The sequence below is a fragment of the Stegostoma tigrinum genome, chromosome 24, assembly GCF_030684315.1.
Source record: "Stegostoma tigrinum isolate sSteTig4 chromosome 24, sSteTig4.hap1, whole genome shotgun sequence".
Classification (NCBI taxonomy): Eukaryota; Metazoa; Chordata; class Chondrichthyes; order Orectolobiformes; family Stegostomatidae; genus Stegostoma; species Stegostoma tigrinum.
In genome coordinates, this window is record NC_081377.1 from 39,755,426 (window position 1) to 39,899,604 (window position 144,179).

Genomic DNA, 144,179 nt, shown 5'->3' on the forward strand with positions numbered 1-144,179 from the left:
CCTGATGAGTGCACATCAAAAATGTGTCTTTGCCAGCAAAACTCACATTCTACACTCCCAAACAACTAGACAAAAACATTAACTTTTCCAAAAGTAATCCTCACTGTGGTTTGATCTTGTCACTAGGCTGCGAGAGAGAACAAGACTACCATATTGCTTCCTGTGATGTTGCTAAGTGAGTCACATCAGAGTATCTCACTGTCTGCTGTAACCCATTCCACTCCACTCCCTCCTTCCCATGATCTATAGGAAAACAATTTGTTAGCCTGATTAGACGATGCTTAGTAAGCAGTCCACATTTTCTGTATGACTCTCCGAAGTTCTTACAATCAATAAAGGATTTGAAAATAATGCAAAACAGAATTTTTGAATTTCCCACAAGATGTTTCTCTCAGGCTTTGTTAACAATGAGATTAAATTAATTTCAAGGATGTCCCTTGAAGATTGGCATCACCTCAGTGGGACTGTGGCCCAGAACAGAAGGAAGGGGAGCAAAGGGAAGAACCACACTAATTATCACTTCAATAAAGAAACTAATTCCTGAAACACAACCCATCTTGCATGCAACTATGATTTACGTGGCATAAAGTGAACATACGGCCTCCCCAAGCCTGTGACATACCCCAAAAGAAAGCAACATTCCAGGGGACACCAACCTAATTTCAGACACCCTTTTTGTTTTGTTTTCCCAGGGGACTTTGCTGACTGAACCAGCATTTATTTCTATTCCTAGCTGCACCTTTAAAAGGTGCTGGTGAGCTGTCTTCTTGCAGTTGGTATGTTTTGTAGGCAGGCTCAGTGACACTGAAGGACCAGCAATATATTTCCAAGTTAGGATGGTAATTGGCTTGGAGGGGAACCTGCAGGCAGCGGTGTTCCCATGTATTCTATAGGGAAGTGATCAGGGGTTTTGGAAGGTGCTGTCTGAGCATCTTTGGTGAATTTCTGCTGTGCATCTTGTAGATAGTACACACTACTGCTACTGAGTGTCGGTGGTGGAGGGAGTGGATTCTTGTGGATGTAGTGCCAACCAAGCAGGCTGCTTTATTCTGGATGGTATCAAGCTTCTTCAGTGTTATTGGAGATGCACTCATCCAGGTGAGTGGGGAATATTCCAACACGCTCCTGACTTGGGCCTCGTAAAGGTAGACAGGCTGCAGATTCATCAGCTTCTGACTGACACAATGAAACAAGGCTCCCTCACCACTGATACTCTCCAACATCCTGCCCAGCACCAAAACCAGCTGGATTCCTTTCCCTAATTGGTTCAGACCATTGTGGAAAAATAAACAAGCTGAGGTTTACTGGGGTCAGCATGTAGAAGCCTGGTGGATTCTCAGCTTCAACTTAACGTGACTCTGGACTGAATTCCACCCTGTGGGAAATCATAAATCTCCTCAGAGGGGGCTGGAGTTTCCCAGAGATCCAGAGGCAGTAACAGCATATAAATGAGGCCACTTGACCAGCCGTATCCATGCTGGTTCTCTGTATGAGCAATTCAATCCTCTCATCCCCAACCATTCCCCCCTCCTGCCCTAGTTTCCTCAATTTCCGCCAATTCCCTTTTGAAAGCCGCAACTGCAGCTTGCCTCTGCCACACTGTCAGATAGCACTTTCCAAAACCAAACCACACACTGTGTGAACGAAAGAAAGAGTTTCCACAGGTAATGTTTGGTTCTGTTATTATTCAACTTAAATACCTGTCATTCTGTCATTTATGTGAACAGCTTCTATCAATCTACTCTGACAAGACCTCTTGGAACACTAATATCTATGAATTCTACTGTCCACCTTGCCTCCTTTTCGAACTGGTATAGCTGAACAGCTCCCCAGTCTGAAAGTTACCTCAGGAAATAAATCAAAGGTCTGCAGATGCTGGAGGTCTAAAACAAACAAAAACAGAAGCTGAACGGTTTCAAGTTGTGCATAGTGTTGTGGATGTATTCAAACCAAAGCACAGTTGTCTTTTTGAATATACAGTCTGAATCCTTGACTGTGATCTCTCAGGAGAACTCTGTACAGCCTTTATTCAGGCACCTCCATCCCAGTTTGTCACCACCTCCTACCCTCTTCATCCAGCTATGTAGCTGACACACATGAGAACAATCTGCTTCCCACGTGCATCTGCGCAGGCTTAGCAGCTGGGCACAGGGTCAAAAAGGTCAGAGGCTGACCTCCCAGCAGAATTTCCACTCGGCTACAACATGACAGGTTAGCATGGTGGATGCAGAAAAATCACTTTCACTTGTGAGTGAGTCCAGAACAACAGACTGAAGGCCAAACGGAGAATTTGCAAAGGGTTTCTACAAACAGAGAATTTGGAACTCCCTGCCTCATGGATTGGTTAAAGCAATTAGCATTGATGTGGGCTGCATAAATGAAGGAAAATGGTTTGGAAAACAGGGAGAGGAGAGCTGGGGGATAAAATGGACTCTTACATAGAAGTTATGGGGTTGCTGGTAATGGACTGGGGTGGACACAGTTAGAAGTCACACAACACTAGGTTAGAGGGCTAAAAGGTTTATTTAAAATCACCAGCTTTCTGAGCACTGCTCCTGTTCTGAGCACCGGTCCTTCATCAGGCAAAGTGGAGAGAGGCACATGGGCACACTTCACCAAGTGAAGGACCAACACTTCAAAAGTTTGTGATTTTAAATGAACCTGTTTTACTATAGCCTGGTGTCGTATGACTTCTGACAGTTTACATACAAGTTGGTAAAGTGAGGAATTTGGTTTACAAACTGCAGTGACTACCCTACGTAAGAAGCATAATTGTCTGTGTAAGTGAATGATTAGAGATAACTGCAGAGGTCCACAGGCATCCCACTCTCAGTCTACAGGCATACATCTGCACTTCTCCCCAGCTTCTGTATTTTGTGCTCACGACAGATCTTGTCTGCAGAAAAGAGGACAAAATGCACTGGGCTTGAGCTCCTTAATGTTCACACTCTGGTAACTCAGATGTACATTTGCTCCACAAGCAGCTTATCCTGATACCAATGGCTAGGCTGCCTTAAGACTCTGAATGTGATATTATGTGCAGAGTCAATAGGTCAAGAGCTGGATTGTTCAAACTGTGAGAAATGAGATTCATTTTCTCCCTGACGCAGTCTGCAAATTATGTCACAATTTACATCAACTTCCTGTGGACACAGCCATACATTTCAAGTAACGTGCTTTAAAAAACTGGCAGCGTCAACCTAGCTTCTCTCAGCTGCAAAGTTCAGAGTATTGATTTCAGGTGAATTGATTTGCAGTCAGAGAGGAATTTACATACAGTCTCGACGAAAAATAAAATTCCTGAGGCTACAGAAGCTTGGTAAAAACCAAAAGAACTGTGGGTGCTGGAAATCAGAAACAAGGACAGAAATTGCTGGCAAATTTCCGAGAGCAGCTATGGAGAGAGATCAGAGTTTGTGTTTCGGGTCCAGTGCCCTTTCCGCAGAACCAGAGCTTGGTGCTGGCTAAGCTGTAAAATACTTTAATCGCAGAATGTAACAAGAGCAAATTTCAATGGACGCAAAAAGAGAAAAGAGGGATGGAGATATTGAGAGAGAAAGAGAGAGAAAAAAAGAAGGTAGAGGTAATAAAAGAGCATGTGTGGTGAAAGAGAGAGGGAAGCAGAAAGGGGAGCGAAAAGTACGGTGGAAATAGGAGAGATAGAGAAAGGGGAAGAAAAATGGCGAGAGTGAAAAGGAGAAAATGGGGGAGAATAGAAAGGATGAAATGAGATTGATCCTCCTACTAATACCAAGAGAGTGCTGCACTGTCTTAGCTGCTGACTTTCTAATGAAACACAAAACTAAGGCCTTTCTGGTGAATACAGAAGACCCTGTGGTGACAGTCAAAGAACAGCAGGGAATTCCACCCCCCCCCCACCCCCGCCACAGTATCCTTATTAGCCCTCAACCAAAATCTCCATAAACAGATTGTCTTGTCGTTTGCATCATTTCTGATCGCTACAGCTTACAATGTTCAGATTGGTTGCTGTGTTTCCCCAGCATTATAACAGTACCCTCAGAACTATTTTATTGGCTGGACAGCTTACTGGGGACATGAAAAGTGCTCTATAAATGCAAGTTCCCATTTCCTTCTTTACCTCAGCAGCTTGATCGAGGCTCACGTTGTTTTTCCGTCCACTGATACAAAACCTGCCTGAATTCAAACTGCCTCATTTTCAGCTGCACCTTCGCTGATTCAGTCTCTAAATCCCCCACTTTCTCTCTTTCTCCGTCTACTTTCTAAAAGCCTTCTGAGCAACCATCACATTTTGTAATTGACTTAAGTACCGTACCATTTCTCTGGAGTATTTTGTAATGTTCTTTTTGCCATTAAAAGGCTCTGTGTAATAATTTGACATTGAGAGAAAATCTAAAACCACTTTCATGGAGAAATTATCAAAGAAAATTTGACACTGAGCCATGTGAAGGGATATTGTTAAAGGGGGCTGAAAGGTGAATTAAAATCTACCTCTCTGACCAAAACCTGCGCAACCTGTAATAAATCCCTTTCCCAGTAAACTGTTTCAAAGTCACTGAAAGATCTTTCTTCCTATCGCTTCTCAACTCCCCGCATTAATGTTGACCTTTTCCATCATATCTGAAGAGAAGACAAATGGATAGTGGACCCCATCAAACTGACCATTTCCCTACAGTCAGAGAGGCAGATTTTAAGACGTGTTGCAAAAGAGCGGGAGAAGTAGAGGACCTGGAAGGAGTTAGGGACAAATTTCTGAGCTTAGAACATTGGGCAGCTGAGAAAGATGGCCGCCAGTGGTGGAGTGAAATAAATGGTGAATTCTGAAGAGGCCAGAATTGGAAGAACGCAGCAAGCTAAGAGGAGTGGAGGATTGGATAAGGCTGCATTGGTAGGGATGAGAGGAATTTGAACTCAAAGAGGATCACTTTGAAATAAAATCATTGTTGGATCAAGAGCCAGTATAGATTGACAGTCGCAGAGGATGATGGATAAATGGGACTTGGTTAAGATTCAAGCAGCAGAGTCTTGGAAGGATAAGTTTCAGTCCATGTCATTGTTACTCTAGATACTTAAAAGTAAAAAAAAATCAATGCAAACATTGAGTGACTGGTGAAAGTCCTTCTGGGCAAATGGGGGATTTTTTCAATCCACTATTGAATAAGATAACATGTCTAATACTGATGAGAGTTTGCATATTTGAAACCTCAGTCAGAATTACAGTTTCTGCTAATTTAATCCCAGAAAGGCTGAAATTGATTTTCCTGCCCCCACTCCCAGGCATTTACAGATATTCCAATTAAACAGAAATGACAGCATAAATCAAACGAGAGCTCAGGTTGTTAATGGATAGGAGCAACTCTCACAGGAGGGCAATCCTGCTTGTGCGTATTTTTAATTTGTACAATTGCACACCCTTTGTTCAGCCTTTATATTCTTCTGCCAGCCTGTTCTTACTTGCAGTTGCTATTTATTTTTATGAATATGCCGGTTTTAAAACTTACCTATTTGCCACAAAATTCCAACAAATAATTATTCAATTAGCCCACTTATCTTGTATTTCACTAAACCCTTGCTGTTTGCCTCAGAAAGAATGGAAAAACCTGCATCCTTCACAACATTAAGATTTCCCAAAGCACCGTTTTAATCAATGTTTTTTTGACACTGCAACTTTAAGTATGGTTTGATGTAATTTAAAAAAGGCTGCAGCTGCTTTGAGTATAGTGAGATATCAAAACACAAATGAGGTATTGCCCCAGGTTAACTTGTATTATTGGTTCTGCTGGACAGATAAATATTGGTCGGGGTAAACTCCCCTGTTCACCCTCCAAACTCCAGCCCGGAGTCTCCTGAGAAAGCAGGCAGTGCCCTGGTTTGATTTCTCATCAAAAAGACTGCCATTCTCACCAGTACAGAAGTGCAATGGGATGTAGACCTGGGCTATGGAGTCACAGTGAAAACACAACAATGTTTCTGAACAGCATTTAGAAAATTATCAACTGACTAAAGCCTCTGACACTTTTCATAAATAAGAAGCCTGATGACTAGCAGGGATAAGGCAGCACATTCCATAGAATCCTTACAATGCAGAAAGAGGCCATTCAGCCAAATAAAAAACCAACTGAAGAGCAGACCACCAAGACCAAGCTCCCCCCCCCCCCCCACCAATTCGTGTAATCCCAAATTTAGCACGGCCAATCCACCTAACCTGCACATCTTTGGACTGTGGGAGGAAACCAGAGCATCCGAAGAAAACTCACGCAGACGCAGGGAAGACACCAAATTCCAGTCACCCAAGGCTGGAATCAAACCCAGGTCCCCGGCACTGTGAGTCAGCAGTGCTCACCACTGAGCCACAATGAACCATACAACTCAGTGAGTCCCAGAGTTAATCTTTTGCCTTTGATGAGTTTTCAATCCTCAGCAAGGATAGCCACAGGGATGGCCACTGAGCCATTTGACTACAAGTGGAAAGCTCATCAGGGCGTCCCACTCCTGGTTATTGCCTGATTATCACTTTGCTGAATTAATATGTGGATACAGAATACAGGCTGGATCAGGTTGGTCTGTGATGCCTTTCATGGTCAAGTAGCCAGGCAGCCACTCCATTGGTCACTACATACAGAAAGAGCACAAATGCATCCAACAAAGAGCTTATCAGAATTGTAGCTCCACAATCGACTCCTCTCCCCACTCACTCCATAAAGATTATGAGAGAAAGATGAAGCAGTTACCTCTCCAACATCAATCTGTAACCTCACTAGAGAGGAGGAGAGAAAATTAAAGAGAACAGACAAAGAAGGGAATCATTTGAAATGGTCATAAAAAGACCATTTAGAAAGAGAATAAGGAAATATTATTGAATTGAGAACAAATAGTTACATAATATATATTTCTTCCTCTAAATAATAGTTTTGAAATTAAAATAACATGTAAATGCTGGGTGTATCTACGCTGAAATACACAACTGCTTTTGGATTACAACCTTCAGCTATCAGTTTGTCTGTTTCATGCAGTTTTATTTGTTTTGCTGCAGCAGTGACCACATGGAGAAGGTCCTGATTCTATGTAACGCTGCACAGTGTGCCCACACGATTAAAGCTACAGGTTTATTGATAATAGCTAGCAGGAGAGAGAGAAACGTTGTGTATCATAAAAACACTCACAAAGTGTCTTAAAGTGGGCCCCTGCCCCAGGTCAGTCTAGTGGGGTCCACTGTTCATTTGCCTTCACTTCAGATAAGATGGAAGGTGCCAACATTGAGAAGCCATGGGAAGAAAGACCTGTTTCCAGTGGCTTTGAAACATTTAGTGGGTGAGGGATTTATGGCGTGTGACACAGCGTTTCCTCAGGTGGGTTGCTACAGATGTAATAAACAGACTTTGATCTCATTTATAGGTTACAGGTGGCACTGAAATATAGACACTTGGTCACATAACATAGCCCACACAGGCTCATAAAACATGGGTTATTGAGGTCAGCTAGAGTACAGTAACTTTGGACTAGTACCAGTATAATTGTGCCTGTACTTCCTCAAGGCATGAATCATCTGATGGTGCAATAGAAGCTTGAATTATGGGCCCAAATTAAACATTAGTATATTATAATACGGGGAGTCAGTCAGAATAATACACTCAGAGGACAGCATTTAGCTGTCCCATTATACACATATATAGAAATCTCGTAATCCATCTGTGGGTCTAACACAAATTCAGCCAGACATCACTGAGCTGCTCCAAGCAAGATGAGGTCAGTCTCTCAAATGAGACTTTGTTGAATATTAATTAAGGAAGAAAAAAGAACAATGGAGCATTCCGTTGGTTTATTTCGACCCAACAGACTCTGTATTGAGATCCAGGTACATTTTTACTCAAATGAGATTTCCACACTAATTCCATCCAGTGAAAATCAGCACCTATTTCACTCAGTCATCGTCTGCTTTGATTTTCAGGGCTTAGCCATAATACAACCAATTTTTTTGTTAAATTTGTTTTTTATTTGGGGAGGGGAAACGTTATTGTGTTACTTTCTCTCATCTACCAGCATGCAAAGAAAGAAATTTCATTTACAAAACCTCGATGTCCCAAAGTGCTTCTGCCTTTAAAGAAGTACTTTTTGAAATATCAACACTATTGTAATTCAGTGGGTTGTCTCTGCTGGTTTTTACACAGCAAGATCCCATAACTCCAAGATAATCACAGAATTTTTTTATGACACAGGAGGAGAACATGTCCAGTCCAATTTATCTGCCTTGGTGATGTTAATTGAGGGACAAATACAGGCAGGATTGCCAGGAAGGAGCATTGATCTCTCTGTGAGTGAATACCCTCAGATCATTCACAACCACCTAAAGGGCCATATGAGACCCCAGTGTAAAGTCTTATCTGAAAAGTGACACCTCTGAAAGTAATACAACACTGGAGTGGGTTATAAACTCAAATATCTGGGGTGAGATTTGAACCCACAAACCTTTGACACCAAACATCAGAATGTTTCTCATTGAGCCATCAGGAGACCCACGTCTACTGCCACAGGTCATATCAGGTATGAATTTTCAACATTTTTCTAGTTCAGCACAACGTATGCCTTCACAATACACCGTACACCATTCAGCACGTCATAATTTATTGAGAAACTATCCCCAGGGTTAATCAAATATGAACATCTTCCAAGTACCCTGCACACCTTCCAATCATTCACAGCCAATCAACCATTAACTGTTTTGATATAATGAATATAGAACATAGAACAGTACAGCACAGAATATCTTACATTCTCTCATAAACATACAAATATCTCAATGCCAAGGAATAGCAATTTCTGCCCAGTGAACTCAGTGACCCTGCTGAGCCCCAATTTTAATAACCAGCATAACCAAATGCATCTGAAGCAGGAGCTAGAGGACAGGGAGACAGAGATGGTAAGAGAAGGATGCAGAGACATGTGACAGAGGGAGAGAGTCTGAGAAAGTGAGAGAAAGAAAGAGAGAGAGACAGAGATGGTGAAAGAGAGAGACACTGGGTGAGAGAGAAGAAGAAACACAGTGAGAGAGACTAAGACACTGAGAGAGAGAGAGGGGGAAAACAGAGATAGCATGGGGGGAGATAATGAGAGAGAGGGTTACTGAGACAGATAGCGATTGAGAAAAAAGAGGGAGTTTGTGATACTGAGGGAGACTGAGAGAGAGGGAGACAGACTGAGAAAAGGAGAAGGAGATGATGGGCAGAGAGAGAGAGAGAGCGAAGGGTACACTGAGAGAAAGGGGAGAGAGAAAGAGAGACTGAGAGACATAGACAGACAGAGGGAGACTAAGAAAGAGAGGGAGGGATTGAAATAGTGAAACAGGGCACAAGAGCAAGAGAGGTGATTATGAGAGAGAATAATGGATGGACAGAGAGACCAGATGAAAGGTAGATAGAGGGGAATGGGTGAGAGGAGAATGGACAGAAGATACAGAGAATGAAGAGAGGAGCGAGAAAGAGAAGACTGAGGGAGCAATGGAGACCAGGGGAGGAAAAAGAGGGTGAGAGAGGTGTGTGAGATGCGAGGGACATAAGAGGAGCCAGATCCGTCTCCCCGTTAGGAACATGTGTGTATGTGAGGAGAGTGTTTCACAGTGAAACAAAACGGATGGACCCACCTGGGAGTGCACAGCGACTTGGGGGCTCGGTTACAATGTAACAGACCGTGGAAACCGTAGGCACGTTGTGTCACTGTGACAGTTTGTAACAAAACCCCGCTCTCCTGTTGGAAAGGAATAACCCCCCACCTCCTCAAGGAACACAGACACAGGCACAGAGAACCATAGGCTCTATTCCGAATCAAACCCGGAGCAACAATGAAACCAGTTTCGCGCACACATTTCCCCAGCGCGGATGTGACACTCACCGCTACAATGTGGCATAGACTGGGAATGAGCAGGCACAAGCAGAGCGCTGGGAGCTTGCCCATATTGTCACACACGAAGGATGGAGAGCGGGGGGGGGGGGGGGGCGGGTGGGCAGTTCTGCTGCAGGATCCCAGCTGAACACTGAAGGTTGTTGGGGAGGAGCCTCTTCTCTCCCTATTCTCTCTCTGATCAGGATGGAGGTGGTCTCGTCAATTTCACTCCGCTTGGTTTCCTGTCTCTCTGATCAATTTCAGCGATCCAGAGCCACCAGAGATCCGAGCCTTTCTCTCTCTCTCACTGTCTGTCTCTCTGCCTCCGCCGACTGCTCTCAACACTCCCCCTTCTCCCTCCCTTTCTCTCTCTCTCTCTCTCTCACTCACACACACAGTGCTGATCCGCCCCTAACTCACTCCGGATGGGGAGAGCTCGACCAGGAATTGTACACAATCCAAACTGCCCTCTGCAGGCTCTGCATTTATACACACCGTCGATTAACCTTCGTTTATTCGTCTCCTTTTTTTAAATGTAAAGAAATCATTTCTGCTGTCTAAGGTAACCCAGAGTCTGTGCGGGAGGCGCTGGTGAATATTTCCCAGCAATTTCCTTTGTTTAATCTGCAGATTTTCCAGTATTTCACTGGGGTTTTGAAAATGATTTGACTCTGGGTGCCCAGCTCATTGGACGTAACTCTTATGAAGGCAAAACTATTTATTTCAAAAAGACTTCCCGTCTCCCTCAGGTGCATTATTTATATAAAGATGAAATAATGGAGGACGCAGTGGTGGAGAAAGAGAGAGAGAGTTTAGATCCAGCCCTGTTCTCCCCTCCTCAGCTCCTGACGGATCTCTCGAGTATCTCTAACATTTTCTGTTTTCATTTCAGATTTCCAGCATCCCTAATATTTTTGTCCCAATTAAAAGTAAAAGATTGGATGCTGGAAATCTGAAATGAAAATAGAAAGTGTTAAAATTCAATGTAAGCAAATGCGAGGTTTTGCACTTCGGAAAAAAGAATGCAGGCAGGGACTATTTTCTAAATGGTGAGAAAATTCATAAAGCAGAAGTACAAAGGGATCTGGGAATGTTGGTCCAGGATTCTCTAAAGGTTAACTTGCAGGTAGAGTCCGTGATTAAGAAAGCGAATGTAATGTTGTCGTTTATCTCAAGAGGGTTGGAATATAAAAGCAGTGATGTGCTTCTGAGGCTTTATAAAGCTCTAGTTAGGCCCCATTTAGAATACTGTGTCCAATTTTGGGCCCCACACCTCAGGAAGGACATACTAGCCCTGGAGCGTGTCCAGCGGGGATTCAAATGGATGATCCCTGGAATGGTAGGTTTAGCGTATGATGAATGCTTAAGGATCCTGGGATTGTACTCATAAGAGTTTAGAAGGTTGAGGGGAGATCTAATAGAAACTTATAAAGGTAATGTATGGCTTAGAAAGGGTGGACGCTGGGAAGTTGTTTCCATTAGGTGGGGAGACTAGGACCCGTGGGCACAGCCTTAAAATTAGAGGGGATAAATTTAAAACTGAAATGAGACGACATTTCTTCAGCCAGAGAGTGGTGGGCTTGTGGAATTCATTGCCGCAGAGTGCAGTGGAGGCCGGGACGTTGGATGCCTTCAAGGCAGAGATTGACAAGTTCTTGATCTCAAAAGGAATCAAGGGCTATGGGGAGAGTGCAGGGAAGTGGAGTTGAAATGCCCATCAGCCATGATTTAAATGGCGGAGTGGACTTGATGGACCGAATGGCCTTACTTCCACTCCTATGTCTTATGGTCTTTCAACTCTATTTACGGCCCACACCCCCCAACCAAGTTTTGACCTTCCTACCTCACGCTCCCTTTTTTTAACCAACATTCTGAAAAGTCCAAAGCAAACTTGATTGAGATTTTTTGAGGAAGATTGATGAGGGCAGAGCAGTGGATGATATTTACCTAGACTTGGGTAAAGCTCTGCATTGTGGGCTAATTAGTAAAGTTGGATTATATGGGATTCAGGGTGAGCTTGCTGACTGGATACAAAATGGGCTTGACGGTACGAGACAGAAGGTGGTGGTGGAAGGTTGTTTTTCAGACTGCAGGTCTGTCACCAACTGTGTTCTACAGGAAACACTGCAGGGATCACATTTGTTTGTTGTTTATATAAATGGTTTGGATGAGAATTTAGGAGGCTTGGTTAGTAAGTTAGTGGATGACACCAAGAATCGTGGCACAGTGGACAGTGAAGAAGGTTATCTAAGATTACAGAGATCTTGATTAACTGGCTCAATGGGCTGAGGAGTCCTAGATGGAGTTTAATTTGGATAAATGCGAGATACTGCATTTTAGTAAAACAAACTAGGGCAAGATTTATACAATTAAAGCTAGGCCCTGGGTAGTGTTGTAGAACAGAGAGACTTAGGGGTTCAGGTACATAATTCTTTGAAATTTGCATCAAAAGTAGACAGGGTGCCTAAGATGGCATTTAGCATGCCTGCCTTCATTGCTCAGACCTTTGAGGTTAGGAGTTGAGATGTCACATTGAGGCTGTATGGGACATTAATGAGGCCTCTTTTGGGGTATAATATGAAGTTCTGGTTGCCCTGTTAAAGGAAATATATTATTAAACTGGAAAGGGTTAAGAAAGATTTACCAGGATGTTGCCAGGAACAGAGAGTTTGAGATGTAAAACTAGGCTGGAGTGTAGGAGGTTGAGGGGTGACCATATAGAAGTTTATAAAATCATGAGGGGCATAGATAAGGTGAGTAGTAAATGCCTTTTCCATAAATAGGGGAATTTCAAAACTAGGGGAATTTCAAAATTAGGGGAGACATTTTAAAGGTGAGAGGAGAAAGTTTTAAAAAGATATGAGGAGCAAAATTTTTACATGGTTTCTGTGAAATGAACTGCCAGAAGAAGTGTTGGATGTAGGTATAGTTACAAAATTTAAAAGACATTAGGTTAAGTACATGAAAAGAAAAGGTTTGGAGGGATATAGGCCAAATACAGGCAGGTGGGGCTAGTTTAGTTTGGGGACATGATCGGGTGGACTGCTGAGACTGAAGGGTCTGTTTCCATGCTGTACGACTTTATGATTTTAAAATCTTGGAAAATTTTAGACATTAATATTAAAAAGTAAAACAGATCAAATTAAGGTGTCTATCCAGGGCAGTATCACAATATTAAGCCATTTTTTACATATGTTGTCACGACAACACAAGAACATGATAACTTGGGAACCAAGCTATTCAGTCCCTGCAGTCTGTTCTGTTATTCAGTGAGATCAGATCTGATTAACATATGTAATGAACAAATCATTGAAGTCTTACATTGCAGAGGAGGCTGTTCAGCCCATCGAGTCTGCACCTAACTACCCTTAGAAATTCAAACCCAACATGAAACTTAACAATCCTTTAGACATTTAGTTAACAAAAGTGGCAATCTCAAGTTTAGTATTATCAATTGATTTTACATGCACTTCCTTTAAATGGAAAACAATATTTTAAAGGAACGCCATGACTTTGTTGGCCCTCCATGTATCATCAACAGCAAAGTGTTACTTTGTTATTTTTCTTGAAACCCAGGAAGGTAAATGAATTATGAAGCAACTTGCTCATAAAGGATGCTTTAATTGTGAGTATGTTTTTCTGTTAGCAGTTGTAAAACAAGCGCAGCTGTTTACCCAATCTCAGTGGGTAGTTCAATTGCAGAGAAGTGATAGAACCCTGTGAGGAATAACCAAGGAACTTAATACTCTGTGACAGGTGTCAAAACATAGGAGGGTGAACATCAAAGAGATTGCGAGCTGCAGTCAACTTGCTAATTAGCATGTCTAGCCAGTGTGGGGCACCAAACAACAAAGCAAATGAGATGCTGAAACATGAAGGAAGTCTTTAAGTGGTACCTTAAGAACTGGGAAAAATCTCCCAATGCACTACACAATTGGCTGGTCAGCTCATGAAGGAGAACTGAGATCCAGTTGACCAGAAGCACCAGAAAATGTACAACACAGGAGAAAGCTGTTCAGCTCCAGAGCAAGTCTGAAGTCTCTCTGAAGATGTCAGCCAACACACCCTGCCCTTTTCCCAGCTTTTAGTCTCCCTTTTCAAGCATTTCCATTTCACAGTTTAGTTTGAGAGGTGGACACGAGGAAGGAGACAGAGAGAGGAAATTCTGGAATATGAGGATTTAGGGATGGCATGGAGGAAGCAGAGAATGGGGAAGAGGGACAGTCATAAGACAGTTGTGGTTAGTGATTGAGGTGGCGAGAAATGGTAACAGTAATGGGAACTACAAAGCCAGGCACGTAATTATACTCAGAGTTGAGGACCTGCTGAAGCTTGCCGTGTCCATATTATCCAGCGCTCTGATTCAGTCCTGTTCTCTGAGACACAGTGAGAGAATAGAGTGTAAGCACTGGTGGAGGCACAAAAAAATGCCGCGTGGCTGATTCACCATCAGAAAGTTTGTAATATATCTTCAAGGATGCCAGCTTCACTGGCTGGGTCAACGTTTATTGTTCTCTGTCATTATCCCCCTGAAGGTTTGGTGAGCTGCTTTCCTAAGCCTTGTAGCCTTTGCATTATAGATACAACACCTTTAGGGAGGGAGTCCCAGGATTCTGACAAGGGATTTGAGCCTGGCCTCCTAGCATAGAGGTAGGGGCATTACCACAGCAACATAGAAATGTAGTTAAGGAAAGTGGAAAGGATCAATACATTACGTCTGGAAAATGATCACATTTGACATATGTAAAGACAACACTGAAGGAACAGTGATATATTTCCAAGTCAGGATAGTGCGTGGGTTGCAGGCGGTAGTGTTCCCATGTGGTGGGAACTTGTAGAGAATTAGGATGCCAAATATTGTTGCAAAGGGTAAAAACTAAATACCACTTTAAGAAAAAGCGAGGAACACTGATGTCAACAATCAACAATAACTTACATTTAATGTGGCAAACACATCCCCAAGGTACAATACAAGAGCATTCCTAGACAAATTATGACATTGAGCCTTTTAAAGACCTGTTAGATGTACACATCAAACAAATTTCTAAGTACAACCGAGATTAAAAATTCTTGGAATCCCTTACGAAACATACAGATAATTTAACTTCCCCCAACCTTTCCGACTTTACTCATAAAATTTAATAGAAAGTACATAACAAACTACTTCAACTTGAACATTACAGAAAGTGCAGTAAAGTTCAACTTGTCTTTACATATGTCAAATTTCACTCACAGTTGCTACAATATAGTTACAACATTCAATATTTATTCTATATGTTTCACATTATATACAGCCTGAAGACAAAGGATTTGAAATGTAATTCTACATAAGGTGCATCAGCAATACATTTTTCACTATGCGGCATGTCTCACGTTGAGGTGCCTCAATTTCCTTCGCGCTCACAACAAATGTGATCATTTTCCAGACGTAATGTATTGATCCTTTCCACTTTCCTTAACTACATTTCTATGTTGCTGTGGTAATGCCCCTACCTCTATGCTAGGAGGCCAGGCTCAAATCCCTTGTGCTCCAGAGGCATGTCATCAGAACGTGCCTGGTGAGGATGGTTTAAAAATATCTGCTTCCATCTCTTACACTTTCATTGACATTTTATTTGCTTTTCTGTGGTGCTGGGGATTATTTCTGAATTCTTTTTACACACCCGAGCAAGTTCCGTCAATGTGAAGATGAGGTGGTTTTGCGTTAATCTTTCAGAGGATTGATTGTAGCTTATCCTGTCTGGTGTGCAGGAACTGAACTATGATATGGTGAGAGGCAGAGGAAATTTATCATGATGTTACCTCGACCAGAGACTTTTGATTATGAGGTTGAGTTTGGACAGATTGACGACAGTTCTGAGGAAATGTCACCGGACCCGAAATGTTAACTCTGATTTCTCTTCACAGTTGCCGCCAGACCAGCTGGGCTGTTCCAGCAATTTCTGATTTTTGCTTCTGATTTACAGCAGCTGCAGTTCTTTCAGTTTTTATTTGGACATACTGGGCTTGTTTAGTGATGCTTATTCTGAGAGTCAGTATAGATATGTCGGTCTGAATGGCCTCTCCCATAGTACCATGAGATAAAGGAGCGAAATTAGGTCATTTGGCCCATCGACTTTGCTCCACCATTCGATCATGTCTGATATGTTTCTCAACCCCATTTTCCTGCCTCCTCCCTGTAACAAAAACAGAAATTGCTGGAAAAGCTCAGCAGGTCTGGCAGTATCTGAGAAGAGAAATCAAAGTTAATGTTTCGGATCCAGCGATCCTTCCTCAGAATCTCATAAGGGTTCTTCCTGTAATCCTAGATCCCCTTACTAACTAAGAAACTTTCTAACTTTGTCTTAAATACACTCAATGAGTTGTCCCCCACAGCCCTCTGTGACAATGAGTTCTACAGATTTCCCATTGTCTGGCTGAAGAAAATCCTCCTGATCTCAGTTCTAAAGGGTCACCCCTTCACCCTGAGCCTGTGCCCTTGGGTCCTGGTCTCTCTTAGTTATGGAATCATCTTCTCCATGTCCACTCTATTCAGGCCTCTCATTATTCTGTAATTTTCAATCAGGTTCCCCTCTCATCCAAAACTCCATTGAGTACAGACCCAAAGTCCTCACCTGCTCGTCAAATGACAAGCACTTCATGCACATAATTATTCTTAAAGGCCTCCTCTAGACTCTTAAGAGTGTCCCCAGCTCATTATTATTGGGTTCAAACTCTGTTTTTCTCTCTCTGCAAATGTTGCTAAGCTTGCCGAGTTTCTCCAGCACATTCTGGTTTGCATTACAGTTCTGGCGGCTCTCCATGCATCCCTATTGGAATGTCAGAGGTGAGCAGGGATAAGATTGTGATGATATTGATCTCTCCACACTCCCTATGTTGTGTTATGAGATGATGGTTGCTGTTGGTGAGAACTCACTCACCAGCAGTGAACACATCAGTTGAACTTGTTGCCTGAGTTTCTGCATTGCTGTGCTGTGCCGTACTGGGCCAGCCTGGCACTGAGACAAGTTGGCAGACTGTGGCCTGTGTTAGGACAACTCCACACACCCATACCCCCACCTCCAGCACTGCCCACCCCAACGTCAATCAGCTCAGGGATGGCAAGAAGGAGGCCCAAAGTATTCACAACATTTCACACAGTGTCACAGAATTACAGAACAGAAGGAGGCTATTCATCCTATCGCATCTGTACTGGCTCTCAGAATGATTTTTCACCAATTTCCTGCCTTTTCCTCATTTCTTTGAACACTGTTTCCATCCAAAAAGCATCTACCCACTATCTCGCATACTTCAGTGAATCTGCCTCCAGCTGCACTCAAACAGCACCAGCTCTGCGACCAGTACTGGGAGGGTGCTGCACTGCCAGAGGTGCTGTCTATCAGTGGGACTTTAACTGACGTATCACTTCCCTGAAACACATTAAAGAATTCATACCACCCTTTTGAAGAAGGTTACAATTCATCCCTCAATCAACATCAGAAAAACATTTTCCTGGAATGGTAGGTTTAACGTATGATGAACGATTAAGGATCCTGGGATTGTACTCATTAGAGTTTAGAAGTTTATGGGGAGATCTAATAGAAACTTACAAGATAATGTGTGGTTTAGAAGGGGTGGACACTGGGAAGTTGTTTCCGTTAGGTGGGGAGGCTAGGACCCGTGGCCACAGCCTTAGAATTAGAGGGGGTAAATTTAAAACTGAAATGAGACAACATTTCTTCAGCCAGAGAGTGATGGGCTTGTGGAATTCATTGCCATGGAGTTCAGTAGAGGCTGGGACGTTGGATGCCTTCAAGGCAGAGATCAACAAATTCTTGATCTCAGAAGGAATCAAGGGCTACGGGGAGAGTGCAGGGAAGTGGAGTTGAAATGCCCATCAGCCATGATTTAAATGGCGGAGTGGCCTTGATGGGCCGAATGGCCTTACTTCCAATCCTATGTCTTATGGTCTTATGGTCTTGTTATCCGACCATCACTGTACGACTGCATGCGGGATCTTGCTGTGCACAAATTGCTTGCTGCGGTTTCTACGTTAGGTTTGGAACATCACGGAACAGGAGTAGGCCATTTAGCTGCTTCAGCCTGTTCAACCACTCAATGAAATCATGGCTGATCTGTGGCCCAATTCCATTGCATTGCCTTTGGCCCATATCTCAGAGAAGTTAATCTCAGATTTAAAGAATTACAATTAACACTGAATTACAACTGTGATTATGCTTCCAACGTACCTAGACATTGGTAAAACACTTTGGAATGTCCTGTCACTGCTGAATTAAATTACATATAACACATTATACATAAATTGAGGCTTTTCTTTATTTGGAACTGGAGATGTTTACTGATGGTACAGCTTTAAAACACATAATGAAGTGGTGGGGATAATGGGAACTGCAGATGCTGGAGAAGATGCTGCTTGGCCTGCTGTGTTCATCCAGCTTCACACTTTGTTATCATGAAGTGGTGGGGAGGCAGGAGGGGAGGAACAGCTTGAATTGGATTGAAGGAAGAGATTTGCGATAAGGCAGGTGAAATTTAGTTGTATGTTGACAGCGAAAGACAAAAAGAAATGACCAGAAAAATCTACAAACAAATGTTGGTTAGATAGGATGCAGAATTGGTTAAGACGGAATGGCAGCAGGAGAATGGGATGTTTGAAAAATTATGATGGAAAAGTTGCTGGAAACATGTTGAAAAGAAGGCAGCCCAGAGGGAGAAAGGAGAAAATGTGGCTCTGTACCAATAGAGGATTTCCAGCCCAAATCACTGACCCACGCACGTCCTTCTAACCTGGTCAAGTACTGAGAGGTGACCCACAAATTGGCCAACCAATTTTAAAAACATGTATCTGCAAACATTTGAAAATTTAATGTTAACATTAAATCCCCACTGAGGTAATGCAAAATGCACACAGACTATTCCATTCCACCTCTACAAGATAGACTCTTTACCACAGTCCAATTTGAAGGAGCAAATTACTGCAGCTGCTGGAATCTGTACTGAAAACAACAAATGCTGCAGATCATAAAGGGTGAGACAACATCCATGGAGAGAGCGCTGGCTAACATTTCGAGTTGACTGAAAACATTAGCTTGCTCTTTCGCCATAGATGCTGTCTGACCCTCTGTGATCTCCAGCATTTATTGTTTTCAGTACAGTCCAGTTTAAGTTGTCTGTTCCCTCTTTTAAAGGGCTGTTGGTTCAAGTTCCTTTCATTTCTAAAGGTTTGACATTCCATGGCTCTCTCTCTCCCTCCCTCTCTCCAGGAAGCCACTTAATTTACAGATAACAAGGTGTAGAGCTGGATGAACAGAGCAGGCCAAGCAGCATCAGGGGAGCAGGACATCTGTGGTTGTTTTTAGCTGTATCAGACCTCCTTTTAAAAAAGACATTTAGAATTATACATCAGAAATATCCACAGTACTTCAGGGCTATGACCTGTCACAGTAACAATTTGCAGTGGCCCCGATGCTCCCTGACCCACACCTACTGCCAGCTCAGCTCTGCAGACCATTGCTTTTAAATGGTCTTATCTCTCCCCTCCCTCTGCAGACACTCCCAGCCCTGCAAACCTTTCAGGAATCTGAGCTCCTACATTTCTGTTCTCTGGACCACCTCTGGTTGTCATACTTTGGCCAAGCCGTCAAAACTCTTGAACTCTCCAGCTGAGCCTCTCCCCTCTCATTTCTCCTTTAACTCGCTCCTTTGACACACCATTTGCCCTATGTAACTCCTGGGTGTCAAATTAGCTCATGTGAAGCCTAATGAAAATAATAACACAAGCAGATTTTCTGAAGAAGGGTGTAGGTCCAAAACATCAGCCTTCCTGCTCCTCTGATGCTGCTTGGCCTGCTGTGCCCATCCAGTTGTACACCTTGTTATCTCAGATTTTATCTTGCTCTTGTACCATCTGCATTGACTGGGCCAGCTGGTAACAGTAACCCAAACACACTCGATTGTTTTTGAGAATAGTCAGGTGGATCTTGTCTGAGCCATTGGTTTCACTGAAGGCAGACGAGAAGAATCAGTTTGCAATGGCTGCAAGATTGGTAACAGATAGAGGGATGGTCGAAGGATCTGTGACGAAAGGCCAGTACTGGGCTGATCTTTGAGGAAAATGTTTCCATCCAGAAGGTGGTTGGAGTCTGGAATGCACTGCTTGGGAGGGTAATTGAGGCACAAAACCTCACAGCCTTTAAACAGTACTGGGATGAGCACTTGAAGTGTCATAACATTCAAGGCTATGGGCCTAGTGTAGGCAAGTGGGACTAGTGTAGGTCATAGATCTACTCCAAATCCTTAGAGGTCATAGTGTGTTTTTGGCAGTACAGAACCGACATGCTGAGGGACTCTTCTGCTTGTATGATTTGATGATTCTAAGGTAAACCAACATCTGGTGACATGACAACTGCAGAATGAGCAGTTCTTCATTTGATACAGTGAGAAACCGCCCCCCCCCCCTTTGATTTCTGGGCACTTCATTCAATGTTGATAGAAGATCCATTCAGGGAACTTAGTGCTCCTTGTCCTTTGCAAAATGTAGTCTGTAGGCGGGGCTGATAAAAAAGGCTCATGTTTTTTGTTGGGAAAGAAAAGAGCAGCTAGGGTGCAAAGATTGAACAGTTAGACCACTCAGAGGGAACTGAATAGTTTAGCTCCAAGATGTTTGAGTCCCTCATGAGATATTGTGAATTCTCATGTTTAAAGCAGGAAATTGCTAACACAGGGTTTAAATGGCCCTCAACATCATATCATACACTCAACAAATGGAGAAACTGTGCGAATGAACACCCTCAAGGTATCATCAGGAGGTATAGGGCTGAGAGATGAGAGAATGACGGTAATGGCCCTGGACTCAGAAATTTCAAGAGTAATGGGTTCAAATCCCATCATGTATTCCTGTGTGTGTGTGTTCCTGGGTGTGTGTTCCTGTGCATGTTCCTGGATGTGTTCCGGGGGTGTGCTCGTGGGTATATTTCTGTATGTGTTCCTCAGGATGTTCCCGTGTGCATTCCTGGGGGTGATACTGTGTTCATACCTCAGTGCATTCCTGGGTATGTTTCTGAGGGTATTCCCATTTGTGTTGCTAGGTGTTCTCCTGGGGGGCATCCCCGGCTATGTTCCAGCGCAATGGGAATATCACAACACACTGGATTTCCTTGTGACCAGTTTGAGGTTCTAAGGTAATAGGGCCTTGAAACTGACATCAGCAGCCAGCAGATGGATTGATACTCATAAGGGGAGGTCATCTCACTCTGTCACCTTCCTCAGTCTATCCTCTGGAAGATCAATGCCTGTGAAATTTGGCCACTCTGTAGGAACATAAATGAAGGGGAACATGAGCAGGCCATTTGGCCTCTCGAGCCTGTCCTGCCATTCTGTAAGATCATTGGCTGATTTGCCTCAGGCCTCAAGTGACAAAAACTTATTAATCCCAACACTATATGTGAGATAATAAAATGTGAGGCTGGATGAACACAGCAGGCCAAGCAGCATCTCAGGAGCACAAAAGCTTAGCTTTTGTGCTCCTGAGATGCTGCTTGGCCTGCTGTGTTCATACAGCCTCACATTTTATTATCTTGGAATCTCCAGCATCTGCAGTCCCCATTATCTCTGATGCTATATGTGAGATTCTGTGTGTTAGCCAATCATCAATCTGCACTAATGCGTTACCCGCAATATCAGGAGCTCTGACCTTGTGCAATAGCCTTTCATGTGGCACATCATCAAGTGCACTCTGGAAATCCAAGTATACAGCAGCTCCCAGTCCCGCTTTATCAGCTGGGCTTGTTACAGCCTCACAGTATGTGTGTACGAGACAATGAGAGGCATAGACAGAGTGGACAGCCAGAGACTGTTTCCCAGGCTGGAAATGACTATTACAAGGGAGCATAACTTTCAGGTGATTGGAGGAAGGTGTAGGGGAGATGTCAGGGGTAGGTTCTTCACACAGAGAATGGTGGGCATGTGGAATGCACTGCTGGCTGTGGTAGCGGAGTCAGAGACGACTCTTGGCTCGGCACATGGGGGATTGTAAAATGTAGGGTATGCAGAGTAGATTGATCTTAGTAGGATAATAGGTCAGCACAACATCGTGAGCCCAAGGGCCTGTACTGGGCTGTACTGTTCTATGTTCTACTTTCACTCTAGCAGGTTCACTACACCAACCACTGGATCTTTGATGTAAACTCACCCTTATTAAAGCCTGTCACTGATTATGTTTAGTACAGCAAAAGGTACAGCAAGGGAGTTGCAGCGCAAGCTGAGCGAATGGGGTGGAGTGACATTCCTGGCAGGGCTACTGCAGCTGGACTTTCTCGACAGGGACTGGGGCTATTTTCAGTACATCAGCTCTCATCCTCTCGAGTATGTCAATGGATTTTCAGACTCTAAAGAAAGTAAGCAATTTGAGGATGAGGTGGGAATGGATTGAGGTGGATCAGGCATCATTTTCTTAAATGGCAGAGTAAGTTCAACAGGCAGATGGTCTAAGACCTAAAATCCCTACGGTATGGAAACAGTCCCTTCGGCCCAACAAGTGCACACTGCCACTCAGAGCATTCCACCTGGACCCAATCCCTCTAATCTGCACGTCCCTGGATACTATGGGCAATTTAACACGGACAATCCACCTAGCCTGCACATCTTTGGACTGTGGGAGGAAACTGGAGCACCCAGAGGAAACCCACACAAACACAGGGAGAATGTGCAAACTGCGCATGGACAGTTGCCCCAGGGTGGGATTGAACCCGGGTCCCTGGCGCTGTGAGGCAGCTGTGCTAACCACTGAGCCACTGTGCCACCCAAACTTCTCATGCTCTAAGTTTTTTTTTAAGGTTCTTAAAAGGAGTTTGGTCAAGTAATTGGCAAATGTGTTGAAGAAGTCAGAACAAACTTGAAACATCTACTCTGCTTCCTTCTCCCCAGGTATTGCCTAAGTTTCTCCAACAATCCCTGTGTTTGTTTCAGATTTCCATATTTTGCTTTAATTTGTGCCTTGGCACAGTAGCTCCCTGTGTTCTCCAACCCACAGGAGACGGGGATCAATTACACTGCACCCCCTAATCCCTCCAAGTGAGATTAAAACTGGCACAGAGCAGCACACATGGAACGTACGAAAATAAAATGAAATGTGTCAGAGGTACTCAGCTCATCTGGTGACATCTGTAGAGAAAGGGACAGAGTTAACATTTCATCGGAATTTAAACACAGGAGAAATGGATTGGGATTTGGCATGGGAAAGGAGAGGAGCAGGCAGAAGGACCTGTGATGGGGAAGGCCAGGAGCAGTTTAAGTTAGTAAATGATGTCACAACACCAAAGAGAATGGCAATGGGCAAGGAACCAACTGGTGTTTCCGGATGAGGTGTGAGAAGCAGTTTCCCAAATACAAAGTGAAGGAATTCAGGAGGAAATGAAACATGTAGGAGCTGGGGGAAGAAAAAACACACCAAACAAGGTGGAGGCAGAGCCTGTGAGCTGAAGCTGGTCAAAGCAGACAGCAGCGAGGGAGCTGAGCTGAAAGATCTACAACTGGCTGCTTGAGTTTGCAGAGAGTTTCCCCAGAGCCCAGCAGCAGGTTGAGCGCAGAGAGGTCAGGCTGGGAGCAAGACACAGAATGAGGAAACAGCTAACCTGCAGGCTGAGTGGAAGTGTCCTGCAAACCCCAGTCTGAGACTGATGTCCCTGGTGTGGAGGAGACCACATTAGCAGCATCGAATACAGAAGACTAATTTGAAAGAAGTAAATGCAATGCCCTGGCTCTGAAACCTGGAAACTTTGTTAATGAATCTTAAAAATAGCAACACAATAGATACTTCCACCTTACGCTCCCCTCTGATATGAGCTTGCAAAAACCTTCGACACATACTCATTGCCTTGTGATTTTCACTGAAAGCTGCGCAAATAATAGTATTGTATAGCAATTTATTACCACATGTATTTATGAAAATGCAGTAAAATATTCATGTCACCATATTCCAACACTATTTTAATTTCAAAAATTAAGAAAAAATCATATAAAATTAGGACAAATTTTTTTTTGGCAAAAATCAATAATGTTGAAGGAATAGTCAGATAGAAGGTCTATATAAAACTGCCCAGGTCGGGAGCATTGATAGTGAAAAATGAGGCAATACTGCCATCAAGAGGATACTATTAGTTAGTACAAAATCTGCAAAAAATGGTTCCGTGAAGATCAAATACCACCTGGCACTTACATTTTATATTGTTGATAACGTTCAGTAGACTTAGTTACTCTCAAATTCCTGTTGTTTGATCAACAGACATTGCAAACTAGAGGAAAGCAAGCAGGGGATTTGGACTTGTTCTGAAGTTAAAACTGGCTCAGTGACTCTTCAGAGATAGTAAGAACTGCAGATGCTGGAGAGTCTGAGATAACAAAGTGCGGAGCTGGACGAACACATTAGGCCAAGCAGCATCAGAGGAGCAAGATAGCTGGATCCGGACCCGAAACGTCAGCCCTCCTGCTCTTCTGATGCTGCCTGGCCTGCTGTGTTCATCCAGCTCCACACTTTGTTATCCCAGTGACTGTTCAGGTGTTTGCAACGCTAACATCCCTGTTATTTTTAGAAATTGAGGTCCTTCCAAAAACTTGGGGATATGAACTTTAGCCACAAGTGCATCAAAAACAGAACTTTTGTAAGGGTTTCCTTGCATTGGAGGGACAGGATAGAAAATGTTTGTACTTTCACACAATTTGTAAATTCTCATTCTTGTTTTAAACTGCTCCCAAGTTCTCACTGTTCCATCGTCCAGACGCACAGTATTCAGCAATCTCAGTGCTCCCTGAGCTCTGAATCCCACTTTCATCGCTCTACCACTTGGGGCATCGTTTGCCTGGACAACAAGCTCTAGAATTCCCTCCTTAAACCCCTTCTACCTCCAACAATATACTCCTTAAAACCCAATGAACCAAGTCAATAGCGCCCATACTAGTGTCAATTCATGGCTCATAATCACTCCTGCCACATGCTTTGGCATTTTTACCCTGTTACAGGCACTATATAAATGATTGTTGTTGTTGTATAATGTCTCATCACTTCTTCAGGACGTTCCAAAGCCTTTTTATTCTCATTTTTGAAATGCACTCTCAGTTATTCCTGGGGTTTTGCCATTAACCAGCAACCGAACTGAATTAGTGATGTAACTACAGTTGCTACAAGAGCAGGTCAGAGGCTAGTGATCTTATGGTGAGTAACTCACCTCCTGACTCCTCAAAGCCTGTCCACCATCTACAAGGCACAAGTCAGGAGTGTGATAGAATACTCCCCACTGGAGGGTCCAGCTCCAATAACACTTTGACACCATCCAGGACAAAGCAGTTTGCTTGATTGGCATCCACTACCTTCGACAATCTCTACTCTCATAGCTGTTGCACAGTGGCTACGGGATAGGCCATTTAAAGATGCCCTGTAGCAGCCAACCGAGGCTCTTTCAACAGGACCCTTCAAACTCACCGCCTCTGCCAGCTAGAAGGACCAGGGTAGCAGATCCATGAGAACACCACCCTCTGCAAATGTCTAACCAAGCAACTCACCGTCTGGACTGGGAAATATACACCGTTCCTTCACTGTGTCTGGGTGAAACCCTGAGTCAAACTCTCACCCTGACAGCAATGTGAGTGCCCTTATACCACAAGGACTGCAGTAATTCAAGAAGGAACCACCACCTTGTCCAAGGCAATTAGGGATGGACATTAAACACTGACCTTGCCCCCATTGTCGTAAAGAATAAAATAATGCTGATGGGGGAATGCAGCAGCTACATCTTGGACTGCAATGGCCCCACAAACAGCAAACGCTGTGATGCAGCTCTAGTGAAAGAAAAGCGTAATGCTGCAGATGCTGGGAATCCGAAACAAACTTGGAGAGTGATGGAGAAACTCTGGCAGCATTTGTGGAAAGAGAAATAAAGTTAACATTTCTGACTTCTTCAGAGCAGAACTTACACATCTTTCTGAAGAACCAGTACTGACAGATGGAGTTATTTCCATGTTATAATTCTTCATTTTGTTTCAGCACATTTGTCTGTGTTATGATCCAATGGTTTCCTGTACCACACTGGGTACATGTAATGTTCAGCTTCTGCTCATGAGACTGCCTGCTGCTCTTGAGCCCTGAAAGTTCAGCCTGCAAACCCAGGGAACTCTGTCCACCTTCCACATCATTAATTTGGTGGGTTTATCTTTGCATGCGTTTAGATTAAAAGGGTTGTTTTTATGTCATGTACTGATTTGTGCATGAACGTTAACTCAGAACACCAAAATCTATTGATATCATCAACTCTCAAGGAGGAGTTAGTCATAGTTCTTAAATCTAAGGGGATCGCATGGCATGGGGAGAAAGCAGGAACAGAGCATTGAGTTGGATGATAGAATCCCTACAGTGTGGAAACAGGCCATTTGGCCCATCAAGTTACACAGACCATCTCAAGACCATCCCACACAGATCCATCCCACCCCTGTAACCCTGCATTTCCCATGGCTAATCCATCTGGCCTGCACATCCCCAGATACTACAGAGGTATTTAACATGGCCAAACCACCTAACCTGCTCATCTTTGGACAACGGGAGGAAACCGGACAGAATGTGCAAGCTTCACACAGACAGTTGCCTAATGGTGGAATCGAACTCAGGTTCCTGGCGCTGTGTGGCAACAATACAAACCACCGAGCCACCCATCAGCCACGATCACTGTGAATGGTGGCACACGGTCAAAGGACTGAACGGCCTACTCCTGCTCTTACATTTTATGTTTCTGTGAAACGTTAACTCTGTTTCTCTCTCCACAGACTCTAGGGAGACCCATCAAGTCTCTCCACCATCCTCTGAGCTTGACTCTGTCAGGTCGGTGCTGTCTAAGGGAGGAATGATGGCTTGGGCCATGGGGAACATCTCTATCCTGTGGGCTTCTGTGGGAGACATGGAAGCTAAAAGAAATTACAGGTAAATACCTAAAACCAAAGCCCTTAACTAGCCTTCAAACCACCCACAATGAAAAAGTAACACATATTTTAAAAATCAGAAGCTAGCTACAATTAAGGCGTTTAGATACACACTGAGCTGCAAATCTACCCTTAACACTGTAATTAAATGCTTATATGTCTGTACAATTCAGATGCTTTGATTACAGATATTAAAGAACACACAAATATTGATTATAATCCATCATGTGGGAAAATCCTTTGTACACGAGGCACACTCAACACTATTTATTCGTTACAACAAGTAGAACAAGATTACGAATCCCTAAACTCTCTCAATCCAGTCAAATTAAATCGAGAACTGCAGATGCTGGAAATCTGAAACAAAAACAGAAAGTGCTAGAAACTCAGCATCTGTAGAGAGAGAAAAACAGCGTTAATGTTTCGAGTCCAGTCACCCTCCTTCACAACACTGGCAACACACTATCTTACTGGGCGTAGACCTCATATTCAATTATTCATTTTAGTTGAATTTGATTACCTGAATTTAGGGGAAAGTGACAGTTTTTAATGCCTCTCATTTAATCAGAGGATTAATCATAAATTATGACATTGGAAATGAGTGGGACCAGGAATTTACACTTTCCTTGTTACTCCAGCTAACTCCAGGTGTCTATTCCTGGAGCTTTAAACTCACAGCCTTGAGTCACCTCGTCCCAAGTATCTCACATCGAGTGATATGTTTCTAAAACCCATTCCCCATAAGCGTCCTTTCTGAGATCTAATGAAATGGCAACAGACTCTTCACTCCCTGATTGGATTCATTGAGGTGTGTTTGCACAACAGCATTTGAGCCCCTGGCTCTGATAATTATGCAGCTGAGAAACAAAATATCATTACCACCCCTTCAGCACCAGCACCCCTCAAAAAATGTTGTTAAATGTCTTTTATGTCTCTCTTTCTCCTTGGGGTTATTCACAGCAGTTTCTTTCATAATGGAATCCTGCGTTGCTTGTTACACTCAATGAATAATCACAAGATCCAAAATAACTCTAGAGCCCAGCTCTTTACTGTTCATAAAAAAATCACAAGCAAGGCTAGTATTTATTCCCTATTCCCCACCCCTGCCTTGATATTTCATTTTTAAAAACCAACCTGTCCAGATGTGAGACCCGCACCACTGGAACAGGTGGGACTTGAACCAGGGCATCCTAGCCCACAGGCAAGAGCACTACCATTGCATCACTAGCACTCTCCAGATTTCTTCCAATGTCAAGGCAGTTTTCCAGTTTTCATGACTATATGGAACGGAGTTGGAACTCCCTAAAATTCTGGATCACAAACTACTTACACAACTAGCAGCAGTGAGATTTGAATCCAAACCTCAACAGGCCACAAGACAATAAGACAATCAGAAAAATGAGCAGAATTAGGCCATTCTGCTCATCACATCAACTCCACTATTTGTTCATGACTGATATGTTTCTAAAACCCATTCCCCCATAAGCTTTGAATCCCTTATTAATCAAGAACCTATCCATCTCTGCATTAAATACACTCAATGACTAGGCTCCCCGCAGCCCTATGCAGCAATGAGTTCCATAGATTCACTGCCCTCTGACTGAAGAAATTCCACCCCATCTCAGTACTAAAGGCCATGCTCTCAAATCCTAGTCTCTCCTATCAGTAGAAACAACTACGTCACCAGGTTAGACCTGGAATTTTAATCCAGCACATTTAACCATTTTGGCCACACAACTGCAACGAAGATACCAAACAGGCTGAATGACAAACTACAGCATCATGGACACCAATGAGATTCACCTATTTATGCCTCCAAAGGACCTGAATGAAGCCCAAACACCACTTGGCTATACTTCCATGAAAAACCAGGTTAGCAAAGCTGCTTGAACATACATTTCCAGGGCAGTTAGACCCAGAGGTCTAGACTTCACTGCTGTGTTATAAGACCCCCGAGGGAACCAGGACTTTCAAAACAAAACCTGGTAAAGGCATGGCATGAGTCAACTACGGAGCTGGTGGGTCTTGAACCCATTTCCTGTCTTTAAGGTGGGGACACTACCTTGCCCCACAAGAGCTAGCTCTTTGCTATCATTACTTGGATGGCCACTGCAATCAATGGTCACAGGAGACATATTTGACACAGCTTACGTTTACCTTGAATCAAGCCTACCCCTTTAAGCACAGATGTTTAAAAAAATCTTCCAAACCAGGAATAATACTTTTGGAGTTAATTTTTTTAGATTAGTTCATGGATGTGGGCATCATTGGCTGGTCCAGCATTTCTTGCCCATCCTGAGTTGCCCTTGAGAAGGTGGTGGTGAACTGGCTTCTTGAACTGCTGCAGTCCATGTGCTGCAGCTGGACCCACAACACTGTTAGCAAGGAATTACTAATTCAATGAGACATTAATAAAACATCATACAAAGGTTAGTCCTTAAATTCATCTCCCTCACAATGTCTGCTCATCATGACATTCACTAAAGACTTCACCTCTCCAAGGTCTAACCTGGTGCAGGTTGTTGGAAACTAGGTTCAGTGCTTCCTAACCTGCACTGAAGTTAATAAAAAGGAACAAGCTCAGTAAAATGAAAGCTGGAAACCAGGACTGCAAAGGCCTTGTGGCATTAAAATTTAGAAACTTAGCTAATGTTCTGGGGATCCAGATTTGAATTTGCCACAGCAGTTTCAATGCAATAAACATCTGGAATTAAGAACCTAACGATGACCAATTATCAGGAAACTCCATACAGTTCATTCATTTTTGTCAAACAAATCCGCTCTCCTTACTCGGTCTGGCCTACACGTGACTCCAGACCCACAGCAATGTACTGCCCTCTAAAATGATTGTCTGACAAGCCACTCAGTTGTAAATTTACCAAAGATCCTCAGACCGCACCTTCCAAACCCAAGACCATTTCGGTCAAGAAGTGCAAGGGCAGCAGATACATGGGAACACCACCCCCTGCAAGCTCCCCTCCAAGTCACTCATCATCCTGTCTTGAAATATATTGACATTCCTTCAGAGTCATTGGTTCAGAATCGTGGAACTCCTTCCCAAAAGGGCACTGGGGGTCTACCTGCAGCACATACTCTGCAGTAGTTCAAAGCAGCAGCTCACCACCACCTTCTCAAGGACAATAAATACTGGCTCAGCAAGCAAAACTCACATTCCACAGATGATAAAAGGAACATTAACTTTCTTCCCTTCTCAGACATACACAGACTAGTTGTGCGCTTGCTGCATTATATTTTGTTTCAATTCTGAGTTACAATTTTGTCCTTTTCATTTCTGGAAACCAGACATATGAACATTACTATAACCAGCCAGACTGTACTTTAGACTGTGGAGTATGGTCTGTAGTCAGTTTCAGTTGAGCCACTTTAGTATTGTGATGTTCCCTTTGCCAGGTTGTGAGGAAGAGTCGACAATTTAAGAGGCTCTCCTGAAGATGCTGTCGATCAAGGGCCGACAGTCTTGTGTTGGCCTAGAAAAGGCAAGTCTTTCACTGTCTTCCATCTCCTTAAACCTCCCCCCTTTTTCACTCTTTACTCTCCTGAACCTGTGTCTTTTAAAAAAAAGTCTTAATGTGTTCGATTTGGTACTTCACGACTGTTACAACAAAGGTACTTCAGTGAATATGAAGTATTTTGCAACATCTGAAAGGCATGAACTACATCATTAAAAAGTGCAAGTTTTGGTCAGAGTCAGAGTTGTATGGCACAGGAACAGACCTTCAGTGCAACCTGTCCATGCTGACCAGATATCCTTAACTTAATCTAGTCCATTTTGGTAGCATTTGGCCTTATCCCTCTTAAAACCTTCTTACGCGCGTACTCATCCAGATGCCTTTTAAATGTTGTAATTGTACCAGTCTCCAACACTTCCTCTGGCAGCTCACTACACACACGCACCACCCTCTGCGTGAAAATGTTGACTCTCAGGTCCCTTTTAAATCTTTCCCCTCTCACCTTAAACCTGTGCCCTCTAGGTTTGGGGTCCCCTACCCTGGCAAGAAGTGTACCAACCTAAAGGGAAAAAAATGAAACATCCATACAATACATTTACAGTTGAGGTCCAAACTGCCTGATTTTCTTAAAAACAGCAGGAAAGAAAATTAGGGGACTGGGGACTTGAACATGTAAATTCTTCCCTCAAATTAGAAGTTAAAGTGATGCAGTGGGATTCCACTCGCATGAAAGCAGCAATGACGGGGTTAAAGTTTTCATGAGCTGAACACATGAAAGGATAATAAGTGATAGGTTTTGGCAGGCAAGCTTGTAACCAGGAGACGCGAATTTAAAATCACAAAGAACAAAAGGTTAGCAAAATATTTAGACCAAGGTAATTAGATGGTGGAATTCTCTGCCATAAATCATTGACAAAAACAAGACTATAAATTGTTTTGCATGTTAATTATACAGTTACTTGAAACAAAGTGTAGAGGGATGGGATTAGATTAGACTGTTTTTGTTCATGAAAACATGGGTAGACTTAATGGATCAAATAGATAATTTCTGGTTTGCAATTTTGCATGAATTCAGATATTACAACTTTTAACTCTTTAAAAATTGCCCTCTGCTTCTTTCTCTGGGCAACAGAGGGCAGAAGTGAGCTGTCAGTGGAAAATCTATGAGCTAAAGCCACACTCTGCACTGTATTCTGGGATTTCTTCAGAACACTGCTTTTTCAAAGTAGGAGGGAACTAATAAAACAAAGAGCTACTGGTGTTAGAGATCTGAAACAAAAACAGAAAGTGATGGAGAAACTCAGCAGGTCTGGTAGCGCGTGGAAGAAAGCAGATTTAACATTTAGAGTCTGGCGACCCATCATAACTTTCTCAAGTTGCGACAAAGGGTCACTGAACTCAAAATGTTAAATGGGATAACACAACGTGGAGCTGGAGAAACACAGCAGGCCAGGTGGCATCAGAGGAGCAGGAAAGTTGACGTTTTGGGTCTGGACCCTGCTTCAGAAGAGGGTCTGAAGAAGGGTCCAGACCCGAAACATCAGCTTTCCTGCTCCTCTAATGCTGCCTGGCCTGCTGTGTTCATCCAGCTCCGCACCTTGTCATCTCAGGCTCCTGCATCAGCAGTTCCTATATCAAAATGTTAAATGTTGCTCTCTCTACAAGTGCTGCTGAGTTTCTCCAGCACATTGTTTTTCCTTCAGAATTCCAGTGTCCGCAATTTTGTTCTATTGAAACATTTAACAGCTCCTCTTTCCACAGATGCTGCCAGAACGGCGCTCTTTATTTCAGATTTCCAGCAGACTATTTTGCCTTTGTTTAGACAGTGTGGATGTTGTTAAGTCGGGTGAAAAACCTTACAAAACAAAAGCTGAAGATGGGAGACCAGATAACATCAACTGCATTGGTCAGTCACAAACAGGTACTGCCATCACACAAGCATCCCATTCAGATCATTTATGGACTAGACACAGCAACCTCACTAATACTAAAGTGCTTAAACCACATGTGATGGCATTGTCAGAGGGAAGGAACCAGACAAAGCACAATCCAAAATAAGTCCTCAATGGCAATCCAGGCAGAAGAAATCCATGCGATATCAATGGCTACAACAAGGACATCTCAAATCATCCAGGTTTCCTTGTCACTGGAACTGATTTACCTTCAGTCAAAGACCAAGCCTGCTAATTGTGAGAAAAAAACCTACCCATGTTAACAATGTCCTACACAAGGTTGCCCAATGCTGAAATGCTAGAGAAACTCAGCAACTCTGGCAATATCTGTGGAAACAGAGAACATGGAATTCAATATGACCCCTTCCAAGTTCTGAAGAAGTCACATTGGACTTGAAACTTACTGTTTCTCTGTCTCCACAGATGTTCAGACCTACTGAGTTCTCCAAATAGCCTTTTTCAGATCTCCAGCATCTGTAGGTCTTCACTTTTGTATGTCATCAATACTAAGCACTCTATTTTACAGTCATCTAGACTCGAATCGTTAGTTTGCTGTGATTTCCAGCTCTTCACACTTACATTATTTTCCACAAAGGCAGTTTGACCAATGGCCCATTTTAAACACCAGATCTGAGGGTTCTTTTCTTGATCGTCAGCGGATTTTGAAGGAAAAATTAATGCATGTTTCACATTTATTGTCTTGGAAAACTGTTCCAGTAAAATGTTTGAATGTGATTTAATTTATAAGCAATTTGTTTTTAATTGTTGGCTAACGCTTATAGCAATTTTTTTTTGCCCAGACACTTTCATTACAAGGTCTGATGTGATGATGATAGCCAAGAATGAACTCCAGCTAATTGTTTTTCTTTAGTTGAATGGTGTTTGGAAAGAATTTTCAAGCATCTAACATGCTGTTTTTTTTAAAATGTGTAGTCAATAGGCATGAAGTGGGATGTGAACCAAAACCTCAGAAGCAGCTGCAGGGACTCTCACCCCATTAAAACCCAATAGGTCCTACATTATATGCATTCCAGAATGAAATGTAAATAGTCAGATTTCTTTGTGGCTGATTAGATAATGAACACCATGAGGCAGCAGAAAGCAAGCTGAAGTCATTCTTAAGCAATGAGATGCAGCTGCCTAGACAAAGGAGTTTATACATAGTATTTTAGTTTGTCCAAGCAGCCTCCTAATCTTTCGCTCACTCCCAGGCAAAAAAGACCTGACACCTCGTGTTAGCCTCCTACTAAATCCAAGTGCTTGATGTCGCTCCTCCTCTACCAAAGCTCAGATTCCAACACCCATTACCAATTCTCTCATTAACAGCACAGATGTAGCAACCTGTTCCCTTCCACTATCTGCCCTTGTCACAGCCAGGTGCCTTCTCTGACCACCCATGCACTTGCACAAGTACCACTTTGTGTTATGGATAATCCCTCCAGTCTGCAGGAATACCACAGTCTTACTTCCCTATGAGCAACACAGGCAGACATGTTAAATAGGAGCATAGAAGAACCATCTGGCTCAAGCCTGCTGCACCATTCAGCAAGATAATGGCTGATCCATTTGTGTTTTGAATCCCACAGTACCATTTATCTCTCTTCATCTTTGTTTGCCTAACAAGAACCGTATCCATCGCAGTCTTTAAAATGACTCCACTTTCACTGTCTCTTGGAGGCAGAGAGCTCTGTGGTCGTACAACCTTGCAAGAAAAGATTTCTCATCATCTTGGCGCTTAAAAGGGCAACTCCTAAATTTAAAACCACACTCTGCCCTTTTGGACTCAATCACAAGGGACATGCTTTCCACTTCCACCCTACCAAGAACATTCAGAATTTTATACACTTGAACCACCACTCCCTCTTCTAAACTCCAGTGAATGCAAGCTTGTCCAATTTTTCCACATAAGACAACCTACTCATTCTAAGTTATCACTGTAGTAAACCTCACTTGAACAGCATCGAAAGCATTTAAAACCTTCCTCAGCTAAGCAATGTAAACTGCAAGTGTTCAAGATGTAATTTTACAGTCAAACAGTCAGTCGCCAAGTTGTGAATGAGCTCTGTTTGAGTCTGTAAGCAAGTTGTTTTATACACAAGACAGAACATAATACAGGATAATATAAAAAGGAGCAATTTGTAAGTACGGGAAATGTTTACACATCAAATCTTTAAAATGATACCCTAGTTTGTCACTGTGTTTCTGATTGTGAGTGCTCATAATTTGGGGACCTTCTATATATTAAAAAAAATAAGTAGATAAAGAATTGACTTGATACGGAGCGTTTTTCCATGAAATTTAAAGCTTCAACTACAAAACCTAGCTCAAATTAAAACTGCAAATTTAGAAGACGATCAACACTTTATATTCAAGATTTTCAGACAGATTTCACAAATGCCAGAAGTGCATGCCCTAGTGGACATCCTGAAACTCGCTTAAAATGGGAACTTAGTTCCTGTTTCTTTCCCCTCAACAGAACTGAGAGAAATCAGAGAAACAAAAACTTTAAATATAAAAGGGTAATCACTAAACAGAAAATCCAAACTCTCTCAAAATGTTACAAACCATGTTAAATGTAAAATAGCTACCATGGAAACGATTGAATTACTAGCTCTTTTAATGATGTTTTCCAAAAATGTCTAACCAAACCACCCAGAGTCTTTTTTAAAACACGAGTACAGATTTTAAAGTACTGTTTTTTTTTTCCAAAATAAAGAGCACGCATTGTTTTTAGAGACAATCTACACAAGAAAAAAGTTACAAAAAATATTTGCAGAGGCCAAGCATACACAGGTTTGTTAATTATACACATATGGTTACAGGTGTACTTGCAAAAGTTCTTCTGGAAATATACACAAGGCTTTCTGTAAATGTACATCATGAATGTAGTGTTACATTTCTATATTCAAACCAAGAAAATTGACAGTATCATACATTCACTTACAAGTAGACAAAAAATGCAAAATACAGGTATCTTCTGTACAAAAAGGGTAGTCCACACTTTACAAGATGAACAGGAAGTTTCATTTCCATGGTAACTAGGGATTCTGTTGCTATGCACAATTTGTTCTACTGTCACAACAAAAAAACATTACAATATTTGTAAAAGTTCTATGTGAACAGAATATTAATTTTCCACAACATTTATAAAGGAGAGAGACTACTGTTCCATCGAGTGACAGGTTAAAAAGAAAGCAAGTGTTTTACATTCCCTAAGCTGTATAAAGATAGAACATTTTCCTTCAAAAATTTACTTCTGATTGAAATTTACATTGTACAATACTATATGCTAACGACAAAAGGAAAAAATGTGAATATACACTGAAATGCACATTTTGTCTTATTTTTGTTTTTCAAAGGGTTAAAGTTGGTTCAAACTTTCCACATTTACATTATAGAGGTTTACAAATGTACAATTGTACAGTCAAATTATGCTCCACTACTAGGGTACATTTTAGATACAGATAGACATCAATTTGCCAAAAAAGGAAAAAAACTACAAATATATATGCAAAGTCTACAACAATTATACACTACATATTTATAAGCAAGACCAAACGTTTGGTTGGATTTCATTTTGTTTTGTTGTCTTCCTCATGCTGAACATCTGCAAACAACACAGCCACCTTGGCATGTTTGCATTTTCTTAAAAAAAAGTTGTGTTTAATCTATATGCCTACCTGTTGAGGGAATAGAAGGCAAACCGCACACCTGAGCGCACAAAAGCTCTGCACAGGTGCACAAAAATAAGAGAAATTCTATTCCACAGTTGAGTTCAACATGAAAGAAAACCAAACAGCACATCTGGAATTCAAAAGGTCAGAAGGCAGGGAAGCTAGGAGGCAGGGGCACTCATGCAAATCATAAAAACAGAGCAGGTATTCAAATTTAAAAACACCTACGGGGGTTAAGGGAAATCATGAAAAAAAAGACACTCAAAGTGCCTGTTTAATTAATTTATTTTTTTTTACAAAATAACTTCCATTTTAAAGTTACTTGTTATATGTTTGAAAACCTGTATAACTGATTTAAATATAAATCTGCCAAATAATTGCCAAGAAAAGCTCATGTCCATAATGAAAAAGATAATTACAAGTAGATTTCAATTTCTTGCATATCTTACTGTCACAGCAGGAGTACATTAGAACTGAATCTGCATGTAACAAGCCAGATTTCACCAAAAACACCCTGAACTTTTCTACTTTTTGTACATTTAAGGGGGGGTGACAAAAATATCACAATTTTGGTGTACCACGTACTTTTTTGTAATCTTAAACCTTATGTACAACTATTTCTATACATCACTGAGACACAGTAGAAAAGCAGGGCAGTGATCAATTCTAAAAAAATTAACCAAAAAAAAGAGTGTGAACATCTCCTGGAAAAAATAGGACTTTGGGAATTGCTAAGCATCATATATATATATACATACATAACAGGCTTAAAATAAAATTTATAAATGCTTTCACTGAAGATACTAAATTGGTTTGCTCTTGATAGCATGTTATGGCAACCTAAAACCAAGGTGTTTTTTTGTAGTTAAGAGCCTGCAGGGAGAGAGGATTATGCTGCTGGTTGTTACATCAGTCAATCACGTTTAGTCCCCCAAAAAAAGGAAAGGTGGGAGAAGGAGTTGTTCTGTTTTATGAAATTCACATTTACAGCATTCCATTCGGTGGCCCACCAATTGGACCCAGGTCCACTCCATTCTTCATATAATATTTTTCAAGTTTGGCCAAGATGTGCTTTCCATAGGTGTACTTGCGAAGGGTTGCAATGTGAGGTCTGATCTGGAAAATAATTTAAAACAGCAAATTAGCAACATCATGGGGGCAAGAGCTTCTCTATCTAGCTGATGGTGTTACTGATTAGCTTGAATCAAATCTCTCAGGCTGTGAAACATCTTTAGTAAGGGCAAAACTATTGCTAGCCAATGCTTATAGTTACACGTACTCACTGCAAATTGACAGCAAACACATTAAGTGAATTGTCACAGTGCAATCACAGGATCTGACATTTAGGAAAATGTGAGCTCCTGAGAAGTGTTTCCCAATTCAACCACCAGCATGTGCCTAAAAAAAGCTTGTTCCATCAACTGATTAATAAACAGTGAAGCACTCAATACATTACCAAATTCCAAACTTAAACCAATGGCCTGCTTTCAAAAATACATACAGAATAGCTATCTTAAATGGCAGTGCTAAAATATAGCCCAGCAACACAATGAAATAAACAAGTTTACAACTCAAGAGGCTAAAACTATCGCAAACATTTATAAATTAATGCAGCAGAAATGCATTTCTTTTGGCAGCTCACTTGAATAATACACAATTAATTGCTGATGCACAAAGCCAGGAGACACCACACTCCTTCCGCCAAAAAAATGGCTAATCTGTGCTGAGGTAGCTCATCTCAGGAAGGTAGTATGCATTACTGAAATTGATTCTCAAGAGAGGATTACACAGCTAAAGATCCCTCTTCCAGGAGATGGCTGCAGGGTCATCTTTTGTTCAACAGAACAGATCACTTGGACAACAGAAGATGACTCAATCTTACATCCATCAGCATTAACTCAAAGTACAGGCACAGCTCTGAACACCAAGTGGAATATGCAAGTTAGCTACCACAAGGGCATGAGACAGTAAAATTTTAGTGTTGGAAAGTTCCCAGGCTGGTTCAAAACTGCAACAGGTTATAGGAGCTTTCATCTTCAGTCTTTCGGCTATTTATTAGCAAGTAGAAGCGCTTAAGCAAATCAAAACACTGCTACAAGATCAAGATGTTTTAACAGCCACTCACAGCCATTAGTTTTAGAAAGATTCAGTAAACAGAAAGGGGGCATGCATGTGTTTTAGCTCATCTATCTAGATAAGTGTTTTTTAAAACCCTATACCTGCACATACGCGATTAATAATTCCAAGTATCACATTCAGAAAACTGTCCCTAAAAAAACTCCTGATCTACAACACTGCATAAAGGTACATTATTAATATGTTGTCATTATGTACAGACAAACAAGGTAATGAAACCATATTCTTCCATTATGAAAATGTATTAAAGTGGGGTTGAATTCTGTCCGACTATCCCAATGCCATGATCTCCTGCCTTTCAAAACTGCTCCAACTAATGACTGAAACTGATCTAGACTCAATGTGTGATGGAAGTTGAATGTGAAGTTCATTTAGTAGTCAACGTACAATATACAGAGCACAAGGGAAGCAAAGCACTGGGGAGCTGAAGTGCACAGGGTTTTTCCAGACTTATCTTCATTTCCTCTTTCTGGAGCATTTACAAGTTGAGTCATTCTGACATAACTCCCTCCTAAGTAAACAAGAAGTTTGCAGCCAGAACACATGACAATCACATTCAGACTGCATCAGGGAACTGTTATTCAGGTCTGAAATCACCAGCTGCCATGTTAAACCTGATGAGTAACTGGGTGCTAAATCATACATTGTCAGCGTGGCACTGTCAACTGTACATCAATATATCCTGAGATCAAGCCTGCCCAGTGTCTTACGCACGTAGACTATCATATCAATCTAAGATCCATTAGTACGGTGATACTGCAGGATATATTCTCTGAATTAGGTTAACCTGAGGCACCCACCTCACTAATCAGGATGTAAAACAACCTCTGGCAATATCCAAAGAGGTCTTCTAGATCCTAGCGATGATGGGCCCAAACAGATACCCACAATAAATGAACTGGGCATTTAATCAGTACTATCTATGGTACTGACTGACATATAACCTGTTGACTAGTTTCCCCATACGGCTCAATACCTACAACATTATACATTAAATGATGTAAAAGACATTATATGCATGAAAGTCTTGCCCCTCTTTGAAACAAAATCCACTAAACAATTTCATTTCCGAATATTATTAATGTACTACCATTCTTCTGTGGTCTTTCATCGTCTTATTCAAAAATCCTCCAATTCAAACTTGTGCTGCAATATAGGAATTTTGCGTGACATTGAAGTGCAGCTGAAGATGGAACATTGTCAGAAAGGACATTACCTCAGCAGTTTCACATTACAGAATTGAGAATTGCAGCTTTTGAGAACAATGCCAAACTACTCGGAAAAACCACTCCTTCCACTACCGATGCTCAGTAGCTGCAGAGTGTGCTATCTATAAGATACACTGCAGAAATTCACCAAGGATCATCAGACAGCACCTTCCAAACCCATGACCACTTCCATCGAGAAAGACAAGGGCAGCAAATATACAGGAACACCAGCAAAACACTCACCATCTGACTTGGAAATATATTACTGTTTCTTCACTGCTGCTGGGTCAAAATCCTGGCATTCTCTCCCTAACAGCAGTGCGGGTCAACCAACAGCAGGGGAACTGCAGCCAATTCAGGGGAAACGCAGCTCACCACCACCTTCTCAAGGGCATCAAGGGATGGGCAAGAAATGCTGGACAGCTAACGACGTCCACAAATGAATAACACAGGCAACAAAACTCAAATGCAAAGCTCCATTCCATTGCTTTTGACCGTATATTTAGTTCAAAAGTAACAGTACAGGAATATCTGGTGTTCAGCTTCATGTACATTTATTGGATGTTTCAGATTTTGGAAAGCTGGTGAACCTATGTTTCTTTGAATTGTTCATTTGACAATTAAATTACTACTTATACTTTTTTCACGTTTGATGTAAAGGAGCAAAAAAATCCATTAAAAGGCTGGAGCTGGAGGAACACAGCAGGCCAGGTAGCATTAGAGGAGCAGGAAAGCTGATTTTTCGGGTCGGGACCCTTCTTCTGAAGAACGTCAGCTTTCCTGCTCCCATGATGCTGGCTGGCCTGCAGCTCCACATTGTGTTATCTCAGACTCCAGCATCAGCAGTTCTTACTACCTCCATGAAAAGGCCATTTGGTTGAAGGAAGCTTTTAAAATTAGTTCTCCTCCGCAATCTCAGGCAATTTTAAGATGGAACATTTCAACATTGCAATTGTGACCACGAAACCTACCTTGTGCATCACAATCTTGCGTTGGGCTGGCTCTGCCACATCAATCATCTTCTGTACCACATAGTTTGCATACTGATCCTTCATCATAGTGTATAAGGCACTGTGAGGACCATCGTTAATACTGCACACTTCATCAATCAGCAGAGCTCGCTCAGCACGAGAGGCATGGGTCACACACTTCTCAACAACATTGCTGCAAAAAAAAAAGTCAAGTCTGTGATAATTGGAACATTCCAGACCCTTGTGTATGATCAAGACACCCAATCAAGTTACTCAAAATTGTGACGCACTTTTCCAAAACAACAGAGGGAGAAAGAAGTTCCCTTTAGCTAGTGGGTTGGTTTACAAGCACGGTAAAAAGGTAGAGATATAAATCGAGCAGAAAATTATTACAGATTTAATGCTCTAGAGTGCACTACATGAAAAAAAAGGTGATGGAATCAGATTTCACAGCAGCTTTCAAAAAGCGACAGAACATGTAATTGGGGAAAAAAAAACTTTATTGTTAAGGGAGAAAGCTGGGGTAAAATTGGACAGCTCTTCCAAAAAGCTGGTACATACAAAACAGGTCACATCATCTACTTCTGCATGACTACACCTTACGAAGGTGACTATCACTAGCGGGAGAGACCAAAATTCTGTCTAAGCTAAGAATTACATAGAACATTACAGCACAGTACAGGCCCTTCGGCCCTTGACGTTGTGCCGACCTGTCATACCGACCTGAAGCCCTTCTAACCTACACTATTTCATGTACGTCCATATGCTTGTCCAATGACGACTTAAATGTACCTAAAGTTGGCGAATCTACTACCGTTGCAGGCAAAGCGTTCCATTCCCTTACTACTCTCTGAGTAAAGAAACTACCTCTGACATCTGTCCTATATCTTTCACCCCTTAATTTAAAGCTATGCCCCCCTTGTGCTCGCCGTCACCATCCTAGGAAAAAGGCTCTCCCTATCCACCCTATCTAACCCTCTGATTATTTTATATGTTTCAATTAAGTCACCTCTCAACCTTCTTCTCTCTAACGAAAACAGCCTCAAGTCCCTCAGCCTTTCCGCGTAAGACCTTCCCTCCATACCAGACAACATCCTAGTAAATCTTCTCTGCACCCTTTCCAAAGCTTCCACATCCTTCTTATAATGCGGTGACCAGAACTGTACGCAATACTCCAAGTGCGGCCGCACCAGAGTTTTGTACAGCTGCAGCATAACCTCTTGGTTCTGGAACTCGATCCCTCTATTAATAAAAGCTAAAACACTGTATGCCTTCTTAACAGCCCTGTCAACCTGGGTGGCAACTTTCAAGGATCTGTGTACACGGACACCGAGATCTCTCTGCTCATCTACACTACCAAGAATCTTACCATTAGCCCTGTACATTGCCTTCCGGTTACTCCTACCAAAGTGCATCACCTCACACTTGTCTGCATTAAACTCCATTTGCCACCTCTCAGCCCAGCTCTGCAGCTTATCTATGTCTCTCTGCAACCTACAGCATCCTTCGTCACTATCCACAACTCGACCGACCTTAGTGTCGTCTGCAAATTTACTAGCCCATCCTTCTACGCCCTCATCCAGGTCATTTCTAAAAATGACAAACAGCAGTGGACCCAACACCGACCCTTGCGGTACACAACTAGTAACTGGTCTCCAGGATGAACATTTCCCATCAACTACCACCCTCTGTCTTCTTTCAGCAAGCCAATTTCCGATCCAAACTGCTATATCTCCCACAATTCCATTCCTCCGCATTTTGTACAATAGCCTATTGTGGGGAACCTTATCGAATGCCTTGCTGAAATCCATATGCACCACATCAACCGGTTTACTCTCATCTACCTGTTTGGTCACCTTCTCAAAGAACTCAGTAAGGTTTGTGAGGCACGGCCTACCCTTCACAAAGCCGTGCTGACTATCCCTAATCAATTTATTCTTTTGTAGATGATTATAAATCCTATACCTTATAACCTTTTCCAACACTTTAAACTAAATGAGCCTTACCTCAGTTGTTGGTAAACTGTTTTGTTTAAATTTTCTCTGATACAAACATCTAAACTACAGAAGTAAGATCAGAGCAGCACACAGAAAACAATTTTTCTTGCGTGACAATATGCCCGAATAGTTAGACACTGATGGTCATCTCAACAACGCACAGAATCCATAATACTAACTTAGGGGAAAATGGAGGGACAGGAAATATTTTTCACATTGAAAATAATCAGTAAAACTGCCAATAAGTGATAATTTACTTTAACTTGTATGGCAGTGCATCTCCAATTTTGAAGCTTTTAAGTAACATACTGCACCAAAATTGAAGTTGCTAGGAATAAGCAGCACGGGCAGCATAAATTTGCTAGATAACAATAGGCACACACAAACTAGGCACACAGTCAAAGAAAAAAAAACAACAGAAGGCCACTCAGGATTGGAGTCTGCTCCATTCAATAACAGCATCCCTGATCGGATTATTCCACATTCCAATCTGGGCTGGTTTTGGGATGGAGTGGGGGGAGGGGAGATTTTGAAGCTGGTGAAATCCACATTGATACCATTAGGCTGCAGGGTTCCCAAGCGGAATATGAGTTGCTGTTCCTGCAACCTACGGGTGGCATCATTATGGCACTGCAGGAGGTCCAGGATGGACATGTCATCTAAAGAATCGGAGAGGGAGTTGAAATGTTTCGGGTCTGAGAGGTGCAGTTGTTTGCTAACTTTGTCTGCAGCCTAATGGTATCAATGTGGATTTCACCAGCTTCAAAATCTCCCTTGCCCCCACTGCACCCCAAAACCAGCCCAGCTCGTCCCCGCCTGCCTAACCTGTTCCTCCCCTCACCTATCCCCTCCTCCCACCTCAAGCTGCACCTCCAAATCCTGCCTACTAACCTCATCCCACCCCCTTGACTTGTCTGTCCTCCCCAGACTGACCTATCTCCACCCTACCTCCCCACCCATACTCTCTTCTCCACCTATCTTCTCCTCTATCCATCTTCAGTCTGCCTCCCCCTCTCTCCCTATTTATTTCAGAATCCTCTCCCCATCCCCCTCTCTGATGAAGGGTCTAGGACTGAAACGTTAGCTTTTGTGCTCCTAAGATGCTGCTTGGCCTGCTGTGTTCATCAGCTCCACACTTTGTTATCTCGGATTCTCCAGCATTTACAGTCTCCATTATCTCTGTGTATTACATGTTCGCTGTTTGACTGGAGAATGTTGTCCTGCCATCAAAGAACTAAAGTCTAGATGATTTAGGACTTACTTTGGAACCTCAGTGCTTCAAACAAGAAGCACATTACAACTTCAAGGCAACTTTTAGACTGATCAATAATGTACAGAAATTCAGGTCAAAAAAGACAGAAAATAAAGGGACAAATCAGATCAGCATTAAAATTGAACAAAACTGAAATCCAAGGTGTTCTAACTCATCCAGCTTAAAGACAAAAAATATGGGCAAAATGAAAGACCATTAGTATCTGCTTTCAATAAGAAGCGGATGGATTGCCATTTCCAAAAAGTGGGCAACAGCCTGAACAGTGCATTTGATTTAGTCAAATCCATGCAAACTAGTGGTCCCGATTAAACGTTAATATAGCCCCAATGTAAAGATACCGCAGTCACTTAAAAGTCAGTGGCCTAGTTAGTGTGCGACTAATCCCATGTTAGGTGGGACTACTGAAAAGTCAGAGATACCTGGCAAACTTGTGCTGGCTCAGAGCCAAGACATTTCCTCTGATTTCAGACACAATCTTGCTCTTGTCTTCAGGGCGGCCATGTTCCAGGACATGTTGAATAACATAATTCCCATACTGATCCTGTCAAGATGAGAAGTAAAATAGTTGGAACTAATATCAGATCTGAGAGTATCCACCACCTTAGTAGGTACCTTCCTTGATCAAGAAGCCAAAATGACATTATCCCAAACTAATTACACAAATGTGCTTATAAACAAAGCTAACCAGAGGTTTAATTGGAGATAAATACTCATTTATTACTATGTCTAGCAAAATACTTCACTTGGCATGAGGCAGGAAAATGCTCCAAGCCTTTAGAAACAAACCACTGCCAGGTGCGCAAGATCAAGGCAGTGACTTTCTTTCCAATTCACAAGTCATTCTTAAACATACCCTATACATCTTGGCATGTGGGGAATTCCCTATCACAAAACAAGATTTCTTTCTAAACAATATCACCACCTGCCAACAACTACCTCCCACCTCCAAATCCTAACTCTGACGTAGCCACAGCTCCTGCTGTGCATTCGGATTTGTGCTGTGTTATCAAGAGAAGAGAGTAAGTGGAAGGCTGACCACTGTAGAGTCGTTTGTTTTTTATTGATAGATTGCCTTAGCCTTGTAGATGTCTTGGTAACATTGTCTACACCCTGAATACTTGTGACTGAGTATGGTGAAAATACTAAGCAGGAAGGCACTTGTAAGAAAAAAGACAACTGTTCAAACTTATAAACAAGTAAACGTAGTTTCCCAATCACCTATGAAAATAAAACACAGTTATGGTGTAATAAATTCTGAAATCCTGACCAAATATTTCTCTGCTACGAAGAAACGTTTCTGCTCTATTTGAATGCTTAAAGGCACAAAACCAGCAAACACTGGTGACTGCTATGGCCATAAAAACAGCAGAAAGAGAGGAAAACCATTTATCAAGTTCACTGGGAAAACAAACAAGAATGACAGGAAATCAATGGTCCCAATGCACTTATTGTGAAAGGGACCAGAGTCCAGCTCCTCATCCACGCACAGGGATAACGGATATTTTTGCAGACACGAATTAAACGTTTCAGGTCATTTTTTAAAAACAAATTTCACTGTATCAGGTACAGATCTATTCTTTAGTCAAACTGATATTTTGTGGCATTTCTCCTAGATACACATGGAGCAAAGGAGACGTTTACAGAAGAATTACATAATTCTCCATGCTGTTTTGTAAAAGAGGCAAGGGAAGAAGCAGAATTTAAAGCCATGTAATTTTATGCTAACATAATTAGTGGGTGACAGGAGACGAAGAGATAGATGGATGAATTTGATGTGAAAAGGTTCAAGGGGCTGAATGGCCCCTTATTTGTATGCATGTTTGGAGAATTAAACCAAATTCAGTCTTGACGCCCAGATTTTTCTTGTTTACATGATTTTCACACCCTAAAAGACTAGTAACACAAAACATGAACTCTGCTTCTCTCCACAGTTGCTGCCTACCCTGTTGTGTCTTTCCAGCATTTTTGTTTCTCAGGCTTTCAACATTTGCAGTATTATGCCTTTTCAAAAACATTTCTTACACTGTATCAGCAGGAAGAAGCTAAATGTCTGACATCTATCATGGGAAGTGAGCACTATTGCTCACCCCTACGTATCTTTTGGAATTACTGTAGCCAGTCAGGAGCAGGTGCACCCACAGTACTATTGGGGAAGGAATTCCAGAATTCCGACCCAACAACAGTGGAGGAATGGTGCTATAGCCCCAAGTCAGGGTGATGGCAGCTTTAGGGAAACTTCTGGTAATTATCCTTCAAGAACTGAGGAGGAATAAAATGGTGAAGACTGTGCCATCATCACTGAACATCCACACATCTGGCCTTATGATAGAGGGAAGGTCACTAATGATGCAGGCAAAGATGATTAGGCCTAGAACAGTAGCCTGAGAAATCATTGGATACAGCAAGACATTGATGCAACTACCACAAGCTACCACATGGAAATTTCCTCAATCCCCAACTGCCTTCAACTTTGTTAGGGCTCCCTGATGTCCTATTATGTCAACTGCTGTTTTACATCAAGGCTAATCCCTATCACGTTGCTACTGGCATTCAGCTGTTTTGTCCATGATTGCAGCAAGGCAGGAATGAAGACAGCAGCCAAGTGACCAATATAATATAATAGTGCCTATTGGATCAACAATCTTCATGCTTCTACTGCTGACAACAGCTCTCAAGGGTTGCTGCATCCCATGGAAGTGAAAGCTGCCATAGTCCCAGAGGACCACAGTCATTAGAGACACATGACTGATAGCACATTTAACTTGATGGGTCACCGCTTTCAGGTCAGTTAGCGAAGTTGAGAAAGCAGGGCCATGAGGACATCAACCAGTGTTGGAATTTAACCAGTCTTTGGTGTCATTCTGCATCACAAACCAGCCTAGTCAACAGAGCCAACTGACCCTCACTCTTTGCTATAAAGTTATGTCACCTGCACTTAAAAGAACAAGTCAGTGTTCAAAGCTGACAAGTTCCAGTTATAACAAGCATATACTGTAGCACTGCTGCTTGACCTGCAACACGACAACCAACGCATCACAGGTTCAGTGCAGTGCATAAAAAAAATCCTCCTGGCACCAGTGGGCTGTTGTGTATGATGTCGAGAAATGAACAGATGCCAAATTCACCTCAAGCTTCAAACTTTCTTCAATTAAAGTTGCTGGGACACATTTTCAAATAATTCCACACTAAATATAGCAATACTTGCAAAATATTGCACAAAATTACTGATTGAAATATCCTAAAGATGGTCATGATGTATAAGACTGGATGAAAATTCAAGAATGACAGTATAACCTTTATTGAAAATCACCAGTTAAAACCAAGGCACCAAATGCCCCATTTTGCTGCTCTCTCTGAAACATCAGCCTTGACCTTATTAGCACTGATCTGTCCGACTCTTCTGGGTACGAGCATCACTACAAAAGCAAAATCTAAGCACTTACTCCAGGGTGACAGTTCAATGAAGCATTAATGGAGTGCTGCATTGTCAATGGTGCCATCTATTAAATGAGATATCAAGCTGAAACCCTGCCTGCCCCCTCAGATGAATGCAAAATCCAACTGGTTCTATTTGAACAAAACATGGGGAGGGTAGGTTTTTCCCAGGAACTTTCCTATAATTATCCCTTAAGCAATATCACTGGCTATTATCTCATTGCTGGTCAGCACAGAAGACTATTAGCATGACTCAGGATATAGAACACAGGGCTCTTGCATTTTGAAGCAAATCAGATATCACTGCCTGCCTGGGAGGCTTCAATTAGCAATCACAACAGAGTGTTAAGTGTCACTCTTTAATCTACTGCCTAATCCCACAGTCCATTGCAGAATTATAGCAACATATATAGCCAGCTGCCTCAGTGTGAGCGGGACACATACCTGAACTAACTGTTCTGTATGTTGATGAAGCTCTTCCAGAATAGGCAGGGTCTGCTCAGGCATGCAATGCTCTAAGATCCGCTGGATAACACGGCAGCCATAGGGGTGGGTCGAGAGGGCAAAAACCTATTGACGAAATCAAAGCGGTCAATGATAAGCCTTTAATAGTGTGGGAAAAGAAGAGACGTTTTGAAGTAGCGTGTAAAGTAAATAGACCATGTCTTTGAAATCTTTATCTTGTGCAGTGTGTTATTTTTGGACTTAGATCACGATGTGCTCTCCCAGTCTGCAAATAAGGATTCACTGGTCACAATGTACACACCACTACTCTGGGCTTGCAGAAGGGCATGTGATTAAATCGGTGCTATAGGACTCATAAGTGGGCAGCAAAATAGCACAGCTATTCCAAAGATTTGAAAAATGACTTGAATTTTTATTTGCTTTATATTGTAAATCATTACATCTAACACTCCAAATCATGCTATTTTTAGTTAGAAAACAACAGGTGAGCTTTCACACTTAACGATGCAAGTCAGTAACTGAGGCAGCGGAGATGGTTCAATTCCTAATGTATTTTGAAGTAACTGGCCTTTGCTGTAGTGGCAGTAAAGATGGCGCAGAGTTTCACTGCCTCAGGGTATCCTTACCTGATTGCGAGTGTTACGTGAGGACAGCATTAGCTTCACCTGTGATGCTCCCCAAAGTTAAATAGCATATTGACTGTGTGTGTCTGTGTGTGTGTGTGCACACAAAACAAATGGTTAATGAGGTAAAGCACTAACAGCACATCCCAACAGGAATGAGTGCAAGGGAAGATTAAAAATAGCTATAGTCTCTGATCAAGCCATACCTGTCCTTGGAAAGCATCAATGATGAACTGTAAGGATTGTGGCTGTACACATTCAATACATTTCTGTACCACATGGTTCCCATTCTGATCCTTGACACATTTTAGGACATGTCCATCAAGTTCCTTCACCATTTCATTCTGTATACAATAGGGGAGATGCAGAAAACAACACTGATAAAGGTTGATATTAGCCTTTCTTTGCTGGATTAGGTCAACGAATCACCTCATTAACACTCTGCAAAACTTGTATTTTATTCCCTCAGCTCTTGAACCATTGTATAGGCATTTTATAATTTAATTCTGCAATAGAAATCTGCCTTCCACATCTTTAAATCAAAGTCAACAAATGCAGCAAGACAGTATTGTGAAAGACACACCAGAGCTGAATGAACATTCAAGATACATATGCTAAAATGAACATTTCCAAACATCTAATGCAAAACTCTCAGCTCCCCACTGGCAAAGCTGAAACAGTAAAAAGGGAAACAATCTCCTAGAAGGACACTAGAGATTTTATGCTACAACACAGATTATTTTCAGGCTATACTGCTACTCCAGGGCATAACATACAAACCTAATAGAAACAGTGATTAACATTAGTGTCAAATAGATTGACATGTAGTTCAAACATGGCCTACTTTGTAGGAAGCTTGCCTCAGAAGTTAAAATGCAAGGATTCAAGCTCCAATCTAAAACTCAATTATTTTTAAAAAAAACACGGTGTTGACACTCCAGTGCAGTACTGAGAGTTTACTGTCAGAGGTCACATGAGATTTTTAACAGAGGCCCCTTCGGGCCTATTAAGGATCTCACTGCATTAGTAAAACCAAAAGTAGGTGAATTACCCCTAGTGCTCTGGCCAATCAGCAACACAAAAATCACATTATCTGGTCATAATAACATTGCTTCGGGAGTTTGCTGTGTACACACTCGTAGCTGTGTTTCCGCTCTGCACTGCGGAAGGACTTGGACTAACTGTCAAATGTTTTCACATGTCTGGTAGTCATGAGAAATGTTACGTAAATGCAACTTTTTCTTTATTAGGAACAAATTAAATTAATAGCAAAATTACACTGGAGAAAATATTCTGACAAAAATCCTAGATCTGCAACACCACCAATTTAGAGCGTGTTCAAAAATAAACAGATACATAATAGATTTATATTGCAATTTGAGAAGTACTTGCTGCAATGAGGGAATTGATTACTGAGGTATGTGGAAGTGTGCACGCGGTCAGCACAAGAATCAGAGCTGCCAGGGGTTAAGGAGAAAGAAACTTAAATTTGTAAGTGGTAATCAGTGAAGAGTTTCTCTAATTCAGATGAAGATGACATAGGCAGATTTGTCCCAGAAATTATAAACACATTAATATCCAAAAGCAGGATGGGACTTTAAAAGGTCAAAGTGGCTGAATCCAGAAATATGGAATTGTATACTGGTACCTGTGCTTTCAGTAACCAAGGTCATTATCTCTGGAATTCACTCCCTAAACCTGTTCCCCACTCTTTCTGGAAAACTCCCAGAGAACCTGCCTCTTTGACTTAACTCCTGGTCACCTATCAAGGTCTCATGTGGCTTGCTATCAAATTTTGCTTTCTAACACGGCTAGAATACGCTTTTGTAACTTTGGAATTTTATTTTAACTTTGCCATTACCGTGCTCTTTTGTCAGAAGACAGCAAAATTTACTGTCAAGTGTCTATTCTGCAAATGAGTGCGGACGGTGTGTGTTAAACTGCATACACATCACAGGTGATGTGGACACTACTCCTATTCTAGCCGGGGTCAATGTAAGAACCAGCAAGAATCCTGGCAAAATCTTCCCTGTCCTTAGCCAGTGCCACCGATGGCACCAAAAACAACGTTCAGGTGCATGGGGCCGTCCTTAATTAACAAAGCCAGCAGGGGCCTAATAGCAGAGTCCACCCCCTGCAAATGCGGAACCGACCTAAATCTATCCTGCCTGTCCATGTATTTCTTATTTGTCCTGTTAAAATATTTGTGATTGGTGGTTTTCTTGTATTAATTGTCTCTTCAGTGGATAAATTCAAAATTTAAATACCAAACTGCAACTACAAGCTCTAGGTAAGCGAGGAGCAAAATCGATTTACCTTTCATATTTGACCTAAAAAACATTGTCTACATAGTGTGGCGTATAATAAAGAGAGACATTTTATCCTTCTGCCTGGGGCTACCAAGGAAGGTATTTCAATTCAAACTGCATGTGTTACTATACTAATAACATGAACATGTTGGGGCAATAATTTTGCGGTGGACACGTCACAGAAAAGTCGGGAATATGGTAAATAGCTACATAGTAAACAGTAGAGAACACAGGTTGGCAGACAGACACGCAACTAAATATGAAGTGATGATACATGTTGCTAGCTCAAACAAGAGCCTTTATATGTCAAATGGTAAAAGTCTGAAGTGAATACAACAGAGATCTTGGGGTATTTCTGCACAAGTCAGTGAATGCATGAGCAGATCACAAACCAGGTAACAGAAGATTTGGGGTCTGGATTTTAGTACAAAAGCCAGAAGGTTATGTATTACACATGCAAAATTCTGGTTTGGCCTTAGCAGGAGTACTGTGCCAAATTCTGGGCACACTTTAGGAGGGACATGAACACTGTGATCAAGAGGTCCAGGCTAATAGTCTGCAGACATGGATTCAGGTGCAATATGGCAGTTGCTGACTTTAAATTTCGTACAACAAAATCTGAAATTATGAGGATTCCAATTTGCAAAAGTAGGGTGAAAAGGCAGGAAAATGCAACTAAGTCATGAAGGGCATTTGGAGATACATTATACAGTGAGCCAAATGACATCCTTCTGCATCATTCGGATTGTGCGGTCTGTGATTTCCATCCTGACAAATTAACTGACAGAAAACATATAAAGTTCACTAATACATTTACGATTCTATTTGCTCCTAACACTTGCTTAGTGGTAGATCTCATGAAAATGGCTAATATAAATACTTGAATCAAGTGTTCAAAAAACAAATTCAATCTTACAATGATCTGCTGGTCTGGGGGAATAGATTCCAGAGCTTTCTGTATCACACGACAGCCGTACATCTGCAACGCCAAAGATAGAACATGTCCACGAATACGTTGAGCTAACGCCAGCTTCTGATCCAAGCTTCCAAACTGAAGAACATGGAGCAAGTAAATTTTACCAGAACAAATTCAGCCATTCCACCACCTACATGTTGTCATATAGAACCGCACAATATCTACAGCACAAACAGGATATCGTTATCCCTCCACACAAGCCTCCTTCTACTTTATGTCATGTTAGCCCATCCGCTTATTCTATTTGTTCTTCATAATCACACTATTTGACATGTAAATTTCACATCACACACTATACTCAAGGCAAAGATGTTTCTCCAGAGGTACGTTTGAAAGATTTCCATGGAAAACTGCATGTAAATGGGTTGAACTCAGGATTTAATAAAGTTTGTGCTTCCAACCAATGAGCAGATGGTATATTTTTAATTTTTTTAAAAAAACAGCAAGATCTGCTATGTTCCTTTCATCTGTAGCTGAGCCAAACACTAGCAAAGCCTCAGGTTCTATTTCCAGTTAGGGATTTCAGCCACAAAGCCGTGGAAGGCACACGGCAACTTATTCCCATAAACTTGAATTAAGAATAAATAAAACTATTCTCATGAGCATGAGGTAGCCTTCCTGCTGGAGGGTACTCGAACGTGGATCAGACCAAGATTAGGCTGGGAGTTACACAATGTCGCCTGCATGGCACAAAGGAAGGGCAAAACTAGGCAAGAAAGTGTACGCGTGGAGAGAAATGAAGGAACGAATCTAACATGCCACTATTAAATATTTCAAAATTAGAGAGATTCCCAACATGTGCATACATTTGATTTTTTAAAACAGAGAGGTAACCCAATCCACCAATCTGAAAATTCGACGTTGCTTTTAATATATTTGTCTAATGTTAGTCCAATGTGCAGGCATTAATTAGTAATGTTTTCCTTGGATCTTTAGCATCAGCAAAGTAAACAGAAACTCTTCTCAAAACTCACTAGTAAACAGAAACTCAAGCCATAATTCCCCTAGCCTTGACACCATACCTCACAACCCGCCTGGTTTGGACAAAATATCTTATGAATGGAGTGTAAAGGCATCAAGTTTGCTACTTACCTCAAAGAATTTCTGAATTACATAGTTTCCAAAAACATCGACCATCAGTTGATAAGCTGCCTGTAGTATTTCATTAAAAACCAGCTGTCTTTCAGCAGGAGTGGCACGTTCCAATTTAAGTTGAATAAATCTATAGGTAACAAAATATTTTCAAGGGTGTATATGATGGCAATACTGAAACTACAACTTTCTACTCCAAGTATTATTTTAAGGAAGTGACGTGAAAGGCTCTATCATACCTACCAAGTGAATTTTGGTCTCTTTGTTCTGAAATTAACAGCCACTTGGAATGTACAACTTGGGTTACGTACCAGGCAAGAATATTTCCCTGCTGTCCTGGTTGCCAGATGTAGCTCATTCCTGCGAAACCCCACACATAACAAATTTTCCAGTCTTGGCTCTGCCAACTTTTGCCCACCAAAAACAGAAACTGAAATCTCTCCACAAAAAGAATCATTCGGGTAATCCCAAATACCTTCCCAGGACAGCAGCAGTGAACATCTAAGTATATGCACACCTGGCAGAAGCCACACTCACCCCAGAGATGCATGCAACAAGTGGTGAACCAACTACATGATGCAGTTTAAGTACCTGGCTGCTTAAACTTCAGATTGTAAAGCAGAAAATTTTCACAGTGTTCACACAAATGTAATATTCAACCATTCAGAAACAAGTAAACGGATGCTTTGCAGAGAGAGTGGGAGCGAGAAGACAGAGAGCGCGAGATCTCCTACGTCAATGTAAAATGTTAATATATGCGGCCATATATCATAAACTTCAGCACTCCTTCACCCAAACTTGTCATATAAACGTACCTCATCACTCCAAATGACTTAACAGTTGCTGCTGTGCATTATCATACAGGCTTTATCTACTCACAGTGCTGGATGAACTGTGAAGTACAGAACAGCAGCAACTGTTTTCTTATATGCTTATGTGCATTTCCACAGATAACTCAGTTCTTGGCAAAATGTTTTTGTACTCAGAAGCTTTGTGGAAGCATGAAATACTTTTTGCCTCATTTGCTTCTCTGCACGGATTGCACTGTGATAACATAAAAATAATTTGGCACATTCCTTTCAAACCAGTACTTGTATTTATTCCAAATGCACAAACTGTCAAGTGGCTGTTAAATCTTGTGATGAAACTGCCTTTTTTTTTAAAGAAAGTACAAAAGTGCCAAAGATAATAATTAGTTTTCCATATTTTCTGAGCATCTCAATTTAAATGAGCTCATCAATCAACCAGTTTAAATGCATCCATCAGGTTAAACAGGCACAGTAAGAAGTGCAAATGCTAGAGAATCTGAGATAACAAGGCACAGAGCTGGATGAACACAGCAGGCCAAGCGTCATCACAGGAGCAGAAAGACTGACGTTTTGGGCCTAGACCCTTCTTCAGATTTTCTAAGAAGGGTCTAGGCCCAAAACGTTAGCCTTCCTGCTCCTCTGATGCTGCTTGGCCTGCTGTGTTCATCCAGCTCGACACCTTATTATCTCAGGTTAAGCAGGCACATGGCTAGTAGTATTTAGCACAAATAGTCATGAAAGAAGCATCTTAAAAAGCAAAGTTCTGAAGAGGCAGTACAAGCCAGGCTAAACACATTAAAACAAACGACTTAAAAGTCTAATTACAAGAACCACATATTAAGACAGAATTAATATGGAAGAACTGTGGACGCTGTGTATCAGGGAAAAAAAAACAAAGTTGCTGGAGAAGCTCAGCAAGTCTGGCAGCTCCTGTGAAGGGAAAAACAGAGTTAACGTTTCAGGTCCGGTGACTCTTCCTCAGAATGGACAGAAAGACAGAAGAACCTTCCCAATAAAGCAAACATCCAAAGTTTGCTCACTTGTACTTGCCTTTCCCAACATCATTCCCTTTTAGATCGGCTTGATTTGTTTAAGTATTTTCTCCATCTCCTTTTGAAGTGCTCATGTTTGTTCAGGCACAGGTATAAGTACCTGAACTTATAGTACCCTTCAAGTACTTTCATCAAGTAAGCTGGGCTGTGTTCAAGTATTAGCAGCCAATTTGACGTTTTGGGATTTGAACGAGTCCAGATCTGACTTCAATTCTATTCTTACCAACAATCAGGCACGTGCATTTAACAGAAAACCTACTCAATCAAGTGCGGCACAAACCTAGCTGCAACATTGACCCCAAGTCTAAACATAGTGCTCAAGTTGCTACCTGGGACAATACTGCAAGACTAGGGATCAAAACTGACACGCCTTTTCTGATTTGTCTCACTGAGTTGAGCAATGATCAACAGCTTAACTAAGTTTGCAGTGAGTTGATGCTCAAGTCTAATGCATTACTTCTGCACTGGCAGATTTTGATGAATCAATAGTCTTCCCCAATTTAAAAGTACTTAGCTGTATTTAAGTGATTTCACCATACCTTGAACCGTGTTGATCCTGAGAGAATTCCATGATGTGGCCTGCTATTTCACGCAGCTGAAGGTTTGGGTAGCGGTTATTACGGAAGTCTTCCAGTAATCTGCTGCGCCCGGATGGCATCACATCAGACATGCTATACCGCAGGCGGGATGGTGGAAACAACTGACTGCTGGAGCTAAACAGACTGGAGGCACTGTTGACACTTCGGTACTTGGCTTCAGCACCCGGGGCAGCAGAAATAAATCTTCCACTTCCATTAGTCAGCCCACCTGTGATTACAAATGTATCAAAAGGTTGATATTATTTCAACCACCATTTAACTACATATTGTTAATGCTGATTCTAAAAATCACACGATAACATTTTTAAATGGTCGGCAAGTTCCTCACGGTAGCTCAATTTTTTAAAAAATGGCTTACTGTTGAAAGGTGTAGACTATTTCAGTGAGTTAACTTACAGATGAGTAATGCTGAATAAGTACAGTATGTGCAGTACAACATTAGTGGCAGGTTTACATCATCCCAATCAAGGGGATTCACTGCGACTTGAAGCCAACAGGCTTTTTAAATTTTATGCAACAGAACCAACTTAAAAGTAAAACTCTACGTGACTACACACTAACCACTAATTGACATGCACACAAAAACACATTGCTAAAACAATGAGGTGGATTACTGGCTCAGCCCATGAGTACAAAAACTAGTCTCATAAACGAGCAGTATATAACAGCTCTCAGTGAGGGCAAGTGTGTCATCATCGCCAAGTACTGCAAACACCTCCAGCCATTATCTGTGCACACAACTTCAACCAGATATACAAATTTTCCCAGCAATAGTATGTCTGCTTTTAATCAAGGCATTCAAAGTCAGTCTAACAATTTAGAAAAACACATCGCAGTCTGCTCATAAAGCTGTACTTTTTGGCTTTGTAAAATTTCAGATATTCCTTTTGTTTTAAAACTGCTTTAATTTCTGGTAGACGTAGAAATTTGCAACAAAGAAGATCTTTGTAATAAGAGAGCTACCCACCCCTCTTACCCAGGTTAAGGCTCGATGATGATCCATGTGATGATAACGATGGTGGTGGTGTTAGCGAGTGGCTGGGACCCTGGTTCGGAAGAGGCATCCCTACTGGGCCAGGAGATGAAGAGAATCCTAACCCATTGTAAAAGTTGTGGCCAATGGGAGCAAGGCTGCTGGTCGTTCGCTTGTACAGATCAGAGCTACCAGTAAGGGAGTCTCTTCGTGAGCCACTGCTGGTGTTGGAGCTTCCAACTTAAAAACAAAGTTGAAAATAAGTTATTACTTTTGATCACCGATAAAAAAAATCACACATGCATATCTACAAATTGACCTGTCCGAGTCTTTGTGATAAAAACCAACTCATTTTCGTTTAGCAACTTTAATGTATTTTGATGCATTCTTCGGTCTTTACAAAAGAAAACTAAATGTGTCTAACAAAGAGATAAAGAATGGTTTTTTGTTTTGAGCATAAAACTCAAATCTGTTCATGTGGACAGCTCTGCGTAGGAAATTAAATGTTGTTTTAACACCATGGCCTCCGTAGATCAGAAACTCTTCACTAACTTCCAAATATGGTCCATGCATGCCCTGAAGGAACCAATCCCAACACACATTTTTGTAAAACTTGTCACTGTCACCATGGGTTCAGTGAAGCGTAACGGCAGATGTGTCAAATCCATGCAGCATCCATTTAAAATGGTAGACAGCACTCAGCCACAGATACAGATATGTTTTCAAATTGCCCTGTGTCAGAGAAGGGTATTTCTAAGCAAATATTACAGTAGAAAAACAGGTGATAGCACACGTGAATTAGCAAAACAAAACAATTAGAATAGTGCTGAGGAGTCCTTCGATGTGATAAAACTGACTATGACAAGACTGAAGTATCACGTTGCAATTTGTTAAGCATATGTCATTACCATTTAGTTTGAGTGAATGCATCAAAACCGAGAAACAGATTATTGCCTGGTACTTTGAGTTTTTAAACTTTGGAGGTGGTTTTAACTGAAACTAAATTAGGTTTTGGTTTCCTAAGTACATCTAAAGGCCACAATTAATTTTACAACAATATTTTTGGTAGGCAGCCAATCAGCGATGGAGACACATGCCTGGCAAGAAAACTTGACACTTCAGTTCAATACAGCTGCATTCCTACAATTACAAATGTACCTGCTGATCCAAATCCGCCAAGTGCAGATCCAAGTGTAGCCCCAAGTGAACTAGTGCTTCCAAAGCCCAGGGAAGTGCTGCCTGGCTGGCCAGACCCCTGAGAGAACAGTGAGTTGCTTTGTGAAGTGCTCGACAGAGAATTGTTACCATAGAAGGAGTTAGAGGCCAAACTATTGGTAGGCTGTTGCTGCGGCTGTTGCTGTGGCTGTTGGTTGCCCATTGGGCGAAAGGAGCCATTTGCTGTCCCGGCGAGGCCACTTGCTGTACCGTTTGCGGAGGCGGCAGCGGCAGCAACTGTTGGAAGATAAAACAAGATCCACTGCAATGCCGGTTTTTAAATGGGAATGGAGTAGGAACAGATATATTGCCAACTTTGTTATGATTTATCTATGTCTAGGAACACCACTGTCATGGAGGGTGGTACCGAGCCTCATTCCACTGGAGATTTAAACATCTTTCTTTACAACAATTTGTGGTTACAATGTTGTCACAAAGGCACGCATGTGACCAACCCCATTCCCGCAAGATCCTAGTAGAATTTGATTGTTGCTAATACTGCCTAACAAAATAACACAAGGTTCGACAGCATCTTTAATGCAGCAGAAACAAAATAAATGGCTAGGACTGCTGCCTCACAGCACCAGGGACCTGGGTTCAATTCCAGCCTTGGGTGATTGTCTGTATGGAGTTTGCCCATGCTGCTTGTGTCTGTGTGGATTTCCTGAGGGGTGCTTCAGTTTCCTCTCAGCCCAAATATTTGCAGATTAGGTGGATTAGCCCTAATAAATGCAGGGTTATGGGGATACGGTAGGATGCTCTTCAGAGTGTCAGCAAAGACTCGATGGGCCAAATGGCCTCTGTCTGTACAGTATTCTATGAAAAATATAAAGTATTAGGTCATTAAACGATATAATTTTTGATTAAGTTGTGACATCACTACATGTTTAATAAAAGCAAAATATGCAGATGCTGCAAACTTGAAATAAAAACAAAGAGGGCTGCTGTATGACTTCTTTGAAACTTGTAACAGTTGCCCTGGTCTCAAAGTGTTAACTTCCTTTCACTCTCCAGAGACACTGTCAGACCTGTAGAGTTTCTCCACTTACAGTCCACTGCGCCTTGATTTATTGCATCTCTTTTGAACTTACTTGTGGATGATGTTGGCTAAACCATCTTATTCTGTATTCCCAATTGCCCTACAAATGTGGCATTCGTTTAGAATGCAGTATGCAATGGAGTCACATATAGTAGGAGCATATTTCTGCAGATGCTGTACTGATAACAAATGCTGGAGATCACAGCAGGACAGACAGCATTCAAGGAGAGACAGCAAGTTAACATCTTGGATCTAGATGGCTCTACATCACAGCTGAAGTACAAAGAAAATTACAGCACAGGAACAGGCCCTTCGGCCCTCCAAGCCTGCGCAGATCGAGATCGTCTGTCTAACCTATCATCTATTTTCTAACGGTCTGTGTCCATTTGTTCCCTGCCCATCCATGTACCTGTCCAAATATATCTTAAAACGTGTCTGCGTCTACCACCTCCGCTGGCAACGTGTTCCAGGCACCCACCAGCCTCTGTGTAAAGAACTTTCCATGCATATCTCCCTTAAACTTTCCTCCTCTCACTTTGAACTCATGACCCCTAGTAATTGAGTCCCCCACTCTGGGAAAAAGCTTCTTGCTATCCACCCTGTCTATACCCCTCATGATTTTGTAGACCTCAATCAGGTCCCCCTAAATCTCTGTCTTTCTAATGAAAATAATCATAATCTACTCAACCTCTCTTCATAGCCAGCACCCTCCATACCAGGCAACATCCTGGTGAACCTCCTCTGCACCATCTCCAAAGCATCCACATCCTTCTGGTAATGTGGCGACCAGAACTGTACACAGTACTCCAAGTAGAACCTAAGTCCTAACAACTGCAACATGATCTGCCAACTCTTGTACTCAATACCCCACCCAATGAAGGAAAGCATGCCATATGCCTTCTTGACCACCCTATTGACCTGTGTTGTCACCTTCAGGGAACAATGGACCTGAACACCCAGGTCTCTGTTCGTCAATTTTCCCTAGGACTTTTCCATTTACTGTATAGTTCACCTTTGAATTTGATCTTCCTAAATGCATCACCTCGCATTTGCGAGGAGGAAGTGTGGAGGTTTATGCTATAGTTTGGGGGTGAAGGGTGATGCTTGTGTGTGGAGGGTACACAGTGTTAGGGGAGAAAAGACCTTGATGGTTCAGAAGTCACATATCGGTCAGACTACATAGGGGTTTTGATTTTCTTTTGGTGACTGTGTGTACGAGCAGTTTAATTTTGACAGCACCAGGGACCTGGGTTCAATTCCAGCCGTGGGTGATTGTCTGTACGGAGTTTGCCCATTCTGCTTCTGTCTGTGTGGACTTCCTGAGGGGTGCTTCAGTTTCCTCTCTGTTCAAATATTTGCACATTAGGTGGATTGGCCTTGGTAAATGCAGGGTTATGGGGATATTTCAATTATTCTCTTTAGGTACCAGATATACTCAAAAAACTGAGCTGTAAAAATAGGAATGGTCAGGAGTTCAAAATAGAGCCAAGTTAAATGTTTGGGTTGAGTTGAAAACATTCTAATGATTGTGCTATCACAGACTAAAACTTCCCAGAATTTCACAGCAATAGGTAATTGCACTCAATTTGCCAGAATATTATTGGCATGTAAGGTCTTACAGTGCATAAGAGAAGGGGTGAACACATTTAGTCCTAGAACAAGTGGGGTTTAAGCTACAATAACTATGCAATAAGTGTTAACTTTCCATTTGAGAAGCACAAAATTTGGCATCAAATTAAAACTGATTAAGGGAAATGTTAATACATAGATTCAAAGTTAGTTTCTCTTTATATGCAGAAGGCATACAGTGGTGAGCCCCAGGGGTTAGTACTGTCATAATATAAAATACAGACCATTAATCTTTTCAATCTCATGAATAAGTTTACAAGCTTTGGATTATGGTTCAAGAGAAACGCAGCTATAATACAGGGTTACTGTACGTGTGTGTAAATGCATAGAACTGTTGTAAATAAGATCAGGGAGTTACTGGCACAAATTGCCATGTGGAAATATGATGTTCTGGTGATAACAAAAACCTGGCTCAAGGAATAGCAGGACTGTGTTAAATATTTCAGTGTACAAGATGTTCAAAAAGTATAGAAGGGAAAGAAAAGAAAGGGGAGAGGGGGTAGCAGCAGCACTAAGGACATAAGAACTAGAAGCAGGCATAGGCCATTCAGCCCTTCGAACCCACTCCGCTATTCAATAAGATCATGGCTGATTTTTTTCATGGACTCAGATCCACTTACCCACGTTCTCACTGTATCCCTTAATTCCTTTATTGTTCAAAAAAAATCTACTTTAGCTTTAAAAACTTTTACATGAACTAGCATCAACTACTTCACTGGGCAAGGAATTCCATAGATTAACAACACTCGGGGGGTGAAGAAGTTCCTTCTCAATTCGTTCCTAAATCTGCTCCCTCTAATCTTGATGCTGTGCCCTCTTGTCCTAGCTTCACTTGCAAGTGGGAACATCCTCTCTACTTCTATCTTATCTATTCCCTAAGGTCAATATTGCAAGGCTGGAGAAAGATGATGTCTCAGAATCAGAATAGATTTAGTTTGAGCTGAGGAACGAGGGGGGCAAAATTACGTTTGTTAGGCCGAGTCTATGGATCATTGAGCAATGGAGGGTTTAGAAAAATAAATTTGCAGGGAGATTCCAGGGAAAGCAACATTACATGCTGCAGATATCATGGGGAACTTCAATTACTCAAACGTAGACTGGGATACAAGTACTGTAAGAGGCAAGTGTTCTAGGATTGTGTTCAGGATAACTTCCTGTAGCAGCGTGTGTCTGGTCCAACAAGATTCTTGGAGATGAGGTGGGCCAAGTAGATACAGTGTTACAGGGAGCAGAATTAGGAGTGATCATTGTATTGTTAGGATGAAGGTAGGGAATGACAAATGTCAATCCAGACAAAATCCAGAAAAATCATCTGGTGGACAACAGACTTCAAGGAACAAAATCAGAGCTGGACCAGACAAAGTGGAATGAAAGATTGGCAGGGAAAGCTGTATGAGAACAATGGGCTACCTTCAAAGGTGGTGATGGTTAAGTAAATCAAAGGGAAAGGTAGGACAAACAAATCCAGAGCTTCCTGGATGACAAAAGAAATGGCAATGGAGAATAGGATTAAGATAAAGAAAAGGAAGTAAATTTGTGATAAGTGCTAATTAATTACTATAATTGAGAACCAAGAGGAATACAGAAAGTTCAGAGAGAAGGGAAACAAGCTTAATGGATAAGCAGAAAGGAACTATGAGAAAAAACTGGCAGCTGACACATAGGGAAATCCAAATGTTTTCGATCAATGTATAATTAGTCAATTGTGGTACAAGGACGAATGGGGCCAATTAGGTACCAAAAAGGGAATTACCATGTGGAGGATCACAACATAGCTTAGATGTTAGATGAACAAAGGAATCAGCCTTTACCAATGAGACAGATGCTTCTGTTCAGGCCAAAGTGACAGAGGAGGAAATTCTGTCACTAGAATGGTTTAAAGTTCATAAGGAAGCAGCATTAAGTTGACATGGAGGTGCATCTAAAGACAGTGAAGGAAGCAAAAGTGGAACCTGCAGGGCGATTAGGAATAATTTTTTCAGTCTTTCTTAGATTCAGGGGAGGGGCCAGAAGACTGGAAAATTGCAAACACCACATCTTTAACCTATTCTGAAAAAGGGCAAATCCAAGTCAGTTCAACTTCAGTGGTTGGGAAATTTTAGAAATTATTATTTGGGATAGATTTAGTAGTCACATGAAAAATGGCAGGTGGATTAATAAGAGCTAGCATGGATTTCTGAAAGGGGAGGTGCTTTACTAACTTTGAACAAGTAACAAAAAGGATGAATGGAGTTAATGCCGCTCATGCAGTGCACATAAATTTCTGAAAGATACTCGACACAGTACCAAAGTGCAGACTTGTGAGAAAACAGTTTATAAACTGTAAAATGGATAGCGTTCAGTTTAAAAAGTAAGTTGTCTAATTGTTGGAGCGTGCAGATAGATGGTAGATGAAGGGCAATGCAGATGAGTGAGAGGTGATGTATTTTGGTAAGGAATGGATTCATAATACAAGGAGCACACTTCTAAAGGGGTACAGAAACAGAGAGAATTGTGTGTATATATGGAAAGGTCCCTGACATGGCAGAATAAGTGGAAAAAACATTTCATTAGGAATTGAGCATTGTGGGCGTTATTAATAGGGCACAGCATATTAGAGCAAGATGGTATTGCTGAACTTGTTTGAGACAGAGTCTGTCAGATCTCAGTTGAAATATTATGCAGAGCTTTGGGTGCTACATTTTTGGAAGGATGTGAACGTACTGGAAACAGCACACAGGAGATAACTTCAGAAGATAACTGGAGAGGGTGGGACCCTTCTATTTGGAGAAAAGGCAGCAATGAGGAATTATGATCATTTGCCTTCAAAATCATGATGAGGGCTGGATGTGTCCACTTGTGAAAGGTTCAAGAATGAGGGGACACAGATTTAAAGTGATCTGCAAACAAAAAATGACAAAGACAAATCATTTTCACATGAATACTTTGCGTCCAAAATGCACTATACAATGTGATGGAAGCAGGTTCAATTAAGGCACTGAACAGGGCAGACTATTTAAATAGAAAGAATGTGCAAGCTATGGGATAATGGAGGAGAATGGCATGAAGTCTTGATACTCATTTGGTGAGCCAGTGGGGGTATAATGGGCTGATAGGCCTCCTTCTGCAGTGCAAAACACCTCTGATTCTATGAGCCAGGACGTATTAAAATGCCCACCAAAATTACCTTACTTGAAAGGAGTCATGGTCAAAGGAATTCATAAAGAAATGTCTAAACAGTATGACTGAGACTCTTGTCTTGAAAGGCTGCCCCAAGGAGCAATTACCTGGACACTGAAATTCATCACCTGCAATGTATAGCTCACAAGTAAGACCAACAAGGGTCACTGAGAACAAGACTTGACAAAATGGGTATTGCTGGAATAAAGACTTCAGTCTCAAACAAACAGAGGACTAAAACCATCCCTGACCCCAAAGCCACATAAGGATTACAGAGAAACTAACTAAACCATCGATACTGTATGGAAAAAATGACTTCTTTCATTGTGAGCAATTAACCAGCAAAGAAACATCAAAGAATCCCTCCTACAAAGAAGCAGGATTTAAAGTCTGTATTTTTCCTGTGGGTATACACATCCTGAAACCTGGAGTAACATCTGAGAATTTGCAATACTATCCCTGTTTCTGGATGTGGTGCCCAGTTCTGCAAAAAATGATCTGCTCTGAGAGAAAGCTGACTGCAAAACTTGAGAATTTCAGTAACTACAACATTCATTGCAACTGACTACAGTAACATGCCCGGGTACTCATGATCAGTCTAAAAGATGACCAAAGGGCTCTCTTCCTTTATCTTTTCTGTTGGGCATTGTTCCTCAGTAACTTTACATACATGAGAACGTGTGTGTTTGCATGCGCACGTGTACATACACTGGCTACGCGGCTGCACGAAGACTTTTTGACATTGTGTTTTTATTATTTTCAGAGTTCAACAGTTCACAAATTTCTTCTTTGACACAAGAAAATGCTATTGACTGCTCCCTTTGACTCAGAGTAAAAACAGCTAATTACATTCTTAATTGGAGAAGTGTCTTGCAGAAAGAGCTCAAAAATCTTTATTGTGGCCAATTGTGGAGGTTGAACAAGCAGAACCAGTTCACATCTTTACATCAGGTTGCAACAGTACTGAGACCACTGCGTTTCTGAATCTACATTAACGGCCTAAAATCAGGTATACAGGGCACAGTTTCAAAATTTGTGGATTATGCAAATTGCCAACTTTGAGGAGGACAGCAAACAAATTCAAGAGGACGTAGACAGTTGGAATGGACAGACACATGGCAGGTGCAATTTAATGCACAGGAATAAAAAGTGATTTTTTGGGAGCAAGAACATGAAACAATGAAAATTAAATAGTACAATTCTACAGGGTAATACAAGAACAGAAGGACCTGGAGAATACATGCCCACAAAGCACTGAATGGGATGGTAAGTTGAGAAAGCAGTTAAAAGCTTGATGAAAAAGAGTACAAAAGAAGTCTTTTACATTTCTTCTAAAACACCAGTTTGGTCTCAACTGCAATACTGTGCACACAATTCTGGGAATGCATTGGGGAGGGGGTGTTGAAGATTCATGAAAAAAAGACTGCAAAAGAATTGCTTCAGTTACGTGGATAGGTTGAAGTTGGTGTTGCGATCCTTAGCAAAATGATCATCAAGGGGAAAATCTGATAGAGGTATTCAAAACCATCAAGAGTGGTGGCAAACTTACAGGGAGATCAGTTCATAGCGGCAGAAGGGTAGGGAACATACCACACACAAAAAAACGTGACTGGCAGAGGAACCACATATTTTTAATAAGTTATATCTGGAATGCATTGCTTCAAAACGTATAGTGATGGATTTAACATCGGCGTTCAAAGGCACCTGAATAAGCACCTCAAGGGTTAAAAATAACACCTACAGAGCTGGAGGGAGGAAGGGAGGGTTGGAGCTGGCAGGGTGGGGTAGCAGGAAAAACTGAACTGTTGTTTCAAACAACTGGCATACGCTTGACGAGTCAAAATGCCTCCTTTTATGCTGTAACCATCTTCAGAATTTTAAAACTGGAGCAACTCACTGCAGCAGAAACAGATTTGTGGAGCAGGATCTAAAATGACACAATGACCTACCATTATTGAGTTAGAGGCACCAAAAATGATAAACGTTTGCACACATAAGTGATTTCCTTCCCGTCTTGAAATGAGACAAACCTTACCTGCCTGTGCTGCAGACGGACTTATGATTACAGGTGCTGGGGCAACGAGCCTTACAGGAGCTCCAAGACCATTCCGAGCCCCAGTATTCACAACAAGGGCACCAGTCTGGTCATAGTAAGCAGCTGGAGCTAGGACTTGATAACCTGAAATTTAAAAGTGTTCAAGATATACCCATTTGTACGTAGTACCATATATTGGCTCGAGTAGTTACAAAGAAATGCCAAAGTGAAATACAGTAATGTGAAACAGCCTGGCATTTAAAAAAATCATCATCAACACTTTACAGTTCAGCATTCATTAGAAGGTCTTCAGCGTATCAGCTGACAAATTTACTATGCAGAGCGTGACAGCCATACATAACAGAAATATAGCCCACAATCCCCAGCAAAGGAGATGAAAGAGGCCTCAATACCTGCATGCTAGGTAAAAAGTCAACAATTTCTCAGTGGAAAATCCCCCTTTGGAAGTTTTCTCTAATCAAACTGCCTACCAGTCACAACAGTCATCAGCATCCAGGATGGCCTAAAATGGGTTCGCAACACACTGAAGGTGGTCTCCCTCACACACCTCACTATCTCCCAACATCACATGCCTTCACAAGCTGTCAGTTTACTGCACCTTCACTGATGCTGTTAAACCTACCCTTTATGACTAGATATTCCATACTCTCCTGACTGAGATTCCACATGTCAATTCAACTGAAGATCCACTGCTTTTATCTTCGTTGGCTCTTGGCAGTCCAAAGCCAGCAATCTTATTCCTGACATTTAAACTTCATCACGGCTCCTTCACTCATCTTTTGGCTCCTCAGTGTCCCCTTCCTAAATCTCTTTCACCATTTCAGGTTTTTAGTGCAACCCCTTCCTTCTGCCAAAGGTCTTCAGGTCACTTGGTCCAATGTTTTGGAATTCCTTTTGAGAACCTGTCAACTCCTCCTCCGTGTTTATGAACTTTTCAAAACAACCTATATTTTTTCTTTGGGCAAGCTATCTTCTTTTGCCAACAGTAGTACAAAGCTTTGATTATATCCCAGTAAAACACAGACATTTTTCCAAGCCAAATCTGCTTGGCAATCACAGGTCTTGAAATCATTATCTTTCAACTCATCTGAAAATCAACCCGCTCCCATAAAGTTACATTCAGACATGAAAACTGATAATAACATGGCAATTTTGGATTGAAACACTCTTACTAAAGTAGTTCCAGTGAATTTGTAATATGTAGTGCTTCAATCAAATTAGTAACTAGGCTTGAAGTGTGTTATTCAAAACATCAAACTGTTACTGTCTGGCTCAGATATGTTTGAGTACAAATAAAGTTCTCATAACTGAAAAATATTCTCAGTGAGGGCAAATATGTCATCACTGCCAGACAGATTCAAAAATGAAAATATTCCAATCAGTGCTTCACTCTAAAACTTCCAATGAGTGTGTAAACTGCCTTAAAAATCAAAGATTAATCTAATTAATACATTTAATTTGGCATTGTTAGCTTGTACTGCACTGGTTAGTTTTAACCAACTTTTCTGTGCATCTAATATTACAAATTGTGATAATGGTTTCTTTTTTGACCTTGTGTTTCAGCAGTGACTGCAAATCCAACAATAACACCAGCAACTTATGCAATAAGCAAATACTAAGCACTTGGAATCTTAGCTGGTGCTACAATCAGGTCTACAGGATCCTCAGAAATTGCAAGTAGAAAGGGTATTTCTAAAATTAAGTTAGTCTGTTTTCTCTAATTTAACAGTTACTAACATGCCTATGAAAGATCCTGTTCTGAGCAATCTTTAGGAGAGGTTTGGTTAGAATTGTTGTACAGCTGGCAGAAACGCGCTTTGGGGCAATTTGTGTTTTCAATTGAAAATTCATAAAAGTGAGGAAACCTGATCAATTACTTGTTCGACTTTATGAAGTCCTACAATTGTCGATTAACTTGTTTGTAATGCAACAAGCTTTCTTTAAACCATTACTCTACATCTCACATCACTGTCGTCAAGTAATGCATATATCTACAGCACCTGGAATCAATATTTTACCTGGCATTCCAGTGGCCAATCCCTGGCTAAAAGCCAGGGCTGAATTCACAGCGGCAGCGGCCACCAAGCTGTCTGCTTGTTGTCCTTGCTGGCTTTGATTTGGGGTCAAAGGACGCTGATTGGCTCCAGCTCGCAGAACCTGGAATAAAACATATTGGATGACTGGAGTTGATGCGTAATGCCCTGTTGAACAAAGTGATTTCACTAAGATCACAACCAGAGGATACTGTGACACAGATCATTACCATTCACGATTCAGAAGAATGTGTAACAGATGATTTATTCTACATAGTGAAGAGTGTCACCTCAGGCATGGTTATTAAATATCAAGGAAGAAAGGTTGTAAATGCATCTTACTAATCGTTTCGCTTCCTTTCTTGAATATGCTGACTGACCACTAAACTATTGCCATTCAGGCACCAACCAACTTGCGGGCTTCACGTGAAAATATGTGCCTCCACAGTGATCCTCATGGGCAGGGGGAGGAGAAGAGACAGAGACAAGAGACGGAGACAGAGAGAGTTGGGGGGGGGGGGGGGGAGGAGAGAAGGGCACAACCCAGCTATATTGTGCCCGCGCTCTCACATATCGGTCAGAAACTGATACACTGGTAATTGGATTAATTATGATTGTCCGAATCCCTGGTTGGGAAAAGCAAACTATAAAATACCCACCTTCTCCTACCCTGCATACACACCAAACCCCCAATGTGTTTTAGCAAAGGAGAAAAATTTCAACTCAAGTGGGTTGAAAGATGCACTTCCCAAGAATCGTCAAGATAGATTCAAGAGCTCAAATTTATATAAAGATAAAAGTCAACACCCAAGCACCAACGTTATCACTTTGACCTGAAGCAATATACTTGGTCTGTATCATATCTTTCTGAGTACAAGACTGAAATTCTAATTCATGAACACTGTTCTCAGTGAGAACAGGTGCATCATCATTGCCAGGCAGACCTTTGCAAACCAAACTACAACACTTAGTTGTAACACTTTAGTTCCACATGTAGTGCCTTTGAAGACCACTGGGGACAAATACAACTTCACAATTTACAACTTCAAAATCAAATGAGTAACATTCGGCAATGACTCAAATAATAGCCTTCCTTAACATTAGTTCATTATAAGCCATGTAAGCAAACATGTATATTCTATGATTACTTTTACTTCACAGTCTATGTAATCTTTCAAACACACAGTGAGGTAGACAAATCTGTTTCTATATTTACTCAGCTTCCTTGACTCAGTGTCAATTCACTCCTATACCAAGTTATAAATGGATGGATGACTTGCCTGTTGCTGCCCTTGCTGTGCCTGTGACGCAGCCTGCTGGTTTGCAGAGTTGTTAGCAGCTGCTGCTGCAGCTTGCTGCTGGAAGAGATTGGCTGGATAAACACCCCATGGAACACCATAATACTGAGGTGGAACCACTGCCGGGCCTAACACAGTAAAACAGAGATTGTTTTAAAAATGCACTTCACACAAATTTATCTTTTTTCAATACTTGAAACTATCTAGGTGAAATCATAACAAAACTTTCATTTAATTAGATGTTCCAAAAATGTCCTTAGCATCTACTGGACGTGCCATTCTTTTATGCAATCAAAGTATTAACACAGGATAGATATCTTCATATTTGTGTATCCTAATTTTCACCACCACCACCCCCCCCCCCCCCCACCCCCCAAACAGGTTAGTACAGTTATATTCGCCGACTATGCCTTAATAAATTCTGGATCTCTACTTTTCCAAAAAAAGAAAAGCATAATTAAGTATGGTTCATTACAGTGGATGTTATTTAATTAAACTAGGAATGGGTCGGTACCTCAGTTAAAATTAGCAGCAATTAAACCCTGACGACTTCTAAAGATGACCAATACAGAACAGTACGCTTGTCATTTAAACAAAAACGAGATTACACAGGCACACTTCAAAACACAGGTGAACGAAATTTCCTTCAAGGTGAATTGATCTCACCTATGCCATCCGGGGCCGGCCGTTTGCCTACACAGGGAGGATGGAAAGAAAAGTTGCTTTGACAATGAAGTCAACCACTTGTGTTGTCTCTTTGCTTCCAGATATATTAACATTGGCGAAGTAAAACCCAAACCTAACTTGTACATTACCCATTGAATACTGTGCAGTTACAAGACACACCTTTCAATTCATGCTCAGAGGGAGCCAACTGAAAATGGACTTGAAATGAATTGTGGAATAAAGGAAGCCTTAAAAATGCTTAATCTGATATCAACACCAATTAAACAAATTAAAAACAGGAGGAGTTCATGGTGTCCAATGGAAGCATACTGTCCGCTTAACAACAATGCATACCCCACTCCCCTCCATCCCTGCACCAAATCCCTTTAGTAAACAAAATCAGTAAAATTACATATGGTATCAACGAGTACAGATTTGAGGAGTCTTCAGTACCATCAACCTTGAGCTGGCTCAGATCTTTGAGAAGAAAATCAAAATTCTCATTATCAAACACTTCTGAGTGAGGGCAAGAGTGTCATCATTTTATCTGCCATTTTTGACATATTTTCTTCTTAACCTGAGCAAACAAATTTTCACCATCTTGGAGGTGTCCATGTTCTCTCAATGTGAATTTGTTTGGAATTAAGATTAAATTAGATTTAGCTGATCTGTCTTGCAAACTTTTATCAGTAATCCACTTGGAATGGGCATGAGATTTCACTCACTAAATAAGTTCATCAGAAGGATTTAAAATATGCAACCAACAACCAGTTATAATTAAAGAAAAAAATTTTTTAAAAACATGACCTGCGATGGTGCTATGTTTCTCAAGGCAACATTTCATCCTTCAAAACTTCAAATATTGAGCTAGAGTTTCATTGGATTTAGGAACCATGTTTCTGTTAAAAAGGAACTTTGCTGAAATAAAATTATACACACAATGTGTGAGGAGCATTTTAAAGTGCCTCCAGCGTACGAGGCTGTATTTCACTGTATTTTCTTAAATTAAAAGAGCAAATAATGTGCACATGAATTGTTATAATGCTCATGTTCCCGGACTCTACCTTACGTGAACAGTGTTTATACACCAAAAATCTTAAATATTTTCCAAACGGTATTAATCTGTGACAATTAACTATTAAAACAACAACTTGCACCTGCATTTATATGATATTTAAAACAAAAGAACTGCACGAAAGATGCATGATCACCATGGTAACCTGCCTGATCAGTTCAATGTCTCTTTCAAAAGCTAGCATCTTACTGCAAAACCCAAAAAGTCTCTCTCTTTCTCGCTTCCCTCATCCTACACTCAAACAAAACCTTTGCAAGCCAATTTTTTTTTGGCCCTTACCAGATACACATGAACTAGAATTAAAACAAGTTTATTACATCAACAAAAACAACCAACAGAAGAGGTCTTGCACTGACTTTGGAACACAACTTCCTTTGGTGACCACATTCAAACACGCAGCCAATAGGTAAACCAATTAAATTGACAGAAAAATTCAATGTGAACACACGCAGCAAGTATTTGAAAGGAACAGTAAACGAGACCACATATAGCAGCCTTTTAGAAAACCAACTTTTAGTTGCCAAATTTGCAATGTGCTGTGAATAACTGTAGTTAGTTTTGACATGGTCTATCACGACCACGTAGTAAGACACTGCTCAACTGCATGCAAAATGCAGCAGTCTTTTCCAAATTCAACCTGATCTTTCTAACTTTCTTGTCAGCTACTTTGTGAAACTACGAAGACTCAACACTACAGGCTGCACACTCAGACTGCGCTCAGCTCATTTTGAGCACCATGAAGAGATTCCAATCCTGGATTTCTCAACAGGTTTTTGATGTAAATTTTTGTAAGGTACAGTACACACAGTTGGGAAGTTGAAAATTGAATTCTCAATCTCCCAACAAGCTCCAATTTTTAAAACAATAATTGGGTGTTGGGGTTTGCTTAACATTCTAACTCAAATCCTGTCAAAGGCTTCCTTTTGGCTGAAACAAGCAAGCTGCCAAATTAACATATACCATGGACTATCTAGTCTGTTTTCTGACATCCTGATAGCTACAAGATACAATGGAAACGGATTTGTTAAGTCATCATGCCAAGTGACCTCTTATCAATGAAATCCATTGAGCAGAGACACAGGGCAAGTTAAACCTGGAGAGGTTAAAAGCTAAGGCAACTACACAGAGTCTTCCGTTTGTTCTTCTCCATGCACAACATCTTAAAATGATTCACTTTGTAGCTCCAAGTGATTTCCTTGAACAAATCTTGCCTGTAACCTGCATTTAGAAGACTCTCACTGTTTGCTTTCACCATTTCCCAAGTCAGCCCATTCCATGGATTTACTACTCAGCTCAGTTAATATAATGATTCTGCAGATTAGTTCTTAAATTACCCACACCCGTTTTGACACCTAAGTGCTGACTAAGAGATCCAACCAAGAGTGCCACCACTTACAAATGTACCATCGCCCGCTAGATTGTATTAAATCCAAAATCTTACTACGCAGCGCACTAACTAGAACAAAGTCCAAAAACAGAAAAAGTCATTCAGCTTATCCAGATTTCAGCACTCAGAGTAATGCAACTTTTTAGAAGTTGAATTCTTCCTTCACTCTTCACCTACAACTTCAAGTATCACCACTGACCTGCCTTTACCTTCTAACAGAGGAGGGCAATGTGCGGAAGGAAAGAAATCATCAAGCAGTGTTAACTGTCTTCATAAAGATCATTGTATTTTACCTGCTAGAGTTGCAGCTGCAGCAAGCCCGGCAGTGTAGGGATCTGTACCTGGAGGAGCAGCACTAATGATGTATGGATTGGGAACAAAAGTTGCTGGAGCAAGCCCTGCTGAAAACATACCTGTGCAACATATAAAAACCCTACATAAAGTATTTGGAATGACATTTTAAATTTGAAAGCAACAGAGTAGTGGCCCAATTGTTCAAGCACATACAAACCAAAATGTGGATTTGAAATGTCATAAATTAATGTTGATTAGCACTTTCCACAATCAGAATACAACAGCTTGCAAGTAATTACGTATTATTGCTGTTGCAGGGGTAAAAAAAAGGCAAGCAAAGAAAATCAGTTCCGCATTTATGGCACTCTTAAAACTTAGTATCTATTGCAAGGGAAAAATCAGATAACACTCATAGGAAGTTGATCCAAACTAACAACTCATTGTTACTTCAAAAACTCAGGGTCAAACACTTTTCACATATACAAAACAATAAGAAAATGCGTGCATATGTTATTTGTACACACCATAGTAGTAATTCAAATGCATTATTTAAAGGTGCCTACTATATTGCATTTAATTCGTGTAACTATAACTAAAATGGAATGGATGTACTGATACTGCTTGCAAGATTGCAAGTAACTAACTAATATTCTAGAAATTAGTTAGAATTAAAGTTTTTTTAAAACAATGTACTTCCCACTGCTTCAGTTGATAATGCTCAAAGTGTTGTCTAGCCATGACAGGCTAAAGAGTCATCCTGCGCAGACAGCTTGAAAACACTAGTAAAGCTTTAACTAACCCACCCATTCTCCAGCCAGCTGTGAGTGGTTCAAATCATTAGACTACGTAAAAGCTCTTGATACTGAATCGTTTAATTGAGGGCCATGAGTGTCTGAACTTCCAAATGTTCACAATGAATGCAATTTTGCATTTACATCAAAAAAAGCTGTACAATCCCATCATTACAAAGGTTAAGTGGTACCACTGTTTTGGAAAAACTTCTCAGAAGATCCAATAAAATGTACTTGATTCCAGTTGATGAATAAACAGCCATTGTAGATGCAAAACATTAGTGAAGCAATATAAGCTTTCTCTTGTTATCCCTGAAATGTTCTGTCATTGATCTTATAGAAACAACTATTTAATCTCTCCATACAGCATTACAATGCTATTACTGCCTTTTGACTACCCAGCAACACTGCACTGTAATAAAATGACAACTGCTATAAAGGTAAAGGTCGCAGCTTAAGCGCTTTCAAGTCCTCAAGGGGAATTTTAGAGTTTTAAAATTGAAACAACATTACATCTGAGAAACAAGTTACCCCTTACAACAAGTTACCGATCTGTCATTAAACATAATTTAATTTCAATATTCAGTTTACTCAAACATGATTAGAACAGTAAGGACTCTTAAGTAACAGATGAAAAGCTAGTGGTTAAGTTGATATTGAAAGGCTTAATAATACACTTAAGCGGTCAAGCAAACAGATTTAATTTAAATGGCTCTTTCGAGCCTCAATGCTCACACTTAGTACTGCTGCTCAATATACTGACACATCTCCACGAACACCCGATGACTCCACAAGGCAACAAGAGACGTTAATAGGGCCATTAAGTCTAGTTCCCAATTATATTGAATTCTTGTTCAAGTAACAGATGTCATCCTAGCCATTAGTCAGTAATTCTGCCAGAATTTACTGTCACCTGCCCTCCTCCCAATGTTAGTCACCAATTCATACACAATTGCTCTCTATAACTTGGATTTCACATTCGTCATTAAATCCTCAACTCCATTTGCTCCACATTAGCAAAGCTAAATATTGTGAACAGCACAAATATGTGAATGATGAAATAATTTCCTATCAGATACTCAGGGGAGTACACAGGTTTCTTAACAAGATGCTCTTGAAACTGGCTTACCTATGTGTGGCTGCTGGGCTGCTGCAAGGGCATACTGCTGCTGTTGTGCAGCTGTCAGCTGCTGAACCGTCAATGCATTCTGTCTCTGGAATAGCTAAAGAAAGAAAGTTTTAAAATGTAGGGAATACTGGTTGATTTACTGTGCTTATAGCTCCAGTGGTCTATATGTATTTCATCAACTAACTCAGCTGTTATCTCCTTCCAGAATTCTGCACATTCTAAAGCACTACTCCTCAACACAAATTTTAAGCTGCATTCATTCAGCAGTGAAAGACAGTGTTACCTTCTCCTCAAAATGGAAAGAATGGTGATTTTTTTAAAAATGCAAATTTTGGACATCAGGCATTAAACAAAGCCTCTACTTAGAATAGCGTTAAGCCAGTGTCACAATATGTGGAAAGAATCAAACTTTGTTGAGAGAATCTAGTAAAACAGTTAACACCGTATGGGATAACACAGCATGCCAGGCTGCATCAGAGAAGCAGGAAAGCTGATGTTTCGGGTCAGGACTAGCCTGGCCTGCTGTGTTCCTCCATCTCCACACTTATCTCTGACTCCAGCATCAGCAGTTCTTACTATCTCTAACACCATAAGGGGCTGGGTGAGTGGGTAATAAAGCCCTGAAATTATTAAACAGTGATTTTCAGTTGTAATAATGTAACATAATGCTGGGAACTTGGCCCTCTTAGCCCAAACACGGCGCACATCCACAACTGACGGACTCTGCTAGAAATGCAAAAATCAGTCAGGGTCTGTTAAGCGTCATACAACAGGAAACCAGACCCTTCAGTCCAATTCATTTGTGCAGACCAGACATCACATCTGACCTTGTCACATTTGCCAGCATTTGGCCCAAATCCCTGGAAGCCCATCCTATTCCTATACCTACCCAGATGGCCTTTTAAATGTTATTGTAACAGTCTCCACCACTTCCTCTGGCAGCTCACGCCACACATGTACCACCCTCTGCATGAAAAAGTTACCTCTCAGGTCCTTTTTAAAATCTTTCTTGTCTCACCTTAAACCAATGTCCTCTAGTTTTGGACCCCAACCCCAAGAAAAGATCTTGGCTATTCAAGAGGAGTTATTCCACATCTGTCATGATTTTATAAACCTCTACCAGGTTACTCCTCAACCTCCGATGCTCCAGGGAAAATAGCCCCAACCTATTCAGCCTTTCCCGATAGCTCACTCCCTCCAGTCCCAGCAGTATTCTTGTAAATCTTTTCTGCACCCGCTCATGTTTAATAACATCTCTCCCGCAGAAGGGTGACAGAAATTGAACGCATTATTCCAAAAGTGGCTGAACCAATGTTCTGTACAGTTGGAACACGACATCCCAACCCCTATACTCAATGCACTGACCAATTACAGCAAGCACACAGAATGCCTTCTTCACCAACCTGTCTACCTGTGACTCCACTTTCAACGAACCATGCACATGCACCTCTACGTCTCTTTGTTAGGCAACACTTCCCAGGGCCAAACCAGAAACTGTATGAGCCCTGCCCAGGTTCGCCTTACCAAAACACAATACCTCACATTTATCGAAATTAAACACGATCTGCCACTCGGCCCATTGGCTCAAGGTCCCATCGTGCTCAGATAATCTTCTTCAACTGTCCACTACACCCGCTATTTTGGGATCGTCTGCAAACTTGCTTGGCAAATCCAAATTACTTATGTAAGTGACACAAAGCAGTGGACCCAGCACCGATCCTTGCGGCACGCTGCCTGTCAGAGGCCTTCAGTCTGAAAATCAATCCTCTACTACCACCCTCCGCCTCCTACCTTCGAGCCCATTTTGTATCCAATTGGCTAGATCCTCGGCATCCCACATGATTTAACCTTGTTAACCAGGGTACCATGTCGTACCTTGTCGAACATTTTGCTTTAACACAATGTCTACCACTCTATCTTCATGAATTTTCTTTGCCACCTCTTCAAAAATACTTAAATCATGTTAGTGAGGCACGATTTCCCACGCGCAAAGCCAAGCCAATTATCCCAAAACAGTCCCTGCCTTTCCAAATACATGCAAATCCTGTCCCCGAGATTCCCCTCCATCAATTTACCTTCCACTGATGTCAGGCTCACCAGTCTATAGTTCCCTGGTTTATCCTTACAAAACCGTCTTAAATAGTGGCACCACATTAGCCAACCTCCAGTCTTCTGACACCTCGTCCATGGCTGCCAATGGTATAAATATCTCAGCAGAGGCCCAGCAATCCCTTCCCTGGCTTCTCACAATGTTCTGGGAAATACTGATCAGGTCCCAGGGATACATGTACAATTTTTCCTGCAGTAGCTCGTCTTATGTAATATTAGCTTTTTTCAGGACATAATTATTTATTTCTCCAAGTTTCCGAACCTCCATGTCGTTTTCCCACAGTAAATACCTGATGCAAAATATCCATTTAGTATCTCAGCCATCTCCTGTGGTTCTATACACAGCCGTTGATCTTTAAGGGGCCCTATTGTCTCCTAGTTCTCTTTTGCCCTTAATATACTTAGAGTCTCTTTGGATTCTCTTTATTTCTATTTGCCAAGGCTATCTTGCATCCCCTTTTTGCCCTCCTGTTTTCCCGCTCAAGTATACTCCTGTCTTTATATTCCTCTCAGGATTCATTCGATCCCAGCTGTCTCTAGTTGATATAGGCCTTCTTTTGCTGGACCAGAGCCCTAATTTCTCTACTTGTTTAAAAAAAAGTTTAGAAAAAGAATTAGTATTGAATGAAACTAGAGAAAGGTTACACCCTTTTTAAAAAATCGTTGACAGGTGGTGATTGACTTGCTGGTTGTAGCCAATGTAGGTTTGGATTTTTGGCAACTGTATTTTTCTTCCATTTTTTTCATTTTAATGAAGAAACACTCACGGCTTAATGAAGTTTTAAAAAAAGAGAAATATGTATTACACAATCAAACTTTCCCAACAGTTTGCAGGAGATATTTCTGTGTTGTCTATGTAGAGCACATTTTTCAGATTCTACTGAAACCCACCTTCTTCTGTGGTTAACCTGCATCTTCCCAGATTGGAGATGCAGGTCAGTTGGTAAACAAGTCTGAAGCAACTGATTTATATAACCTCAATTTAATAAGTTTTACTTTAATTTCAAATGTTAAAGATACAGGCAGCTTTTTGAGGCCATCTTTTACATGTTTTTGTTTGGTAAATAGATTTTAAGTAGCAAGAACTTTATTTTTGATCAATTCAGAATGGGTATTTCTATTAGATTAATTATGTTGTTTAGATCCTGCTAATGTCGACCTTTTTGGAAACTTAACTTGTAACTGCGTGCATCAGTATAGCAATCATATAGCTTGACAAAAACTAAGAGAAGTTTCTGAATTAGCATTGGCACTTAAAACAACTTGTGGCATTTGACTCATTCCTGCAATCCTCACAATCAGCTATGGTTCAAGCTACTCAATGAGCAATAATTAGACTAAGGAGGTTGAACTCAATTTCATATTCCTTTTAACCAGCTACCAATGAGTGGGGGAACATAGATATCTAACGTTATCTATTTGTTAGAACCTCAAGAATCATACTGGATTCATTTGCTAACTCTGCCTCGCTACAGATGCAACAAGAACCGCTGAGGTTTTCCAGTACTCTATTTTTATCCATCTACAACTGCTTTTCACAAGTGGACATTTTTGCCAGTACAACTTCATTTAAATGACACTGAATTCTAACTGCCATGGTTGTCAGGACCTTTGGAACTGCAAGCCAGTTTAGTATAAATATAACACTAGAATGAATGGGAAGGAACAAAAACAGAAGGTCACCAGGCCTGGCAGCATCTGTGAAGAAGAAAAAAAAAATCAGAGTTAACCTTTCGGGTCCGGTGATCCTTCCTCAGAGCTGGACCCGAAACGTTAACTCTGACTTTTTTTCTTCACAGATGCTGCCAGACCAGCTGAGTTTTTCTAGCGGCTTCTGTTTTTGTTCCCGATTTGTAGCACCCACAGTTCTTTCGATTTTAATGAATGGGAAGGAACTTGCAATAGTCAGGTAATGCTGGGAAATGAGGTACCTCAGCTTGTGAAAACAGTTAGCATATGCATCTGTCACCATGTGATCAATAGTTAAAAATGGATTGATGAATGCTTTAATTGATGAGCATTTTAACTCTCTAATTTAGGCTCAGGAGCAGAGATGCAGGCAAACTAACCTGTTGTTGAGAGCTGTAGTCAAACAAACTCACAGCAGCTGTTGCGGAATCCATCTGCACCTGGCTACTGGAATAATCAAACTGTAGCGAGTCCAGCCCAACAGGTTCCATAGAATCCAAGGGCACATTCTGTGACTCCACATTGTTGAAATCTTCTGTAGGTTTCACATTGTTATTGTTGGTCAGCTGACCAAGGCCTTCTGAACTGTTCTGGTTGGGTCCAAGAAGATCAACGACTTCGCTTGGGGAGGTCTGGCAGCTGCCAGGGGTACGGCTGCAAAGAAAAGTTCAACGTCATTCCTGTACACGCAACAAAAGTATCTCTCTTTGTTATTAGTACAGACATTTAGCAGCAACTGCACAAATTTAAATCAATTGCAGAAAACTGGAAAGGAACATGCAATATATATTGATCTTGGAGACGTGTAATCAACTTTTTGTTTTCAGAAATGCAAATTCAACTGTATAAAGAAACGATTTGTTTATCACGTGCAAAAGACAGTCTGGTCAAAATGCTGACAGTCTTCTTTCTTCTATCCATTCAGGGAAAGTGGACATCGTTAATTATCTAGAGGGCTTTTAAGGGTCAACCACACTGCTGCGGGTATGAATTCACATGTTGGCTATGTGCCGCTTTTCTTCCGTGAAAGGTATTAGATGATTTTTTTTATGGCAATCCACATTATATGGTCACCATTAAGCTAGCGTTTCATTCCAGATTTCACTGAATTCAAATTTTAAACCATCCGCCAAGGTACCATTTGAACTTGTATTCCCCCAAAACATTAGCTCAGATTTCTGGATTACTTGTCTAGTATCATTACTACAATGCCACTGCCTCCTTAAGTACTGATTTTTTTATGAAAAATGTCACCTCCGATCAATAATCAACTTTAGAGTTGTCATGGATCTAATATGCGCACAAACTTCTTTTAGTAAGCAAATCAGACACTGTTTAAGGCACAAAAATTGCTTAGTCTTTCAGCCATTTACTACTAATCAAAAACATTTCAGTTAGCCATGTGTCGCTGACAAAGGGAAAAAACAAAACCACAGAATGTTCCTTAAATGTAACATTATGTATGATACACTGGTACTTGAAATGACAGAAAAGTTTTTAAAAAAACTGCCTGGTTGGGTCCAACTTAATTTTCCTGCTGTAGAACATAGAACAGTATAGCACAGTACAGGGCCTTCGGCCCACCATGTTGTGCCAAACTTTTACCCTAAACCTAAGGTCTATCTAACCTCCATCCCTACCTTATACTATCATTCAAATGCCTATCTAAATGACCCCAATGAGGTCAACTCCACTACCCTCTCCAGAAATGCATTCCACACCCCTACAACTCTCCGAGTAAAGAACCTACCTCTGACATCTCCCTCCACTCACTTTAAAACTATGTCTCCTCGTAACGGCTACCTGCATCCAAGGAAAATGTCTCTGGCTGTCCACTCTATCTGTAGCTCTGATCATTCTGTATGCCTCCATCAAGTCACCTCTCATCCTATAGCAGGAAATATAGCCAATTTTATTCCTTTGTGTAGATTTGGAATCATGAGGTTACTATTTCTCAGGTCAGAAATTAACTGGGGCAGCAAAGTAGAGAAATACAAACATTAATCACAAAGCAGAAAAAGTTTTAAGGCAGCACAAGAATGTAATCTTCAGAGGAAAAGAATATAAAAGCAGGGGCAATGTTAAATTATACAGAGCCTTGAGTGTTCACAGTTTTAATCTCTGGACTAGAAAAGGGCATTGAAGCATTTGTGAGAAGAGCAGGAATGATTTACAAAGATGTTATCAGAATTGTGATGCAACCACCATAAAGGAGTGAACGGGAAGGGTTGCTTTCTCTAGGAGGAGTCGTCTTAGTCTCTCTCATGGGGGATTAAAACTTATGCAGTGACTCAACAGTGATGATGGTGAGAAACTGTTCCCACACACATGCACAGAAACAAACGCAACAAATACAAAACTGTCACCAAAAGATCAAAATTAAAGTGGTATGAACCTGCCACATGGACTGTTAGAAGGAAATGGGAATATAACACATGAGCAAGAACAGAAGGGACGGTTATGCAGGAGGTTCACAATAATTAAAAAAAGGTGGCAAATCTATTGGGCTGAAGTGCCCATTTGGGTGCAAATGACAATTACTGGCATTTTTAAATGTTAATACAGCGGAGCTAGAGGAACACAGCAAGTCAGGCAGCATAATAGGTGCAGCAAAGTCAACGCTTGGGTTTACATCCTTCATCAAGACCTGTAAGGGGGAAAGGGAGCTCAGATATTAAGAGGTATGTGGGGCTGGGGGAAGGTAGTTGGGATGGTGATAGGTGGATGCAGGTAGGGATTAGGGGAGATTGGTCAGTGGAACAGGTAGGGCAGATAGGTGGGAAAGAAAATGGACAGGTTGTGTGGTTGTCAAGTGGGCCGGGGTGAGGGGCGAGGCTTGGATATGGCAACAAGGCTGGGGGTGGGGAGATTTTGAAACTGGTGAATTCTACGTTGAGAATAGGCCAGGCAGCATCAAAGGAGCAGGAAAGTTGACATTTTGGGTCAGGAACCTTCTTCCGCTGACTCTGTCCTTATCTCTGTTCGGGAATAGGGGGTTTGAGGGCAGCAGTGTAGGAAACGCAACAGATGCAGTTGAGGGCATTACCAAGGGAGTGGGAAGGGAAGTTAAAATGATTAGCAACCAGAAAGTATCATTGATTATCATGTACTGAGCGCAGACGCTCTGCGAACTGGTCACCAAGTGTGTTTAGTCTCGCTGAGGTAGAGGAGACCACAACAGGAGAAACAGGTAAGAGTAGACCAGGTTGGAGAATGTACAAGTGAATCCCCGTTGCATTTGGAAAGATTGTTTGGGGCCTTGGACGGAGGTGAGAAGGGAGGTGTGGGGCAGATGTAGCACCTCTTGCGGTTGCAGAAAGGTGCTGGGTATGGTGGGATTGGTGGGGAGTGTGGAGCAGATGAGGGAGTTGCAGAACAGTGGTTGCAACGGGAGGCAGACAAGGGTGGAGAGGGAAATAATCTCTTTTGTGTTAGGGTCAGATGGCGAGTGGTGGAACTGGCGACAGATGATGCATTGAATGTAGAGGTTGCTGGGGTGATATGAGGGGATCGGGGGACTCTGTCCTTAGGAGATAACAAGAACTGCATATGCGGGAGTCAGATACAAGTGTGTGGAGCTGGAGGAACACAGTAGGCCAAGCAGCATCAAAGGAGCAGGAAAGTTGACAGTTTGGGTCAGGAACCTTCTTCCGCTGACTCTGTCCTTATCTCTGTTCGGGAATAGGGGGTTTGAGGGCAGCAGTGTAGGAAACGCAAGAGATGCAGTTGAGGGCATTATCAAATCAACACAGGGCGGGGGCAGATATTGAGGTCCTTGAAGTAGGACGACTTCTGGGATGAAGGGCATCTCTTGCATTTCCTGCACTTCTGCCCTCAAACTTCCTCTACATCGGTGAGATCAAGTACAGACTTAGTGATTGATTCACAGGGCATCTGCGTTCTGCACGCTACAAATCAACACCACCTTCCAGTTGCCAAACATTTTAACTCTACCTTCCCATTCCCTTAATGACATGCCCATCCTGGGCCTCCTCCAGTGCTACAAAGATGCCACACACAAACACCTCATTTTCTATCTCGAGAGCTGACAGTGTGATGGCCTCGAAGTGGAACTTGCCAGTTTCACAGTCTCCCCACCCCTGGCCTCATCCCAGGTCCAACCCTCCCTCTCTGCCACATCCTTAATTTGACACAGCCTGTCCATCTCCATCTCAACTATCCACCGCCCTACCCCTTCCAGTGGCCAATCTACACTATCCCCTAACTACATACACCTATCACCATCCCACCTACCCTCCCCCAGCCCCACACTCCTCCAATTATTTCCGTGCTCCTTTCCCCCCGCTCCAGTCCTAAACCCGAAACATTGACTATCCTGCTACTCTGATGCTGCCTGACCTGTTGTGTTCCTCCAATTCCACAGTGTATTGTGCCCGACTCCAGCACCAGCGGTTCTTGCTATCTGAGTGATATTTTTAATGCACAGATTTTAAGAAGTCTGATATCAATTTAAGAAGTGCTGTATTTAGCTCTACTATAGCCAAGCCGCACAACAGACTGTAAGAGACAGAAAACAGGAGTTGTTCATTTACCCACTCCAGTCTGCTTTACCATTCAACAGAATCATGACTGATCCAACATTCTTCATGTCCACTCTCCTACCTTTTCCTCAGAGCCTTGATTCTCCTACTGATCGATAATCTACCTATCTCAGCTTTAAACACACACAAGGACTGTGGCCTCACAGCTTTCTGTGACAAGTAGCTCCAAAGATACTCAACCCTCAGAAGAAATTCCTCCTCATCTCATTCTTATATTGGCACTCCGTTATTCAGAGGCTGTGCCCTCTGGTCCCAAACTCTCCCACAATGGGAAACATCCTCTCAGTGTTTGCCCTGTCAGGCTCCTTAAGAATCCTATATGATTCAATGATCATCTCTCATTCTTCTAATCTTGAGTGGAGTCCCAAACAGTTTGGCTTTTGCTGATAAGACAATACTTCCACACTAGGAACATCCTTGTGAATCTTTTCTGAACTGCCTCCAATGAAATGACATTGCTCCTTCAGTAAGAGGGCAAAAACTGCTCTCGGTATTCCAGATGTGGTCTGATTTTTATATGGTTCATGGCTTACTTGAGTCACTGGCTTAGACTTATTGCCATTTCTTCAATGTGTTGAAGAAAGTGGTGATAAAGCTGCCTTCTTGCACTGCAGTAGTCGGTGTGTAGGGACATTAATAGTGCTGTTTGGAATGGAGTTTGAGAATTTGACCTGGTTAAAGTGAAGGAACAGTAATATAGTTCCAAATCAGGTTGAAACATGACAGAGGGGAACTCGAAGGTGATGTTAGAGTTTATGAGACCAGTCAGCTAGCACCTATCTGGTCTAATCTTATTTTCCAGCAGTTGGCCCGCAATTTCAGAGAGTGATTTTTGCATGGATCGGTTCCACATTGCTAGAATATGAATCTGGGCTGGATGAAACTTGAACCAAAGCTTTCCAGCTCAGAAGGAGGGGCACTTACACTGTGCCACAAGATCCCTTTGTATGCTTTAACATTTCAGGTATTCATCAAAATCCTTCTGAGCATTGAGGGGGTTTGTGCCTCCATGTGCCTTTCAGGCATCAGGCTCAGATACCCAGCACCTTGAGTGAATTTTCTTTTCCTAAAATTTTCTCAGCTTTATAACCATCACCTTGTGCTTACTCACCCTGCTGTTAGTGGGAGAAAATTCTTTCTATGCCCCTCAATTTTGTACACTTCAATCAGATCTTCCCTCAGCTCTCTCTACTCCAAGGAAAATCCCAGCCTCTCTGGCTTCTCTACATTGCTGAATTGCTCCAGGCCAAACAGTATCCTGGGGAAACTTTGCACTCTCTCTAATACAATAACAGCCTTCCTATAACATGACGACCAACACAGTACTCAAGCCAACTAATATTTTATACATCTCTAGCATAACCTCCTGATCTTGTATTCAATATTGTATTCAATACCTCAACTAATAAAGGCAAGTATCCCTAATGCCTCCTTAACCATTTATCTGCCTTTCAAAATCTATGCCGCACACCAATGTCTCTATAATGATCCTCGACTTCCAAGAGACCTACTATTGTGTCAACTCTCCCAAAATGCTTTATCTAATTTTTCAGAATTAAATTCTATTTACCACTGTTCAGCCCATCTGACCAGCGTATCTATTTCGCAAATAATCTAAGGCATTCCTATCTTGCTAAGGAGTTGGGGACTAAGTGGCGTGTGTCAAAATTTGCAGATGACACTAAGATGAGTGGTAGAGCAAGTGTGCATAAGGCACTGAAAGTCTGCAGAGGGATGTAGATAGTCTAAGTGAGTGGGCAACGGTCTGGCAGATGGAGTACAATGTTGATAAGTGTGAGGTCATCCATTTTGGTAGGAATAACAGCAAAAACGGACTACGTTTTAGATGGTAAAAAACTGCAGCACGCTGCTGTGCACAGAGACTTGGGCATCCTTGCACATGAATCACTAAAAGTAGGGTCGCAGGTACAGCAGGTAATTAAAAAGGCAAATGGAATTTTGTCTGTCATTGCTCGAGGGGTGGAGTTTAAAAACAGGGAGGCACTGCTGCAGCTGTAGACAGTCCTGGCGAGGCCACACCTGGAGTGCTGTGTGCAGTTTTGGTCTCCTTACTTGAAAAGAGATATACTAGCACTGGAGGAGGTGCAGAGGAGATTCACTTGGTTGATTTCAGAGTTGAGAGGGTTAGATTATGAGGACAAACCGAGTACAGTGGGATTATACTCATTTGAATTCAGAAGAATGAGGGGAGATCTAATAGAAACATATAAGATTATGAAGGTAGTAGATAAAAGGTGGAGGCAGGGAGGTTGTCTCAGCTAGCAGGTGAAACTAGGATTAGAGGGTATATCGCCTCAAAATAAAGGGAAGCAGATGTAGGACTGAGGTCAGGAGGAACTTCTTCACCCAAAGGGTTGTGAATCTGTGGAATTCCCAGCCCAGTGAAGCGGTTGAAGCTACCTCGCTGAATGTTTATAAGGCAAGGCTAGATAAATCTTTGAACGGTAAAGGAAATAAGGGTTATGGTGAGTGGGCGGGTAAGTGGAACTGAGTCTCAAAAAGATCAGCCATGATCTTATTAAATGGTGGGGCAGGCTCGAGGGGCCAGATGATCTACTCCTGCTCCTAGTTTTTATGTTCTTATTTGTCACACTACAAATTATTCTGCAATCCACAAACTTATTAATTAATGCCTCTCATATTCATGTCTAAGTCATTAACGTACACCACAAACAGCAAGAGGCCCAGCACCAAACTTGGCACTGTTGATGTCTCTTCCCATAATTTTGCTTGTGACCGACAGCAGACCGATAATGGCAGAAGTTGTGCAGGTTGGATTTGTCCTGGTTTCGTGGACAAGACAAACATAAATAGTTTGCACATTGCCGAGTAGCTGCAAATGTAATTGCTGCATTGGAACAGCTTGGCTAGAGGCACAGCTAGCTCTGAAGCACAAGTCTTCAGTACTATTGCTAGAATATGAACAGGACCTACGGTCTTTGCAGCATCCAACGTCTTCAGGCGTTTCTTGACAACGTGGTGTAAATCAAATAGGTCGAAGACATATCTTTGATGCTTGGGAACTCCGGAGGCGGCCAAGATGGATAACCCACTTGGCACTTCTGGCAGAAAATGGCTACAAACGCTTCAACCTCCTCTTTTGTACTGATTTGCTGGGCACCCCCATCATCGAAGAAGGGCATCTTGGTGGAACCTCCAACTCCTGTTTGCTTTAAATGGTCCACTTGCATTATAACTACATGTGTTAGTACTACAGTGGTTAGATCTGATCCACTTGTTAAGGGTTTGCTTAGCCCTATTTACTGCATGCTGCACCCGCCGTTCAGCATGCAAACAATCTTGAATTGCAGCTTTACCAAGTTAGCAGCTCGTTTTTAAGTCCTGTTCCTGTGCATGCTTCATTGAACAAGCTTGATAATAACTGTACAGCAGGGGGATATATCAGGCCATGTAGTTAGATTGTGGTTGAAATCAATGCTATTCCTGCTGATCGCCCACTGTGCCTCATTGATGCCCAAGTTTGTGTCTGTTTCGTGTCTGTACCATTTAGTACACGTAATGTGACAACATGATAGATAGAATCCTCACCGTGAAGACAGCACTTCACTGGCTCAAATGACTGTGCGGTGGTTGCTCCTGATGACACTTTCATGGACACATGCATCCGCAAAAGGCAGGCTTGGTGAGGACAGGGTCAAGTAGATCTTCATCCCAATCATTTGCCACACATCTAATGAAGCAGATGTATCCTTTAGACCTAGGCTGCAGTCAGTTGTGGCGCTACTGAGCTACTCTTCATGGCAGACATTGAAGTCACTCACCCACAGTACAATTTATACTTCAGTGCCCAATCACTTTCACTCACTTCAACACTTTGTCTTCAAAAGGTCAGAAGATGGGATGCTCACTGACTTTCACAGTGCCCAGCATCATTTACAATTCCCAAGATGCTGCAGCAGACAATGTCCACATGTAGAAAGACCTGACAACAGTCAACCTAAGGAGCAAGTAACATTAGTGTCACACATGTACCATCTCCAATCGGACAGAATGTACCCAAGCTCTAATTGATAATGCCACTATCATCACAAAACCACTCACAACCAACTTCTTGGGAATTACCACTGATCAGAAAGTTAACTGGACCAATTACATAAACATTATGTCTTAAAAAACAAGTCGAAGACTGGGAATTCTATGGTGAGTTACTTCACAAAGCCTGTCCACCAACTGCAAGGCACAATTCATGATCAATGTGCATATTCTCCACTTGCCTGGATTACTGCAGCTCCAACATTCAAAAGGCCTAACACCACCCAAGACAATGCAGTCCACTTGGGTGGTACCTCATGACCAAAATTCATGCCCTCTGCCAACAGCAAAGAGGCAGTTTGTGCAGCATCAACAAATTGCACTACAATAACTCAGGAACTCCTCAAACAACATTTCCAAACTACATAATCCAATTTCCTTTTTAAAAAAGCAGACACAGTAGGGGCACCACTAGATGGACGTAACCCTACCAGCCACACAACATCCTGATTTTGAACTGCAGTCACCCATAATGCAAAGTCACTTGCCCAAATTCTGGAACTCCAGCCCATGTATAAACACATGGACTATAACAGCACACCTACATCTTCAAAGGCAACTAGGAATGGGTAATAAATGCCAGCCCAGCTTGTGATGCTACATCCTATGATTGAATAAAACAGCCGGAGTAACAGCATTAAGTTGCGCAATCTCTCAAAATTGTTCCCAATCTGAATCTGAAACCCTTTAGACCAAGGATTAAAGGAAACAAAAATCAGTAAAATTATTAACGAAGCAAGTATCTGCTACTTCTGAGAGAGTTCCAGACCCGTACAATCCTTTAAGTGAAGAGATGTTTCGCAATCTCTCTCAAAAGACCAAATGAAGTTACTTGTGACACTAGTGGATACACTGCAGTACTGAGCATTTTACTCCCCTATTCCTTAGTAAGTAAAGCTTGAACTGTAGATGTACAGGAGTATTTAAAATATTACAACTGCTCAACGCTCAACGCACAATGCACAACTTGCACCTCCTCCTCTCAGCTTATACTAAGTGCCAATAACTGGAAAGAGAAGTAAATCATCCGTACTCATTGAAAAAAAATCCAACAGATAGCTAGATATACATGCTTGAATACAATGTTTAGCTTCACTGATGAACAAATCAATGAATGGAAAAAATACTGCACTTAAACATTTATGACATGAACAAATCTCCTGTCACTCTTGCAGTGTAAGTTTAGTCTTTTTGTTACACGTCGCTGGGACAGCCTGGCTGGAAATCAAGTCTCACTATTCCTAAGGTTGTTACAAAAGTTTAAAGATTTTAGAAGAGTACTCAAAATTTCCCAATTTGCCTGTTACAACTCTAGTTGACAAGCATAGACCAGGTTTCCAGACTTTAGAATTTCAATTTATAACAAGTAAATAGATTCCTGCTACAGTTAAGCAATTGTGAACCGTTAACATATAACTACTCATCAAAATTCTAACATGACATAAAAGACTGCTCCATACATAAATGAAGACATAGGAAAAAACCCACGGATGCTTGGGACAAAAAGAAAGTAGCTCAATGGACCCATTCCACAGGATTCGCTGAGATGATCCATTTGGCTGGTCAGGGCCAGGTGAAACAGCTATATTCCCCAGGCCCCCCGCCAACTCTTTGGTCAGATTTGTACATCCTGATATTGGGCAATGAGCTAGCAAATCTGTTCTGCAACTGCTCCATTGCCTCGAAATCTTCGAGCACACAGCCAAAAATGCCCAAGTGCCCTTAGCCAACTTTGTATTTCATTCAATTTGCTTTCATAGACTGGATGTAAATTTGGAAGACAGAAACATTTTGGACATGCATAACGGACTTAGCAAAAGCTGTCACTGTTAGATCTGGCAATTACTCGTGATGCAAAAAAAAATGTTCCCCTCAAAAACCTCATCTTTAAAGGCATTCTTGCCCAGCTATCATTGTATACAGAGCATACCACACCCCCTGCAGATGTGAAGTATACTGCACTCTTTTTCTTCTTGACTGCTAACACACATTTAAACCTCTCACGATAATGGGATTGCTATTGCTTGTAACGATGTGTTGGCATTCTTTTCATTAGCCACACCCTCTACAATCAATTGCATACTCAAGTGTTTTTTTGAAGATGTTTGAAGGCCATGGCCTTTTCTCATTGAGTGGGAAATGAGAAAGCTGGTACAAGGACATGGCCTGATTTAACATCTGCATACTTGTCAAGAAATTTTACTATTTGTCATGAAGGTGTTGCATTGGATAACATATGGAAAGTCATGTAATATTAATCCATTGTTCTTGTAATAGCTTTAGTGCATGGATCAAGCTTTTGGACAAAATGAAGTACTGTCTTCTGTAATATTTTGTTTCTGGTGCTAATGTACAAGAAATCTGGATACTGGTTCAAAGTGAAAAGGGGTCATAATCACAATAGAGCAAACACCCCTTTAAACCCACTGTCTAACATTATATTTTTGATAAAAGTTATTTAAGGCTGTCTTATGAAAGAGGTGCACTGTAACTTTGCTACATACCTGAAGTCCTTAACATCAGCATCTATGCCGTTTTGTACCACCAGACCATTTGTTTTATCAATTCCATCATCTTCCACTTCCTTCAGGTCTCCCATCTTATCCCCATCAAATGAAGATTTTCCTTTCTTGTCTCCCTTTTCATTATGAGTCTCAGCATCGCTTGAACCCTGTACAGATTGGTAAAGATGACGGTTTGGGAAGAAGCAGGGAAAGAACTTTTATTGAAGATAAAGAGCTGCATCTGGACATTCAGAGGTTTAAGCAGGCAGATCATAGCTGAGAAACCGCACATATCATTACTTTTCATTGAAATTTCAAAAGTCCCATAACAAAGTGCAACAATTAGCCTCTAAATAGCATCAACATTAAACAGAAGAAAAACCAAGTGTATGCATTGGTAAAACCAAGCTAGGAGTATCAAGAGTGGCTCAACCAGTAAGTCACAGCTTTCAATATTGTCACCAATGGAAAAGACAGCCAAAAAGAAACTGAGTATTTCAGCAACTAAGTAGAAAGGCCTACTCATTGAACATTAAATTTATATATTACAGAACAATTGATCTGGAGAGGTTCAGAAACTGCCCATTCAGTAAGCCATACAGACCATGAACATTTTAGATGGTCCTAACTTGAGAAGATACAGCAAGAATGTGGACCAAGGAATTACCAATGGTTTGTGTTCCAATCCATTACATAGAAACCCACACTGGAAAGGTATCCATGAAATGGTGGGTATCATGTAAGGCACCGCTGCACGAGTGATTTTCTCTTTCATTAAGTAGCTGACCAGCACTTGTTAACGTTCATACATGAATAGTGGTCACTTGACTGAGTTACCACTGGATGTCCATCACACTACAGAGGGTGGACTAGTACCAAGGATTAAATGCAGATTCAGAACTGCTTATACTTGAACTAGTGGCAAAACTGACACTACCCTGTATAACCTCAAAATGGGCACTTTCAAATTTGGGTTGTACTTAGTGAGTAATTTGAACTACACAAAACTAGAGAGCAACACTAATGATAGTGCTGAGACTAATGGGAGTTGACAAAATAACAGAGGTATAAAAACCACAATGTACATCATTAAAGTTGCCAGTTAACTGCGTGGTTTCTCTTCTCTCCATGGCTAGTGTATCAGTGTTATCACAAAGCAAAGTACTTTCAATACTTACAAATGGTCCTTTTCTGAGGCAAGACTCCAGTTTTTCCCCAGGAGAAGAGCTCAGCACATATTCCACCATGCTGACACCCAGACCTCCACTTTCAGATCGTGGAGACAAGACAGAGTTGACCTCGTTACTGCCATGAAACCCTTGACCAGGACGTCTCTGCACCATAATTGGCTGTGACACAGAGTGATCTGAGAGAGAAAGGTCAATGAAATATGCATTAATTTCCTGTTACTAAAGTAATGCATTGTACACCAGATAAGCTGACAGAACTAAAAACATTTGGAGCTCCATTTAGCACAATTACAATTTATTTTAAGACTGGTGCACTTTTGGTACAACTGCCAAAGTACATCAAAATGTAATAGTATATCCTTACACAGTAAATTGTAATAGCGAATGTTAGTAGCTGTAGACAAGTATTCTGCCTGGTACTACACTTCTGAGGAACATGCCATAAATAGTTTCAACTGGACAGATTTTCTTAAAGCTTCAAAAATGACAAAAAGAGCAGATCAAAACTAATTCTAGGACAACATTTTTAAAAGAAACAAGTCCTAATTTACAAACAATCCTTCCCAAATCTCAGCATTTAAGAGCGCTTAACGGTAAATATGTATTGTACATTTAGCCAGCTGCTTGCACACACAAGATGATTATGTCTGTGCTATTTTCAGGCTAGTCTCACATACTTAGATTCTCCTGAAAATAGCACAGCCAGATAGAATACTCTAGATATGATCGGCCACCCTAAAGCGGAGTCTCCCAGCGAATGAACGCCATAACATCAAGATCAGAGCAGTGCCAGGAACAGTTGTTGCCAATATATAATTTGATCTTTACATTCAAATGAAAATATTAACACTTAGGCTGGCTCTTTGCTATCCAGGTGGGAATGAAATGACCCATGATAAGTGTGTTAATACTATATTTATTTTGGTCTTTCTATTTCATTGAGGAAGAAACAGATTATTTAAGCATTTCATTTTGCACTCATTAGGACAATTTGCAAGAATACCAACACAAAGGTAAAACATCATTCACATTGTATAACAGAAAGATGTTGATTGGTTTAAGCTGATTCTGATTGGCAGAGTCACTTCCATACAGAATGTATTATTGATAATGTATATTTAACTGCTAGACTTTATATAAATTTGAAACCAAGACAGTTTGACTGATTGGCTCAGTCCTCATCGTGTTGCCTTGATCAGAATGCCCATCATGTCTGGTTGTGTTGAAGCAGGTAGTGTATCTGTGCTCTTTGTCTGCAAAGAACAGGCCGTGCATATTAATTTTTACAGTTTCCAATACAAGCAGATGCACCATACCGTGACAATTTGCAACAAACTTACTGAATGACAATCTTAAGTTGGTTCTCAGCATAATTCTTCGTTTAGCAAATACGTCCCAATCTCAGAATCACATCTAATATAGTCCTTATTTGATACTGCTAGCCAATTTAACAAAGAACTATGGACATTTGCACTGTATACTGTATCACGGCCGTCTGCACTTTTTTTTTAGGGGTGGGGGAGGTTGGTGACGTTGTTACTTCGGGGAATAAAGGGCAGCACGATGGCATAGTGGTTAGCACTGCTGCCGCACAGCGCCAGGAACCTGGCTTTGATTCCACCCTCAGGCGACTGTCTGTGGGGAGTTTGTACATTCTCCCCAACTCTGTGTGTTTCCTCTGGGTGCTCCAGTTTCCTCCCACAGTCCAAAGATGTGCAGGTTAGGTGGACTGGTCAAGTTAAACGACCCAGAGCGTTCAGCGATGTGGCAATGAGGTGGGTTACAGAGGGTTGGATGCAGGTGAGATGCTCTGCGGGTCGATGTGAACTTGTTGGGCTGAAGGGCCTGTTTCCACACAGTAGGGATTCTGAGTTCGGTTTTAAAAGCACCAAATATGGTGTACCAGTTCTTTCCTGAATGCAACTCTCGCAAACATCTTTGTTGGCTTTCATGAGAAACATATCATCAAATGATACCCAAACTGCTACCCCAAGTGTATTTCCAATATGTAGATGAAGCATTTGAAAAGTTGAATTATTTGACTTCGCAGCTGCATCTAAAATTTTCTTACTTGTCTTAATGGCTCTATCCTATGCACAAATTCACCTTTTGAAATATTGTAGTCAAATAAGCTCACTTCCTTTGATGTCCTAGTTGACAAGTTAGTCAGGGTGCTCTCTACCACAAACCTATCTTCACAGCTCAATTTACACCATAGGATTCCTAGTGTCACACACAAAATTGACAACCTTGTAAACTGGACTTCAGCCATGAGTTCACCGTGCTAGCCTGATACTGAAATAGGGTGCAATATAACCATCCTCTCAGATAATGATTATCTTTCAACATGCATTGTGCAAGCTCATGAAAAGGCAAGTTGTCAAATTTAGCCCTAAACAGCGTAGTCTATTAGACTTTAGAGATAACATATCTCAAATATTTAAGCAATGGATGGAAGTTAGACATTGTACACTGCAACAGCAACATGAATGTTGTTCATCATCAACAGGATGCTGCCATTACGCCAAAAAGCCATACTACCAATCATAGAAATCTCGTGTTTTATTCACTGCCGGGACTAGGAGATTGCTGGCTGCCAGCAATTTTATGGCCTGTACCCAGTTGTACAGTCGAGTCGCAACATGGAAATTGACCTCTCGGACCAACTCTCATCTGCAAAAACCAGACAACCTGTTCTGACCTAGTCCCATCTGCCAGCATTTGGCACACATCAATATAAACCGTTCATATCGTATACCCATCCAGGTGCCTTTTAAATGTTATAATTGTATCAGCCTCCCCCACTACCTCTGGCAGCTTGTTCCAAACATTCTTTTTGAAATTGTTCCCCTCTCACCTTAAACCTATGCTTTCTAGTTTTAGACTCACTCACCCGAGGGGAAAAAACCTTGCCTTTTCACCTTATCAATGCAATCATGATTTTATAGACCACTACAAGGTCACCCCACAGTCTCTGACACTTCAGGGGAAAAGGCCCCTTCTACTCACCCTCTCTTATAACTCCAATCCTCCAGGTCCGGCAACATCCTTGCAAATCCTTTATGCACCCTCTCAAGTTTAGCATTCTTCCTCTAAAAGGACTACCAGAATTGTACACAGTATTCCAAAACCGGCCTTACCAACGTCCTGTGCAACCACAACATGACATCTTGGCTCATATTCCTAATATACTGACCAATGCAGGCAAGCATTGTCAAACACCATTTTCACTACTCTGTCTATCTGCGACTCCACTTTCAAGGAACTCTGTACATGCACTCCTAGGTCGCCCTGTGGGGCAACACTACTGAGCGGCTCTGCCATTAAGTGCACTAGTCCAGGCCTAGTTTGCATTACCAAAATGCAACACCTCACATCTATCTAAATTACATCCCATCTGCCACTCCCTGGCTTGTTGGCCCAGCTGGTCATGGTTCTGTTTTACTTGGTGATAACCTCCTTCAGTGTCCACAATGCCACCAATTTCTGTCTCATCAGGAAACTTACTAACCATACCTCCTATATTTGTATAAATGAGTTGCATGTGAATGATGAAAGAACCCTTTGAGAATGCGGCAATGAACAGCCTCCTTGGACCGATGCAGTCCACGTGCTGTAAGTAGATTCCTAATGCCCTTAGGATGGGGGTTCTAGGATTTTGACTCAAAGACAGAGAAAGAATGATGACAGAGTGGTTCACAGAGGAGCCTACAGGGAGTGAGTGGATGCTTGTGGATGTGGTGTCAATCATGTGGTTGCTTTCTCCTAGATGGCGTCAAGCTTCTTAACTATTGTTGAAGCGGCACTCATCCAGGCAAGTGGGGTCTATTCCATCACACTCCAGACTAGTGCCTTGTACATTGTGGGCAGGTTTCTGGGGAGTCAGGAGGTTAGTTACTCACTGCAGTATTCCTAGCCTCTGACTTGCTCTTGTTGCCAGTGTGTTCACACAGTGAATCCAACAGAGTTCTGATTGATGGTAACCCAAGGATGTTAATAGTGGGGGATTCAGTGATGGTAACACCACTTAATGTCAAGGGCTGGTGGTTACACTGCCTCTTATTGGAGGTGGTCATGGCCTGGCATTTGTGTGGTACAAATGTTACTTGCCATTTTCAGCCCAAGTCTGGATATTGTCCATACCTTGTTGCATTTGAACTTGGATTGCTTCAGTTTCCGAAGAGTCACTCATAGTGCTGAAAATTATGAAATCAGTGAACATCCTGATTTTTTATCTATGATGGAGGAAGGTCACTGATGAAGTAGCTTCAGTTGCTGGACTTAGGACACTACCCTGATGAGTTCCCACAGAGATATCCTGGAGCTGAGATGGGTGACCTCCAACAACTGCAGACAGACCTGGGCAATGTTCCACACTATCAGGTAGATGCCAGTGTTACAACTGTACTGGAAGAGTTTGGCTAAAGGAATGGCAAGTTCAAGAACATAAGTCTTCAGCACTATTGTTGGAATGTGGTCAGGGCCCATATCACTGGCAGTATCTACTGCCTCCAACGATTTCTTGATATCACGTGGAGGTAATCAAACTGGCTGAAGACGAGTATCTGAAATGCTGGGGACACTGGAAACGGCCAATACGGATCATCCACTTGGAGCTTCTGGATGAAGATTACTGACAGTGCTTCAGCCTTATCTTTTGCACTGATGTGCTGGGCTCTTCCATCATACAGGATGAGGATGTTTGTGGAACCTCCCCCTCCACTGAATTGTTTAATCATCCATAATCATTCACGGCTGAATGTGGCAGGGCTGCAGAGCTTAAATCTGATCCAGTGGTTGTGGAATCACTTGGCTCTGTCTGTCACTTGGCTGCTTATGCTGTTTGGCACACAAGTAGTCCTGTTTGCTAGCTTCACAAGGTTGATTCCTCTTTTTCAAATATGCCTGGTACTGCCCTTGGCATGTCCTCTTACACTCTCCAGTGAACGAGGGTTGATCCCCTCGATGGGGATAATTGAGTAGGGGCTTCGCAGGCCATAAAGTTGCAAATTGGGCTAAGTACAAATTTGCTGCTGTTGACGGCTCACACTGCCTTGTGGATGCCCAGTACAGCTGCTACGCACTTTAAACAAGTAACATGGGAGACGAATTCCAGTGCCGCCTCAGTGCTAGGTACATAAGCTGTACTGTTAAGACTGAAGAGAAGATTTTACTGATAGTCAAGCTGCACCACTTCAGCGCCATACCATAAGTATGTTTTAGTTTACCACCAAACTCGTCAATTTATTACTTTTTATTACTGTTATCTAGAACCAGACTTGCACTAGGTTTTTCTCAACGAACTCAAAAGTAATTCCTTAAAACAAACGTAATCTTTAAACAAATGACAAAAACTGGCTAACAACCCGTTTGGAATACGCCCTTAATCCCAAACACACGTTAGTACACAAAAACACACAGCTCTGCAGAGATGATTAAGGCAATCTTTTTGAAAAGGTAAATAGGAAAACAACCCAGTGGGACCAAGGGGCCAAATTCAAATGACCAAAAAAGAAATAGTTCTCAAACATTTCAAGTTCTGATCACATAGATCATAATACTGGCAGTTGTAAATTCAATGGAGCCTTCAAATCAGATTTCTGTTCAGGTAAAAGGTAGTTGGAAACTCTGATTTTGACTTCTTACGAAATTTCAGCAGAGACATTTCTGCAGTTGATTCTGCTTTTCTCAATTTTAAGACTGGACTTTCCAGTCTTCAACAGACATAGCAGCCTCTACTCGTAAACGCTGCTACTTCAGTCCCTTCCACAGATTTGTATAACAATTCAAGTAAAAAATCCCATCTTATCTCTCTGGGCAGTCAAATTTCTGTAAACAGCAAGAAAACAAAATTCTCTTCAAGGTTTTGCCTTTCCAGTTCTAAGAGAACAAATGTTGAAACTGTTTCAAACAGCACTATCACAGTTTCTCCTAGTCTGATTTATTCCCAAAAGTACATCCCAAAGACTGACAAGGGGTCACTGGATTAGAAACATTAACTGTTTTCTTTCCACAGCTGCTGCTAGGTTGGCTGAGTTTCTCCAGCAATTTCTGTTTCAAGCAGGAATGTGAGTGCACCTATACCAAACGGAGGACACGATGTGGTGGTGGCTTACCCACAACCTTCTGAAAGCAAGCAACCAATAGCTTTTCCAATGACACATACATCCCATAAAGAATGAAAGGAATTAGGTTAGTTTTCACTTTGACTTGCCTGACTGAAGAGGAACAACAGGTAATCAGGTAACCCTTAAGTCTGTTCTACTATTAAGTATGCTCATGACTGCTCTGCATCATAACTCCATTTACGTGCCGTCATGCTCAGATTTAAAATGAATATTTGATCAATCGTCAATTTACAAAATAACATTCAAAATTTATAAGAAAAACAAAGTTGCTTGAAAAGCTCAGCAGGTCTGGCAGCATTTGTGAAGGAAAAAACAGAGTCAGTGTTTCGGGTCTGGTGACCCTTCCTCAGGTTCTAAATTGTTCAAAATTTCCACACTTTTACGTGTAGATGTATTTCTGAATTTTACTCTGGAAAGATCCAACTCTAACCTTTGGATATATCCTTAGTCATTCATCCACAGAGCAGAAATAAGACTAACGAGCCCAATTTGTCCCTGTTAATACCTTGACAATTTTTGATCAAATCATTCTTTCAACTTCTCACTACCTGGAAATACAGCCCTGATTTGTTTGATCATTCCTTGCAGCTTAACCCCAGGGGTCCACACAAATCTTTCCATACAGTTTCCAGCATTCACAAAGAACCCTTTTTCTATGCTTTCAGGTTCAAAGTAATTGACCTCACATTTGGCTACTTTAAAATCTTTCTACCAATTCATTTAGTCTACCAACATCTGCTTAAACCTGCACGTTTCAGTTTTATGTCTCCGCTGTGTCAGTGGCAAAGCTGGATACATGGTTCTCTATCTGACCATCTAAATTATTACTCAATAGTTGAGAACCCAACTTAAATCCATGTGAGACACTACTGGTTACATCTATCCAATGGGCAAACACCCACCAACCCTTCTCTATCACCTGCTCCTCAGCCAATTTCCTAATCATGTCAATAGTCTGCCAAAGCACATTGGCTCAAGTGGGGATCAAGAATTCATAGTTATATTAAAAACTCACATTTCAAGCAACTCTCAGTCAACCAATTACTTCAGAAGTGTTGCCATTGTTGCTATGTAGCAAACATGCAATTATCCTTGGACTAAGTTATTTAATCCATTCTTGTATTTTGGTGCCATCAGTTGGAGACATTAATATTGCTTCGGGCACAACGATTACTTGTTTGTTCTTTTTCAAATACGAAGTTATCATGGGTTTGGCAAGCTTTTGGTTTAACGGGTCTTCAACAAGAAAGCAGTATTTTCTTAGTATTACACTGAAACATTGAGATAAAAGTACACATGTAATTTCCAGACTGGAGTGAGCACATCTACAACTGACTGAGGCAAGAGTGCTACACTGAGCAAAACTGATTGCCATTTATTTCTCAGAGACAGTAGCATTGTTGTAATCTTGCAGAATTCCTTTTGATTCTGGAAGGGTCCAGTAGATTGGAATAAAGCTAAAGCTAATGCAACACCATTATTCAAGACAGGGAAGAATAAAGCAGAAAATCATTGACCAGTTACCAAAAATCCATCACAGGCAAATTCCTCGAATCCATTGAAATCTTGATTAAAGCAGGACACAGATCACCTTAAAATCATAATGTGATCAGACAAAGTTAACGTGATTTTGAGAAAAGGTAGTGAAAAGGTCTTTTAAAAATTTGGTAGTTTTTGAGGTATAAAAAGCAAGATACATAAAGGAGAACCTAAGGATGTAGTATCCGTGATTTCCCAAGGTTTGAGAGATACAACAAAGATTACAACACAAAAATAAGAACTCGTGGTGCAAGTGACTACATAAATAGCAGAGAGAGAAAATGATTAGTAGGGATAACGGAATTGTTTTCAGGTTGGCAAGTTGCAACTAGTGAATAGCCACGTAGATATCAAGTATTCAGTTTATAACAGTTAACAAACATTGTGATCAGGCCACTTGGCCCCTTAAGCCTGCTCTGCTATCCAGTAACATCGTGGCTGACCCACTTGTGAGGAATGAATATATGATTATTAGAATTCTAAGGAAGGGTCACCAGACCCAAGTAAGTGTTTTCTCCTCCACAGATGCTGTAGGACCTGCTGAGCTTTTCCAGCAACTTTGTTTTTGTTCCTGACTTAAAGCATCTGCAGTTCTTTTGGTCTGTATACAATTGTTCGAGTTTACCAATGACATTAAGTAGGAAAGTAAGCAGTCAAGACAAGGTGAAAAGTCTGCAAAGGGATACAGATAGGAAGAACAGAAGAGATGTCTACAGTTTAGATGAACAGAGATCTAAAACTCAGGAGATACAGAGGGATCTGGATCCCCTGGTACATGAATCACAAAAGTTTAGTTTGCAGGTTCAGTTGGTGCTCTGAATTGCAAATGTAATGTTTATGGTTTATGCAATGAGAACGGAATACAAGTGTACAGCAGGTTTATAGTAGCTATACAGAATGTTAGTGAGACCACATCTACAACTACTGATTTGAAAAAAATGACATTATTGTGTCAGAAGCAGTTCATACAAGCTTCAATAGACTCAGTACTGAGACAAAGGGCTAATCATATGAAGAAAGGTTGAACAGATTTGGCAATTTCATACTGGAGTTTAGCAGAATGGTGATTTCATTGAAACAGCCGAGATTTTGAGGGATGTGACAGGCTGGAGGATGAGACGATGCCCCCCTTTATACTGCGACTGGAAGCAGGGGTAGAGTTTGAGAAAAAGAAGTGTCACTTTTGAGATGACAGATTATAGGAAGTGTACTTTTTCTCTGAGGGTCATTATCTCAGGAAATTCTCTCGTCCAGAAAAATGGGTAGATTTTTGGTAGTCAAGAATTATGTCAGACAGGCAAGAAATAGTGAAGTCAAAACCACAATCAGATCAGAAATGACCTTATTGAATTAAAAAAAAACTTGAAGAGCCCTTATGGCCCTATACAGTCATAAGAAATTGAGGAATTTGTTGAGTTGAATACACTGCTCTTTCCTCATAGTATAACTGTTTGGTCTAAATTTGTAAAAATAAATGCACAAGTCAAAATGTGTGAACTAAAGAGATCTGGTAAGTCAGCACTTCAGAAAATTTGCACTAATTAATTAAAATCATCACTATGTAAAGTCACCTTAAGGAAAGCAACAACAAAAAGCTGAACAGGATTATGCTAGATGCAAGTTTCGGCTCCATGGAAATGCTGATAAAGAACAAAGAAAATTACAGCACAGGAACAGGCCCTTCAGCCCTCCAAGCCTGCGCAGATCGAGACTCTCTGTCTAACCTGTCATCTATTTTCTAAGGGTCTGTGTCCATTTGTTCCCTGCCCATCCACGTACCTGTCCAAATATATCTCAAAAGACGCTAACTTGTCTGCGTCTACCCTCTCCACTGGCAACGCGTTCCAGGCACCCACCACCCTCTGTGTAAAGAACTTTCCACGCATATCTCCCTTAAAATTTCCTCCTCTCACTTTGAACTCGTGACCCCTAGTAACTGAGTCCCCCACTCTGGGAAAAAGCTTCTTGCTATCCACCCTGTCTATACCCCTCATGATTTTGTAGACCTCAAATCAGGTCCCCCCCCCATAATCTCAGTCTTTCTAATGAAAATAATCCAAATGTGGCCGAACCAAAGTCCTATACAACTGCAACATGACCTGCCAACCCGTGTACTCAACACCCCGTCCAATGAAGAAAATCATGCCATATGTCTTCTTGATCACCCTAGTGACCTGCGTTGTCACCTTCAGGGAACAATGGACCTAACGCCCAGATCTCTCTGTTCATCAATTTTCCCTACGACTTTTCCATTTACTGTATAGATCGCCCTTGAATTTGATCTTCCAAAATGCATCACCTCGCACTTGCCCGTCTGCCATTTATCTGCCCAACTCTCCAGTCTATCTATATTCTGCTGTAATCTCTGACAGTCCCCTTCACTATCTGCTACTCCACTAATCTTAGTGTCATTTGCAAACTTGCTGATCAGACCAGCTACACCTTCCTCCAAATCATTTACATATATCACAAAGAACAATGGTCCCAGCACAGATCCCTGTGGAACACCACTGGTCACAGGTCTCCAATTTGAGAAACTCCCTTCTACTACTACTCTGTCTCCTGTTGCCTAGCCAGTTTTTTTATCCATCTAGCTAGCACACCCTGGACCCCATGTGGCTTCACTTTCTCCATCAGCCTGCCATGGGGAACCTTATCAAATGCCTTACTGAAGTCCATGTATAAGACATCTACAGCCTTTCCCTCATCAATCAACTTTGTCACGTCCTCAAAGAATTCTATTAAGTTGGTAAGACATGACCTTCCCTGCACAAAACCACGTTGCCTATCACTGATAAGCCCATTTTCTTCCAAATGGGAATAGATCCTATCCCTCAGTATCTTCTCCAGTAGCTTCCCTACCAATGACGTCAGGCTCACTGGTGGATAATTACCTGGATTATCCTTGCTACCCTTCTTGAACAAAGGAATGACATTAGCAAGTCTCCAGTCCTCCGGGATCTCACCCGTGTCTAAAAATGCTGCCAAGATATCTGTTAAGGCCCCGGCTATTTCCTCTCTCGCTTCCCTCAGTAATCTGGGATAGATCCCATCCGGACCTGGGGACTTGTCCACCTTAATGTCTTTTAGGATACCCAACACTTCCTCCTTCTTTATGTCAACTTGACCTAGAGAAAGCAAACACCTATCCCTAACCTCAACATCTGTCATGTCCCTCTCCTTGGTGAATACCGATGCAAAGTACTCGTTAAGAATGTCACCCATTTTCTCTGACTTAGCGCATAACTTTCCTTCTTTGTCCTTAAGTGGGCCAATCCTTCCTCTAGTTACCCTCTTGCTCTTTATATATCAATAAAAGGTGTTTCATTTATTCTGTTTAATAAACTGCACATTTAAATCATGTGACATTTCAGTATTTAACAGCAAGGGCTCAAATCGAATTCAACTGATCCGTTTCTATTAAATTTAAAATTAAAATAGGATGCAAACTATCCCAAAGACAAATACCAAATAATAATTGTATTTTAACAAAATTAACTATTCTCAAATCAGGCCTGATAAAACTAATTTTCTTGCTTGAAACCTAGCCAGTATTGGTGTTTTAAACGAATCACCACATTTTTGCACAACCTATAGGTAGTTATCTCTAGCCACAGTGGCACAATTTTAGGCCTTAAAAGGATAAGGACAATCAGCACAAACTGTACCCCTTCCTTTGGCACAGGCACAGAGGACAAAACGGGCCTGAAATAAGTCAGTCATGTTACAAAAGCTAAGGGCTCAAAACAGATCTAAGGCGACAATGGCAACCACACTTCCAATCCTGTACGCAAGGGCTTGAGATAATGACAATTTTAATGATGACTCGGAGACAACATCACCTGGGTGCACCATGATCTTTTTTGAAGGATAGCACTGCTTATGAAGTAGCCTAGAAAGATAGTCTAAATAAATGTCTCCCAGACACCCAGTCAGTTTGTCTCAGTCAATTGTCATCTTTTAATGCAGCCAGATAGCAACAGAGAAAAAAATGCAAGCACCCAATTCAAAATACTGGGAAACAAGATAAATTCTGGAACTTGCCTTCTGGAACGAGAAAACAAACAATTGTTCTCATGACAACAGTCATCCCTAGCAAAGTTCAAACCTGGTGGCCCATAGGTTAGCCAGATGAGACTTTGATAGAGCAAACTTGAGCAGGACCCCATTCTCAGAACAAAATAGCATTTTAGAGCACAACACTGGCTACACCCTCTCTCTATTTGACAGGTAGATAATGTTTGTTCAGCTTCAGCTAAAGAACAATGACCAGCAAATTTTCAAATGCACTGCCAAGCCATTTCAAATGCATTATGGCCCTGCACCTCCCCCAAGAGCAAAAGCAACTCTGTGTTTATGCTCTAACACTGATAGCAAACCTAGCTGACAAAGTTAATTTCATCAGAGGTGTTCATGGACTCATCATCCTTGGCAATTTCAATCAGGGTCGGTCACAATTGCCTGGCAATGAAAGGGAGGGCTTGGTAACAGAATGAAAATGGGCATCTGCTCTCAAACTTCTCCACAGAAGAACAGCTGTTTGTAACTAACACCTTCTCACAACAAAAAACTGCTTCAAGACTGCACAGATGCGTCCCTGTTCTCAGCGTTCTGACCTAGGTTTCAGCCTAAACATCTTCAACACTTCATCAGTGACCTTCTTTGTATCTTAAGGTCAGAAGTGGGGATGTCTGGACACTGTTCAGTGCCATTCATGACTCCTCAGATAATGAAACACACCATATCCAAATGGAGATAAGCCCATGCACATCCAGGTTTGTGCTGAAAAATGTGACAGAACACTTGTACCACACAACTGCCAGCCAATGGCCATTTCTAACGAGAGAATCTAATCATCATGCCTACACATTTAATAGGTCTACTATTGCTGAATCCCTGACAATCAACATTCTGGGAATTACCACTGAACTGGACTAGCCAAATAAATCCACTGGCTAAGAGAGCAGAGCCAGAGGCAAAGAATCCTGCAGCTGGGTAACTGTCTCTCCAAAAGCCTTCCAGAGACCTGTATGGTACAATCAGGAGTATGATGGAATCCTCCCCAAATTCCTAGCACCACATCCACAATCATTCACGTCCTCCACCAATAACATTCGATAGCAGCATGTACTGTCTGCAAACAGAAATTCACTAACGAGATAGTAGGAATGGCAGATGCTGAAGACTCTGAGATAACAAGATGTAATTTCTGAAAAAGTTGTCTAGGCCTGAAACATCAGCCTTCCTGCTCCTTTGATGCTGCTGGCCTGCTGCTTTCATCCAGCTCTACACCTTGTTAATCTCAGAAATTCACTAAAGTTCTTCAAAATCATCTTCCAAGCCACTGGCCATACCATCTAAAAGATGGGAATGTCATCATCTACAAGTTTCCTTCCAAGTCACTCACCAAGACTTGAAAATACATCACTAGTAATTAGGTGAAAATCCTGGAACTCTGTCCCTAACCGCGTTGTGGGTCTATCTACAGCATACAGAATGCTTGAGAACATAGGTCATCACCACCTCCAAAGACAAATAAGGATGGGCAACAAATGTTGGCCTAGCCAATGATGCCTGTGTCCCATGAATGCTAGATAATAATTTTGAAAAAATACCCCGTAGACACAATGGGTCACACAAGCACACCAATATGTAGTCTAAATGATGTCCTTCACAGATGTGTCATGCAATCCAGCAGTTCATTCACTTTTCAAGCCTAAGACCAAAATCAGACATAACAACCAAAGACATTTTGAGTCAAGCTGCAAATCTGAAATTCATCTTGCAGATATAGCCACAACTGACTTTCCAGAGCAGCCTACAGAACTCGAATCACACTAATGATTCCTCTCCTGAAGAATCTGCAAACACAAAGCTGTAGACTGGATATATCCAATGTGACCATCAGACCCAGCAGGAAGAAAAGGAAACGGCTTAACAAAAATGACAAGGAACTCCAAGACCTGCTTACAATGAGATGGTCAGCTCAAGTCTTACCTAGTTTGGTCAGTCAGCGGAAAATGACAACATTCCGCAAAGTAAGCGCCATGCAAAGCTAATGAAGGAACATCCAAAATTACTGGTAGATTGTACTAAAGAACACAACTACACCATTACTGGCAACATAAGAAGCTTCAAAGCAGTGATAACATCCGTCCACAGACCAGCACATCAATCCAAAAAGCTTAGTAAAGCTAATTGTTACGATGTTATACACTAAAAAGGCATCAGTTTTTCCACTGATGGTTCGAACATTTGGAAAAATATTTCAATTCCAAGGGCACAAGGCAAGATATTGCAACAACGGTCCGTCAAGAAAGAACTGGAATAGAACCAAATTCTGAATGAAACAGTGACTGCCATTACCTTGAGGGGGGAGTTCATGTATGTTTTTGAGTTGCTGAAGATATCATAAACCTCACGCAGTTTCAAATTCAGAGACAAGAAAACTCACCTCTGAGCTTCTTTTCGCGGATGACTGCACTGCCCTGGCCCACTGTCAGTCAGACATATAATATACTGTATTGTACATAACACATCTTTCCAACACAGCACAATTCCTCAGTTTTCTTTGATTTTAGTCTAAAGTCTGACAGCCCAAGAAGAATACAGATTTCCAAAGCAGCATCACAGGGAACGAGGTGGATGCAGTCAAGCAACTAACCTATTTGTGGACTGTCTTTTTGTTAGATACAACCATAGAAGTGGAAGTGGACGTGGACGTGGACGTGGATGCGGACAAGGGCAATAAGCTTTGAAAAGCTAACTGCATATTCGAGACTCGAACGTGGAGCAATCACGGCCACAAAACAGACCAAAATCTCTCGTGTACAGAACTGTGGTTCTCTCCATCCTTCTGTATGGCACGAGTAATGGATCCTACACAGCATTTTCAAGATCCACTGGAAGGACTGTATTGCAGTCAGCCAAGTCTGGAGACAGCCAACATCACCAGTGTCAAGGCTAATTTCATGCAAAGTCAATTACATCAGGAGCATCACACTGCCTCGATGGATAACCTGCTCAAGATCATGCTGAATGGAGAACTGATCATTGATAAACATAATGGAGTCCCCAGTCCAAACATTCTCAAGTCTCCCTGAAGAAATCCCTGTGTGGTAAATAGATTAGTATCAGTGGAAAGCACAAACCTTTGACTGCAACTCCTGCGGATGTTATATCAGGAGTGCTCAAGGCATTTGGGACTGAGCATCAAGGAGAAAAGGAAGAAAAACAAACAATCCATTTGCCCTGTAGCAACAATGCCTTGATTTGCACCCAGTGAGAGAAAATCTGCCCAGTCAGGAAGAGAGCTGAACAGCCATCTTCAGGCTTGAAATTAGCAAGTACAATCTTCCTTAAACATTTGTCCATGAATAAATGCCGAGAGACGTCACCATTTTAAGAAGCATGTCAGTTAGTAAACAATGCACACCACCTTGAACTAAAAAAAATCCAACATTGTCTCCTTGCAGAGTATCCATTCTATTTTCAGAAAAGCCAGACAGTAGTTCTGCATTCAAGTACACCACAATAAGCAGGGAATAGACACTGAACTGGCTAATGGGTTTAAACAACTTTGCGCTTCAAAAACAAAAATATGTTTCACTGAAGGTGCCAGTTTGAAATTCAAGCATCATTTCCCAATAACTCTTACAGTGTTGGTGGATAAGAAAAGATTACACAGGGTGGCTAAAAGGTCAGGAGACAAAGAGTAACTCCTTTAGGCACAGAATGAAGAGAAGGAGAAGTTATACACAGTATATTAACTCAGGTTCAATCAGGCTACTAAGAAGAGACCTGAGATGTTGAGCAAAATAGAATTAACATTCCTTCACAATAGAAAATAAATTATCTACCAAGAAATTCAAGAGCATTCAAAGTACTAAACAAGGCACATCAAACTTTACAGAATAATCTGATGGACTTTCCCCAAATATACGAACAAGAGTAGTGGATAAAAAGGCTAAATATGCCTCATTTAGTGTAAATTTTTCACTTCAAAATAATTCATATGGTTCTCCCACGACACTTCAAAATTTATTACTGTTAAGAAACTCTCATTATCAAACATCTCAGATGGCTCTTTCAGCAAGTTTATGCACATGGAGCAGCATACACTTTAAAAAACTTTTTGCGTACACAGGAAGAGTAACTTGTTAATATTAATTCCACTTAATAATTCTATCTAATCTTCAACAAGTTAAAAATAAGTTAAATGTGTGTTGTAATGAACTGCTTACCTGAAGCTCCCCATGCACTGTCCCGCCACTGATCCCCAAGAAATATCCCTTTAGGTCCATCCTTGTTTGGATCATCAGACTCCCAGAACTTCTTACCAGGCAGAAGCTGCTGCAGATGACCAAGAAAAGACTTTTAGAAATAAAATAGAAACAGAAAGCACACATCAAAGCAAAGCAAAACAGAACTTGATTTTGTGCTCTGCACTGCAAGACCCAAAGCTTGTTTAATACAGTGATCAGCAACAGAACCAGTGGAAAATTGCCGGCTGTGTTCCCCCTTCCCCACCCGACTGTCAGACATCCAGTATTTGCTTGTGAAATGCTCTTCTGCTAAGTCAAGTTTTCCCAAAATTTCTTCCAAATTGACATGTTTTCCAAATCTGCTTTTTCAAAAAAAATCGGCAGCCACAACTTTCCATGGCCAGCTCAAAATCTTAAAATGAAAATCAAGGTTGGGTAATTAATCAACTGATTGTATTGTTATATGTACCAAGATACAATGAAATGCTTTGTTTACAAACAGTATAGACAGATCATACGAAGCAAAGGCTTGGAGACACACAGGTCATATTTTTGAAGCTACAGTGCATTCAACAGTCTGATAAAAGCCAGAAAGAAACTGTTCCTGAACCCACTCCTGCGTGTGTTCAGGCTTCTGTATCTTCTTGCCTGACAGAAAGGGTTTAGGAGATCATTAACAGGGTGCAATGGATCTTTGATGATGTTAGCTGACCTTCCATGGCAGCGCGCCATGTAAATAGAGTCCATGGATGCAAGGTTGGCTTCGTGATGGTCTGGGCTGTGCACAACACCTCTAGTTTCTCAAGGTCCTGGGCAGAGCAGTTACCGTACCAGGCCGTTATGCACCCAGAATAGTATACTTTCAATGGTGCATCTGCAGAAGTTGATGAGGGACCTTACAGACATGCCAAATTTCTTGACATCACAAATTAATTACCAAATAGAAGATGATCAACTAATAAGATGGGAAAAGCCAGACGGGTGAGTGGAAATGGTTCAAGACTCATTTCCAAAACTGCATGGTTTCCTGATTGGAGATGCCATTAAACTGAACTGCCCATATTTATCCTTTTTTTTGGAGGGGGGGGAAGAGGAGGAGAGAACATGAGATACAAACAAGAAACTTCTACTGAGAAATTCATCTGGATATTTACCAAGAACAGGATCCATCATTCTCCAGATTCATTTACGAAATACTGGAGAATGGCCTTTGGGTTTGGTGGACAGAATGCCCTGCTTCTGCTCCTACATCTTATAGTAGGGGTGGATAGCCTGCAATAGTCCATGTGCATGGAGAATTTTAATAATGACACTAAATGAAGCAACTTTGCTCAGTCAACTGATGCTGGGAGCAAGACAAAGAACCATTTGATTGTAACATATGGGCAAACAGAAGGCAGACAAGTGAACATCCCTGAGGTTTTTAATCAGTATTATAAAATTTTTCAATGGACACACAAGAACAGAAATTTCTTAAAAAGCACAGTGACTCTTTGCAAACTCCTCCCCAAACAGACAGCAGTTCTTGCACGCCTGTGGATGTTAAAATACGAGAAATAAGAGTCAAGGGCTTTTGCAGTTTTTTTTTACAAAAATCCGAACAGAACACTGTTCTGACGACAATACTGCTCCAGTCTCCCTGAGCAACAATTTTAGAAAGTCTTTCAGCAACAAATAACCTAGATGGTGATTACAGATTGTTTTTGAAAAACACACATCAAAAGAGCATGAAATACATCTTAAATCATCAATTAATCCAAGAAATACATTCAAATACAGTGTAAAATTAAAACTTTGCTAACAAAAGATCAACTTAATGCTTCAGCTAGATGGGTACATGGAGGCTGCATCAGCTCAAAGCTCAAGGATAACTAGTGACTGTTACATTTCCTACCATACACATCAATGATCTAAATACTGTGATTAATGTTTTACTTTGTATGGCATCTCCATGATTTGGAACCTAGTGTTTATTCATGAATTGTTCTGAGATCAGAGGTACGATTACCCTGCTGTGGCATAAAATTACACATTTTTAAAAAGAAACACTCCATCCAAATGTGGAAATGCATTGAGAAAAATCACATTTTCTATTGCTTGTTTTGCAAATAAACCATGAAAATAAATAATGGGTATCTAAACATATTGAAGGTTTTGATTATTAAACACCGAAAATTTTCCAGGGATTGATTTATGCATCCTGTCAGTCACAGAATATGCTCTCCCAGAGCACCCTGAGTCTCATTCTTTTTGTACCATACTTTATTTAAAATACCAATAATTCATAAACAAATGCTTATAAATAAGACATACTTGCACACCTGCACCGGCTACCACAAAAAAGCTTTGAATTAAAGTTTAAAAGGACAAATATCATTCCAAAGGAACAGGAGTCCTTAGCAATTAAGTGTGCAAAATTTCTACTGCACTTCAAAAAGGCCTGAACAATCACTATTGTTAATCTTAGCTTTTTGAAGAACTTACATTAGAACGTAGAACATAACAGCTCAGTACAGGCCCTTCGGCCCTCAATGTTGCACCAACCTGTGAAACCAATCTGACGTCCATCTAACCTACACTATTCCATTATCATCCATATGTTTATCCAATGACCATCTAAATGCCCTTAATACAACCAAGAGGTGACAAAACAAGAAGTGCAAGAAACTTGCTCCATTATGGCTCTGCCCTTCAAAATCCAAGGTGGATCTGACATTCCTAATATACAAGACCATAAGATATTTCAGCAGAATTGGGCCTTCTGGGCCACCAAGTCTGCTCTGTCATGCAAGTATGGCTTGCCTATTTCTCAACACTGTTCTACTGCCTTCTCCCTGTAACCCTTGATCCCCTTGTTAATTGAGAACCTATCTATCTCTGCCTTAAAAGACACACTCAGTTACTTGGCCTTCACAGCCCTCAGTGACAGTGGTTAATCAGTGGAGCTCACTTTCTGGCTGAAGAAATTCCTCTTCATCTCTGTTCTGAAGGGTCACCCCTTCACTCTGAGGTTAATGCCCTCAAGTGCTAGTCTCTCCTATGGCTGGGGGCATGTTATACACTAACTTGATCCAGGCCCCTCGGTATCCTGTAATTTTCAATCAAATACCCCCTCACCCTTCTAAACTCCATCGAGTACAGACCAAGAGTCCTCAACCACTAATGTGACAAGGCCTTAAACCGTGGGACCATTCTCGCAAACCTCCTCTAGACTCCCTCCAACACCAACACATTTTTCCTTAAACACAGGGCTTAAAACTACCCACAATATTCCAAATGCAATCTGGCCCAAGCCTTGTACCACTCAGACTGTATATCTCTACTCCTATATTCTAGTCCTCTTGAAACGAAGGCTAACATTGCATGAGTCTTCTTAACTGCCAAGTGAAAATGAAGTGAAAATGCATGTCAACCTTAAGAGAATCCAGAAGCAGGATTCCCAAGTCTCTTTGTGCTTCAGGTTTCCAATGCATTTCCCCATTTGGAAAATAGTCTGCACCTTTATTCTTCCCAGCGAAGCAGAACCTCAACACCTTCCCAAATGTCAGGCTTTCAGCCACTTCTTTGCCCATTCTCCTAGCATGTCCAATTCCGTCTGCAGCCTGTCCGCTTCCTCAATACCATCTGTCGCTCTACCTCTCTCTCATTTGCAAATTTAGTGACAAAGCCCTAAGTTCCTTCGTCCAGATTGTTAATGTGTAACATAAATAAATAAACAGGGCCCACTGCAGAACTCCACTCATCATGGACTGTCAGCCTAAAAAAGACCCCTTTATCCCTACTTTCTGCCAGTCAGCCAATCCTCTGCCCATAACACCATGGGCTCTTGTCTTTAGAGGCTCCTACACAACACCATGTCAAAGACCTTCTGGAAACCCAAGCAGGTCACTGAAAATTCAATAGACCACGTCCACTGGCCCTCCTTTGTCTCATGTGCTTGTTACCTCCTCAAAAGAATTCTAACAGAATTGTCAGGCATAACCTCTCCCTGACCAAGTCGTGCTGTCTCAGCCCTATTTTACCATACACTTCCAAGTACTCTGCAATCTCATCCTTAATAATGGGCTCTAAAATCTTCTCAAAGACTAAGGTCGGGTTAATTGAACTATAGTCGTCTTCTGCCTCCCTTCTTAAACAGGGATGCCTCATTAGCCATTTTCCAGTTCTTGGGGATATTCCCTGGCTCCAGTGATTCCTGAAGGATGGTTCAAGAACGCCTCTATAACCCCCTGCATTTCTCCGAGGTGTAGTCCATCTGGTCTGGATGACCGATCCACCTTTAGACCTTTCAGCTTCCTCAGCCCCTTTTCCTCAGTGACGGCCACTACACTCACCTCTGCCCCTGGCTCTCTTGCAGATCTGGCAAGCTGTCAGTGTCTTCCTCTGTGAAAACTCATGCAAAGGACCTATTCAATTTCTCTTCCATCTCTGATTTCCATTATAATTTCTCCAATCTCATTTTCCAGTAGTCCAATGTCCAGTCTTGCCTCCCAATTACCTTTTAGATATCTAAAACAAAAACTTTTGCAATCTTCTTTTATATTACTAGCTAACTTACTCTCACGTCATCTTCTCCACGTTAATGTTTTTTTCAAGTTATCCTCTGCTAGTTATTAAAGGGTTCCCACTAATCTTTACCACATTATATACTTTTCTTTTTGCTTTCATGCTGTCCCTGACTTTCCTTGTCAGCCACAGTTGCCCCATCCTCCCCTAAGTAGGTTAATACACTGCAAAGAATGCTTACAAGCATTTACAGCTCCCAAACAAGAGGTACCTCAGTGATTCTATACTGCAGGATTGTAAAAATCAGCTTCATCATGTTGGCAATGGAGACATCTGGCATAACTACAAGACATGCAAAGTCACTTGTTTTAATTTTCAAAGAAGAAGTGTACTGTCTAAAGATTAGCAATAAAAAAAAGCTGTAAAATGCTTCTATTGATGCAAACACTGGAGGGAGTACAGTCTATTGTGGCTAAGGAAAGTCTGCTTCCCCAATGGAAAAATCTATTCATACAACTGTGCAAACAGCTGCCAAAAATATAAATGGTCATTTTCATTGATTCAGTTCAAGCATGTGTGGCATCATAATTCAGTAAAAAAGGCTTTAATAATGGGATACAAGTATGACATTGGTATTGTACACATTTTGAATCCTTCATGCACACATACACCAAACAGCATATTTCATTCAAACTATTAGAAATATATCCAAACTAAAATTCCTCAATGTCTGTTTTGAACACTGTTTTCTTTAACAGTGAAAATCACTCCCTAACAAGGTCAGTGATCAGAGGGTTTCCAGTTATATTCTGCATCAGATATGAACGAAAGGCCCTTTGGTTTTGTTGTGACCACTCACCATACATACTGTCCGTTTTTTGTGTTTCAGTACAGTCCAATGGTTACTGAAAGTACTGGTACTCTTCGACCTTCCCCCAACAATGCTTTCATTGCTGTTCATGTAAAATATCAAACTATTGCGCTGAGTTATCAACCCATATCCATCAGAAATCACTGAAATAAGAAACTCTACTGTCATCCTTTTCCCTAGTTCAGGACTGCCAAGAGAAACTGTAGCACTACTTTCCTACATTATCATGGCAGAAAAGTGGTGAATCTATGGAATTCTCTGCTGCTACCGACTGTACACACCATAGATAAATATATTTAAAATCAAGATTGATAGATTTTTGGAGACTAACAGAATAAAAAAGTATTAGAACAGGTTAGCAAGATGGAGATGAGCTAGATTAGTGTGATCTACTGAATGACAGAGCAGACAGCCAACTCCTACCCTGTCTTTTAATTTGAGAAGAAGAAAATTGCTTTGACTTGGTTGTAAAGCTAGTCACACTACAAAGACTGACTTCAGCCTCGAGCAACTTATTTGGAGAAACACAAACATATAAACTAGCAGCAGGAAAAGACTGTTAAGCTCAAGTCTGCTCTACCATAAAATAAGATCATGGTTGAACTGGCTCTAGCATCACATCCACATTTGTGACTACCCTGATAACCTTTCAATCCCTTGCTTAACGAGAATCAATCCAATACTCAAACATTCCATGCCCACCACTTTTGAAAGGAGAGCATTTCAAAGATTCACAACCCTGACAGAAAAGAATTTCACCTCACCTGCTTTAAGTGAGTAACCCCTGATTTTTAAAGTGACAGCTAGGTCCAGAGTTCGATTCCAGCCTCGGGTAACTGTCTGTGTGGAGTTTGCACATTCTCCCCAAGTCTGCGTGGGTTTCCTCCGGGTGCTCCGGTTTCCTCCCACAGTCCAAAGATATGCAGGCTAGGTGGATCGGCCATGCTTAATTGCCATAGTGTTCAGGGCTGTGTGGGTTATAGGGGGAATGGGTCTGGGATGCTCCAAGGGGCGGTGTGGACTTGCTGGGCCAAAGGGCCTTGTTTCCACACTGTAGGGAATCTAATCTAATCTAATCTAATACACGCTATCCACATCTCCCTTGTCATCACCCCTCAGGATCTTGTACATTTCTGTCCAGTCACATCTCACTCTAAATTTCAGTGGCCAAAGAATATTGTGTGCAACCTTTGCCTCTCGACAACCCATTCATTCCAGTTCTTAGTCAAGTAAAACTTTAATACATTTGCAGCCCTCCTTAAATAATAAGGTACTCCAAGCACAGTCTTATTAATGGCTTAGAGCAGTATAACCTCACTTCTTTAGTATTCAATTCTGATGATAAATGACAACATTCCGTTAGGTTTCACAATTAATTGTTCAACCTGGTTAACCTTTTGCAATTCACGTTTGAGAACGCAGTGATCCTTCTGCATCTCAGATCTCGGCAGTCTACCATTTAGATTACACACTTTTTTTTATCCTTCTTGCCAAAATGGACAATTTCATTTATTGTACTCCATTTACCATTTCCTTTCACATCAGTCACTAAACACAACTCTGTTTATACTGTCCTTAAGCCCACTTCACAACTTACTTACCTATGCGTCGCCCCAGGCATCCCTTTACAGAAGCCATTTATATAAATTGTGAAACAGTTGACGTCCCAGCACCAATCCTTGTGATACTGTAATCCAGCAAGGGGAATACCATAACATGGATGTTTTGCTGCAATAATACAAAGCATTGATGGGACCATACCTAGAGAGCCATGTACAAATTTGGTCTGTTTATTTAAGGCAAGACATAACTGCATTAGAAGCAATTCAGAGAAGGTTCACTTAACTGACTGCTGCGGCAAGAAAGTTATCTTGTTAGGATTTGTGAAGAAAGATTCGGTCTGTATTCGTTGGGAGTTTTAAAAAAAAAAATGAAAGATGATCTTACGAAAACATTTGAGATCCTGAGGAGCCTTGACTGGGTGAATGTTGAAAGGATGCTTTCAGTGAGAGATGTGAAATAGAAGGCACAGATCAATAATAAGTCTCCCACTTAAGATAAGAGAAAAATTTGACGAACAAAGTCAATGGTTATCAGTGTCAGGCAGCAATGCAGGGCTGAAGAACAATTAGATTGACCATAATCTCATTAAACAGCAGAAGGGGCTAGAGGGGCTGAATGGCCTATTCCTAATTCGAAAGTACTGAACCATCTAAAAAGCTTTTGTTCTCTCAGTGCAAGAACAGTCACTCATCACACAATACTTCCATATTCTCAAATACAGCACTTCATAGCTGATCAGCTTACTTCATTTAAGCAAACACAGTTGTTCAGGAGGCCAATTACAGTGGCTGCACAATTAAAAATGAAAAAGCTAACAAGCCGATTTATTCTGGCGGTGTTGGCTGAGGGATGAATGTTGGCCAAGATACTGGTCAACCCCAACCCACTCCCACACCTTGTAAATTTATTCAAGCCGAATGAATGTAACGTGATGCTCCAGACAAAGTAATACCACTGCAATGTAGCCATAGATTGAATGCTCAAGTCTGGAAATTAACTAGATTCCACAACGTTTGACCCAGTTTTAGCTAAATAAACAATGTGAATTTTAATTTGAATTCTGGAGTCTCAGTGATCATGAAGTATAAACCCAGATAAAACTGGTTGTATGGTCTGTTGCCAGAATACAAAAAAAACTTAACACAAAGGTGCATCTTGGGATCACAGGAAAATATAAAATCAGCAGTATGAATCAATGTGCAGACCAGTACTTGTACTGTAAACGTATAAATGTTGAGAAGAAATAGATTCACAATTCGCATTTAACATGGACAATGAGCTGCTACAGCTTGAGACAAGCACCTGCTTCTGAAAATTCTTTTCAAAACACAGACATGCTAGATAACTTTTAAGAACCTCTGAAGGCTGATGAAGCAAATGCTCTGATGCCACAAGCACTAAAACATCATGGTCATTTAAGTTCATGAGGCTTTGTGTTAGGTTTATAAAGAAATAAACAGATATCCCCTCAAAAAAAAATTGAATTGAATTTCCAACTTAAAGGAATCAAACTTATAATGTTCATTAAAAAAGGATGGAGGTGGCAGGGTTTAATGGAAAGTAACAGGACTCTCGTCGATGAGCAAAGCAAGCCAAGTAGCATCTTAGAAGCAGGAAAGCTGATGTTTCGGGCCTAGGCCCTTCATCAGAAATTCATCCTGATTTTCTGAAGAAGGGTCTAAGCCTGCTGTGTTCACCTGGACTGTTCCAGCTCTACACCTTGTTATCTCAGATTGTCCAGCATCTGCAGTTCGTATTATCTCTGGACTCTTGTGGATACTTTTATGAAAGGCAGGCAAGGAAGGGAAATGGGTGTAAAGCAGGAAAATTCTCTTTTGATTACAAGGTTACTGATGATTGCATGTTAGCATCCAAAAAAAACACACAAATTGCTTCTCCTGTTAAAAATTCAGACCACCACCACCACCGGCAACAACCAAGACACTGATACTCTGGCCTTAAAACTACTAAAAAACTCTGTACAGTTCTCTCAAACTACTCGTGCATTCTAAAATATGTGATTTGTACACATTGATTTTTACAGTGCAATCATCTGAAAACATTAACTACTTTGTTTGCTGACATGTTCAAATACAACTTGCAATGTAGTAAAAGCATTGAAATTAGTCACAAAAGCATTACCATGAAGGAGCAGAGTTTCTTTTATTCAAATATCCTGTAAAGTACAAGCACTGATCCCATTTGGGGATTAAACAAATGTGGCAATAGGAATCAAAACAACTACAGGCCAAGTTTTACATTAGACTACAGGGGACACATCTGCCTCAGTTAAGTGCCAAATGATTGGTCAATTGTGCAGCAACAGCAGACCATTATAGATATATCTATCTCCTCATTAGCTGCGCTGTCCTGTTATTTGCTACTTCCACAGCCAATTAAGTAATCAGCTAAGATCTCCCAAAGTTTCCAGTTAGTAATTCTGACTCATCAGAAGACAGTGCAGCAAAGAAATACAAAACTAATCCAAAAAAAAATCTGGTACAGGCTGAAGAGTATCTCCACAGCAAGTAAACCCTACAAACAGTTTTCACTAAAACTTAAAAATCTCAAAAGCAATAGTGGGTCCCAGAATGCCTACCACCACGCTGTAGCGTTCCACCATGCAAAGAATTTTACATTTTCCCAACCCCAGTTGTTAACTTCCCTTCTACAGTGTTAGTGACTGTAACATGTTACAACAAATACAAAATTCTAAAATGAGGTACCTCAACTTAACCCTTTACTGATCCATGTAATATATATGGGCATGCATGTCTTTTATCAAGTCAAAGACACCATGCTAGTTTCATACTGATTTCCTCTCAATACCTGCACACATTTTTTCTTGATAAAGAACATTTAATAAAATAAGATGCCCACAGGAATACTATCAAACAAACTGCCATACCATGCCAGAAAATAAGAGACCAAAAGGTTTGGCCAGAGGTATTTAAGCAGGGACTTCAATAAGTGGAGTAGCAGGTCTGAGCTGGTCATGGAGGATGTTCCACACTCGTGGGTCAAACCGGCAAAAACCAGAGTGAACAACACCAAGGATGTGCAAAATGCCAGACGGTTAGGAATTCAAAGATCTTGGAAGCTGGAGAAGGATTTGACATAGGGAGACATGTGAAAGGTTGGTGGTGATGGGAATCAAACGATTGTCAGACCAAGATCAAGGTCAGGTCAATAAGAACAAGGGCAATGGTTCTGGGTAACCTGGTGCAAGTTGGGGTAGGGGAAACAGAGATTAGAATACCATCAAGTTTATCAAGGATGTAAGGTGAGAGACAGTCCAGGAGAGCACTGGAATAGTTGAATTTAAAGCTAACAGAAATACAAATGAAAGGTTCAGCAGGGCTGGAACGAGGCAGATGGGTGCCCTGACCCAAAGTGGAAGTGGATGGGCTTGATAATGTAAGGAATGCAATATTGGACACTCAGGTCATGGTTAGGTAGGATGCCAAAAGTCATTAAATAAAAATAAATTCTTTAAAACACTGATCTGGCAGCATGTTTGCAACAAGAATCAGAGTTAATAATCAATCTGGGAATGAGTAAACTCTGTTTCTTTCTTCCAGATGCTACAAGATATTAGTAGATCCAGCACTATGTTTAGGATCTGTCGCATTCTGCTTTTACAGTCTATTTCAGTCTAAGACAGGGACCAGGAGGGGGACGGAGCTGGCATTTCAGGAATGGAGTCTGCAGCAGGGCCAACATCAACAGCCTCCGTCTTCCCAATGTGACCCTAGAGAAATTTGTGCTCAACTTTTGTTCAGGACATGAAACGTCTGACAGATCAGACAGTGGAAGAATCAAGAAAAGTGGTGTTCTGTATAGCCAGATGTCACTCAGCATACGTGTAAAATCTGACACTGGCTTTCTGGATAATGTGACCCATGCAATGCAGAGTTGAAAAACAGGACACATGCAGCTTTGTAGCAGAACAGTCGACAGGAATAAAGCAGCAGAATTGAGATGTTTCTCCTGCTCGGCAGCCCAGGGATGCTGTAGCTCCTGGACTGTGATTGGTCAGTTCATCACAAGGACATAGGCTGCTTTTATCTATATGGCTCAGTATCACATCTGGTCACATGTGCATGATATGAATCACTGACAAGTTTCAACAAGCCAATTCCTCGGTCACTTGTTTTAAAATCAAAAGTTAGTTTAACCCTTCATGATACTTCTGTGCCAAGGGTGGCAGAGGTAGATTAAAAGGTTAACAACAACCATGTCAAAAGACAAAATGTATTCCAGTCTCTTTCAGTTGGCAGAGAAAAATAATGATTTTTTTTTAAACTGTAAAACTTGTGGGAAATCAATTTTACAGTAAATTGAATATATTAGCTCTAGCGGCAGAAAAATCAAAAAATGTAATAAAGTCACAAAATACAAGCTGATCCATGTCACTAACTTACTAAGAAGCTTAAAATCAAGCAGAAAATTGCTCCTTACAGTGGTTCTATTGGATAACAGTTTCCTGAGAAGCAGCAGTGTACATTGCCAAGACAAAACTTTATTAGTGTACATCACACTTCATTCCTGTCAGCTGCTCTGCTACAAAGCTGCATGTGTCCTGTTTTTCAGCCCTGCATTGCATGGGTCACATTATCCAGAAAGCCAGTGTCAGATTTTACATGTATGCTGAGTGACATCTGGCTATACAGAACAGCCACTTCTCTTGATTCTTACACTGTCTGGTCTGTTACACATTTCATATCCTGAACAAATATTGAGCACAAATTTCTCTAGGGTCACACTGGGAAAGACGGAGGCTGTTGATGTTGGCCCTGCTGCAGATTCCATTCCTGGAATGCCAACTCCATCGCTCTCCTGGTCCCTGTCTTAGACTGAAATAGACTGTAAAAGCAGAATGCTACAGATCCTAACCATATTCAGGGGCAGCAGGATGGCTCAGTGGTTAGCACTGCTGCCTCACAGCACCAGGAACCCAGGTCCGATTCTACCCTCAGGCAACTATCTGTGCAGAGTTTGCACATTCTCCCTGTGTCTGCGTGGGTTACCTCCGGGTGGTCTGGTTTTCTCCCACAGTCCAAAGTGGTGCAGGATGGGTGGATTACCATGCCAAGTTACCCATAGAGTTCAGAGATGTGTATTTAGGTGGGTTATAGAGAGATGGGTCTGGGTGGGATGCTCTGAGGATCGGTTATGGACTCGTGGGGCCGAAGGGCCTGTTTCTACACTGTAGGGATTCTATGATTCACACAATCTGCCACTATTTCCAACCCAGCCCCAGAGTCGACTTTCAGCATCAACTCACCTCTCCCATACTCCGCCCTTCTAATGCCAATGCTTGAAAGTCATGGTTCAGTTCATCCATTGACCGTACCTGAAGAAAAACAAAAACATATAGTGAAGGGAAAGGATGATACACAGAACTGTATGAGAGATTTTACTTAGGCAATATATTAAAAATTAATAGATTGCCATCTACATTTAAAAGCAACATGAATACTGGATTAAAATTGCTTTCAAAAAACAGAGAATCGAAGCTTTCTTTTCACTAGATTTAAAAAGATAATTCATGTGGGGGAAGAAAAAGCACTTTCCACTGAGAAGGAATTACTTCACTACTAGCCAGGGTTAGTTTCAAACAATCTACTAAAGTGACAACTCAACATTTGGGAATGTAGTCAGTTAGAATCCTGCTCCCTTCACGTACCTATGTCCTGAGACCAGAGACTGATAGCCAATATATTGCCAAGCCTCTGCCACTCTGAAATGAGTGCAGTCATATCACAGCTTGTACTTCTGTTTTATTACTCCCTCCTCGGGAGTGATCTGGTCTCTGTTTAGTGCCCCCACAGATGATCCCAAGAGTAAAAAAAAGTCAGGCTCACACATCAAGCATATGTTTCTTATTATGACGTTGATTGCTCAGATCACCTTTAAGGCCTGATAAATGCATCAAGGCAGAAATAATTTATTTGGTTTCAAACATTGCTGGCTAGGCATTTGTCAATTAAAATTAGTTTTCACTACTACTGTGCCACTGTGAATTCATATCTCAGAAGGAAACACAATAAAAACTATAAAAATAAATCCTAATTCTTATTATTTCTGGGGTTGTGAGCTGCTAGATGAAACAGACAAGGCTGAGACAAGAAAAAAAACCTGCAGATGCTGGAATCCATGCAGACACACAGGAGGCTGAAAGAACACAGCAAGCCAGGCAGCATCTGCAGGAAAGGAGCAGATAATGTTTCGGGTATTACTCTTCTATCTTACGAGAAACATTGACTGCTCCTTTCCTGCAGATGCTGCCTGTCTTGCTGTGTTCTTCCAGCGTCCTGCTTGTCAGGCAAGGCTGATGCTGAGTTACCAATTATACGTTTGCATTATAAGGAAAAACTAGTACTTATGCAAAACCTTTTGATCTCAGGGCAACTGTAAGTGCATTGCAGCCAAACAAGCATCATTAGACTACTGGTAATAAAATGTGAGGCTGGATGAACACAGCAGGCCAAGCAGCATCTCAGGAGCACAAAAGCTGACGTTTCGGGCCTAGACCCTTCATCAGAGAGGGGGATGGGGGGAGGGAACTGGAATAAATAGGGAGAGAGGGGGAGGCGGACCGAAGATGGAGAGTAAAGAAGATAGGTGGAGAGGGTGTAGGTGGGGAGGTAGGGAGGGGATAGGTCAGTCCAGGGAAGACGGACAGGTCAAGGAGGTGGGATGAGGTTAGTAGGTAGCTGGGGGTGCGGCTTGGGGTGGGAGGAAGGGATGGGTGAGAGGAAGAACCGGTTAGGGAGGCAGAGACAGGTTGGACTGGTTTTGGGATGCAGTGGGGTGGGGGGGGGAAGAGCTGGGCTGGTTGTGTGGTGCAGTGGGGGGAGGGGATGGACTGGGCTGGTTTAGGGATGCAGTAGGGGAAGGGGAGATTTTGAAACTGGTGAAGTCCACATTGATACCATATGGCTGCAGGGTTCCCAGGCGGAATATGAGTTGCTGTTCCTGCAACCTTCGGGTGGCATCATTGTGGCAGTGCAGGAGGCCCATGATGGACATGTCATCAAGAGAATGGGAGGGGGAGTGGAAATGGTTTGCGACTGGGAGGTGCAGTTGTTTGTTGCGAACTGAGCGGAGGTGTTCTGCAAAGCGGTCCCCAAGCCTCCGCTTGGTTTCCCCAATGTAGAGGAAGCCGCACCGGGTACAGTGGATGCAGTATACCACATTGGCAGATGTGCAGGTGGTATACTGCATCCACTGTACCCGGTGCGGCTTCCTCTACATTGGGGAAACCAAGCGGAGGCTTGGGGACCGCTTTGCAGAACACCTCCGCTCAGTTCGCAACAAACAACTGCACCTCCCAGTCGCAAACCATTTCCACTCCCCCTCCCATTCTCTTGATGACATGTCCATCATGGGCCTCCTGCACTGCCACAATGATGCCACCTGAAGGTTGCAGGAACAGCAACTCATATTCCGCCTGGGAACCCTGCAGCCATATGGTATCAATGTGGACTTCACCAGTTTCAAAATCTCCCCTTCCCCTACTGCATCCCTAAACCAGCCCAGTCCATCCCCTCCCCCCACTGCACCACACAACCAGCCCAGCTCTTCCCCCCCCCACCCCACTGCATCCCAAAACCAGTCCAACCTGTCTCTGCCTCCCTAACCGGTTCTTCCTCTCACCCATCCCTTCCTCCCACCCCAAGCCGCACCCCCAGCTACCTACTAACCTCATCCCACCTCCTTGACCTGTCCGTCTTCCCTGGACTGACCTATCCCCTCCCTACCTCCCCACCTACACCCTCTCCACCTATCTTCTTTACTCTCCATCTTCGGTCCGCCTCCCCCTCTCTCCCTATTTATTCCAGTTCCCTCCCCCCATCCCCCTCTCTGATGAAGGGTCTAGGCCCGAAACGTCAGCTTTTGTGCTCCTGAGATGCTGCTTGGCCTGCTGTGTTCATCCAGCCTCACATTTTATTATCTTGGAATCTCCAGCATCTGCAGTTCCCATTATCTCTGATCATTAGACTACTGTTATTGTTGTGATGTAGAAAACTTGGACCCATTTGGACACAGCAAGTTCCCACAAATAGCAACAATTAATCAAATAAAGCTTTAAACTTTGGTCGGAAAAACCAGTGGTCATCTTCGAAATAGTACCATGGCATCATGTATATCCATCTGAGATGGCAGGAAGGGCCGCAGTTTAATCATCTGTACGCATCTTCCACTGCCCAGCATTTTGAGTCCTGAAATGTGGGAACAGCAGCCTAAATACTATGTTCAAATCACTGCAGTGAGGTTTAATCTAGATCCTTGAATGAGAGATGCGAATACTGCCAACAGGCAATAGCTGAAGCACGGCAACTGACCCTACACTATGTGCCACAGGAATAGCTGCACTCTTTTAGAGAGGGCTGAGATTCTCGAATATGGATCCTGAGCAACTGATCATAACGTGCTTAGCGGTGATTGGGATCTTAACAGAAATAGAAGATGGTATTCTTGAATCATCCAAAAAAGAAATTTATCCACACAACACATCTAGAGGAAGGAGTTTCAATGAGCCAAATGGCATCTCCTCACCTATGGCAATTGTTATATTAAAAGCAGCTTACAACATCTATGCAAGGTAAACTATTTGAGAAGAAAAATGTAAAGTGAGAGGGCTGTACGGTAGACAAGAAGAATCTCATTCATCAGAATCAACAGGTGTGACACAATCAGAATACAGCAAAAAAGGCTAACATTTCACATTGGTGCACAATACTTAAAATTCAACTGGTGGGAATAAATAGAACCTACTTACTGAGCTAAGCACTGCCTGCCAGTTCAGGAATGACATTACAATGAATGTCCGTAACAAAGCATAAACTTGGAAATGAAAAACCAGGTGTTATAACAATCTCAAAGTTGAGACAGTTTGATGGAGAGAGAGAGATAATGGGAACTGCAGATGCTGGAGAATTCCAAGATAATAAAATGTGAGGCTGGATGAACACAGCAGGCCAAGCAGCATCTCAGGAGCACAAAAGCTGACGTTTCGGGCCTAGACCCTTCATCAGAGAGGGGGATGGGGAGAGGGAACTGGAATAAATAGGGAGAGAGGGGGAGGCAGACCGAAGATGGAGAGCAAAGAAGATAGGTGGAGAGAGTATAGGTGGGGAGGGAGGGAGGGGATAGGTCAGTCCAGGGAAGACGGACAGGTCAAGGAGGTGGGATGAGGTTAGTGGGTAGATGGGAGTGCGGCTTGGGGTGGGAGGAAGGGATGGGTGAGAGGAAGAACCGGTTAGGGAGGCAGAGACAGGTTGGACTGGTTTTGGGATGCAGTGGGGTGGGGGGGGGGAAGAGCTGGGCTGGTTGTGTGGTGCAGTGGGGGGAGGGGACGAACTGGGCTGGTTTAGGGATGCAGTAGGGGAAGGGGAGATTTTGAAACTGGTGAAGTCCACATTGATACCATTAGGCTGCAGGGTTCCCAGGCGGAATATGAGTTGCTGTTCCTGCAACCTTCGGGTGGCATCATTGTGGCACTGCAGGAGGCCCATGATGGACATGTCATCTAGAGAATGGGAGGGGGAGTGGAAATGGTTTGCGACTGGGAGGTGCAGTTGTTTGTTGCGAACTGAGCGGAGGTGTTCTGCAAAGCGGTCTCCAAGACTCCGCTTGGTTTCCCCAATGTAGAGGACGCCACACCGCGTACAATGGATGCAGTATACCACATTGGCAGATGTGCAGGTGAACCTCTGCTTAATGTGGAATGTCATCTTGGGGCCTGGGATAGGGGTGAGGGAGGTGGTGTGGGAGCAAGTGTAGCATTCCCTGCGGATGCAGGGGAAGGTGCCGGGTGTGGTGGGGTTGGAGGGCAGTGTGGAGCGAACAAGGGAGTCACGGAGAGAGTGGTCTCTCCGGAAAGCAGACAGGGGTGGGGATGGAAAAATGTCTTGGGTGGTGGGGTCGGATTGTAAATGGCGAAAGTGTCGGAGAATGATGCGTTGTATCCGGAGGTTGGTAGGGTGGTGTGTGAGAACGAGGGGGATCCTCTTAGGGCGGTTGTGGCGGGGGTGGGGTGTGAGGGATGTGTTGCGGGAAATACGGGAGACGCGGTCAAGGGCGTTCTCGATCACTGTGGGGGGAAAGTTGTGGTCCTTGAAGAACTTGGACATCTGGGATGTGCGGGAGTGGAATGTCTTATCGTGGGAGCAGATGCGGCGGAGGCGGAGGAATTGGGAATAGGGGATGGAATTTTTGCAGGAGGGTGGGTGGGAGGAGGTGTATTCCAGGTAGCTGTGGGAGTCGGTGGGCTTGAAATGGACATCAGTTACAAGCTGGTTGCCTGAGATGGAGACTGAGAGGTCCAGGAAGGTGAGGGATGTGCTGGAGATGGCCCAGGTGAACTGAAGGTTGGGGTGGAAGGTGTTGGTGAAGTGGATGAACTGTTCGAGCTCCTCTGGGGAGCAAGAGGCAGCGCCGAGACAGTCATCAATGTACCGGAGGAAGAGGTGGGGTTTGGGAGCTGTGTAGGTGCGGAAGAGGGACTGTTCCACGTAACCTACAAAGAGGCAGGCATAGCTGGGGCCCATGCGGGTGCCCATGGCCACCCCCTTAGTCTGTAGGAAGTGGGAGGAGTCAAAAGAGAAGTTGTTGAGGGTGAGGATGAGTTCAGCTAGGCGGATGAGAGTGTCGGTGGAGGGGGACTGGTCGGGCCTGCGGGACAGGAAGAAGCAGATGGCCTTGTGGCCATCTGCATGCGGAATGCAGGTGTATAGGGACTGGACGTCCATGGTGAATATGAGGTGTTGGGGGCCAGGGAATTGGAAGTCCTGGAGGAGGTGGAGGGCGTGGGTGGTGTCACGGACGTAGGTGGGGAGTTCCTGGACCAAAGGGGAGAAAATGGAGTCCAGATAGGTGGAGAGGAGTTCGGTGGGGCAGGAGCAGGCTGAGACGATGGGTCGACCAGGACAGATTGATGGAGTTTTTTTTGCCATTTGCAAAGTGAAACCATTTATTCTGTGATCAGGAGAATTTACAGTAAAAACACAAGCTTGATTAGAGAAAAATGATTTTACCAGAGTTAAGGTTTAATTCAAGAGAGATGAACAGCTGAAAATACATTGACTTTATCCTCCTTTTAAATGCACCATCTCTATCACAGTTCATGGTCTATTTCTTTTCAGTTTTGGCCTTTTGAAATGTGTTCTGCATTCTTAAACCGACTGGTTATCTCATATAGTCAGCAACCTCACTGTGCCCAAATTGGGTGGCACATTTCTTCACAGCAGGGAGTTCAAAAAATCAGTAATGTGTCTATGGTTGCTCCAGTGCTGTCAAGGTGGTTATACAAGTTATTCCTTTCTGAAAGCACCAGTAGCATCAAGTTTTATGATTCTGTAACCTCTTCCTTTATCCTTTACATCAAATTTTCTCCAATTCCTGACCGCTTGTCACAGCATCGTTCCACTGTTTCTACATTTTAAATCTCATGATTGTCAACCCAGATATAGGAATAACTGCTAACTGATCAGAAATTCTCAGCAAGTTTGTCTGGTGACCGAGTGGAATACGCAGGAAAATTCTGGGTTTAAAATCCAGTTTATCCTGATCTGGCTAATCATAGACATGATGGTATAATACATGCAATTTAGTACTCGTAAACATACATCAGGGATAGAAAAATTGACAAGGCTATGTTTTTGTAAATGCTTGAGTGAAAAATGAACAATATGATGTTACCCTATGACTGAGCAGCTTGCCAACACTCACTGACTGATATCAAGTTTGTTTTCTTGCACAAGGTACTGGAAAAAAAACAATGTCCAAAGAATCATGCTCATTTTAAATCATCAGCAATGAAGGAAGTTGATGAACAGGATGAAATGGATTGGGCCAACACCTTGATTTTCCATTTCCCTTATTCTATCAGTAAAATGTGTGCTAGATACAGAAAAGGCTATTTGAATTAACTGCATAGAGATCAGAAATACTTGCATGAAAATCCAGTTAAAATGTTAAACCCATACTATACCCAGCCACCACTGTTTTAAATTCATTCACAAAATTGGCGTGTAACCAGCTAGGTCAGCATTTGTTGCCTATCTTAACTGCCAAGAGTGGTCACATGTAGGCAGACCAGGTAATGATGGCAGTTGCTTTTTCCAAAGAACACTAGTGAGCCAGATGGTTTTTTTTCCAACTTCCAACAATGGATTCATAGTCATCATTACACTCTTAATTACAGACATTTACTGAATTTTAATTTCCACCATCTGCCATAGCAGGATTCAAACCTGGGTACCCAGAACATTACCTTGATCTCTGTATTAACAGTTCAGCAATAATACCACTAAGTAGGCCATTGCCTCCCCTTAGAGTGGGGGGGGGGGGGGGGGGGGGGGGGCAGTCCTAGAAATCCTTCTAGTAAAGCAAGTTAATACAAACCTATGTCTGCAGAAACAATTTTCTCAATTTCAGGGGGTCTAAACACCAATCCAATGATTACTTTGATGATGACCTCCTTTCAGTCTGCATGTGCTACCAGTTTCTGCTCAATCACTAATTCTATTGCCCATTCTATTCTGACCGGAGTTCCTGCACAGTTCCAGTAAAACTCAAGCATAGCAGCTTGACTTTGTTGCGAGGACTTTACAGTTTTAACATTTAGTATAATTTTAAGTAATATTTTGAACAGAATGCATTCATCAGATAGTTGTACTTACTTGGGACAGCAGAATATTACTTGCAAAATGCCACAGATGATGGACTGACTGATATGTATTAACCATACATAATTAAGAAGAAGGCAAGCTTGAGGAGAATGCGAACAGGCTGAAAAGCAACTATTTTGAGAAACTATTTTGATAGGAAGATTAGAAAAGTAGAATTCTTTTTATGAGGTGAAAAATTGATCCACTGGGATATAATATGCATTTACTGCAAGGGGTTTGGAAGTGTTGTTGCAATAATGTATAGCATTTTGAGAAGTGTGCAATTTTAGTCTCTTTATCCAAGACAGGTCATTCATAAGGTGCAATGATTCATTAGATTGATTTCTCGAAAGAAAGCACTGTCCAACGAAGAGAGAGGAGTAGAGCAGGCATATGTTCTCTTAAGGGTAGAATAAGTTGGTGTTCACACTTCAAGAGTCTTGAACTTGGGTAATTACCATTTTGGATGGAGGCCAGAAGAAATTTCTCAAGGGATTGCAAACTGTTGAAATTTTGCAGAGGGCTGTGGATACCCAGTTGAGGAGTATATTTTTGGGCAGTAAGAGAACAAAGCAATATGAGGACAAAGGAGGTAAATGAATTTGAGATTGAGAATTGGCTGTGATCTTACTGAAGGGCTGAGCCAGCTCAGCAGACTGTGGAACCTATTCCATCTACTGATTTTTTAACATTCCTAAAAGCATCATTTTAACTTGAACAGTTTGTGCTAGTAACAGAGAGGGCCTGCAGCAAAGATGTGAAAATAGAGATGATGTGGGCTGCTGTTGACAGAAAATCCTCTGCAGAGTTCACTGGGGATGGGTCTACCTGCTTCTCTTTCTCCTCATTCCCAAACGCCTTCTTTGGCCCCCCAATTTTCTAAACTTTCATTCTGTCTGTTCTTATTCTCCTGTAACCAATTTCACTTCTTCACTATCGATCTTATTTTTCTAGATTTCTCATATTTTGAGTTTCATCATTTTGTCATTAAATCACTTTGTTCACCCCCCCCCAACCATATTAAATGCCTCTCTTTTTTTTAAATTTCCTCTCGCACTCCAATTCAAAGCCTAGTTTCAGAACTGTTCCATTGCCCAAGTTCAAACGGTGATCAAGCTGAAACAAATTCTTCAGGCTAGAAATATTTTATGACCTTACTACAATTTTCTCTATCGTTTTAAAGAGAGAGTCGGGTACGACAAGATATGCCTGGGAATACTGATCAAGGCCAATGACCAAAAGTAACTGAAAAATATCAGTTTGTTACACCATGGTGCGGATTACAAACTCTGCAGCATTACTGACGTTTCCACAAACACCATAAATGAAACCTCTTGCAAATATATATGCCTTCTGAAAATTTGAAATTATATTTAAATTTAGGACTTCCAGTTATCAGAGACACTGAGCAAAATATTTCAGTAGAAACAGAGGTAAGAGGTGGAGTGGCGTGGGATGTGAAAGAGAGAGAGCGCAACCAAGAGACAGCACACGAGCGAGAGAACGTGCAAGCAGGAGAGTCATAGGGTCCTACAGCACGAAGACAGGGCCTTGGATCCAAACAGGTCCATGCAAACAAAAGTGTCCATCCATGCTAACCCCATTTCCCTGCAGTTGGCCCTTATCCTTCTAAACCTTTCCTATCCATGAATTAATCCAAATGCCGTCAATGTATCTGCCTCAACCATATACGTACCATCCTCTGTGTGAAAGAAAATTACCCCTCAGGTTCCCATGTATTCTTTCCTTTCTTACCTGAAACAGATGCTCTCTAGTCCTCAATTCCCCAACCCTGGGAAAAAGACTGAGTGCATTCACCCTATCGCTGCCTCTCATAATCTTATACACTTCTATAAAGGTCCCCTATGTGCTCTAAAGAAAAAAGTCCTAGCTTGTCAAACCTCTCCCCATAACTCAGTCCCTAGAGTCCTAACAACAATTTTTTTTCCTGCACTCTGCAGTTTAATAACATCACTTCTATAGCAAGGTGACCAAAACTGAACAGCATTGGGTACAAGAGAGGGGGGGGGGGGGGGGGGGGGGGCACGTCTAAGAGTGAGCACAAGCGAGAAAAAGAGAGCAAAAAGAGAAAGCAGGAGGATAAGATTGGGCCAAATGGATTAATTAAGGTTTTTTTTGCTACAATTAAATAATCCCTGCAGAACAGAAAGAAACCATTTGACCCATCAAATCTGCACCGACACTCGGAAGAGCATCCCACCCTGATCTATCCCTCAAATTTATCACCGTAACCCCACATTTACCACAGCTAATCCAACTGGCCTACCATGCACACTACGGACAATTTAGCATGGTCAATCCACCTAAAACTCATGTTTGGACTCGAAGGAAATCTGAGCACTCAGCAGAAACATGGGGAGAACACGCAAACTCCACACAGACAGACACCAGAGGCTGGAACTGAATCTGAATTCCTGCTAATGACTGAGCCAACGCATCACCAAGATTCTAAAATTTGTATCCAATTGAATTTGATTAAATTGAGTAGTCTGCTGTCCCCAAGACAGAGATACATATTCCTTTCCACTTTTCAGTGTTGCAGCTTTTCAGGCTTAGGAGCTATGATAGCTAAACTTTTCACAAGAGATAATTTTCTGTAGTATGTTCTTGTGGGTCTATTATATGAAGTAGATTGTTCTTCAGTGTTTAATCACAATATGCCAGTAACTTTCAGACCTTAGCTAAGAAGACGGCAGACATTAACTCCTGCACTGCAGCCTTAAATGTTACAACAGTTTTTAGACCAACATATCCATAAGGCATTATGTAACTGCAGACTTACATATGATTTGAATATTCAGAGGGTCCTTGATGCCTTGCCAATCAAACATAGTAAGAGCAAAGTGACATGGTTTCATTTCAGCAGCATACTGAACAATGAAGCTCTTTATGTTAAGAAACCGGGACTACTCAATACAAAGAATAATGGACAATGGTCACGGTGCCTTTTGACAAGTGTTTGAAACTATTTTGCGTAGCTGGATATGTATGTCGTCTGAAAGAATTGTAACATATCAACAAGGAAATGCTACGTACAAGACAAAACACTCACTCAATCAAGGAGTACCTGATGCAGATACAATAACTGCGAGTCGAGCACAATCATAAAGTGAGCTCTAATATTGTGTATTAAGCTATTTCTGCCTCAAGAAGCCAGCTATTACAGCCTCCACTGTATAACTATCAGAGCTTTGCAGGTTAAAATCTTGGAATTGTCTCCCTAACTGCATTGTGGGTCTACCTACAGCACATAAGAGGCAGCTCACTAGCACCTTCACAAGGGCAACTTGGAATGTACAATAAATGCTGGCCCAGCTTGCGATAGCCACGTCCCAAAAATGATTTATAAAAGGTCATACCTTTACCATCTCCTTTCAACTGCTATGTTAAGCTAAAGTCCAAATGTCTGGACCATGTAATTCAATAATAATTTCAGTCTTCAATTGCATCCACAACTCCTGTGACGATGAAGTAGCCAGTGCCAGAAAACAGCTACACCTCAAGAAGTTGTAGAAGGAGAAGAGAAAATCTACGTAATACATTGCAACAACGAGCCATTCTTATATTGAAATGTGCAACATTCTACCTATGGGGACCAGAGGCAAAGAGCACAAATGCTAAGGTAACAAAGGTGTGGAGCTAGATGAACACAGCAGGCCAAGCAGCATCAGAGGGGCAGTGAGGCTGACATTAAAGGCCTAGACACTTCTTCAGAATTCTTCATCCAGCTTTAAACCTTGTTATCTCAGATTCTCCAGCATCTGCAGTTCCTGTTATCTCTGAGCACAGATGCTAGTTGAGTGGTAAAGGAATAGGATTTAAAAGTAAAGATTGACTGGAGACAAAGGGGCCAAAGCTCCCTTTCATTATAAAAACCAGCATAGCCCAGATGGCCAAATAAATTCGCTGCACTGTAAATTTGATGAATTTTATGGAAACCTCCACCCAAGTGACCTATGTTGCCCAAGAGATCAAAAACACGAATGCCATGTGCTAGCCATCATTTGCAAATTGTCCCCACCCAAATCAAATGCAGAATAATAGAATTGTTATGGCATAGGAGAAGGAAGAGAAACCCATCTTTTGTGCACCAGCTCTCCGAGCATTTTACCACAGCTTTAATCCCAAATAAATTTAATAAATAATTTAAAAATAATAAGATAAAAAGTTGCAAGATAGAAATGAACCTGTAATTGGTTAACTTTGTTCATTAAGTCAAGAAAGCAATTAAAACTCAAACTGCATTTTTTTAAAAATCCATTCACAGGATGAAGAAATGGCGGGCTAGGCAGCATTCATTGCCCATCCCTAATTGCCCAGGAGGACAGTTAAGAGGTAACCACATTTCTGTGGGTCACACATAGGCCAGACCAGGGTGAGGATGGCAGCTTCCTTCCCTAAACGACATCAGTGAACCAGACAGGTTTTCCCAAAAATTGACAATGGATTCATGGTCATCATTAGACTCTTGGTTCCAGATGTTTATTGAATTAAAATTCCACCATCTGCCAAGGCGGGATTCAAACCTGGGTCTCCAGAACATTATCTGGGTCTCTGGATTAACAGTCCAGCGATAATACCACTCGGCCATCGCCTCCCCTTTATTATTCGAAGGCCAACATGCAGTCAAATAGTCAACAAAACTGGATACATTGGTGGGATGCAAAGTGTAAAGTAAAATGACTAAATCAGAACTCAGCACGATTGGGAAGGAAGCAACTTCATCCAAACAAGACACCAAATAAATGGAGCAGAAGAGAAATGTTGTTTAAAACATCTTTCCATAAACCAGTGTTCTAGCGATCAAGTTGCATTAGGTAACTCACACTGTAAACAGGTACAAAGTAAGAGTCTGAATTAGCAGTAATAGGGGGAAAAACACAACTCTATGACCTGAGAATAGCCCTATAATTTCTAAATAAGTAAGTGATTGAATTAATTATTCACAGCCTTCATATAACAGATTGGCAAATGTTCATTCCATGAAGCATGGTGGATGTAAAATATTCTATTCAAGTGGCTTCAAAGTAGGCAGAAATTGTGCAAATAACTTTCACTTTCTTATGTGGAGAGAAGTAATACCAAGAGGAAAATCCAGTGATTTATAGCTTCAACTCTCAATTCACTCCAACTCCTGATGCTAAACATTTATGTCAAAATGGTAGAAAAGTAAATCTAATCAACAGGGGGAGAAAAAGTTATATTTCATGACAGGCTACCTACCAGTGAATACAGGATCAAAACACAAAACATTTCCAACTTGTAGCCAGGACACGTGCGGGTTCCTTGACATCTCTGCTCAACATCTTCCTGTAGAAACTGTTAGCATGATACTTGCCCTAAGCAGCACAGGCATAGCCAACTGAGTTAAAAAAATATATAGTTTTAGGGCAAGCTATGTGGAAGTCTTCCTTTCAGCTCTTACATCACTATCTTAATTAACTTCTCACTTAGATCACTGTGATCACACACTGTATGCCCACTGAATAATAGTAATTAAAGGGGTTTAAGGCAAAAGTGTACATTTTGGTCAGGAACTCAACAATTCTGTACAAGTCCACCTTTGCTCATACAAGTTCTTTCATCATTATCTCACTGTCCCCCATGAACCATACGCAATACTGCACTGGTTAAGATTTCAAAGTGAAAATCTAGTTCTCAAAATGAGTGCATACAGCACAAAGTCCTGGTAAAATAGCTCCTATAGCACATGCCCTGAGACAAAAGTTGCATTTCTTTCAATTCAAGCGACAGCAATTCTATAGCAAGATACAGTCTGAAACACAACATAGGCAATCATTACTGTACAGCATGCATGTATCATAAATCACTATGATTATAAGAAATAAGAATTGGCATTTGGCCCCTCTAGCCTTTTTCATCATTTAATAGATAAGGGGTGATCTGAAATTGGCATAATTTCAATTGGCAAAATTTCAATGAGTCTTTTCTCCCACCTATCCGCTCCTCCCACCTCACTGATGAACACCCACTTCCTACCCACTAGCCTCATCCCTGCCTCCTTGTCCTGTCCGTCTTCCCTCCCTCCCACCCACCAGCCCCTCCATCCCAACTGACCTATCCCCACCCTAACTCCCTGCCTACACTCACCTTTACTGGCTACATCCCCACCTCCTTGATTTGTCCATCTTCTCTCCAGAGGGATATGCGTCAAACGATGGCAAATGGGACTAGATTGTTTAGGAAATCTAGTTAGCATGGACAAGTTGGACCGAAGGGTCTGTTTCCATGCTGTGTAACTTTGACTTTATATTCAAACTGCATAGTGTAATGGTTGGGACCAGGTGGGCCCGGTTGACGACAAGGTTCTTGACTGGCCTAGATTCACAATGCCATTCAGGAAAGCCCTGGCTGACCAAGATAACCAGGAGATTAGCATCAGCTCAGTTGAGGACCGACTCCGAGCTGGCTGGCCAAAGTTGACGGACTGTGCACTGGTAAATAAAGGTGGCTTGGTGACGGAACCCAGTCTCAATAAGATAGATTATTGTTCAGACTTCAAAGGTCCACTAAAAAGCAGCCAAAGAACAAGCACAAAGGAAAAAAGTGTGTCAGGGCCATTAACGGCAGAGTTGCCTCATCAATAAAGGAATATGGTCGAGGATGTTTGCGACACAGGCTGAAATGTAGAGATAAAAGACAAAACAGTCAGCAATAACTTGTAGGGGTTCTGGTTTGTGATCAGTAATTTGCTGATTTTTTTTTAGGTGGTTCGAATCATCCCCCAGATCCCTGGTTCTGGCACTGGACTTATTTAGGGAATGCAAAATGAAGGGGGCAGTTGACAGGTGCTACGGGGCAAATGAATCTCTGCTTTTATTAAATACAAAAGGTGAGCATATTACAAGAAATAAAAGGCAAATGCAAAACAGTAAAATTGACCGTATCAACTATATGGAGAACTGTACTTAAATACACTATTAAAATCAAATACAGGTTACTATTAGAAGCTAAGCAGTAGTTTTAATCACAGATACTTTAATCAGACTTCCTAGCCTTGGGATTCCCTGCAGTGTCTTCGCCACCTTCCACTCCCTGCTAACTAGGTTGGATTCTTCAGGGTCTTGCAAGTATAAACTCACCGCTGGAGATAAATGCGATTTTGAAGTACAGCTGGCCATTCCTGCTTGCCATTCCCCATGATTCGATGAGGACTTCGGGTGGCATGGACCTTCAGTCTGGTAGAGTCTACTGATGCAGTAGAATTTTTTCAGTGAGTACTTGATTTTTTTTTTCTTATTGTGTGGTGGTATTGAGAGTTGGTTTTCACCTCAGGAGGTGACCGAGGCCTTGCAGTCAGGTCAGCGGGTTTCAGAAGACATCAGTTTCAGGTCTGCCAGTCATGGTTTGTTGCCGTTGGCTCCCCTGGTGCAGAACAATGCTGTGTCGGTAGGTTGGGGATTCTCTGCAGGTAGCTGTGCAGTTAGCTCTCAGGCCATAGCTGTTCAGGATCCCTCTATAGCTCTCGTCTCCAAAGCTGCTTGTTGGGACTGAAGTAGAAGGGTCCTGACCTGAAATACCAGCTTTCCTGCTCCTCTGATGCGGCGTGACCTGCTGTGTTCCTCCAGCTCCACACGATATTATCTGTTTCTGCAGGAGCTCGTTGTTGAAAAGGCTGTCCCTCTCCCACATCAGGGCTAGCAGTTATACAGGCTGCGCGCTCCATTATCTCCTCTCAAATCTGTGTTAAACATTGTATTTCTGCTGTTGCCCTTTTGAGGCAATCGGCTTCCTGATAATTAAGAGTAAGCAGAATGTCCTGTAGTTCGGTGCATGAATATTGATCAAAACAAAATGCGTGGTTAACTGAACAGGACCCACAACGTCTGGGTTAGATTAGTTTCTTAGGTCGAGTTTAATTGTTCTTTTAGAGTTAAGGTATGAATTGGATTTTCGGGCTGAACAATGGTTCAAGCAGCCATCTCAGTCTGTGTAATTTTTAAAAAGAAAACTTTGCAAATAACTTTTAAAAGTCCAGGATTTTGGGCCAGTATTTCTGAATATGGGGACTTATGCTCAATCCTACAAACATTTAGTGTTTGAATGCAGCACAATGATGCAATAAAATTCCAACTTTTCCGAGCTACAAACAGTCCTAATGAAGAGGTCACCAGACTTGAAACTCAGTTTTTCTCCCCATGGATGCTGCAACTTCTGTTTTTGTGATCCTGATGCAAGACCCTTACAGCAGGTAGGGTGGGGGTGGTTTCAACACTGGATTGTTGCCTTCTAAACAGCACTGAGATCAGTGCTTGGCTTCACAGAGAGGGGCAGAAAGAGAACTGGGGACCATGACTACTTCTGCAACTACTTTCCCTACTGACAGGACTACAGTAATCAAATTGGCAACATTCCCATATTTCATCATTTTTCTGCTTCTCCCTGGTTCCAGCCCACTCTTGTGTTTAGTGTTCTCACAAGCTGTGCCCCAACATTACTCAGGCAACCAGCTTGTAACTGATGTCCATTTCAAGCCCACCGACTCCCACAGCTACCTAGAATACACCTCCTCCCACCCACCCTCCTGCAAAAATTCCATCCCCTATTCCCAATTCCTACGCCTCCGCCACATCTGCTCCCACGATAAGACATTCCACTCCCGCACATCCCAGATGTCCAAGTTCTTTAAGGACCGCAACTTCCCCCCACAGTGATCGAGAATGCCCTTGACCGCGTCTCCCGTATTTCCCGCAACACATCCCTCACACACCGCCCCCACCACAACCGCCCTAAGAGGATCCCCCTCGTTCTCACACACCACCCTACCAACCTCCGGATACAACGCACCATCCTCCGACACTTCCGCCATTTACAATCCGACCCCACCACCCAAGACATTTTTCCATCCCCACCCCTGTCTGCTTTCCGGAGAGACCACTCTCTCCCTGACTCCCTTGTTCGCTCCACACTGCCCTCCAACCCCACCACACACGGCACCTTCCCCTGCAACCGCAGGAAATGCTACACTTGCCCCCACACCTCCTCCCTCACCCCTATCCCAGGCCCCAAGATGACATTCCACATTAAGCAGAGGTTCACCTGCACATCTGCCAATGTGGTATACTGCATCCATTGTACCCGGTGCGGCTTCCTCTACATTGGGGAAACCAAGCGGAGTCTTGGAGACCGCTTTGCAGAACACCTCCGCTCAGTTCGCAACAAACAACTGCACCTCCCAGTCGCAAACCATTTCCACTCCCCCTCCCATTCTCTAGATGACATGTCCATCATGGGCCTCCTGCACTGCCACAATGATGCCACCCGAAGGTTGCAGGAACAGCAACTCATATTCCGCCTGGGAACCCTGCAGCCTAATGGTATCAATGTGGACTTCACCAGTTTCAAAATCTCCCCTTCCCCTACTGCATCCCTAAACCAGCCCAGTTCGTCCCCTCCCCCCACTGCACCACACAACCAGCCCAGCTCTTCCCCCCCACCCACTGCATCCCAAAACCAGTCCAACCTGTCTCTGCCTCCCTAACCGGTTCTTCCTCTCACCCATCCCTTCCTCCCACCCCAAGCCGTACCCCCTTCTACCTACTAACCTCATCCCACCTCCTTGACCTGTCCGTCTTCCCTGGACTCACCTATCCCCTCCCTACCTCCCCACCTATACTCTCTCCACCTATCTTCTTTACTCTCCATCTTCGGTCCGCCTCCCCCTCTCTCCCTATTTATTCCAGTTCCCTCTCCCCATCCCCCTCTCTGATGAAGGGTATAGGCCCGAAACGTCAGCTTTTGTGCTCCTGAGATGCTGCTTGGCCTGCTGTGTTCATCCAGCCTCACGTTTTATTACCCCCAACATTACTGTCTGCTACATCTTTAGGAAATACAACCAAGCCTAGTACCATCTTTTAAAAATAAAATGCTTGATTGTGGCATGAAGAACTTTCAAACTGGAGAGATAACTGTACAGTGTTGTCAGTCAGGCAGAGTACAAAGACAGAATCTCAATCTCAGAAGCGGGAAAAGCTGGAGGACAGCCCTTAAGTGCTAATTCATTATATAGTTAATTTTTATACAGAACAGGGGCTGTCGAAATTTCAAAGCACAGGTAGGGGCTCTCCAAGTCAATAAAGGATATGTGTACCCAACAGTGAAGTCTGTCTAGCATTGTTAAGGCTAGCAACTGTATGTAAAGTCTGAATCCACGTTTTCATGGATTCTATGTCAAGTCGTTGATAGCAATGCATTTTGGTCTTCAGAGCTAGCATTCATACACAAATCAACACGTACATAAAAACAACCTTCTTGATCCAAAAAATGCAAAGACAAATCCACCAAACAACGATGTGCAAGCAGGATAAAGTTCCCTGGGTTTGCAGGCTGAACTTCCTGGGCTCAAGAGCAGCAGGCAGTCTCATGAGCAGAAGCTGAACATTACATGTACCCAGTGTGGTACAGGAAACCATTGGATCATAACACAGACAAATGTGCTGAAACAAAATGAAGAATTATAACATGGAAATAACTCCATCTGTCAGTACTGGTTGTTCAGAATGGTGAGCAAGTTCAATCATGTGTGTGTTCTCCATGCTGGTGAAGATGGCAAATACCAAAGACTGTAAACTGGAAAATAGATGAGTACGGAATAACTTCGACAACAGGGAAAGGTAGATGGATCTAAGTGGATGGTGTCCAGAATGGCTGGAGAAGAAGGATGGATACTAGCAGGCAAGGTTGATCCTTGCAAAAGGAACATCCTTGTCTGATACGTAGCCTTTCCTAACACCCTTTATGCACACAATATTGAGAAAACTGGATAACACTGATGGAAATTCAAAACTGGCTTACCAAACAATCATTCAAATGTTCAGAGTTTCACAATTTCTAAAGTTTTTTTCTAAATGTATTTCAAGCTTTTTACAATACACTGACAGCTCAATAAGTATCATTTTCTTACCTAGTTCACTCTGAACTACAACTTTTGTGAATTCGCTAGGGGCCAATATTATTGAATCACTGCAAGGTGGATCAAACTCATTCAGCACACCAACTCAAAGCGAGTGCGGATGTTCTACATATACAGGCATTCTGTTCAACCTACTCCATCTTCAAATTTTTCATGTGTAAAGACTGAACTCAAAAGCATCCACGTGAATTTCATACCTTTTATAATTCCTATTCTAGAATGAAAATTGTTTATGTCACATTAATCATTGAAGAGTCACAGAAGCTTCCTCATGATATCACAGTGCACGTTAGCTGCTTTCACAGCACCTTTAAGCTATAGCCTATAACCTTAACTGGGTCTCAGGAATGATTGCGGAGTATGACACTAATAATCAGTTCCATAAACTGTCTGTATAATCCAGTGCAATGACATTTCCATGTTTTACATTATAACTCGTTAGCCAGGTTCACTCTTTTCTTCACTCGGTTTCCAAAAGCTGAAGTCTGCAAAATGGCAAATGTGCTGGACATAGAGCAAACAAATCAGATATTCTTAGTCGTACTGATTACTGTGTCCTAGTCCACTAACTCCATTAATTTCTGTTGTAAACCATGAAGATGCTAAGCCCAGGTTTTGATGCAACTCAGTGCTATAATTAATCTGTATGCATGTCAAATTTCAGGGTACTGCTGGTATTCTAACTTCACGTTCTTCTTACTATTGCAATACCAGTCTAAGACATTTTCATAGAACGTTCAGGATCAGTAGACAACCAGGGAAACGAGCAAATATAAAAAGTACACAAGCAACAAAATGCTCTTATGGGCTAGACTGCCAGGTTTCACTTAGTAACAACTGGCTCAAGCTCCAAGCAACCTGCTTATTGCTGTCCATGCAGTTGGTCGATACAGACATGAAGAAAGTCCTGGAACAGAATGTCTTCCACTTAATACTACATTTGAGAACAATCTGTAATACCATGGGCAGTTTTGATTCCCTTATTTAAGAAAAGATATAATTTCACTGGAGGCCATATAGAAAAGGTTAACTTGGATGATCCCTGGTATAGAATTATGAGCAAATGGTAAATAGATTGGGACTCCGCTCAATGGAATTTGGAAGGACGAGAGGTGAACTCATTGAATCCTATAGGATTCTTAAGAGGCTCAACAAGGTAAATGTTAAGAGGATATTTCACCTCGTGGACAGTCTAGGGCCAGATAGCATAGTCTCAATATAATGGGGCACCAATTTAAGACTAACAGGATGAATTGGTTCCCTGAGAGGATTGTGTCTCTGTGGAATTCCTTACCACAAGACATCTGTGGGATCAAATACTTATGCATATTTTAAGGATGAAATAGAGAGTTTCTTGACCAGCAGGAGAACCAAGGATATGGAGAAAGGTGCAGGAGGGTGGACTCGATTAGCCACGATCCTATTCAATGGCAGAACAGGCTTCTGGGGCCTAACAGCCTACTCCTGTTACTATTTCTTACAGTCTTATACCAAGCTCTAACTGAACAATAAGAGGCTTCAGCATCATATAATCAGTGCCACATTGCTTCCCAAGTCTTGCTCCCTAAATGCAGTTTGCATTTAATGGGCATTATTGAATACTGACATCTGACCACCTATATTACGCACAAGGCAAAAGTAATAATGCAGCAGATATCTCACTGAAGTCTTTGTAATTGGGCTGTTTCTGGGTGCACATTCTTCTCACTGAACTTGAGCATTCCCTAAATGTTGCATTCACTGCAGAAATAAACAGCAACAAAAACAAACTTTTAAGTGGCATACATATGCTTATGCCAGGTTGTCAGGGGATTGTTCTGGCCATCCATTTAAGAATCAAACTTGAATGAAGATACAAACATCATATGCTCAGACATGAACAGACTGAGTTAACTGAAGCCTGCTATATAGCCAGGTTAGTTTCAGCCAGTTGTGTCCTTAAAAATGTTTGCCATCAGATTTGATTAGACGGTGAAGGACAAAGTGAAAAACCAGAATTTGAATACAAAAGATTATATATACATAAATTTTAAAGAATAGGATTAAAGACTCTTTTCAAGGAATGAGCATTATGATAAACACACGTATAAATATATACAAGCCTCACAAAATATGCTTATCAACAACCCTTTTCAAATGTGCAATGCTTTTACTTATGTCATTCAGTATCACCTCAGAAATTCAGAACGTAGACACCATCTGGCATCATCCTGGGGCCAGGAGTACAAGTGTCACAAAATGGCATCACAAGAAATGTAAGGAGTTAATGGAGGCCTGTTGGGGGTGGTGTCTCATGGTTTTAATGAAAACTTGTAGTTTTACTTAATTTTTGCAAGTTTGAAATGTTGCGTAAATAAATGTAATCTATTGCATAAAACATATTTGTTTGACATAATTCTTGAAAAATCTTTTTTCACAGGTTTGATTTGCAAATTATGCCCTAAAACCTAGCTTAAGACCCCATTAGTGGATTTAAACTTATGAGAAACAAGAGTCTTTAAGCTTCTTTTCTAGATAATGGGCAACTTTTAATAAATTACTTATTTTATCCTGAAGCTTGGCAGCTAAAGGTCAATTCCTCATGAGCAATGATTAATTTGAGCTTTGCTGTCAGATAATCACATACAAAAACTATTCCCCCAATTAAACCGTTTAACACTCAGCAACTCTCCAGTTTCATAATGTTGATTTTTCCAATCAAGCCCCAACAGCAAAAACTCATTAAAGGTTTCTCCATCTTGATTTCAAAATCTTTTCCACTTTCAGTAAAGAAAAAAAGCCCTTGGAGAGTTTTCAGAGAATTAGCACCATTTTAGAATTTTTAACAGAAAGGATTCTTTCAACACATTTTGGTTTACATTGTAAAACTGTTGCAAACCTGCAAACGCCAACATTTCTGTGCCATTTTACTTTTGTTTATACTGGTTAAGATCTTGTTCCACTACAGTCAGCAGTAAAGTGACTGGGATAAAGTGCAGAAACTTCAAAATTAAAACAAGGGAACGGAATGCACCAATTAGCATTCAAGAAACATAGGATGTTGCTCTAGGTATAAAACCTTCCATGACAATAGGCAATACACAAGTTTGCCCACCGTTTGCTCGCAATGGTACAAAGTGATCTATTATGACTAGCATGACCTGTTTTCAAATCAGAATTCTAGCTTTCAGGAGCTATGAAGCCTAGAAGTTGCTGAATTAACGTAGGAACTACAGGCCTGTCATCACACAACAGCCAAACCAGGTAGCACACCCATACTTCTGAATGCCCAGGAATGTATTCATTTTCATTCAATTACCTCTCACTTCCAAATTATTTTCATGTTCATATTCCTGGCATAACAACCAAAAAAACAAATCACCATTCTGCCACAACAGGAAGACTCAGGGGTCAGCACTGTCACAGCAAGAGCAGAGATGATGCAAGACTGCATCAATCCTAATGTCCTACTCACGGTCACGCACGTGTTTCCATCTACAGTGGCAAGTTGAGTTACACTGACTGATTTCAGGATGGTTAATACTTCAAGCAGGATATCAAGCACACTAGAGCTCCAAAAGCAAAGCACCGCCTATCTGTGAAGCCTGTCCATTTACACTTCCTTTTAGAAACGCAAGCAGCCCAGGGCATGTTTCACGTGTGTACAAACATGCTCGTAACTGCAAATTGTAAAAAGGTGCTTTCTATTTCATTATGCTGAGATCTCAACTACGGTGAAGCCATTCCAACTAGGATGGGTGGTCGGTCACAGCAACTCCTGGTTGAGGTAGGAGCACAACCAGAGAATCCTGAATATTGGCGAGGCAGCTGCAGCAGCAGAGCAGGGACTCTCGGCTGTGGTCTGAGTGAGAGTCTGACATGGGACCTGGCTTTCACAGGCGGGCCCAGCAGCAAAGAGATCATGCCTAAAAAGTGGAAACTCTTATGTTGGTGGGCAGGCAGTGAGGCAGTGGACGGGTAGAGACACAGGTGTCAGTGGGGACGAGATACAAGGCTCATAGACGCAGTGGCAGAATGAAGATATAACAGAGTCCATCTTTTTATTCATTTTATTCATAAACTATTTAAAATGGCACCGGATTGTAGCAACAGTAATCACTGTATTTTACTGCATTATATAGTATAATTAACAGTAAATCATTCAATTTGAAACTCCAATGCTAGCCAGGGCACTTTTTCAGCCACATTTAGTGTCCATTAAAAATATCTGGGCTCACAAGAAAGTGGGACCTCCAGAGTAAAAGGTTGAGGGCAGGCAGGTACCATGCCCTGACTACCAGAAGCACAAGTTCACTGCCAACCAGTACGCCATAGGTTTTACATATGTAGAAAACAGGAGCTTACTGCATCTTAAACTGAATAATATCTGCATCATTCAAATTATACATCCCTTTCACCACTGCTTGTATTCTCAACAATCATCAATCATGCTTAAACTTAATCTTTCTTCTGACCATAAATCACTTTAAGATATAAACCTCCACTTGCACCCTCCAGGCTTTTAAACCCCAAACTTCATGGCACTTTCATGGCCATTTTCTGATTTACTTTATCTCATTTTTTTTACTCCCTGCAGTAAGAGCTTTTGCCTTACATCATTATTTATAAAATTAAGATAACATCATGCAACACTGGAACTTAAATTTTTAAGGGTTAAGTTATTATATGGTTATAATTTCTATTAAGTCATCTCATTATTCTCTTATGGCAATTTTTACTCTGTTCCACAGCTTGATTCACAAGACTCCAAAGTAGTTCCTGCAGTTATTTCACCAGTATCAAGTCAAGAAGTTCTCATGGTGCAGATACAGAGCAGGAAACTATTACTTTTCTTTCATTAATTGTCTGCTACTCTTTTTCACTGAACTATCATTACACACCTTGAACCAAAATGTGGCGAGTATCACGACTGCAATCACAAATTACTCACAACATTACTATAAAACTAGGACTTACCATCACCTAACTCACCTGAATTCTCTAGTTCTTATAACCCAAGTTTTAGGAGGACAAAATCTACAGTGGTGGATTGTATGTCTGCAAACACAGGGCAAAAGCGCTGCATGACCAACAATACAATCTGTTGAAGCCCTGAAGGCATCACTGGATGCACAGAATAAGTGCTGATTTCTCAACTCTATTTAGGAGATAATGAACACCCTTCTACATAGCACTCAGCTTTAGTTTTGTACTGCAAAGCTGCAATGCAATGTGTCAAGACATTGGAGAACTGGATTTGTGCTTCTACTCAACAGCCCATCCCACAGCTGAACTGCCTAGGCCACATGAATTGAAAAGGAACCAAGCTCAATTCCTGATCTCACCAAATAACATCACAACTCTCATTAGTCTTTGAGGACAGCAAAATGTGCAAGAAACTGGTCTGAATTCCTCAGTTTCATTCAACATTTATTGATCGAATTCTGCTGACCGAAAAGGTTGAATTGGAGTAGGGACAAGTTGAAAACAAGCACACCCAATCCATACTCACTTGCTAGCCTCATGTGAAGAATGGCCAGATACGGAGACATCCTGAAATAAGGCCATAAAAAATTCAAACCTTGTTATCACAGACAGATTGCTGTCAACAAGCTGGATTTTATTCATTAATTTCTAAATTAGAACAGACTGGGCATTTGTTTGTGGCAGATGGAACATAAGAGTTCTTTTAAGTAACAAGGACAATGAATTACTCTGAATGCTCAAACAAAATCCATCAAAATCACCCCGAGAAGAGGGCCACCACCACACTATATTTGAATCAAATTAGTATAATCTTCAGCTCATGAACATTTCTAGTCTTGTTTATATTAGAGATGAAAACCCACGTTCTGATCCAAACTGAATGCAGTTCTACTGATGTTCCAAGCGTACTCAAGTTATCTATAGCACAGAGTCTGATTCCACACTCTCAAATTTCCAATGGTATTCTGCTTGACAGTCAAGATCATGTCAGAAGCAAACATTAGCAAAGAAACATCATTCTACCCAAAAGACATTTGCAACAGAGAAGATCCAAAAAAGCATGACAACTGCTTGAGATCTTTTCGTGCAATTCTGGAAAGAAGAAATTGTATAGCCAAGAGAGCAATCTAATTTCGCGAAGTGGATTACAACCATGATACAAGTGATCCTAACATTAAAAAATGAGCAATTGCAAGAACAACATTTTACCTGCCAACAACTGTTAAATTTATATAATAATATTTTTGTCTACGTTGCCAGAGTTGGAAGGTTTGAGCTACAGGGAGAGGCTCAATAAGTTGAAGCTACTTTCCCTGCAACGTCAGATGCTGAGAGGTGACCATATAAAGGTCTATAAAATCATGAGCAGCATTAATAGAGTGAGTAAACAAGGTCTTTTTCGGAGGTGGAAGAGTTCAAAACAACAGGCCATGGATTTAACGTGAGAGGGGAAAAGATTTAAAAGGGATCTAAGGGGCAACATTTTCATGCAAAGGGTGGCGTGTATATGGAGTGAGATGCCAGAGGAAGTGGAGGAGGCTGGTGCAATCATAAAATTAAAAGGGATGGGTACATGAATAAGAAGAGTTCAGCGGGTGGACTAGTGCTGGCAAATGAGACTAGATCAGTTCAGGATATTGGTCGGTGTAATCGAGTTGGACCGAAGGGTCTGTTTCCATGCAGAATAACTCTCACTGCTTCAGCACTGAATAAATAGATACAAAATTTGCACAACAAAGAAGTGAAAATCAACAGCGGTCATAAACAACTTACGTGTGAAGCCACACCTGGGAGTTCTGCGTACAATTTTGATCCTTGAATTTAAGTAAGGGTATATGGTACTGGAAGTTGTTCAAGAGATTCATTAGGTTGACTTATCAGGAACAGATAAACGGGTTGCCCTTTATTTATTAGAATTAAAGGTTAACATCATTGGACATACATTCTGAGAAAGGTTGACAGGGTAGATACCAAGATGTTGTTTCCACTTGTAGGGTATTCTCAAAATAGGGGACATAATTACAGATTAAGAGGACATTTGTTTAAAATATGAGCACGTTTATCCCTCCCAGAAGATAGCGATGGCCTGGAATTCTCTACCCCAAAGAGTTATAGACGTTATATTACTGAAAGTATTTAAAGAGGAGGCAAATAGATTTTTGAAATCAAGGATTGATGGCTGAGGACCAAGCATAAAAGAGGAGATGAGATCCAGGGATGATCTGCCATGATCTTAGAGAAGCAAGGCTGGCTTGAGGAGAAAAATGTCCTGCTCCTATTTCTTACGTTCTTGTACTTTTTGTTTGTCACAGTTCAACTGCAACACAACTACTGATCTGACAATATCATCTCCACAGAAGTGTGACTGAGTCATAAGAGTCGAGTTAAAGTGCAATGCAGAACATCGATACAAACAGCTAGTCACTGGCAATCCAAAGTCAACCAAAGCTTCCCCTGCTAAGTCAAATCCCCAGTGTCCAAACATCTAATTTGTGTGGTGTGGTCTAGTCTCAGCCAAATGTCCTATTATACCTCTGTGCAAATCTATATGGCATAGGCATGTTCCAATCGCAGATATTATACACCACAGGCGATTCAAGAATTGAAAACACACACACACACACACACACGAGCACTTTCAGCTGCAGTCAATGGACAATACAACAGCAGCAGCATGACCATGGTCAACTTTCCATTTTCTCCATCCTCCACGTGAGAATAGAGGCCAAGTGCGGAGACCTTGCCACCAGATTAGGAATTAAATTTAGTACCTTGCTGGTATGCACTTTCACACTCAGTGCCTTTGTCAACTAGGCCTTAAAGGAATAAAGCTCAGGTCTTGTCAACGAATAGGAGGATGCCCACTCAACTTTATTAATCCCATTAACAAGGTGGTTACCTCAGGGGAATAAATACATGCCGAGAAACATTTTCAGCTCCAGTCCATAAAGACAGTTCTTTGCCCAAAGGTATCTATGC

The 144,179-nt window shown here is 41.7% G+C and overlaps 2 protein-coding genes and 4 non-coding genes across 10 annotated transcripts in view; all 6 read right to left on the reverse strand.

Moving 5' to 3' along the window:
• LOC125465014 (syndecan-3-like) overlaps positions 1-10,235 on the reverse strand; it is a 244,739-nt gene extending 234,504 nt beyond the window's left edge. Inside the window, exon 1 of the mRNA XM_048558047.2 lies at positions 9,865-10,235. Within this exon, the coding sequence (XP_048414004.1) occupies positions 9,865-9,927 (63 nt within the window). The 5' untranslated portion in view covers positions 9,928-10,235. The remainder of the gene's footprint in view (positions 1-9,864) is intronic.
• Positions 10,236-34,838: 24,603 nt separating this feature from the next.
• Positions 34,839-117,954, reverse strand: pum1 (pumilio RNA-binding family member 1). Of its 5 annotated transcripts, none has more exons than XM_059654393.1 (21): positions 117,889-117,954; positions 105,641-105,746; positions 89,719-89,906; positions 88,541-88,707; positions 77,781-78,054; positions 73,603-73,696; positions 71,682-71,801; positions 68,927-68,953; positions 68,243-68,388; positions 66,948-67,086; positions 64,909-65,052; positions 56,990-57,283; positions 55,826-56,071; positions 54,799-55,066; positions 52,399-52,528; positions 51,247-51,381; positions 48,228-48,365; positions 47,378-47,503; positions 43,918-44,039; positions 40,229-40,421; positions 34,839-37,029 (listed from the first exon to the last, which is right to left on the reverse strand). In XM_059654393.1, the coding sequence occupies exons 1-21, from the start codon at positions 117,946-117,948 to the stop codon at positions 36,898-36,900; spliced, it is 3,249 nt and encodes a 1,082-aa protein (XP_059510376.1). In that variant the 5' UTR covers positions 117,949-117,954; the 3' UTR covers positions 34,839-36,897. The 5 variants fall into 5 exon arrangements, with proteins under 5 accessions (XP_059510376.1, XP_059510377.1, XP_059510375.1 ...); XM_059654394.1 differs by having other exon boundaries at positions 55,835-56,071; positions 105,641-105,749; XM_059654392.1 differs by having other exon boundaries at positions 105,641-105,749.
• LOC125465211 (small nucleolar RNA SNORA76) lies at positions 46,419-46,551 on the reverse strand. The gene has a single exon (XR_007250204.1). It is a non-coding gene; the product is annotated as a small nucleolar RNA SNORA76 (small nucleolar RNA).
• LOC125465206 (small nucleolar RNA SNORD103/SNORD85) lies at positions 55,471-55,561 on the reverse strand. Its single transcript, XR_007250199.1, has one exon. It is a non-coding gene; the product is annotated as a small nucleolar RNA SNORD103/SNORD85 (small nucleolar RNA).
• On the reverse strand, positions 66,196-66,281 carry LOC125465204 (small nucleolar RNA SNORD103/SNORD85). Its single transcript, XR_007250198.1, has one exon. It is a non-coding gene; the product is annotated as a small nucleolar RNA SNORD103/SNORD85 (small nucleolar RNA).
• Positions 69,392-69,481, reverse strand: LOC125465207 (small nucleolar RNA SNORD103/SNORD85). Its single transcript, XR_007250200.1, has one exon. It is a non-coding gene; the product is annotated as a small nucleolar RNA SNORD103/SNORD85 (small nucleolar RNA).
• Positions 117,955-144,179: the final 26,225 nt, after the last annotated feature.

Excerpts from the sequence above, each read along its gene's own strand:
- pum1 (XM_059654392.1), bottom strand. The coding sequence starts at position 117,948 with ATGGATGAACTGAACCATGACTTTCAAGCATTGGCATTAGAAGGGCGG. Across the intron at positions 89,907-105,640 it reads CAGTGCATGGGGAGCTTCAG|ATCACTCTGTGTCACAGCCA; the intron begins GTAAGCAGTTCA and ends TTTCTCTCTCAG. Across the intron at positions 56,072-56,989 it reads TGGCGGATTTGGATCAGCAG|TTGGAAGCTCCAACACCAGC; the intron begins GTACATTTGTAA and ends TTTGTTTTTAAG.